Source organism: Hemitrygon akajei, chromosome 17 (assembly GCF_048418815.1).
Source record: "Hemitrygon akajei chromosome 17, sHemAka1.3, whole genome shotgun sequence".
In the NCBI taxonomy this organism is placed as follows: domain Eukaryota; kingdom Metazoa; phylum Chordata; class Chondrichthyes; order Myliobatiformes; family Dasyatidae; genus Hemitrygon; species Hemitrygon akajei.
The window spans coordinates 63,836,984-63,981,162 of NC_133140.1; the positions used below are offsets into that span (position 1 = coordinate 63,836,984).

Here is a 144,179-nt window from a genome sequence, read left to right on the forward strand (position 1 = left end):
ATCAAACACAATATGGTGTCAGAAGTGGTTGATTGTCGTTGAATTTGTGCTACAGATCAAGTGAGACACCCCCCCCCCCCCCCCAACAAGAAAGAATTTGCAGTAAGACTGTTCTTGCTCACGTTTATATGTGGGAGTGGTCCAGGGACTTGTCGGCCTGGACTGCCTATGCTAGTTGTTAACCGTGAGCTGAGATCTAGCCAGGGTTGACTAGGTAATGCCTTCAGGCTATACCCAGAAGTGTGGGTCACTAGTCTGGGAAAATGCACAGAGATACAGGCTCAGCCGAGAAGTCAGTCAAACTCTCAGGGAGAGAGTAAAAAAAGATATTTGTAGTCCAAATAAAAAAATTATAGATAACCGAAAAGGAAAATGGAGCAAATACCTGCAGTACCTATACCTGCTCACCTGATAAAGCCCCTGAAGACATTTGATTTTGATTTCTCTAAATCAAGGGACTTTCAGAGATGACTCAGATGCTTTGAGAGATTTAGGGTTACAAGCAATCTCACCCAGGCTGCAGAAGAGCATCAAGTCAGCACACTGATATACTGCATGGGTGACAAAGCAGATGACATCATGGGTGGATGAGGACCAAAATGCTCAGAAAAGCGAGCACAAAACAAATTCAGACAATATTTCACAGGAAAGCAAAATGTGATAGACGAGAGATGAAAGAGGTGATAGAACTCCCCATACCGACTACCTTGCTGGCGAACGTGCAGTCTCTGGTGAATAAAATTAATGATCTCAGAGCCAGGGTGCTGAATCAGAGGGACATTAGGATCGCGTGTGTCCTTTGTTTCACGGAATCCTGGTTAACCCCTTCCGTACCGGATGCAGCGATTCAGATCGACTGGTTTACTATACACCAGCAGGATAGATCTATAGAGTCTCTCAAAAGCAGAGGTGGAGGAGTATGCCTGACGATCGACTCTCCTTGGTGCACAAATATACCAGTGCTGTCCCAATTCTGCTCACCAGACCTGGAATATCTAGCAGTAAAGTGCTGTCCTTTTTATCTACCATGGGAGTTTTCTGGGGTCATTCTGGTAGCAGTTTACATTCCACCTCAGGCCAATGTAAAGCAAGCTTTAGATGATCTGAGTAATGGGATCAACATGCATGAAACAACACACCCTAAAGCCTTCACCATCATTTTGGGAGACTTTAACCAGGCCAGTCTGGAAAAAAAAACACTAAGCGACTACCAGCAACAGATTACTTGCAATACCAGAAGAAGCACTACACTGGACCATCACTACACCACCATCAAGAATGCCTACCATGCTATTCCAAGCCCTCACTTTGCGAAGTCTGATCACCTAGCTCTACTTCTACTCCCCAAGTATAGGCAGAGACTGAAGACTGCAGCACCAGCAGTGAGGACCAAGAAGGTATGGACAAGGGAAGCACAGGAGTACCTACAGGACTGCTTTGAAGACTGGATTGTATTCAGGGATTCATCTTCGAATCTGGATGAGTATGGTGCAGTTGTTACCAATTTAATTAAAACCTGTGAGGATAAGTGTGTGCTGACAAAGACTTACTGTACATTCCCAAAGCAAAACCCATGAATGAACCAGGAGGTACATCGTCTGCTGAAGGCTAGATCTGTGGTATTCACGTCTGGCAACCCAGGCCTGTACCAGAAAACCAGGTATGATCTGAGGAGGGCTATTTCAAGGGCGAAGTGACAACTTTGAATGAGGTTGGAGGTGATATCAGATGCACGGCAACTCTGGCAGAGTCTAAAAGACATTACTTCCTACAAAGTGAAACCCAATAGTATGATTGGCAGCGATGCTACACTACCAGATGAGCTCAACACCTTCTATGTCTGCTTTGAAAGGGCGAACACAACTACAGCTGTGAAGATCCCTGCTATACCTGATGACCCTGTGATCTCCATCTCAGAGGCTGATGTTAGCCTTTCTTTAAAGAGAGTGAACTCTCGCTAGGCAGAAGATCCCGATGGACTACCTGGTAAGACTCTGATCACCTGTGCCAACCAACTAGAGGGAGTATTCAAGGACATTTTCAAACCCTCACTGCTATGGGCAGAAGTTCCCACTTGCTTCAAATAGGCATCAATTATACCAGTGCCTATGAAGAATAATATGGGCTGCCTTAATGACTATTGCCCAGTAGCACTCACATCGACAGTGATGAAATGCTTTGAGAGGTTGGTCATGACTAGATTGAACTCCTGCCTCAGCAAGGACCTGGACCCATTGCGATTTGCCTATTGCCACAATAGGTCAACGGCAGATGCAATCTCAATGACTCTTCACACGGCTTTAGACCACTTGGACAACACAAACACCTACGTCAGGATGCTGTTCATCAACTGTAGCTCAGCATTTAATATCATCATTCCCACAACCCTGATTGAAAAATTGCAGAACCTGGGCCTCTGTACCTCCCTCTGCAATTGGATCCTCAGCTTCCTAACTGGAAGACCACAGTCTGTACAGATTGGTGATATCTTCTCTTTGTTGATGATCAACACTGGTGTACCTCAGGGATGTGTGCTTAGCCTACTGCTCTACTCTCTATATACACGTGACTGTGTGGCTAGGAATAGCTCAAATACCATCTATAAATTTGCTGACGATACAACCATTGTTGGTAGAATCTCAGGTGGCGACAAGAGGGTGTACAGGAGGGAAATATGCCAACCAGTAGAATGATGCCGCAGCAACAACCTGGCACTCAATGTCAGTAAGACAAAAGAGCTGATTGTGGACTTCAGGAAGGGTAAGACGAAGGAACATATACCAATCCTCATAGAAGGATTAGAAGTGGAGAGAGTGAGCAGCTTGAAGTTCCTTGGTGTCAAGATCTCCGAGGATCTGACCTGGTCCCAACATATCGATGTAGTTATAAAGAAGGCAAGATGGCTGCTATACTTTATTAGGAGTTTGAAGAGATTTAGCATGTCAACAAATACACACAAAAATTTCTATAGATGTACCGTGGAGAGCATTCTGACAGGCTGCATCACTGTCTGGTATGGAGGGGCTACTGCACAGGACCGAAAGAAGCTGCAGAAGGTTGTAAATCTAGTAAGCTTCATCTTGGGCTCCAGCCTACAAAGTACCCAGGACATCTTCAGGGAACGGTGTCTCAGAAAAGCAGCGTCTGTTATTAAGGACCTCCAGCAACCAGGGCATGCCCTTTTCTCACTGTCACCATCAGGTAGGAGATACAGAAACCTGAAGGCACACACTCAGCGATTCAGGAACAGCTTCTTCCCCTCTGCCATCCGATTCCTAATTGAACATTGAAGCTTTGGACACTACCCCACTTTTTTTAAAAATATACAGTACTTCTGTTTTCGCACATTTTCAAAATCTATTCAATATATGCAATTGATTTACTTGTTTGTTTATTTATTATTATGTTTTATTTTATTTATTATTATTATTATTTTCTCTCTGCTAGATTATGTGTTGCATTGAGCTGCTGAGTTCCACGTCACATGCCGGTGATTCTGATTCTGTCAGTACAGCTCAGCAGAAACTGAACAGGCAAACTAAGCAAACAGCAAGTAAAATGTCCAGCTGCAGGAGATGTGGCAAGTCTCCACTCCACGTCAAAGAGCTCTGTCCAGCAAAAGAAGTGAAATGCCAACAATACTATGGAGCTGGCCATGATAAACACCAGTGTCACTCAAAAACATTTCTTTGGGAGGTCAAAGAAGACCATGATTCAGATGAAAGGAGAGCTTCCCATAGGGCTCTAGATTCAAATAAACAAGGCCGGTGTACTGCAGTTCAATAAAAAATAGACAATAGGTGCAGGAGTAGGCCATTCGGCCCTTCAAGCCAGCTGATCATCCACAATCAGTACCCCGTTCCTGCCTTCTCCCCATATCCCTTGACTCCGCTATCTTTAAGAGCTCTATCTACCGTAGATTCCGGACTACAGAGCGCACCTGATTAATAGCCGCTGGCTCTAATTTTAGAAATAAAATCATTTTTTTAATTATACAGGCCGCATCGGATTTTAGGCCGCACCGAATTTCTGGCGGAACGGATTTTCGGCGCACTGGATTTCCGGCGGACCGGATTTTCGGCACACCGGATTTTCGGCCGCTTGTAATATGAGATATTTACACAGAAAGATATTACACGTGTTGGGCTTCAAATTCTGCCCTGTGTTCGTTTTGGAAGAGAGACAACCAACACCGGATTACAGTGCAGCGTGGCTTTATTGCAGAACGCGTTTTGCCTTCCCCTTACATTCTGCTCTTATTTATACTCCTTTTTCCCCCAAACCAAACCCTCGCTACACATATTTGGTAAGGCTAAACTTTGTTATACCTACCGGTATTTGGTAACATCGGACACTTGTGTCCTTATTGGCCCGATACCATTCACACACGAGTTTTACTGTTTTTTTGTTTACTGAATCGCTAGCAGTTTCGGTGCAGCGGAATCCTCAGTTTCGCTCCCTCCCTCCCTTGTACTGCTGTCTAATATCACGTGAGCCATTCCTGGCCTGAAGCGGCAGTCCCAAATTAAATCTCCACCGTCTCACCATCGATTCATGTATGCCAAGATTACGCGCAGCAGCTCGATTTCCTTGTTCAACCGCCAGATTGATTGCCTTTAACTTAAAAGCTGCATCATATGCTTTTCTTCGAGTGTTTTCCATGTTGATGAGGGTGAGTACAAATGGCTGATTTACAATAATTTGTGAAGTGCGCTTGATTTATCGTACAATTTCATTGGACCTCTGTGAACTACTCATCAATTTTATTGGTCTACTGTTACGAGGCAAAATGTTTTGGCGGCATGGGAAAAAACTTTCTATTAGCCGCACCTTATTATAAGCCGCTATGTTCAATGCTGTTCAAAGCATGGGAAAAAAGTAGCGGCTTATAATCCGACATCTACGGTAACTCTTTCTTGAAAGCATCCAGAGAATTGGCCTCCACTGCCTTCTGAGGCAGAGCATTCCATAGATCCACAACTCTCTGGGTGAAAACGTTTTTCCTGAACTCCGTTCTAAATGGCCTACCTCTTATTCTTAAACTGTGGCCTCTGGTTCTGGACGACCCCAACATCAGGAACATGTTTCCTGCCTCTAGCGTGTCCAATCCCTCAATAATCTTATATGTTTCCATCAGATCCCCTCTCATCCTTCTATTCCAGTGTATACAAGCCCAGTCGTTTCAATCTTTCAACATATGACAGTCCCGCCATCCTGGGAATTTACCTTGTGAACCTACGCTGCACTCCCTCAATAGCAAGAATGTCCTTCCTCAAATTTGGAGACCAAAACTGAACACAATACTCCAGGTGTGGTCTCACCAGAGCTCTGTACAACTGCAGAAGGACCTCTTTGCTCCTATACTCAACTCCCCTTGTTATGAAGGCCAACATGCCATTAGCTTTCTTCACTGCCTGCTGCACCCGCATGTTTACTTTCAGTGACTGATGAACAAAAACACCTAGATCACGTTGTACTATTCAATTGCAAAATGAGGCAGTGATGTTCAAAATGGATACTGGGGCAGATGTCGCAGCCATCCCTGAATGTTTGTTCACAAAGCTGGTGAAGAAAACGGGTATTACACTAAACCTAACAAAGTAAGTGGTCATGGAGCTGGGGAAACATAAGCTTAGTGTGAAAGGAATGTTTACTACTTCCATCCATAAAAATGAGGAACAGTTAAAAGAGCAAACACGAGGAAATCTGCAGATGCTGGAAATTCAAACAACAACACACACAAAATGCTGGTGGAACACAGCAGGCCAGGCAGCATCTATAGGGAGAAGCGCTGTCGACGTTTCGGGCCGAGACCCTTCATCAAGACTAACCGAAAGGAAAGATAGTAAGAGATTTGAAAGTAGTGGGGGGAGGGGGAAATGCGAAATGATAGGAGAAGACCGGAGGGGGTGGGATGAAGCTAAGAGCTGGAATGGTGATTGGTGAAAGTGATACAGAGCTGGAGAAGGGAAAGGATCATGGGACGGGAGGCCTCGGGAGAAAGAAAGTGAGGGGGAACACCAGAGGGAGATGGAGACAGGCAAACAACTAAATATGTAAGGGATGGAGTAAGAAGGGGAGGAGGGGCATTAACGGAAGTTAGAGGAGTCAATGTTCATGCCATCAGGTTGGAGTCTACCAGCCGGTATATAAGGTGTTGTTCCTCCAACCTGAGTTTGGATTCATTTTGACTGTAGAGGAGGCCATAGATAGACATATCAGAATGGGAATGGGACATGGAATTAAAATGTGTGGCCACTGGGAGATCCAGCTTTTTCTGGCGGACCGAGCGAAGGTATTCAGCGAAATGGTCTCCCAGTCTGCGTTGGGTCTCACCAATATACAAAAGGCCACATCGGGAGCACCGGACGCAGTATACCACACCAGCCGACTCACAGGTGAAGTGTCGCCTCACCTGGAAGGACTGTCTGGGGCCCTGAATGGTGGTGAGGGAGGAAGTGTAAGGGCAGGTGTAGCACTTGTTCCGTTTACAAGGATAAGTGCCGAGAGGGAGATTGGTGGGAAGGGATGGGGGGGATGAGTGGACAAGGAAGTCACGTAGGGAGCGATCCCTGCAGAAAGCAGAAAGGGGGGGAGGGAAAGATGTACTTGGTAGTGGGATCCCGTTGGAGGTGGCAGAAGTTACAGAGAATTATACGTTGGACCTCGAGGCTGGTGGGGTGGTAGGCGAAGACAAGGGGAACCCTATCCCAAGTGGGGTGGTGGGCGGATGGGGTGAGGGCAGATGTGCAGGAAATTGAAGAGATGCGTTTGAGAGCAGAGTTGATGGTGAACGAAGGGAAGCCCCTTTGTTTAAAAAAGGAAGACATCTCCTTCGTCCTGGAATGAAAGGCCTCATCCTGAGAGCAGATGCGGCGGAGACGGAGGAATTGTGAGAAGGAGATAGCATTTTTGCAAGAGACAGGATGGGAAGAGGAATAGTCCAGGTAGCTGTGAGAGTCTGTAGACTTATAGTGGATATCAGTAGATAGGCCATCTCCAGAGATGGAGGCAGAAAGATCAAGAAAGGGGAGGGAGGAGTCGGAAATGGACCAGGTAAATTTGAGAGCAGGGTGAAAGTTGGAGGCAAAGTTAATGAAGTTAATGAGCTCAGCATGCGTGCAGGAGGCAGCGCCAATACAGTCGTCGATGTAGCGAAGGAAAAGAAGGGGACGTATAGGCTTGGAACATGGACTGTTCGACAAAGCCAACAAAAAGGCAGGCATAACTGGGACCCAAGCGGGTGCCCATGGCTACACCCTTGGTTTGGAGGAAGTGTGAGGAGCCAAAGGAGAAATTATTGAGAGTAGGAACTAATTCCGCCAGAAGGAGGAGAGTCATGGTAGATGGGAATTGGTTAGGTCTGGAATTCAAAAAAAAGCAAAGAGCTTCAAGACCATCTCGGTGGGGGATGGAGGTATATAGGGACTGGACGTCCATGGTGAAAATAAGACAGTGGGGGCCAGGGAACTTAAAATCATTGAAAAAATTCAAAGCATGAGAAGTGTCACGAACATAGGTGGGAAGAGATTGAACAAGGGAGGATAAGACAGTGTCAAGGTATGCAGAAATGAGTTCAGTGGGGCAGGAGCAAGCTGAGACAATGGGTCTACCTGGACAGGCAGGTTTGTGGATCTTGGGTAGGAGGTAGAAACGGGAAGTGCGGGGTATGGGAACTATGAGGTTGGTGGCAGTGGATGGGAGATCCCCAGAGCTGATAAGGTTGGTGATGGTATAGGGGACAATGGCCTGGTGCTCCTTAGTGGAGTCATGATCAAGGGGTAAATAAGAGGAGGTATCAGAGAGTTGTCGCTGTGCCTCGGCCAGGTAGAGGTCAGTACGCCAGACAACAACAGCTCCCCCCATATCAGCAGGTTTTATAGTGAGCTTGGGATTGCTGCGGAGGGAACGGAGAGCAGAGCGTTCAGAAAGAGTGAGGTTGGAATTGGAACAGGGTGTGGTGAAGTCAAGACGGTTGATGTCCCGTCGGCAATTAGCAATAAAGAGATCCAAAGCAGGCAGAAGACCAGAGTGGGGTGTCCATGAAGAGGATGAGGGTTGAAGACCGGAGAAGGGGTCATCACTGGGGGTAGGAGAGTCCTTGTCAAAGAAGTAAGCTCGGAGACGGAGCCGGCAGTAGAAGAACTCAGCGTCAGGGCCCTCAGAGGCTCCATCTTCCTCTCACCCCAATCCTTCCGTCTCCACTGACACTACCAGCCTCCCTCCCCCCTCTGATCCCATCTCTCATCCGTGCCGGGTCTTTACCATTCCCTCTGACCTTTAACTCTCTGAAGCAGAGCGCTCTGTCCTCAGTAAGGGCCTCAGCTTTGTCCCCCTTCGCCCACACCTCAGCAAGTTCCGCGTACGTCATGACGTTGAGTTCTTTTTTCACCGTCTCCGTCTCCGAGCTTACTTCTTTGACAAGGACTCTCCTACCCCCACCGATAAACGGAATTGTATAAGGAACAAGTGCTACACCTGCCCTTACACTTCCTCCCTCACCACCATTCAGGGCCCCAGACAGTCCTTCCAGGTGAGGCGACACTTCACCTGTGAGTCGGCTGGTGTGGTATACTGCGTCCGGTGCTCCCAGTGTGGCCTTTTATATATTGGTGAGACCCAACACAGACTGGGAGACCATTTCGCTGAACACCAACGCTCGGTCCACCAGAAAAAGCAGGATCTCCCAGTGGCCACACATTTTAATTCCACGTCCCATTCCCATTCTGATATGTCTATCCATGGCCTCCTCTATTGTCAAAATGAATCCAAACTCAGGTTGGAGGAACAACACCTTATATACCGGCTGGGTAGCCTCCAACCTGATGGCATGAACATTGACTTCTCTAACTTCTGTTAATGCCCCTCCTCCCCTTCTTACCCCATCCCTTACATATTTAGTTGTTTGCCTGTTCTCCATTTCCCTCTGGTGTTCCCCCCCACCCTTTCTTTCTCCCGAGGCCTCCCGTCCCATGATCCTTTCCCTTCTCCAGCTCTGTATCACTTTCACCAATCACCTTTCCAGCTCTTAGCTTCATTCCACCCCCTCCAGTCTTCTCCTATCATTTCGCATTTCCCCCTCCCCCCACTATTTTCAAATCTCTTACTATCTTTCCTTTCGGTTAGTCCTGATGAAGGGTCTCGGCCCGAAACGTCGACAGCGCTTCTCCCTATAGATGCAGCCTGGCCTGCTGTGTTCCACCAGCATTTTGTGTGTGTAACAGTTAAACGAGGCCGTCTATGTTGTTCAGAATCTCTTTTCACCACTATTGAAAAGCTGAGCCTCATTGCAGGATTGGGTTTACTAAACAATGTTCAGCGGCAGGAGAAGTATTCGGAGTTGCTCACAGGCCGGGGGGGGGGGGGGGGGTACTGAGCAGAGAGTACCTTATCCAGCTGAGGCCAGGAGCGATGCCCTACTCTCCGACCTCAGCAAGGAGCTTCCAAGTCCCACTGATGAACTAAGTCAAAGCTGAACCTGAGAAAATGGAGGCGCTTGACATCATGACTGGGGTGAATGGACCTGCTGAATGGTGTGTGGGCATGGTTCCTCTTCCCAAGCCAGATGGCGCACCGAGGATCTGTGTTGATCTAACAACATTGAATAATGCAGTGAGGCAGGAGAAGCTTATTCTGCCCTCTGTGGCGCATACATCGGGTAGGCTGGGTGGAGCAAAGTTCTTCACCAGACTAGATGGAAACTTGGGATTCTGGCAGATCTGTTTAGCTCCTGAGTCACAGAAGATCACAAACTTTATCACAGCATATGGACACTATGCCTTTTGGCATCTCATCATCCCCTGAACTCTTTCAAATGAGGATGAACCAAATTTTGGAGGGACTGGAAGGAGCAGTCTGACACATGGGAGATATACTCACTCTCGGTGGCTCACAACAAAAGAGTGGAAGCTGCCTTGGAGAAACTGAAGCGGGCTGGAATCACCCTGAACAAAAAGAAATGCTAATTTGCAAAGATGGAGGTGAAGTTCTTAGGCCACCAGCTGTCCTCAGAGGGAGTGCAACCGGATTTGGACAAACGGGCAGGGGTTCGGAACACGGAACAACCTACGAATGTATCAGAGATCCACAGCTTCCTTGGCCTGGTACACCAGCTGGGAAAGGTCCTTCCAGACTTGGCAGAGAAAACAAAGCCAAAACGTCACCTCCTCTCTCACAGAAACTGGAACGCACCACAGGAGAAGCCAATCTCCTCACTTAAAGCAGACCTTATCTCTCTGCCAACACTTGCGTTCTTTGATCCAAATAAAGCAACCAAGATCTCAGTAGACGCCTCTTCCTTTGGCCCGGGGGAATGCTCATGCAAAACTGCAGCACAGTATGGAAATCAGTAGCATGTACATCAAGAGCTTGATAGGCACTAAATTCCTACTTGAAACACCCCACAAGCCATTTGTTTGCCACCTCGGCTTGAAACACTTGTAAGACTTACCTCCACGTCTGCAAAGATGCATGAAAGCTTTCCTGCATCAGTGAGTGAATTGGAAGAGTTTCTCGCTGAGTTGAAAAATGGCCCAATCTGCAGCAAGGTCATGCAATACTGTGGGCATGGATGACCGTCTGTTCCAAAAAGAGCTCATCGACTCAGACGTTACTGGCTTGAAAGAGACAAACTCACCATTCTTGATGCTAAAGGGCTCTAGACTCGTTATTCCTGCTCCAAAGCGTGCCAAAATCATGAGTCAAACCCAGCAAGGGCATCAAGGCTTTGAAAAATGTCATCTAAGAGCAAGGCAAACCGTGTGGTGGCCGGGACTAAGCACACACCTGGGAGATTATGTAAGGCAATGTGAAGTATGCAGGACACTGCACAAAAATCATGCTGAACCTCCCTAACACACAGTATTTGCTGGAATTTCCATGGGAGTTTGCAGGCACAGTCATTTTTGAGCTGAAAAGAGACAACTATCTTCTCACTGTGGATTACTACTCACGGGACGTTGAGGTGTCCACGCTGTCCTCAGCAGCAGTTACACAGCACCTGAAAGCTGTATTCGCTCACCATGGAAGACCAAGTGACACTTGTGTCAGACAACAGTCCACAATTCAGCTGCTCAGAATTCAAAGCCTTTGCTGGGGACTGAGATCAAACACCAGGCCACAGTGCCCACAATGCAAATGGAGAACAGGAGAGAGCAGTGAAGATTGCTGAGAATCTCTTACTGAAGACAAAAGGCCTCTACAAAGCATTGCCAGCTTATCGCTCCATGCCCTTTGTGAATAGCTACAGTCCATCAGAGCTGTCAATGGGCTGGAGACTGAGAATAAGCCTATCCCCTCTTCCTTCCCTTCTCCAACCTCACTTACTGGAAATTTTGAGACAACACAGCGTGAGAAAATGAAGAGCATGCATGATCTCAGACATGGGCCTAAACCTTTGTCATCGCTCAGGAATTGAAGCAATTTGGGTTTCAGGCCAATTCACCAAAGGAACAAGAGTCTGACAACATGCATCACGATTGTTTATGATCAGAATATCACAAGGTGAAATCAAGCGGAACAGGCATGTGCTTGTGTGCCTTCAAAGTCCATGAAAGTTAGAAGAAGAAATACAGCGGTCCGATCATTGTGATGAGGACTATTTCCCTGTGGTGGAAGCACTGGTTCAAGAATCTCCACCCACACCAACACTTTCAGAAACCTATACCAGACATGGTTGCTTATATGTCCCACCCCAGAGATGTACCCCATAGCTTAATAGCTTATGGCAAGTGATTAAAGAGGTAGAATAATCCTCTTCTCTTTCCCAGAGCATTCAAGTAGTCTAACCTGACCTCCATTAGATGTAGTGATTTTTAAAGAGTTCTAATGTTGAAAACATTTCACAAAATGAGACTCTTCTTAGAAAAAAAAGAGGAATTGTTGAAAAAAAGGAAGAAAACAAAACGAGAAATAGTTATAATATTGGCAATTCTTTTTTATGGTTATGCAAGGAGTATAAATTACGTTCTATGGATGAAATAAACTGAATCATGCAATTTCAGCAACTACAGTTTCAATGCAGTTCAATAGACAAGAAGTACATAACTAGTTTTTGTAATAAGGGGAAATGTTGTGGCAGCTAATGGGTTAGTCCTATGCCACTCACTTAGCCAGCCGCACCCAATTCACATACCGTACTAGCAGTGTTATCAATAAAGTTCAGTTGGATAGCCTGCATGCTGGCTTCAGGGTGTCTCTCTGCACACTCCCTCAATAACAAACACAACACGATCCTGATGAATGGAGAGAAATGTTAACTGTTTATTCCTCTCCATAGGTGCTGCCAAACCCAAAAGTTTCTCCAGCATTTTGTGTGCACTGCATCATATTTACCTTAAGTTTTTCCAGTCAGAATCAGGTTTATTATCACGGGCATATGTCAGAAATTTGTTAACCTAGCATGAGCAGTTAGATGCAATACATAATATAGAAGAAAATAATTAAATCGATTACAGTATATGTATACTGAATAGATTAAAATCGTGCAAAAAAACAGTAATATATATTTAAAAATGAGGTAGTGTTCAAGGGTTCAATATCCATTTAGGAATCAGATGGCAGAGGGGAAGAAGCTGTTCCTGAATCACTGAGTGTGTGCCTTCAGGTTTCTGTACCTCCTTCCTGATGGTAACAGTGAGAAAAGGGCCTGCCCTGGGTGCTGGGGGTCCTTAGTAATGAACGCTGCCTTTCTGAGACACCGTTTCTTGAAGATGTCCTGGGTAACTTTGTAGGCTAGTGCCCAAGATGGAGATGACAGAATTTACAACCCTCTGCTGCTTCTTTTGATCAATTTGATTGAGTTTTAAAGAGGTGCAAAACTGCAGCAAAATAACAAAGTTTAGGCACGTGCATCTAGCTTAAAGGGAAGGAATAGAAACTGAGTATTTCCAATCCTTTCTGCTTGTGGATTTTATTTTACTCGGCTTTTCATGCCGATATTATCGGTCAACGTGCATGTACTCGGATGGAGTGACACGGGGTTTGTGGGTTTGTTTTCTGCCTGCAGATTGCCGAGCTGCCACGGGGTGGCGCACGAACGCAGTCTCCAACACCGCCCCGCAGTGTCCCTGGAATTCTGTGTCCGACGGTCCATTAGGTCCCTTCACATCAGATTTTCCGTGGACGCCGTGGCCTGCAACAAAAGTTCCGGGTGGGAGCGACATGGCGTTACCGGATCCAGGAGGGAATGCGCTGCAAAACGCCATGAAGATGGCGCGGGTCGCCATTCAGCTGGACACGGAGAGCCGGCAGAAGGTAATATAATATCACAGGTGGCAAGGGTTAGATTGTCAGCGAACTGAGCCGGAGGGGCTCCCAGAATAGCACTTGGGCTCGCTTCCACGGGCGGGGAGGGGAGTGGGAGGATCGAGGGGTAGAGAGGAGGAAAGGGGTGCAGTAGGGAGAGAAGGTAGTGTGGAGAGAGGGGACTGAGGGGAAGAGGAGGTAGAGTTGAGGGGAAAGAGGGACTGAGGTGAGGGAGAGGATAGGAGGGATAAAGGGGAGGAGGGAAGAAGGAAGAGATGGAAGGATTGAGGGGCGGTGGTGTCTGGGAGGGCGGGTCGAGGAGAGATAAAGGAGGGAGGTGTAGGGACAGATGGGGGAGGGAGTGTGGGGTAAGGAAGATAGTGGGAGAGCAGATGGAGAAGAGGTGAGGGGGTAGATTGAGTCTGAAGACGCACTGAATAATTTATAAACGGCTTTTACCCTCTGCCGGCAGGTTTCTGAATGGTCCACGAACACTGTCTCATATTTTCCTTTTATTGCACTATTTTTGTAACTGGTAGTAATTTTTATGACTTTGTGTTGTACTGCTCCTACAAGACAACAAATTTCACATCATTTAAGTCAGTGATAATAAATCTGATTCTGAGTAGGTTGTAAGGGATGGAAAACAAGGGGGAAGTGGAGAGGATGAAGGGGTAGAGAGGGTGTGGCGTGTACAAGGCTGATGGGGAAGGATAAAATTGGAGTGGGTGGGTCAGAAATTAAATGTAAGGAATTAAGGACCCTGGAGGTGTGAGGGATTAACAATATAGGAGGTTCTTCACTTTTATGGCAGTTGGTAGTCCAATTTAAAGGTGTATTACTGCCACCAACTGGACTGGAGTGTGGTAAAAAAAAAATTGGGAAATAAAATCTTTACCAGTTCTTTATTAAAAGAAAGCCAAGTTACCCCAAAAAGCCCTATAGATTGTAATAATGAAAGACGATACTGTGAACTAAATTAAAGTTACTCCCATAACTTAAAGTTTTTAAATGAAAACTGTCAATTTCTAAAAGCAGCAAAGCCTGCATTTGATTTCTTTCAATTGTATATGCTGTAATAATATTTGTTGAACAATTTCATAATGCTGACAAAATCTACACAACCCAGAAAGTTGTTTTCCTACAAGATAGAAGGATTACTTAAGCATAGAATGCCCAATTCGAAGTCGTGTCAAAATAATTCATTCCCTTCCTGTTTTACCCCCTTCCCTAAACCCAAACAATTTAAAGGGGTCTCCCCTTATGCCCATTGTCCCACAAATCTTGCCATAACCCCCTAATTCTTAACCCTACCAATCCCTTAGCTTCTGATTTGCTAAATGGAAGGTTTATGTCCTCTGTTGAACTTTCAACAGCTTTCTTAGGTAAAGAACCAACCCACTCATTCCCCTCAACACCTCAATGAGCAGGGATCCATCAGAAGGAAACATCTAAAACAGTACCTCGTATATGAAATAATGTTTGATGAGCTTCCAACAGTAAATCTGACCTACTGCTAGAATGACCTGTTTTAAGACTCAACAAAACTGAAAAGGAATCTGAACAAATTACAGCTTTACATGGACAAAATTCCTCCTGTCAACCTGTAACTGTTACCTGCTCAGTTGAGGAAAAACACCAGACACACAAAATTACCTCTGAAACGGTTTTTATTCAGAGAGGAGTTCGCAGCCCCACGCACTTTGGGCGTAAGGTAGCCAACTCCCAATTTATCGGTTTACAAAGGTCATACTTAAACCCAAAAGCAGGGTACTACATTCACAAATATGGTTACTGATTCGAATTCATCAATTGATTGGCTATTGCATAGCTAAGCATGCGAAATACTCAGAATTAGCAAAGGTTAAAGCGTAATACCTAGAATTAATACTGACACACTTCAAAACACTTGAAATAGGTATCCTCAAAATACTTTGCCAAGCACATTGTCTTGTGGTCGCAGGTTCCCTTTTCCTTGTGGTCTCCACGTCTGGTCTGGCACCTTATTTTAGCTACCTCTCCTTACTTCCCCAATGACCTACCTCTCTCTTGTCCTGTCTACATATTTTGCTACACTTACCCCTCGCCCACCCCCTCTACACGTACCCCTTACCCTCTTCACATTCTCACTCCACCCACTTTAAACCTAAAATGATGGCAACCAATTCTGCTGTATATACTAATAAATGGTTAGTAAGATGTGGCAGGTTGGAGATGTGACGGAAGGAAGAAAGAATAGACCTTGATTACCGGAGCTATGAATCAAATGTCTCCTAAGTAATTAACAGATAGAAAATGGTTTTTTTTCTTTCTTTTTAAATCTTTTTATTAATTTTAAGAAAAACATAGATGAAATATGAATACAAAGCATTTGAGAATACATAATTAATTGTTTAAATAGACAATCAGATATATAATAATCAATATATAAGGCCTCCCAAACTCACAGTATTTATGTAAAAGAAACAGAAAAAGAGAAAAAAAAACAAAAAAGAGGAAAAAAAACTAACCAACATGGGCCATTATATAATGTTAAATACATACAGTAGTGCCAATAACTCCGAACCTCCATCCAAATAATTAAGGATAATAAAAGTAAGGTTTAGGAAAAGACCATTTAACTCATATGAAAATGTTGAATAAATGGTCTCCAAGTATCTTCAAATTTAACTGAAGAATCAAAAACCACGCTTCTAATTTTTTCTAAACTCAAACGAGATAGTTTGAGAGAACCACTGAAATACAGTTGGAGGATTAATTTCTTTCCAATTCAGTAAAATAGATCTTCTAGCCATTAATGTAACAAATGCAATCATTCGTTGAGATGAAGCGGATAAACGGTTATTATCCATCATTGGTAAACCGAAAATTGCAGTTAAAGCGTGCGGTTGGAAATTGATATTTAAAACTCTTGAAATAATATTAAAAATATCTTTCCAATAATTTTGTAAACAAGGACAAGACCAGAACATATGAGTCAATGAAGCAACATCAGAATGACATCTGTCACAGGTTGAATTAACATGAGAATAAAATCGAGCAAGTTTATCCTTAGACATATGAGCTCTATGTACAACCTTAAATTGTATTAGGGCACGTTTAGCACAAATAGAGGACGAATTTACCAATAATAAAATTTTTTCCCATTGCTCAGTGGATATAGGACAATGCAATTCTTCTTGCCATTCCTTCTTAATTTTTTCTGATACATCTGGCTGTAAATTCATAATCATATTATAAATGATAGCTACTAAACCCTTTTGACAAGGATTGAGGGCTAAAATTCTTTCTGTAATGTCCAATGGACATTCTTTCGAAAAAGACTTTAATTCATTATACAAGAAATTTCTGACTTGCAAATATCTAAAAAAATGGGTTTTAGGTAAATTATATTTATTAGATAGCTGTTCAAAGGACATAATGTTATCATCCAAAAACAGATCACGAAAACATGTTATACCTTTTGCTTTCCATAAAAGAAAAGCTTGATCCATAGATGAAGGCCGAAAGAAATAGTTAGATATTATAGGACATGATAAAATAAACTTATTCAAACCAAAAAATTTACGAAATTGAAACCAAATTCATAATGTATATTTGACTATGGGATTAGTTATCTGTTTATTCAATTTGAATAAAGAAAAAGGAAGTGAAGATCCTAAGATTGAAATCAGTGAAAAATCTTGCACAGATTTACATTCCAAATTTACCCATTGTGGGCAAGCAGCTATAGTCAATTCTTGTGTCCAGAATATTAAATACCGTATATTAACTGCCCAATAGTAAAATCTTAAGTTTGGTAGAGCCAAGCCGCCCTCCTTCTTAGGCTTCTGTAAATATTTTTTGCCTAGTCTAGGATTTTTGTTCTGCCACAAATAAGAAGATATTTTAGAGTCAACAGTATCAAAATAAGATTTACGAATAAAAATTGGTAATGCTTGAAATAAATATATAAATTTAGGTAGTTTCATCATCTTAATAGCATTAACTCTGCCAACCAATGACAAAGATAGTGGAGACCACCTAATAGCAAGTTGCTTAATTTGGTCAATTAAAGGTAAAAAATTAGCTTTAAATAAATCTTTATGTTTTTTAGTAATTTTAATACCTAAATAAATAAAATAATCTGTAACAATTTTATATGATAAATGTTTATAAATTGGAACTTGCATATTTAATGGAAATAGTTCACTCTTATTAAAATTCAATTTATAACCAGAAAAGTTACTAAATTGAGCAAGCAAAGAAGAGATAGCAGGAATAGATCTTTCAGGGTCAGATATATATAATAACAAATCATCAGCATATAATGATACCTTATACGTCGTCTCCCCACGGGTAATACCCAGAATATTGGGTGATTCACGAATAGCTATAGCCAAAGGTTCTAAAGCGATATCAAATAGTAAAGGACTTAAAGGACAACCTTGCCTTGTAACACAAAATAACTGAAAAAAAGGGGATCTTTGATTATTGGTAAAAACCGAAGCTAAGGGTTTATGGTATATTAATTTAATCCATGATATAAATTTTGAACTAAAATTAAAATGTTGCATTGTATTAAATAAATATGGCCATTCAACTCTATCAAATGCTTTTTCGGCATCTAAAGAAATGACACATTCTGGTATTTTAGATGAAGAGGTATAAATAATATTAATTAATTTTCTAATGTTAAAAGATGAATAGCGATTTTTAATAAATCCAGTCTGATCTTCAGAACTAATTCGAGGTAATATATTTTCTAATCTAATAGCCAAAATTTTACTAAAAATCTTAAAATCCGTATTCAACAAGGATATAGGCCGATAGGATGCGCATTCAGTAGGGTCTTTATCTTTTTTAAGAATTAAAGAAATAGAAGCTTCATAAAAAGATTGTGGTAATTTGCCTATACTTAATGCATCTTTAAAAATTTTACAAAGCCAAGGAGAAAGTATGGAAGAAAAAGATTTTAAAAATTCTGCAGAAAAACTATCTGGACCAGAAGCTTTACCCGAATTCATTGAAAAAATAGCCTTTTCTATTTCAGACTCCGTAATAGGTGTATCTAAAAATACGCTATCCTCAACAGTTACTTTTGGGATATTCAATTTCCTTAAAAATTCATTTATTATAGCAGAGTCCTTAGTAAATTCTGATTGATATAAGGAATTATAAAAATCTTGAAAGTCTTTATTTATCTCTTTGTGGTTGATCGTCAGAGTACCATATTGTTTACGAATCCTAGTAATCTGTCGTTTATCCGAAACAATTTTCAATTGGTTAGCCAATAATTTACCAGACTTATCTCCATATATATAGAATTGGGTTTTTGATTTAATTAACTGACTTTCAATCGAAGAGGATAATAATAAGCTATGCTCCATTTGAAGTTCCACTCTTTCTTTATAAAGTTCTTTGCTAGGGGTCATTGAATAGATCTTATCAATTGCTTTGATTTTATCAACTAATGTTAATATTTTAGAATTACCGTAGATTTCGCACTACAGAGCGCACCTGATTAAAAGCCGCTGGCTCTAATTTTAGAAAGAAAATCAATTTTGTACTTGTACAAGCCGCACCGGATTTTAGGCCGCAGGTGTCCCATGTTGTAATATGAGATATTTACACAGAAAGATATTACACGTGAGGATTTTTTAACTTTTAATTAAATCCATATGGTAACATAAACAAATACATATTGCAAATGCTTTTTTTCGAACCGTGCCTGTAACGCGGCTACTTTTAAATATACATACGTATCGGTAACACACAAATTACGTTGCGTATACTTTTTTACTGAACAGTGCACGAACAACATTCCAATATCTCCTAACGACTGGTAAAAAATATATATACTGCAGCCTACCAGGAAAAGTTATTGATCGCCTTTAACTTAAAAGCAGCGTTTTCGCTCGGGTCTAATGCCGCTCGCCCCCCACCTTCCCGTTTATCGCAAACCGGTATTTCCCACAAGACGCGGCGAAACCGGATGTGACGTCATAGCATCCCGGGATGTAGTACAGAAAACAAATATACCGGGTACTTAAAACACTTCTAACTTTAACTAGAAAATACTAACAAATGAATTACTAAGCGAAAATATTATAAACTAAATAACTGCCATAAAGGCAGCACAATGCTTTTCTTCGAGTGTTTTCCATGTTGATGAGGGTGAGTACAAATGACTGATTTACAATAATTTAATTGTGAAAGTGCGCTTGATTTATCGTACAATTTCATTGGACCTCTGTGAACTACTCATCAATTTTATTGGTCTACTGTTACGAGGCAAAATGTTTTTGGCAGCATGAAAAAAATCATGCATTAGCCGCACCGTAGTAAAGGCCGCAGTGTTCAAAGCTGTACAAAATGTGGGAAAAAAGTAGCGGCTTATAATCCGACATCTACGGTAGTTCGTTTCCTAACTCCAGCAGAATATGAAATAATCTGTCCACGAATATATGCTTTAAAAGTGTCCCATAAAATTCCACTAGAGATCTCTGCTGTAGAATTTGTTGAGAAAAACAAATCAATTTGTTGTTTAATAAAGTTAACAAAGTCAGAATCCTGCAATAAAACAGGATTGAACCTCCAAAATTTAGCATTAATATATGAATCCGTTATCTTAATAGATAACTTCAGAGGTGCATGATCAGATATGGTAATAGAGTCATATTTACAATCAATAACATCTGTAAGTAAATGGTGATCAATGAAAAAGTAATCAATTCTTGAGTAATTATGATAAACATGGGAGAAGTATGAGAACTCGTTGTCATTAGGGTGTAGAAAACGCCAAATTTCGCAAATAGCTGAATCAATCATAAAAGAGTTGATGAGAGGGTGGCCGATTTATTCAGAAGAATTTGGGTGGGCTTGGATCTATCCATCAAAGGGTTTAAACAACAGTTAAAATCCCCACCCATTATCAATCTATATTGATTCAAATTAGGAAAGGATGTAAATAAGCATTTAAAAAATTCAGGACAATCAGTATTTGGAGCATAAACATTGACTAAAACAACTTTTTGATTAAAAAGTAGACCAGTAATAAGCAAAAATCTACCTTGTGGATCTGAAATTGTTTCATGATGTATAAAAGAAGTTGATGAGTCTATAAAAATGGAAACACCTCTTACATTGGCTTGCGAATTTGAGTGATACTGTTGGCCCTTCCAAAACCTAAAAAAGCATTGACTATCCACCTTCCTTACATGAGTCTCTTGCACAAAGATAACATTGGCATTCATTCTATGGAATACTTTGAATATTTTTTTTTCGTTTGATCGGATTATTTAAACCATTAGTATTCCAAGAAACAAAATTAATATTCCTATCCATATTGACAATATTTATTACAGTTAACACATAAGTTTAAAAAAAAAGTGAACTCATGAACCCGGAAAAAGGAAGTAAGTTCAAGGAGAAACCGGAAGTCATGGCACTGCAACCATTTTTGTAGTTTCATATAAGCCCATGAAATAAAACTAAGCAAAAAGCAAGCAAAAAGAGAAGAAAGAAGAAAAATCCCCCTCCCTCCACCCTCAAAACCCCAGGAAAAAAGCCAAAAAGAGGCAAGCAGGCAATCTAACACTAAAATTACCCCCATGTCTCAAGACGGCAACTCAGACAAAAAAAAAGTTGAAAAAAAATACAAACAACCCACATTATAAGAAAGGGTTGGTATAACAAAAGTTAAAATATAAAATTAGTATTTTATATATATATATAAACAAAAGGGTTAAAAAAATATTAAAATGATAAAACCCATAAATGAATAATACTGGATTGGTATTTTAAGTGAGAGTTTAAAACTTTCAAGCACATCAAAAAGGATGTGACGTTCCAAGCACTAAAGTCTGTCGGGAAGAAGAAACGACATTTTTTTTTAAAATCTTAATATTTAAATGTTAAAAATATAAAAAAGCGTATACAAGCTGAAAAAGAAAAACAAAAAAACCCTAATAAGTTATTTTCAAAGCTAATAGATTAATAATATGGAAAAATAATAAAGTCAAAATAAGCCATGAAAAAAAAGAGCTTTTACCGTGTATAAAAAATACATGTAAGCCATACCCCCCAAAAAAACAAACATCATTCTGTAAAAGATCCAAATCTATAGACTAATTAGTACATTAGTCGACCCGATAGAATGTCATTGTTCCAAAAAGCTTTGAGCATCCGCTGGAGATTTGAACAGCCGAAAAGTTCCGTCATCAAGAGTAACTCTCAAGTGTGCTGGAAATAACAGCGCTTGCTTGCAGCCTTTCTGGTGAATTTTCGACATAACCGATCTAAAAGCCATTCTTGCCCTTAAGACTTCAGGGCTATAATCTTCCAGAATACGAAATTTAAACTCTTGAAAACTGATCATACCCTTTTTCCGGGCCGCCCGAATCAGACGCTCTTTGGTATGAGGGTAATGGATCCGGAGAATTACATGTCGTGGTTTCAAACTTGAATCAGACCGAAAATGGGAGACACGGTGTGCACGGTCGATTATCGGAGAAGAGTCCAGTACATCTGGACCAAAGACATCCATTAGAAATTTAGAGAAGAAAACGGTAAGATCACCGCTCTCAAATTTTTCCGGAATCCCAATTAACCGAAGATTTTGTCTTCGAGAGCGATTTTCAAGATCAGTAATTTTAAATTTATATCGATCCATCTGTTGAGAAGTCGAAGTTTGCTCTTGTTGTAAAGTTTCAATTATACGATCTTTCTTGCGAGCGGCTTCTTCAAGAGCCAAAATACTTGCTTGTTGTTTTTGTGATTCCAGTGTAAGTGTTTGGAGTTTTTCTTCGAATGACTTTAAACGCTCATCAAACGCAAAGAGCTGTACAGTTATTTTTTTCTCCAGTCCTTCAAATTTGTCTTCTATAAGCTTCACAATTGTTTCTAAAGTTATCGGTTCTTTCATCTGTTTCAATTCTTTTGTTTTAGACATTTCAGCAAGTTGAAAATAATTCAAATAGTTAAAAAGAAAAATTCTGTATGTTTAGACCCCTTTAGAATAAGTATAAAAAGATCATTTAAGGGGTGTTTGTAGGGTAAAAAGACGTAAAAGGTTTGGAGCAAAGCCTAAAAGCGGTTTACTCCATAAGCGCCATCTTGAGACCTCCCAGAAAATGTTTTAATTTAGAAGTAAATGTCATCCTACAATATGTTTAAGAATTTGCTAAGGCAGTTATTTCAATGAAATGGAGTAACTCCATTGTAAAGCAAAGCCATTGTTAAAAATAATTTAGAGACTAAAGTTTTCTGTGAGGTAATCAAATTCTCAGGAAATAGGCAAAAAAAACTATTTGTGCTGTCACCTGAAATACTGGCAGAGATTCTCTGTGCATTTTATGATTGTGTGTGTTAAACATTTGTAAATCTCTTTTCTCAAGTCTTGTTGGGAGTGTGATTGCTTTGTCTCCAGCTCTGGACATCTTGCCCATCAGTTTTGCACTGGGGGTAATTCAATGTGTGGCCATTTGAAATAAAGGTAAAATAGATTCAAGGTGCATTTATTATTAAAATATGTATGCAGTATACAACCCTGAGATTCGACTTCCCACAGGCAACCAAGAAACAAAGAGACACCACGGAACCCATTCAAAGAAAACATCAAACACCCAACGCGCAAAAAAAGGAACAAATTTCGCCAACGGCAAAAAGCAAGCATAAAAAACACAGGATATAAAACATCAAACCACAGAGTCATTGAAACAGTCTAGGAATGTTCAGTTTAGTTTTGTTCAATTCAAGTTAGCACTGTGTTGTTCGTTGACGACAGGCCGCAGAGCCAGTTCGCCCTGATCAAAATAACACAAAATAGGAATAAAAAAACAGAAGAAACCAGAAACACATCTTAATATGAACTACGGAGTCTAAGCCACAAACCACGTCAATTAAACGTTGCCCAAGACCAAAGACTGGCAGCATCGAGGGAGAGGGAGGGGGAGAGAGAGAGAGAGAGAGAAAGAGAAGTCAAATACTGGAAATACTGATAAAACGCATGAATTGTTTTTCGTTTTTAATCCTGGCACAATCAATTAGGAGAATGAATGCTGTTGAGAAAGAATGATGAAATGTTAAAATCCTCACATGCAAGACTTGATAAGCTTAAGTTCTAATAGATCTGTTTGACAGATGGATTAGGGAAAAGGAAACAAAGGGTTAGGAGGAAAAATCATGGCCCTGGGAAGCCTGAGACTTCACAAACCAGATGTACTTCACTGGATTTGTGAATGAATTATCTAATTTGTGGAATGGCAATCTGTCTAATCTGAAGCAAGACACAGAAAATGCTGGAGGAACTTAGCAGGTCAGGCAGCATCTTTGAAAAAAAGTACATGGACAACGTTTCGGGCTGAGACCCTTCTTCAGGACTGAGAAGGAAGACAGAAGATGCCAGAATGAAAAGGTGGGGGGAGGAAAGGAGGTGAGCTGCAAGGTGATAGGTGAAGCCAGGTAGGTGGGAAAGGTCAAGGACTGGAGAAGAAATATTATGATAGGAGAGGAGAGTAGACAAAGGGAGGAAGTGACCTGGGGGCAGGTGAGAAGAAGAGAAAGGTCAGAGTGGGGAATTGGTTGGGGGGGGGGGGGAGTTGTTCACCGGAAGGAGAAATCAACATTCATGCCATCATGTTGGCAGCCACCTAGGCAGAATCTAAGGAGTTGCTCCTACACATTGAGGGTGGCCTTATCTTGGGAAAAGAGGAGCCCGTGGATCGACACATCAGAACGGGAATGGGAATCGTAATGAAAATGTTTGGTTACCGAGATGTCCTGCTTGTGTCTGATGGCCACAATCTAATCTTGTCTAAAGATATTACAATGTATTGATCCTTCAACTCCTGGGATAATAAAAACAAGGAGGAAAGTGTTGCTAAATGCAGTGAAATAAATGATTTAAAAAATTGGAAGAGTGGTCTGCAATCAGTACAAGTTTTGCAAATGACTCTATTGATTATCAATATAACAGCTATGTTACTCATAGTAACAGACCATGTTATTGGGGAAGTCAGGGCTCGTCTGTGAGTCTTGGAGGCCCGAGGCTCTTCTTGAGTTGAAACACTATGTGTGTGAGGGATGAAGAGGGCTTGTTCTGCTTTCTTCTGAGCTTTGTAGTTGTGCTAAATTGGTGCTGGAATGTGTGGTGACACTTGCAGGCTGCCCCCAGCGCATCCGTGTTAATGCAAACAACACATGTTTCAATGAACACGTGATGGATTGAATCTGAATGTGGATTATTTTGGGAATTATTATTGAAATAAATATACATTTAAGTACCAGGGTAGTTTTGTTCCTAGTTGAAAATGGTCATTGAGTCTATGTGTATTGAGTGAGTGCATTTTTACTGGGGGAAGTGTTGTTTAAAGATGAACTGTTCTGATAATAGGGCAAAGACAGAACACCTGGTAACTCATTCGAGATTCGGTTTGAAAGGGAAAACTTTAACTATGAGAATCCCTGCAGCACAAGTGAACCTGTGATCTCTATCTCAGAGGCCGAATTTGGAACGTCTTTCAACAGGGTGATCCTTCACAAGGCCCTGATGGAGTACCTGGTAGGGCTCTGAAATCCTGTGCCAACCAACTGGCAGGTGCATTTTAAAACATTTTTAATCTTTCATTGCTACAGTCTGAAGTTCCCACCTGCTTCAAAAGGGCAACAATCATGCCAGTGCACAGGAAGAGCGGGGGAGCTACCTTAACGACGATCGTCCAGTAACGCATCTGCGGTGATGAAATGCTTTGAGAGATTGATTATGGCTAGAATCAACTCTTGCCTAAGCAAGGACCTGAACCCACTGCAATTTGCCTATCTCCACAATAGGTCTACAGTGGATGCAGTCTCATTGGCTTGTCAAGTGTTCTTGGATCACCTGCATAATACTAATATGTCAGGCTACTGTTCATTGACTACAGCTCGGAGTTTACCACAATCTTTCCTGCAGTTCTCATCAAACTGTGCAGCTCCAAAACCTGGGCCTCTGTACCTCCCTCTGCAACTGGATCCTTGCCTTCCTCACTGGAAGACCACAGTCTGTGTGGATTGGAAGTAACGTCTCCACCTCAATGATAATTACTACTGGTGCACCACAAGGATGTGTGCTGAGCCGACTGCTCCACTCTCTCTACACCCATGACTGTGTGGCTAGGCAGAATTCAAATGACATCTATTAATTTGCCGACAGCACAGTTATTGTTGGCAGAATTTCAGATGGTGATGAGAAAGCATATAAGAGAGAGAGATCAGCTGGCTGGGTGGTCAATGATTAATAGATGCACCTTTGGCAGCAATTACAGTCTTGAGTCTGTGTACATAGGTCTGTAGCAGCTTTGCACGTCTGGACGCTATAATTTTTCCCTACTCTTCACAAAACTGCTCAAGCTTTGTCAGATTGCATGGGGATTCTGTGTGAACAGTCCTTTTCAAGTCCAGCCACAAATTTTCATTTGGATTGAGGTCTGAATTCTGACTTGGTCACTCCAGGACATTAACTTTGTTGTTTTTAAGTCAATTCATGTGTAGCTTTGGCTTTAAGCCTGGGGTCATTGTCTTGCTGGAAAACGAATCTTCTCTCAAGTTACAACTTTCTTGCAGACTGCATCAGGTTTTCCTCCAGGATTTCCCTGTATTTTGTTGCATTCATTTTGCCTCTACTTTCACAAGCCTTCGAGGGCTTGCTACAGTGCAGCATCTCCACAGCATGATGCAGCTACCACCATTCTTCATGGTAGGCACGGTGTGTTTTTGATGATGTGTGGTGTTTGGCTTACACCAAACATAGCGTTTAGTCTGATGGCCAAAAAACTCAATTTTGGTTTCATCAGACCATTGAACCTTCTACCAGCCGATTTTAGTCTCCTACATTGCTACTAGTAAATTCTAGCCAAGATTTTTGTGAGTGTTTTCAACAGTGGCTTTCTCTTTGCCACGCTCCCAAAAGCTGCTACTGGTGAAGCACCCAGGCAACAGTTGTATGTGCAGACTCTCCCATCTCAGCCATTGAAGCTTGTAACTCCTCCAGAGCTGTCACAGGCTTCTTGGTGGTCTCCCTCACTACTCCCCTTCTTCTACGGTCACTCAGTTTTTGAGGATGGCCTGCTTTCGGCAGATTTACAGCTGTGCGATATTCCTTCCATTTCTTGATGATTGACTTAACTGTACTCCAAGGGATATTCAGTAACTTGGAAATTTTCTTGTCCCCATCTCCTGAATTGTGCTTTTCAATAACCTTTTCACAGAGTTGCTTGGAGTGTGCTTTTGTCTTCATGGTGTAGTTTTTGCCAGGATACTGACTCACCAGATACAGTTGTATTTTTATTACAGTCAGTTGAAACACCTTGACTGTACACATTGATCTCCATTTAACTAAGTATGTGATTTCTGAAACCAATTGGCTGCACCACTAATGATTTGGTGTGCCTTATAAAAAGAGGTGAATACTTCAGCAATCAATTATTTTGTGTTTTTATTTATAATTTTTTGAGATCACCTTGACATGAGAAAGTATTTTTCTGTAGATTAGATTAAAAAAAAGCCAAATTAGATTCACTGGGATTCAGTGTTGTAAAACAATTAAACATGAAAACTTCCAAAGGGGGTGAATACTTTCTATAGGTACTGAATTTCAATGTTTTCTACTTCTGACATCAGGTGACTGAACTGAGATATTAACTCTGTTTCTCTTTCCACAGATACTGGCTGACTATTAACACTGTCACCATTTTCTCATTTCAGTCCAGAATTCCAGGGTCTACACTATTTTACCTCATTTACCCATTCTGGTTGGATTATTGATCCATTTTCTTTTCTTATTGACAGGAAGCTTATTGTGAATACCTTAAAAGTATACACTTTATATCACAAGCTTTAATAGAAGATGCCCAAATGAAAGGTAATGTTGTCTTCTCTGTACACATTTTCTATACACAGTACACATTTCTGCATACTTCTGAGTTAAGGTTTTGCCTCCTTATTAAGATCAGCACCAAGTTCTAGGGTAACACATATAAGAATCTGCAGGAATTCAGCAGGTCAGGCAGCATCTATAGAAGGCAATAAACATAATTTCTCATGTTTTTTATAAATAGTCAATGTTTTGGGCTAAGATCCTTCCTCAGGGCTGGAAAAGAAGATGAAAAAAGCCCATTCACCTCTCCCCTCACCTGCATTCAGAGCTCCAAATAGTCCTTTCAGGTAAGGCAACACTGCCTGCAAATTTGTTGAGGTTGTCTGCTGTATTGGTGATACCCTACGTAAATTGGGGTATCGCTTTGTCGAGCACCTTCGCTCCATCTGCAACAAGCAGTATATCCTGCGGGCCACCCATTTTAATTCCAATCCACATTCCCATTCTGATGTGGCCTCCATAAAAGGGCAGCCTTCTAGTCTAAAAGATTAAATCTCTAACCAGGTAACTTGATTTCTTTCTGTATCAGTTGTCCATCTGTGATAGTGGCTCAGCCTGTTTGCTTTCCCATTGTTTGTATTGCTTTATTCCCTCTGGTAATGCAAGGCAGGTGTTACTGCTCTGCATTTTTCAAACAGCACATTCTTTTATCAGTGTTCTTCCATTCACTCACTGTCCAGATAACCTTATCCGTGTGGTCATCCCAGCTTACCCTAATAGAGACATTCCCCTTCCCACCCTCCCTTGCAGCTTCTTTTGTTTCTTTCCCAATTCTGACTAAGGATCTTCCACCTGAATGCTTAACTCTGTTTCTGCTCCCATGAATGTGACCTTATTTGATGAGTATTTTCAGCTTTGATGGCTTTGCTGATACAAGATAGGTGGAGGAGCAGGTAGTGTTGAGGAAGCAGGAAGTCTGTAGAAGGACTTTGAGTGATAGGGAGAATGGGTAAAGATGACAGATGGAGTACAGTGTAGGGGAGTGTATGGTCGTGCACTTTGGTAGTAGGAATAAAGGCTTTTTTTCTGAGTGGGGAGCAAATTCAGAAATCAGAGGTGCAAAGGGACTTCGGAATCCTTGTGCCGGAGTTTGGAGTTGTTGGTAAGGAAGGCAAATGCAATGTTGACATTCATTTCAAGAGGAATAGAATATAAAAGCAAGTTTGTAATGCTGAGGCTTTTGTTAAGGGATTGGTCAGACTGCACTTGGAGTATTGTGAGCAGTTTTATGCCCTTATCTAAGAAACGATGTGCTGGCATTAAGGACCATCCAGAGGAGGTTATCAAGAATTATCCTGGAAGTGAAAGGGTTAACATAGGAGGAGCACTTGATGGCTCTAAGCCTATACATGCTGGAATTCAAAAGAAGGAGAAGGGGAGTCCAGGACCTGAGGGGGGCACCACCTCAGGGTAAAAGGATATCCCTTTATTACAGAGATGAGGAGGAATTTCTTTAGAATCTGTGAATCTGTGGAATTCATTGCTGCAGTTGCCTATGGAGGCCAAGTCATTGGGTATATTTAAAGAGGAGTTTGTTATGTTCTTAATTCATAAGAGTGTCAAAGGTTACAGGGAGAAAGCAGGAGAATTGGGTTGAGAGGGGTCATAAATAAGCCATGATGGAATGGTGGAGTAGACTTGATGAGCTATATGGCCTAATTCTGCTCCTATGTGTTGTGGTCTTTCTGTTTTTACTAAAGTCAATGCTGCGTTGATTGCAGATGAGAAGGAGCTGGTAACACCCGAAGTGCAGAAAATGCTGAAGTTGGCTGATCAATGCTTAGAAAGGATTAAAACCACAGCTGCTAAACTTGGTGAGTACTTGTACTTGATAGTTTGTGGTGGAGTAGTTAGTTGTTTTTCAGGAACAGAACAGCTTCATCTAGAGTTGTGAATGTTTTCCAGGTAAGTAAAATCATTAATGAAGTTGACTTGTTGACTTCATTAACTTTGCCTCCAACTTTCACCCTGCCCTCAAATTTACCTGGTCCATTTCCAACACCTCCCTCCCCTTTCTTGATCTTTCTGTCTCCATCTCTGGAGACGGCTTATCTACTGATATCTACTATAAGCCTACAGACTCTCACAGCTACCTGGACTATTCCTCTTCCCACCCTGTCTCTTGCAAAAATGCTATCCCCTTCTCACAATTCCTCCGTCTCCGCCGCATCTGCTCTCAGGATGAGGCTTTTCATTCCAGGACTAAGGACATGTCTTCCTTTTTTAATCAAAGGGGCTTCCCTTCTTCTATCATCAACTCTGCTCTCAAACGCATCTCTCACATTTCACGCACATCTGCCCTCACCCCATCCGCCCACCACCCCACTCGGGATAGGGTTCCCTTGTCCTCACCTACCACCCCACCAGCCTCCAGGTCAAACGTATAATTCTCCGTAACTTCCGCCACCTCCAACGGGATCCCACTACCAAGCATATCTTTCCCCCCCTTTTTGCTTTCCGCAGGGATCGCTCCCTACGGGACTCCCTTGTCCACTCGTCCCCCACATCCCTTCCCACCGATCTCCCTCCTGGCACTTATCCTTGTAAGCGGAACAAGTGCTACACCTGCCCTTACACTTCCTCCCTTACCACCATTCAGGGCCCCAGACAGTCCTTCCAGGTGAGGGGACACTTCACCTGTGAGTCGTCTGGTGTGGTATACTGCGTCTGGTGCTCCCGGTGTGGCCTTTTATATATTGGTGAGACCCGACGCAGACTGGGAGACCGTTTTGCTGAACACCTACGCTCGGTCCGCTGGAGAAAGCAGAATCTCCCAGTGGCCACACATTTTAATTCCACGTCCCATTCCTATTCTGATATGTCTATCCATGGCCTCCCTACTGTCAAGATGAAGCCACACTCAGGCTGGAGGAACAACACTTTATATACTGGCTGGGTAGCCTCCAACCTGATGGCATGAACATTGACTTCTCTAACTTCTGTTAATGCCCCTCCTCCCCTTCTTACAATCCCTGACAATATTTAGCTGTTTGTTTTTTTTTCTCTCTCTCTGCCCATCACTCTGCCCGTTCTCCATCTCCCTCTGGAGCTCCCCCCACCTTTCTTTCTCCCGAGGCCTCCTGTCCCATGATCCTTTCCCTTCTCCAGCTCTGTATCACTTTCACCAATCACCTTTCCCGCTCTCAGCTTCATCCCACCCCCTCCGGTCTTCTATCATTTCGCATTTCCCCCTCCCCCCACTACTTTCAAATCTCTTACTATCTTTCCTTTCGGTTAGTCTTGACGAAGGGTCTCGGCCCGAAACGTCGACAGCGCTTCTCCCTATAGATGCTGCCTGGCCTGCTGTGTTCCACCAGCATTTTGTGTGTGTTGCTTGACTTTATTTACAGTTTTTGATAAAGTAGCTGAGCTTACAATGTCCCAGGCAGACGGAGTGCAAATACAGTATTCTGTTTACAAAATTGCAAGCTGTGGATTTGCAGCCCATTGATGTTTGCTCTTTACAAGAGTTTAGGTGGAGTGCCGGAGTGTGATCGTCGAGGACTGAAATACATTCCAGAAACTTGTAACTAAAAGCAGTGATTAAAGAGCAAGAGAATTGCACTGAGATAGGGAAGGGAATGCCAAAATAATGATAAATATAGATAAAGCTAAGGATTTGTTTTATTTGTCTCATGTATATGGAAGCATAGAGTGAAATTTGCGTCAACGACCAACACAACCAAAGGTGTGCTGGGGGCAGCCCGCAAGTGCTTCCTGCACCAACAGAGCATGCCCACAACTTATTAACCCTTACTGATACATCCTTGAAATGAGGGAAGAAAACAGAGCACCTGGAGGAAACCCATGCTGACCCAGGGAGACCATACAAACTCCGCACAGGCAGCAGGGAATGGAGCTCTAATCGGTGATTGCGAAGTGTCATGCTAGGTTTAAACTTAAATAAGATATTTTAAGATGGAGTGAGCAGTTAGTGTCAGCCAGCAGTGGGAAAGACAAATAATAAGCTGCGCTTGATGTGAGATAGGGCACACCTTGGATGGAAGGTGAAGAAATGGAAGTCATCCAGGAAGCTATAGAATTTGGACATGGGGAGATGAAAGCCTTCCAGAAGATGGGTCTCGACCCAAGACGTTAACTGTACATTTTCCTCCATAGACGCTGCTTGTCCTGCTGAGTTCCTCCAGTGCCTTGTGTGTAGTTGGATGAAAGCTTCTGTGAATGATGGATTGGGACAGCCGATAAGTGATGTTGAAGGGGGATACTTCTGCTGATGGAAGCTTATGAAGAATCTCTTAAACCGTTTGGGCATTTATGGCGAGAGGTCAGTCAGATGGGTCAGGAGCGTGGGCCAGTTGTGCAGCTGGAGACAGAGTCAGGAATATTGGCCAGATGTATGTCCAAAGCTGGAGTTTGGTATGTGGCCAGAGCTGGAGAACAGGACTCTGTATGTGACAGATGCTGGTCTCCATTCTTCGTGGTGACCCCATTACTAGATCAGTGTTCTGTGAAACCTGTGTGGTTGCCGGTTTACCCTCCTGTGGTGTGACTGTCACTAGAGAAACTGCTGGATCTGAAAGTCTTTATTCATCACTCCAAGCAAGCATTCTCTAGCAGACCCTCTTGGGAGAGTCTCCCAATCTCAAAGTACGTCAAGATTTTATACTCTCAAATGATAATAGTAGGAGATTCAATACAACTTCATCATTTACTTCAATAATTTATATCTGACAAATGGTTCCATTCAGCTACATCTTGGCAGTAGAAACAAATTTTAACTGATAAGACACCTTTGAGTGTTTAAACACCTTCGTATGGACAAACTAATTCAGACGGATGGTCTAAAACTTTACAATGATAGCGAACTAGATGTCCAAGATTCATGTTATAAGGGCTGGCTCTCTGAGTGTATAAACTTTCAAACTATTTATAGAGCAAGTATGCTTGTGACCATGTTTGATAAGCTAAGTGACAAAACTTAGTCTGGTATGACTACCTTGCTTGATCTCTGGATGAAAGGTTCAACATAACAGTAGGTATCTTGTTTGATGTAGGCCAATTAACATAGCTCCATTGCTTGAGTTTGGCTGATGTAGATGAGAACATCTGCTGATCATCTCAGGTTACAAACTGTATCCTGAGCAGCCTGTCCCCTATGATGAGCCAGCAGACTGTGATCTGTAGACAGCTTTTCATTTCAAAACTGATTGCAACTTTTACTATACATTTCAACAAATGTTATTGTTGAAGACTGGTTGGTTTTTGTTTGCCTTAATACCTACTACCTGATGCTGTAACCCTTAAAAGATGTGCCATGTCTGATGTTAAAAGACACCTCGTGCAGGTAGCTTCCACTCCATGATCTCAACAGTGACAGAACTGAACATTGCTCAGCTGTCACAGCTCATTGACTCAAATACTTTGGCACAGCAGTAGCAGAAAGGAGTCTTTGCATAAGGAGCACACCACCTCACAAGCTATCCACGTCAGTCATCCTGCCCCAAATATAGAAGTGCCTGCATTTCCCATACTGGCCTTCTCAGTCATCTGAGATCCCCTAAAACTGGAATAGAAGTAAGTCACTCTCAATCCCAAGGGACTGCCTAAGAAGATGTTTCAGATGTGCGCGGATTAGAAAATCATACTAAAAGTGGTTTTACCAGTTCAACCTTCTCCATTTATTTTGTTAGCAAGATACTGCCACATTTTCTGCTATTGTTATGGTTTATTTATTTTGTATATATAAAAAGAGGAAGATAATCCTGCAGGGAACAGCTGATGTGTTTCATTGTTGTTTGATGTTATGTCTCAAAGGTGAAGTGGAAAGGCAGCCTGCAGCAAGCCAGGTCACAAAGCCCTCATATACTCCAAGTCATCGAAGAGTCGCCTCAGATGGGGGAAGCACTACTACATCACTTTTACCTCCTGAAGTCTTCCAAAAGAAGCAAATTCCGGAAACACTAATAACAAAAAGGTTAGAATAATGAATTTAAAGAGCAAATGTATGCTATTATTCAAATGAAAGTAGGTCAAGGATGGGAATTATGTTGTTTCCACTATCCATGTTCCCATTCTCTAGTTAGCAGAACAGAATGTCAAAATGCCAAGGCTATATTAATACATTCAATAAAAATACAGTATGTTGTCTGGTTTATATTGCCATCAGACTCTTAAATATTACCCAATGTTTGACAGTGAGTTTGTGTGCCCCAGGATCATATGGTATTTCCTCTGCCTTTGGATAGAATAAAAAACATTTTGTCTCCCCCACTCCCCGAACAACTGTCCAAATACAGCCTCTTTTCCAATTATGTGGCCTCCTGTAAACTGTTCATAACCTGGATAGTTCATAAGTCAGAACCGAGGCCATGAATGAAGTTGCCAGACAACAGAAAAGCTGCAGGCCCATAGCAACTGGCAAACCCGTCCTACCCGTCTCCAACCACTCTGAAATGTGTACGGGCTGTATATAAGTAGGGTAAGTTTTAATGTGATCTGCAATTCAGTCCTTGGATTCGCAGCTACATTCTTCAATCAATGCAGCACCTGACACGTCGTCTCATTCAGATTTGAACAACTTGGAAAACTGGTTCTTGAAGTCCAGTAAAGTGTTGTAGTTCAAGAATTATCCTGAAGTTCATTTCAAATCCTAATTTTTGTTAGTAAATATTTCAAAGAATATAAGGAGGCTGTTAACTGTGCTTCAACATTTAGCAAATCGTTAGGTCCAAACATTCTCTGGAAGTTTTTAAGAGTGTCAAAGCCTTCTAGCTGCTGCTAGATCTGAGAAGTTTACCCCTTTTCTGATAGATTTTGATATAATTCTGAACAGATTGGCTACCATCCACGCACAGAGCTCAGTTATCTGAGGAATTCAGCTTGTCCAGCACGTGCTGTAATTTTATTTTATTTGCACCAATTTTTAAGAATTGTTGGTAACGATTATGTATTCTATTGACAATACTACCTTAATTTAGAAGGTTGGATTTAGCTGAATCTATGCAATGCCAAAACATTATATTTGAAAGAATACATTTCAGACTTTAAAAGTGTATTAAATTGCTTATTTCCTGGAAAAATATCCTTCATAACATCCTGACGAAGGGTCTTGGCCCGAAACATCGACTGTACTTCTTCCTATAGATGCTGCCTGGCCTGCTGCGTTCCACCAACATTTTGTGTGTGTTGCTTCATAATTAAAACTTGTTTTAAGAATTCAATGACTGCTAATTTGCTGTATTTAACTCATTTTCTTAACTAAAATGCCATTTATAACTACGTCTACTTAGAGAACTTACTCCATTGGAAGAAGCTTCAAGACAGAACCAGAAGTTGAGAGCTTCTTACGAGGCAAGGATGGCACGGTTGAATCCTAATCAGGGTATGCAGAAAACATCATTGGTGAGTAGATTTCTATCGGTTGTTCCAATAATATTGACTTTATTTAATGTTTTTCAACCAGGATGTTCCAAGAGCGTGCACGTTTGTCTCAATAAAATTTAAGTTTATTTCTTTGGGTTATGATAGCACCAAAGGGACCATTCAGATCACTTAGTCCACAGCAGCTCTTTGCAGAACAATCCCATCAGTCCCAGTTCATTTCCACTAACCACCTAATCCTGCTTCCTTTCGGTATCATCAATCACTTACCATTATATGCGGTGAAATCCCATCACTTGCTGCACAAAAACAGTTCTTCCCCAAAATGCAATTGAATTTCTTGCAGGAAGCTTTAAATTTATGACCCCCATATTTTACTTTAATTTGTTGTTTCATATGGCAGGTGTTTTCTCTTCACACTTCTAATTGTTTTTTGTCAAGCCACTCCTCCAACTCGTGGTCGCATCAATGAACTGCAACTGAGCCGTCTCGGATCAGATAGGGTCAGGTGGAGGACGTCTTGGATTGAGGCACCATAAGGGCAAGCTGGGGTTTGTCGGGCACCCCTTCAGTGTAGTGTTACCGCTGTTTTGGCGTGTTGACTTCTGAGTCTATTTGTGGCTGTCCAGTTTTTTCTGGTAGTCGTAGTAAAGCTCGGGAGGAGCAAGGTGAGATTGTTGATCAGATCTCTGCCGGGGGAGGATTGGGGTGCCAGTATTGACTCCATTCAGTGTTTTTGTCATTGGAGTCGAGGTTTTTCAAGTTATAGAAAGGCTTTTGGGATTTGAGTCGGGAAGTTGGAGGGAGCATTTTCGATGAGTTTAAGAACTGGAATGTTGTTGGTCGTATTTTGGATATGCCTGTAGAATTTCGCTGAAGCTGCTCTTCTACAGATCTCCGGGGGTGTTATTCCACTCATGTTGGGAGCCATTGGACAGGTTCCTGAGATTATTCTCATAGAAGTATAGAGCTGTGTATTGATGATGTTTATGTGAGCACTTCTCTCCCAGGTGGAGATATTTAGTGACTGAGAAACATCGTGCTTGTCTAGATAGTCACAGGACTGACTGGTTAGTACCACATTTGGTTCCAGTTATCTTCCTGATCATGGCTGTTCTGGATTTTGGTTTCTTTGCAACATTTTGAAGGTGGATCTTATATGAGAGGGTTCCATCTATTGTGATTCCTAAGTACTTTGGGTATGGATCGTTTGGTAGCTGTATGTCATCTAGTTTGTTACTGAGTTTATGCTTGGTTATTAGTCAGTTGTCCAGATGAAATATGGAAGTTACTGTTTTGTTGGCATTCATATTTAGGTACCACTTTTGGAAGTAGTTGGATTGGGTGTTGATTTCTTGGGTAAGGTTTTTTTCAATGGATTCAACATCGTTCATTTGGGAGGCCCAGTCATCAGCATATCCAAATTTAGCAGATTTGGTTTTAGAAAGGTTACTGAGGTACAGATTGAACAAGGTTGGAACCAGAACAGACCCTTGTGGGATGCCATCGTAGAACTTCATAATGTGACTGGTGTCACTTCCTAGGCAAGTAGGTTGGTGAAGAAGGAACGGGTGCCTGTCATTCTGTGGAGGAGACGTAGGATCTTTTTACGTGGGATGATTCAGGCTAGTTTTAACATTAAGCCTTGGTTCCAAACAGTGTCGTATGCAGCAGATAAATCCAATGAAAATTGCTCCGGTTTTCTTTTAGAGTTCAAAGCCTGATTCAATGTAGATGTGAGTGCAGGAACTTGTTCGTTGGTATTGGGGTGTTGTCTGAAGCCAGCTTGTTGGATCGGTATGTAAGGATCTATCAGAGGTAATATTCTGGATAAAATAAAATGCTCAAGAAGTTTGTAGATAGAGCAGAGGAGAGAATTTGGGTGGATCGTCTGCAGCTCTCCTGGTTTTTGCAATGACTTCGGCATGTTTCCAGGTGTCGGGGTATTTTCCTTTCGTTACAACGTCAGTGAAGGCTCCAGTTAGCCACTTGATGCATGGTGCTTCAGCATTTCTGGATAGATACCTTTGATGCTGGCAGCTTTTGCTGACTTAGTGCATTGCAAGCCGGATTTTACTTCATCTGGTGTGCTTGGAAATGTAAGTGTGTCATCATTTTCTGACATGCTATTGTAAAACTTTTGGTATTTGTGACTGACTTGTGTTTCAAATTTATAATTAGTGTACATTTCTCTTTGATGTGCTTTGCTACTGTATCTGCACTGACTGGATAATTGGTTTGTTGCTTTGGTGCTGTGTTGCGGTCTAGTTTTTTGAGGAGGGTCCATGCTGATTTGCTGGAGTGAGTGAAGTCCATGTTTTTTGTCAGTTTCCATCTGTCTATGACATCTGGCGTTGTGGAGCGATTTGAGGAGATCATTAGTCATAGTTGTGTCATCTGTTATTTTAAACTCTTGAAATAGTTCTTCGCTTTCTTTAGACCAACAAGGAATGTATTTTTGTCAATGACCTCTCAGTCTTGCCTCTTTCATGCATTTTAGCATGAGTCTATGAAATTGGTGGTGGGTGGTATTCTACACATATTATCGACTTGTGTGGTAAGTTTTTCCCAGTTTGCTTTTCTGAAGTTCCATCTGGATTTTGGGATAGAGAGATGTGTGAGTATTTGGGATCCAACTGTTATTTGCACGGGTCAGCGCTGACAATGAGGAAAATTACCAAGGCTTTCTCGAGTAGCTGGTAGGGGTTCAAGTTGACTGTTTGATACTACAAAACAGAGGTCTGGTGTGAAATTGTGTTGCCATCCAACTGTGAAGACTATCGGATCGCATAATAGTTGAAGGTTGTTACGAATGCCCAATAACTGATTGCTTCTCCGGCTGTGTTGTTTTCTGGGTATCCCCAATCTGTGTGATGACTGTTGAAGTCGCCAAAGACTGTTGGTGGGTGTTTTGATTTTTGGTAACAATGGATTTGGCAATTCCTCATTTGGAGTTTTATAGACATTTACTAGAGTTAGATTGTCACCTGTTTGAATAGTAGTGTTGTGGATATTGTCACCTGGTGTGACATTAGAGCTAGTAACAGAAACGAAAGTGAATGAGTTTTTAGTATAAATGGCTGCCCTGTATTTCTGGTAGAACACACCTGTCACTATTATATCCTGATTTTGTCGTGGTTTCTCGTGCCCCACAAACGACCAGGAGACGCAGAAGATTCTTCAAGAAGGGTTAAACTTTAATTTGCAAATCAAAGCTGAGACAGTCATTGAGCTAGTCGCTGATTGCCCACCGATCCTTGTACATAGCATTTTTTATAGCAGTCTCCTGGTTGCATTAGCATATCTAATCAGTCTACAGTTGCGTATCACAAGTACATCCGCCACTATTGTTTCTACCCATTGACTTAATCATGTTCTAATCTACATCTCTTAGCTACCTCTCATTAACACACCATTGTCTTCTACATTCTTAAGATTTCATTCTCCTACTAAATTGGATACATGCATAGCAAATAGCAAGCTCAAAGCTGACTACCGTAGATGCCGGATTATAAGCCGCTACTTTTTTCCCACCCTTTGAACAGCTTTGAACACTGCGGCCTTTACTACGGTGCGGCTAATGCATGGTTTTTTTTCATGCCGCCAAAAACATTTTGCCTCGTAACAGTAGACCAATAAAATTGATGAGTAGTTCACAGAGGTCCAATGAAATTGTATGATAAATCAAGCGCACTTTCACAATTAAATTATTGTAAATCAGTCATTTGTACTCACCCTCATCAACATGGAAAACACTCGAAGAAAAGCATTGTGCTGCCTTTATGGTAGTTATTTAGTTTATAATATTTTCGCTTAGTAATTCATTTGTTAGTATTTTCTAGTTAAAGTTAGAAGTGTTTTAAGTATATTTGTTTTCTGTACTACATCCCGGGATGCTATGACGTCACATCCGGTTTCGCTGCGTCTTGTGGGAAAATACCGGTTTGCGATAAACGGAAAGGTGGGGGCGAGCGCATTAGACCCGCGCGAGAACGCTGCTTTTAAGTTAAAGGCGATCAATAACTTTTCCTGGTAGGCTGCAGTATATATTTTTTTACCAGTCGTTAGGAGATATTGGAATGTTGTTCGTGCACTGTTCAGTAAAAAAGTATACGCAACGTAATTTGTGTGTTACCGATACGTATGTATATTTAAAAGTAGCCCTGTTACAGGCACGGTTCGAAAAAAAGCATTTGCAATATGTATTTGTTTATGTTACCATACGGATTTAATTAAAAGTTAAAAAATCCTCACGTGTTATATCTTTCTGTGTAAATATCTCATATTACAACGTGGGACACCTGCGGCTTAAAATCCGGTGCGGCTTGTACAAGTACAAAATTGATTTTCTTTCTAAAATTAGAGCCTGCGGCTTTTAATCAGGTGCGCTCTGTAGTACGGAATCTACGGTACATAGTTTTGGTTACACAGGAAACAATGCAACTTTTATATTCCAATAGTATCCTACCTTCAGATGGAGCGGAAATCTCAGTAACATGAATGTGACATCATTGTCAGAATTTTAGAGAGGTATTCGCACGTCACCATTTACATGCCTTCAGCATGAAGTGATAATATTTTGATCTGTGTTTCCAGTGACCTTGGCGCTGGTTTGCTGATAGAAAAGTTACCTTTGGGTGTTGAGCTGGTCTGATATCTCGTCTGGCATCTTGTCCACAGCCATTCTAACATGGGTGGCCCTGAGTTGGTATCGCCTGATAGAGTCCTTAAGGTGCGCAACCCTCCACACAATGTCAAAGTGTTGATCCAGGTTGTAAAGGTGTACTTTAGTAGTAGTAGCCTTTGTGGACCTCATCTGAGCCTGTCATAACCTTATATAACTCTACATTAAGTGCAAATATTCTCACCAATCTATCACTGTCATAATGTTAAGTAAATGGTGTGTAGTGACAAGATAGTTGACTTTAACACAGTTTGTAGTTTGCCTATTGTCATGGTGTGCTTGCTTTATAAAAAGCCTATCTGTTGAAAATCAAAATAAAGCTTAAAAGATGAGCTTTCTGTCCTGTTGAGGCATGCAGTTTGTTTTCTGCTGTTTTAATATGCCGTTCTACTTGAGTGTTTGTGTGAAGATAGGGAGAGAACCGGAGAGGCAAAGGAAGGAAAATCTTCCATCTCCAGGTTAGAATTTGAGTGTTTGAATTTTTTACCTTAACCAAAATGGAACAAGAACTAAATTGGTGTTGCTACAAGCTTTCCATGTTGATAAATAAAATAAGTTATATTCTTACTTGTCCACAGAATTCAGGTAACTTGTAGGAGTAAGTTAACTGTAAACCATGAAGTATTGGGAACTTGAGTTGGTCTAGCTTTTGAAATGTGCCGTTTATGTTGCCAAAAGACCCACTGTTCAGTAGCTGTATGTATGCACACTCAGTGGCCATTTTATTAGGTATACCTGTACACCTGCCTCAAACGTCTAATCAACTAATCATAGAACAGAGTCAAAAGATTTAGTTTTGGAATGATTGTTGGTGCCAGATGGGTTTATTTGACTACAGTGTCTTGAAAAAGTATTTAGCCCCCAACATTTGTTCACAAAAATGAGTATTACAATCAGGAATTTTGATCAATTTAACTGAGTATTTGTGAATCACATGCTCCTGTTTTCACAAAAACAGGGAAAATTATAATGTATGAAAAATTAAAATTCAAAAACTGAGTCAGCAATTCATAACTATTCATCCCCCTTTTGCTTAATTCTTAGTTGAGCCACCTCTCACAGCTATTACAGTCAGTGTTCTTTTTGGATAAGTCTCTATTAACTTTGCAGAACATGATGGAGCAAGATTTGCCCATTTCTCTTTGCAAAATTGCTCAAACTGTGCCAGGTTTGGTTGGGAATGGCAGTGAACACCAACCTTGTGGTCTTACCAGAGATGTTCGATCAGGTTAAGGTTAAGATGCTGGACTAAGCAAGGATGTCAGTTTTCTTCATTTGAAGCCACTCCGTGGTTAACCTGGTAGTGTGGTTTGTGTTGTCCTGCAGAAAGACAAACTTCCTTCCCAGTTTAAACTTCCTGGCAGAGGCTAGCAGATTTCCTTCCAGAAACTCTCTGTATTTCAACCTGACCAGACTTCCAGTCCCTGCTGTTGAAAAGCATTCCCATTGCCTGATGCTATCTCCACTGTACTTTACAGAAGGGATAGTGTTACCCTGCTAATGCACAGTATTAGATTTGAGCCATATGTACCCCTAAAAGAATGCATATCCTTGCCCAGAAAGACTTTGCAAATCGTCATATAGGAGATACTATAATATGTGTTAGAAGATACTATAATATGTTTAAGAAGATCTTGTAGTCAGATGAGACTAAAGTAGAACTTCTTGTGGTACTTTTGGTATAAATCTGTGCATCTACCAGGTAACACTATATCCCTACTGTAAATTATAGTGAAAGTTGTATCACCCTATGGGGATCCTTTTAAACAGAAAGGACTGGAAAATTTGGTCAGGATTGATGGATGGGAAGATGAATGCTTCTAACCACAGCAAGACCCTGGATAAAAACTGCTGGCCTCTGCCAAAACGTTAAACTGTCTTTCAGCAGGACAATGACCAAAGGCACACTGCCATAGCAAACATGGAGTGGCTTCAAATGAAGAAATTTCATGTTCTTGAGTGCCCTGAACTCATCTGACCTTAACTTGATTGAACTCTCTGGCAAGACCTTAAAATTGCTGTCTTCCTACACTCTCCAATTAACCGGGCACAGTTTGAGCAATTTTGCAAGGAAGAATGGGCAAATCTTGCTCCATCACGTTGTGCAAAGCTAATAGAGACATCCAAAAAGATTATTGGATGTAATAATTCCGAGAGGCGATTCAACTAATTACTGATCAAGAGATGGGTATGAATACTTTTGAACCACTGGCATTTGAGTTTTTAGTTTAGAATTTTCTGTTCTTTTGAGCTCTATTGTGAAACAAAGGGACATGTGATTCACAAATAATAATTCTGTTAAAATGATCAAAAATCTCTGGTCGTAATACTCATTTATGTGAAAAAAGGGTTGAGGGCTGTTCACTTTTTCAAAGTGCTGTATTTCTAAAACTGCTGATCTCCTGTGATTTTCATACACAACAGACTGTTGAGTTTGCAAAGAGTGGTGTTATAACAAAAAAACCCAGAGATCGCTTTGTTAATGAGAGGGGTCAGAGGAGAATGATCATACTGGTTCAGGCTGACAGGAAGATGGCAGTAACTCAAATAACCACACTTTGGAACAGTGGTGTGAATGCACAACACATCGAACCTTGAAGTGGATGGGCTACAGCAGCAGAAGACCATGAACCTACCTCCTGTACCTAATAAAGTGGCTACTGTGAGTTTTGTAAATTGCTTTGTGTGGATTGTGACATGAAGAGCAGTGCCATCAAATTAATTTATGTTTAGAAGCATGTGTGAAAATGGCTTTATCCTCCCTTGGGACTGAAAAAATAATTAACCTCTTGAATCTGTTGTGATTATGCCATCTCTTTTGATGTGGTAGTTCAAAGCAACTCATATGGAGTCTTTGCTTCAACTGTGCTACTTGCCAAAAGAGGGCCATGCCCTAGTGAGTTCATGACCTCCATCTGCATTGTGTTTGTCTGTCACTAATATTTGTCTGAGGCTTTTGAAATGTTTCATGCTATTAAAAAAGCAATAATCAGGTATATTCATTAATTTGATATTTCTGTGGTTAATCCATTTTTATTGCCTTTTTAATTTAAGTGGAATTATCTGGCTTTAATGAAGAAACTAACATTTAAATTTACATCATTATTTTGCACTATTACATGGCCTTGTTTTTAAATATATTTTGGAATTCAAATGTTAAAAGTTAAAATAGCTTGACTTAACTTTATCAATGAAAGTGATTTGAAATCATTTGTCCATGTGTAGTGTTGACAAAGAAACCAAAGATCCATAATGGCTTCTTAACTGGCATTTGATCTTGCCCTGTCAGCAATGTTTCTCAGTTCTGATGAAGGGTCCCAGATGTGAAATGTTAAGTGTTTCTCTTTCTGTAAATGTTGACTAATCTTATAAGTGTTTCATGCATTTTCTGATTTCATTTCATTTTTCCAGCATCTGCATTTACTTTCATATTGATCAGTGGTTAACATACCATTTATAAAAGTGAATTAAAATTACTTCAGTACTTCTATAACCTCAAAGTTGACATATGTCGGATTATCTGTTCCAATTCTGTTTTTTTTTTGGGGTGGATTTGTCTGATTCAGTGGATTCCAGTTAATTGGGACACTTCAGGACCAGTACATCTTGGGCCAATTAAGTGGCTGCCCTAGTTAACCAAAGGTTCATGGAAATGGTTAAGAAGATATATTAAAAAAAGACAAACCAAGTAATAAATTACATAAATTAAAAAAAAACAAATTAGAAACCTACCAATGCAAGTGCAGTACTATTAAAATAGTGTTAGTTCCTAATACTTAACAATGGAGGAATTTATCCACATTGTGTTCTGACTGTAAATGAACAAAATTAGTGCAGACACCTATTGAAGATAATGGACTGCTCTCGTACAATGCTGTCAATAAGTGAATTCTCCAAATCTTCAGCTTCATTGTAACATTTAAGCTGATTGTTGATTCCTTTAAATTCTTTGTAATTTCTAACTTGAAGTAGTAAAATAATTTTATTTTCACTCCTAGATGTTTCTGACATCTCTAAGCATAAATGCTTGAAACCTCAGAGAGCAAAACAGTTCAGAATTGTCTTTCTGCTTATCTCTCACGAGCTATCAGTGACGAAAGTCACTGCGTTTTGAAGACAAGCACACGCAAGTGACATTTAAATACCGTAGATTCCGGACTACAGAGCGCACCTGATTAAAAGCCGCTGGCTCTAATTTTAGAAAGAAAATCAATTTTTTACTTGTACAGGCCGCACCGGATTTTAGGCCACACCGGATTTTCGGCCGCACCGGATTTTCGGCCGCAGGTGTCCCACGTTGTAATATGAGATATTTACACAGAAAGATATTACACGTGAGGATTTTTTAACTTTTAATTAAATCCATATGGTAACATAAACAAATACATATTGCAAATGCTTTTTTTCGAACCGTGCCTGTAACGCGGCTACTTTTAAATATACGTTGCGTATACTTTTTTACTGAACAACATTCCAATATCTCCTAACGACTGGTAAAAAATATATATACTGCAGCCTACCAGGAAAAGTTATTGATCGCCTTTAACTTAAAAGCAGCGTTCGCTCAGATCTAATGCCGCTCCGCCGCTCGCCCCCCGCCGTCCCGTTTATCGCAAACGGCATTTTTCCCACAAGACGCGGCGAAACCGGGTGTGACGTCATAGCATCCCGCGATGTAGTACAGAAAACAAATATAGTTAAAACACTTCTAACTTTAACTAGAAAATGAATTACTAAGCGAAAATATTATAAACTAAATAACTGCCATAAAGGCAGCACAATGCTTTTCTTCGAGTGTTTTCCATGTTGATGAGGGTGAGTACAAATGACTGATTTACAATAATTTAATTGTGAAAATGCGCTTGATTTATCGTACAATTTCATTGGACCTCTGTGAACTACTCATCAATTTTATTGGTCTACTGTTACGAGGCAAAATGTTTTTGGCGGCATGAAAAAAATCATGTATTAGCCGCACCGTATTAAAGGCCGCAGTGTTCAAAATGTGGGAAAAAAGTAGCGGCTTATAATCCGGCATCTACGGTACTGTTCGGTCGAAGCTTGGTGTAGTGCCTAATGGCAACACAAGAGCACGTGACTGACACTATTTAGAAATAGTTCAGCAACAGTTTCTTGCCTCAATTGAGTGGCATAATGTCCCAAATAAACAAAGGAAATCCCGGTTATTTTCTCAATTAGTTTTTGTTTGAGAGTTGGCCCAAATAAGTGGTTGCCTCAATTATCCGATAGCCCAATTAACCAGAATCCACTGTATTTTCAAAGTATATTAAAGAAATTGGCATATTGTTCTCCTCTTTGGCTGTTCTAATGATAAGACGGGTATTTAACTCATGGAATCTATAAATTACCAATTAGCAGAAGAGACCTTTAGATATTATTCACTGTCAGTGCATTGAAAAAGGATTAGCAAACCACATGATCCTGTTTGTTGACAGAGCAGGATCTCATTACAATACACCAACTTCTACTTAGTACTTAGCACTTCTTCATCTATCTAGTTTGACGTGACAAGGAACAATTTTTGGTTGATTTAACAAATGCTGCCGAAATGTCTGTTTCTGCTCCATCTTCACATTTCTCTGACCAATGAGAGATGTTAAAATAGTCTTTCAGGTACAGTAAGATTGGTAAGAATTTGGTTGTTTAGCTGTTTGCTAGTCTGCCAATTTTGGTTATTGTTTTCAGCTGAACAGTTTTATCAGCTTGCTTGCTTTTTTCAGATTTGCATTGTATGAATCTGTAGCATTTTGATACTCTCTGGAATTTGAACTCATGACTCAATAATATGATGCAAGTGGATTGTTGGTTTAAAACCATTTTTAATGCATAAATCCTGAATGAAACAGCTTTTTAGACTTTGCTGTCAGATGTCAGTACTGATTAATTTTATTGAATCTTGTTATGGATAGTTGTGTTACTCTTTGAAATCAGGAATGGAGAAATGAAAGTTAGTCTATGAAACTTGAGAGCTTTCTTGTTCTTAGTGGTGGATAGGGACAATGGTGATGACCAGTGAAGCATTGCAATGAGCTGTCAATATCTTCGGATATTATTCTGCTGTACAGTAAAGCGTTAGAAAAGGACTTGATCAGTTTATCTCTCTAAACTCTTTAAGACCCTAGATTTTAACCTTGACTTATCTGTTTATGCAAGACTAGAACCTACAATGCTGGTAAGCAGGAACTGTGTTGGACTGCCTTTGATTTTTACTTCCCTTAACATAGAAATTTACCTGCACTGAATTGGAGTTGGTGTTTGCAGTTAAATGCTCCTTCAACAGTAGTGATGGAAACAGTATTTTACTGATTTTAGTTTCGAAAAATAGCGTAATTAGCAAAGCTTTTTTTTATTTCTACGGGTCTGTCATTCATGAGATAATGTTGAACCATCTTTTCCATCAACAATAGTGCATGTCACGATAGTAGTCCTAAAATGATTTAAATAGGGAGTTGCATTAATTAATAAATTTCATTACCTATACAAGGTGTCCTGCTATAGTCTTAAAATATCAAATTCTTTGTTTCTATGTGTTCTTTTGACTGCGTTGAAGCACGTATTCATCATTTAAAAAAAATCCTGTCTACCTTGCTGTAATCTTGCAAAACGTAACTTACTGTGTAAAAATGTCTGTATTTTTTGCTCAGCTTCAGTCCTTCGATTTATAGTATTGCCTGCAGTTTTTATCCTCACTAAATAATCTTCACTAAAATTCATTAGGCATTCTAAATTTAAGTAAAACTATTGAACCATTGCCTTACAAGGCTTTTAGGCGAGTTTTAAAAACAAAGAATTATCAAAAGAAAGACCATTCTGTTGTGCTATTGTTAGAAGTGGATTTCCATCCTTTTGAACTCCCAAGCTAAAAGTCAGAATAATAAAATTGAAATAGTTTATTTGTAGCAGTAACTTAGATATAAAATTCCAAGACTTTTCAAAAAATGGTTTATTTTTAGAGCAGAATATGAAATAAAAGTGTAAAGAAATCAGTGTAACTGGGCTCCAAACAAAGGAATGTAGAGTGCAGCTGCCTCATGACATCCTCGTGATACAATTGCATTTCACTTTTAACTTTGTTTGAATAACATAGCGTCAACATGTTGTTTAATCGTTTTCTTGACAAAGTCTGTTCTTTTTTCAGACTTTATCTCTGCAGCGGCAGCTGATGGAAAACCTGATCATTGGACAGGCCAGACAGGCAGCAGTATCCTTTCATTGGATTGATTCTCTCCAGGGAAAACAATTACTGGAGATATATTGGATTGGTCTGTTTAGTTTTGTTTGATGTATAGTATAATTCTTACGTACAATATTACTTACAATTTCATTCTTAGGAAATTGACTTTTGCATTTGATTAAATTGAAAATGTAGCATAACTAATATTTTTTTAAATTTTGTGATTAGTTTCTGTTATATTGAAAAACTTAAATGAAGTAAGAATTATTTGAAGAAGTCAATCTTCATTTAGGAAGAACTTTCAAAGATTTAATCATATTAGCCCATTAATATATTTACAGTGTTTTATGTTTAATATCTGTTCATAGTCACTGATCTTTGGGTGTGCACCTACCTCTTTGCCATCAAATTCTGTCTGTTTTAAAATACCTCCATTTTAACATTGGAAAAGTCTTAATCTCTTACTGTAGTATCTGTTCTCTCACCATGCACTTCCTTGGCCACTGATGTTAACTATTCACAATCTTGTCATTCTATTTATTGAGAAGATGATTATTTAACAAATTGAACTCATGTACATGTTCATTTGGATGTAATTGAAAACTCTTTCGGTGATGTGCAATGAATTCTTTTATTTAATCTGTCAATGCACAAACATAGATTTTTTTTAGTCTTGGTCCCTCCTTGAAAGTGCTAAACTACTGTATTGGAAAATTGCAAATTTGATCAGTTATGTAAAATATTCCATTCCTTTCTCAACTTCTGCTTTTAAAATGAAAGAAATACCATTTTCCACCCTGAATGGGTAAACTGGTATTTTAGGTGATTGAACAGAAGAAAATAGGTAATTGTTTATTTTTATTTACTATATGTAAATCCATATATTGGAGAAATTTTCTGACAGTTCTAAACCCATAGAAAATGAGTAAATATCCATAACAAAGATTCGTATAGCTGCAGAGAAAGATGGAAGAACGAAGGCTGAGACTTCAGGAAGAAGCAAACAGGTAGTCAGTAAAGCCTTAAATATGATTGCTTATATCCATTCTCTCCCCCCCCCCCCCCTCCACTTGTGCTTGCTCAACTGATGTCTGTACTTCATTCTTTCATTTTCTTCATTTAAACATTAATTTATTAACTTTTTACGGGAGAGCTGGGTCCCTGCGTCTCGATCCTACGTCATCACGTGATGTCCCCCATTCTTTCATTTTCAACTAGAAAATCAGGGAGATCACAGTTTTGCCTGGATTGTAGGCCACATTCCAAAAGGGGAACGCTGAGCCACGACTGTGGGGATAGTTCTTTGTTGTTTGAAATAGTGACACTTCCTTCCAACAGAGCCTTTGCTTAACCTCTCGTATAGAAGGAGGCATGTCCATGAATGCAGAATTATCTCATTACCAGCCTGGAGTCTCATCCAAGATAATGTGGTCATTCTCAAACTTTATATAAGTTTCTTCTCTTCTTGCTAATGGTACCCTTCCACTCATCCCCCCCCCCCCCCCATTGCTGTCTTGAATCCATAAGACATATGAGGCAGAATTAGGCCTATGGAATCTTCTCCACCGTTCCATTAACTCTCTCAGCTCCATTCTTCTGCATTCTCCCTGTAATCAAGAAACTAGCAGCCTCCATAAGACAGAGATTTAAATACAGGCCCTTCCGGCCCGATGAGCTGCTGCCCAGTTGCACCCATGAGACCAATTAACCGACTAACTCTTGCGTTTTTGGAATGTGGGAGGAAACCATAGCAGCTGAGGAGATCCACGTGGAGAATGTACAGTTCCTAACAGACAGCGGTGGGAATTGAACCTGGACCGCTGGCACTGTAATAATGTTACAGCAACCTTTATGCTACTGTGCAGTCTGATTCCACAAGGATGATGCTATATTTTCTTATTCCAAACCTGCTGATTTTGACAAATCTCTATGTATTGAGCACCAACTACTAATTGGTTTTATTTAAGTGAGACTGCTTAATATGATTAATTCTGCTACATCAACTATGTAAAATATTCCTTCCAGCTACCATCTGCTCAATTTCTGCTTAATTGCCATAAGCAAATGTTTTAACTTTTTTTCCATTGAGTTCCAGCAATCCCAGTTATTTTGTTAATGATCTCTGTTTTTTCTGGCTATACATACTCATCAAAAAACCATTTCAGTGTATAAAATCAGAACTTTGCTGGTGGTTCACTGATGAAGCTACCATTAAATGCTATTAAAGTATAAAATAAGCAGCAACATCTAGTGACCACATATGTAATGTAAACCTTGGAAGCTAGGAAGGATGAAGGGTCTTGGCGTGAACCGTCAACTATGTACTCTTTTCCAAAAATGCTGCCTGGCCTGCTGAGTTCCTCCAGCATTTTGTGTGTGTTGGTTGCATTTCCAGCATCTTCAGATTTTCTCTTGTTTGTGTTTAAGCTAGAGAGTTGCTATCTAATTTATTTTGATCCTAAAGCTGCGCTGTAAGTGAATTTTATTAAGAGACTCGTGCTATGAGGTGTAACTGGACAGACTTGGGCCATTTTCTCTGGAGAGGCTGAGGCTGAAGGGAGATGTAGAGGTTTATAAGTTGATGAGAGGACACAGCCTCAGAATAGAGGGGCCTCCTTTTAGAACGGAAATGAGAAAGAATTTCTTTAGCCAGAGAGTGGTGAATCTGTGGAATTATTTGCTACAGGCAGCTGTGGAGGCCAAGTCATTCTGTATATTTAAGGCAGAGGTTGATAGATTCTTGATTGGTCAGGGCATGAAGGGATACGGGGAGTAAGTAAAAGATTGGGACTAAGAGAAAAATTGGATCAGCCATGATGAAATGGTGGAGCAGACTCAATGGGCCAAATGGCCTAATTCTGTATCTTATGGTCTTATAGATGGAGTAGACAGCTGGTACCTTTTAGCAGAGGCGAAATGACTAATACTAGAGGACATAAACTGAGAGGTGAGAAGGAGTAAGTTCAAAGGAGATACAGGCCAAGTTTTTTTTACATACAAAAGTAGTAGGTGCCTGAATGTGTTCTCGAGGTTGTAGCAGAGACAAATGCAATAGAGATGTTTAAGAAGTTCTTAAGTAGAATGAATATGCAAAGAATTGAGGGATACGGACATTGTATAGGCAAAAAGGATTAGTTTAATTGGCAAGTTAATTAGTTTGCCACAACACCAAGGATTGAAAAACTTGTTCCTATGCTGTCCTGTTCTGTATTCTGCTCAAAACACATACAGCACTGTAATGCTGCTGTACTAATATACAGCATGTCCGTCCAAACTAACAAAAAAGCTTGGGGCTTGTGCATTCTATCATTGGATGAAATTATGCTAAGCAACCTCTGTGGTACTGGAAATTACCAGGCCAAATGTACGATCTTAATTAGTTCTTTGCACTATTCCTATAGCCATGCCATTTTTTTCCAGCCCCATCATCAAATCAAGCCCCACATCTCAATGTCACGGGTATCCAAGCAGTGCGGTCCATTTGGGCATCTAGAGCTGAAGCAATGGATCTAGGCCTTGCCCCAGATTAAAAATAGTTGAATTTGAATTATTAATTAAAACAAAGTTATCAGAAGTATATTTTTAAATGAAATAACTGTACTTAGGAGCAGACTAAAATTAAAGATGGCATATGCAAACATTAGGATTTTTTTTTAAAGAAAAAGAAACAAGCTTCATTCGTGAAGTGACTATAGCCCTCTAGCTCAAACCTGTGAGAGTACTGGGAACAGAATCAAAGCAGAAGGCCAGATCTGTTGGCATCTGAACTCCCAGCATCTACCTGATTACATGTGTAGACATGAAACTGAGAAATTGCTGACGTTGCACAGTTGGCTGGCAGTTCTCCATAGAACTGCTGGCTCACTTTCCGCGCTATCCAGCCCAACGTTTTCAAGTGCCGGCTCTCACTACACAATTTAACCTTGGGGAATTTCCTTTTTCTTTTCTCTGTCTGAACCCTTTCTTCCCTTCTTTTATTTTACTTCTGGTGACTGATTTGGTATTTGGTTAAATATTTTGGTTCAAGTCACTTTGCATTAATGATCCTTATACTTCTTTGGTAACAGTGATATACTGCTACTTTTCCATTTTGTTCAAACCCCAGTTTTCTGATTTCCTGGTGAAAATGTACATTGCAGTACATTTTGTGAAAAAATTCTAAAGAAACATGTCCATACAAGTGTAATTGTAACATATTGTCTGTTTGCCATTGATGACACTTACTTAATGGTTTGGTCATCCTTAAAGCTTATACACCAGCATTGCATTTGTCTTAAATCTTATTAAAGTGATTTCCCCTCTGTGATAGGACTTTAGCTTAGTTAAGTTGAATATAATCTTTTACAAAGAATCATGATATTGTGTGCAGAGCAGAAAATAGATGGGTATTAACACAAATGCTCTAATGTGCTTTTAAGGAGGTTTTCAAACAGTGCCGTACTGACTCCTGAGGAGGAGGAGCAGAGAAATGTATATGCAAGCATTTTAGAGTTCGAGCAGGACCACGTAAGTCTCAGAAGAAGAGCAACTGACAGTGGCTAAATGTGTTGTTATAAATAAGCGTTGATGATTCATGTCTCCGATAACAAAACAAAAATAATAATTTAATATATGAAAATCACAAGAATGCTCCTTGTTTGGTATCACTCTTATAAGATAACATTTTTTACATTTATCGGTTCAGCAATCTCTGTATAAACATCAAGTAGATCTTGTTTAAACATGCGGAGTTGTAGACCTTAGTAAGCTAAGTATTTGATTTTTATCAAGACTTGGATTATTTAGTTGACATTACATACTAATTAGATATAAGGGATCTTCTGCCCATTTATAACCGATCATAATGTTAATGTTAACAGCAATAGTTGTGTTTTAAACTATCCACAACATTGGCAAATGTATTGAAGTAATTGTTCACCTTTTTCTTGTATATAGGAGTGGCCTAAACAATGGAAAACACAACTGAAATCGCAACCTAATGACCTTGCACTGGTGGCTGGCCTTGTATCCCAAATACTGAGGTATTGTTTATTTCCCCCTCTGTGACAAGTAGCACAAGTATTACAGACAAATAGTCATGATTTTCTTAATAATTAACACATGATTATGACAGTCACTTCTTTAATTGCAAGTTTTCTAGAAGCAGGGATAATCAGGGTCTTAGCAACTTGCTTTGTAGTTCTATGGTTGTTCTTCAGTTTTCCGAAGAGAAATGCTCTAAATGCTCAGTGAATCATGTTACACCTATGAAGAAAAATTAACTCTCACCATCAGTTACACAACCTCAATGCAGAATTATGGTTTAAACAGCTGTGCAGTAAGAAAAAAAGTAAAGCTTTTAAACTGATTTGTTCTTAGATTGATCATTGAAGGGAAGACTATAAAAAAAGGTTAAATCCAGGAAAAATATAGTTTTTCCTATTTCATTATTTTTAATTTGTAAAATAGGGAATTTGTGGTAAATCATTATTTTCAAACATATTCTCAAGGATATGCCACAAGGTACAACATACAAATGTTGATGCTGCAGGTTCATTCCTTCAGATAATTTGAAGGTAACAATTTAGTCTTCCTTTTTTCAATGCCTGCATCCAAGCATGCCCTGACACATGCACAGATATACACACACACATACCAGATGTTTGATTGTCCAAGATTTCAAAGAACAGTTTGAGACTGGAGTACATAATCTACTGATAGAATACAGTCATATTTAATGTTTACAGGGGAAGAGTGCAGGCAGAAGGGTATTATATCATTCTAAAGTTATTCTGCTGTTTTCAAAGGGCATTTAAAAAGTATTCATACTAGCGGTGGGATGCCTTGATGTTAGCTTGTCCATGAAGCTGCAATTCAGTTGCAAATTCTAGTGACTGGTGTTGTAATTGTACTGAGGATTACCAAGAACTGATTACGACAGCAACAGACTAACTTGTTAGCACTGTTCATACTTTTAAAGACTTCTTAAAGTATGTAAACATCTCCAACTTCAACGGTGGACTCATTTTTAGGGAATTATCCTTGCTTCATGGTTATTAATAATTCTCACCTCAGGGAGGTATGGCTTGTATATGCATGAAAGGTGTATACTCTGTACCATTTGTCAGCTGTCAAAGTCACATTCATTTTTAACTTTTAATATTGTTATTCTTACCCAATTATTGACCTGTGATATATCACTGAAATGGGCCCAAATAAATCACTGATGCACTTCAGAAAAAATTTGAGAGTCCCAAATAGAGTGGAAAAAAGATTTTTCTTGAATGGCTACAGGAAAGAGGACATTGAGGAAAGAGAGAGAGAGCTATATAATGTTAGATCTGAGGAACTAGGTGTTGTCCTGGGAGTTTGGAAGACTGAGAGGAAATTTGATAAGACCGTATAATAAATAGAAGTAAGCTAAGGCATTCAAACTCTTGAACTTGCTTTGCCATTCTAAAAGATCTTGTCTGTTCTTCCACTTAGCTCCACATTTCTGCCACATCAAATTTTGCTTGATTCCTCTAATATACAGAAAGTTATTGATCTCTGTTTTGAATATAATCAATAACTGAGTCTCCACAGTCTTATCAAGTGATTAAACATCCTATAAATGAAGACATTTCTCTTCATTGTAGGCTTAAGTAAATTATTCTTTGTTTTGAAACTGACTCTGGATTCTCAACTTCCCAGCAAAGGGAAACATTTGCTCCACTTTTACCATATCAAGTATTATAAGAATTTTGTATGTCAGTAAGGTTACCTCTCACTGTTCTGAATTCTAGAGAATAGAAACTCAATCTATCTTCGAATAGCAGTTATATTTAATTACTTTCATCTACCAATATTAATCTGAGAATATTCATCTGTGGGTATAGTTTTTTTGAATAAAGTTCCGTAGGATGCAAGATTTTGAAAGGTGTGATGAAAGGTATAATTAATCATTAAACCAATGATTCCCAATCTTTTTTATGCCATGGATTCTTACTATTAACTGAGGGTCCGTGGACTTCAAGTTGGGAACCCCTGCATTAAACTTATGTTAGGCATATGTCTCTTTTGTCCTCCTTATCAAAAACCGGCAATTAATTCTGTTTTTGGTCAATAAATTTACTTCTGCAGCTGCTCAGAATATCCAATCACACAACTACTGAAGAAACTACAGTGCCGGATTTACAGCAAGCTTTACCCTATTGTGAAATCACAGTGCTCAGACCTGGCCAACATTACTGAACTGTGTCCAGGTTCTACATTATACACATCGCCTGCCCAGTGCCCACTGACGCCAGATGTAGCATCTTCGTTCAACAGGGGAAGCAGGTTAAAGTCTTCCAAAAGTGCATGTTGCTTGGGGAATTTTCAAGATCAGAGCAAGATAAGTTATGGTGGCCTAAGACACAGTTCCTCAGTCAGCTCAGTAGTATTAAGTGAACAGAATAATGCAAGCTCAGATATTAGCAGTCAGAGTGCACTGCAACAAAAATATGCAAGTCAACAGTTCAACCCAGCAGTGAGTGATAGAGCAGATCTGTTGATTGACAAAAACAGCCCTTTTGAAGATTTGGAACACTATGTGATGAAGTTTGAGCAACAACCAAGAAGTGTCACGGACAGCCTGATGCTAATGACAAACACAGAACATCATCAAATGGAAGCTATTCCACTGCAAGACCACCTAAAGGATATTGTGACTGATGTGCATAATTCAATTGGTAATGTACATATTTTTATGACTTTCACAATATATTTCCTTGTTCCAATTCATGCATTGGAGAAGGGATTTGTTGGTCAGAGTAAACTGTGCTGCTTGCTCATACTATCATGTTATTACTTCTCTGTTTACATCAGTACAATATATTCCAGTTGGATCGCAAAAAACCACAACCCTGATTTCAATACCCTCACCCTATTGAAACCAGCTACCAGAAGGTCCATTATTATAAGACCATGACTTTGTTTTGTTTTTAATTGCACTTTGAGCAGACATCTAAGTGCCGAGAATGATTTAATCAAACACTGAAATGAGGAGCTGTAATAGCATCACTGTTGGGCAAGCATATCATTGGTTAGTTTGTGGGACAGATTAAGCCCAGGAGTTGTTTTAAATTTCTAATTCAGATTGCTAGGAGGCTGGGAAGTTCCGCCAGGCTTCAAAAGGAAACCTCCTAATGCCAGGATTCTCTCTGGTCACTTTTGATGTCTTCTACACTCTCATCTCAGCAGCCACTTCTTTGCTTGTCGGGCACAATTCCTGTAGGTCAGGGGTTTCCAACTATTTTTATGCAATGGACCCCTACCATTAACCGAGAGGACAGTGGACCTCAGTTTGAGATTAAGCCCTGCTAAAGGGCTGAAAGCACTTAATCAGTAGTGATGCAGGAGATGCCTACTATGTCTAAAATAAAGTTGATGCCGATTCAAACAACTCAATATCATTATTCAGGAAGAGCAGGAATCTTTTCTTGTAATTCTCTCAAATGTTATGCATCAGCCAGCAAATTGCACTTTTTGTTGAAGCATCTTTCAAGGACTTAATTTTTGCATATTCAAAAAACAACTTGATTGATTAGCTATAAAGTATTTTGTCTTATCCCAAAGTTTAGAAAGTTGATAAACAAATGACTTTTTACTTTTGTTTTCTTATTTTCCTTCCTGGGCATTTGCTCCTTTTTTTAATTCTTCTTCCTTCTCATTTTTTATTCTTTACCACAGTTCTTTGAGCATTCTAATCGGGTTCTAATTGATTCACACATTATATACTAATAATACCAAAAGCTATAGAAGGAATCATTCATCATTTGCCATTTATAAGTTTCTTTCAGCTTAGCATGTAGAGATTAAGTTGTTGGGTCTGATTTTTTTCCCTCTATTTTAGAATCATATAACTGACTAATATCTTTGATTGAGGTCCTCTTCGTAAAGAAAAATGTTAATATTTAGATAAATAATAGAAATTAATTCAGATTTTTTTGTCATTTTATGCATTCTATGTTGGCACCAGATGCCTGATGACACTCACAGTTTATCCCAGCATATCCATAGTTTGTGATGGTTGTTAATACAAATGATGTGTTTCACAGTGTTTCAAGTGTTTGATAAAAGCCCCTTTTGATAGTATAGATTTACTGAACGTTGAAGGGTATACTACAGATTTAAAGCTTGTGATTATAGGGAAAGAGTACAACCACTAGATGTCACTGCACTTTCAGGTTTGTAAATTGACAAACATAATTTTGTGCAGCAAGCTGAAAGAATATCACCATTTGGACCACCTATCCATGAAAATTACTTATCCCTCACCTTGGCCTACAATTATTTCTTAAATGATACCTGTTACAATTATGTTGATTTCCCTTTGATGTGAAGAACTTCCTGAAATGATTCCACAACTGACCAATACATTGAAATTGAATTCTGTTGTGGTTCTCACAGTCATATTTTTCTCTATTGTTCATTATCGCATCTTCCTAAGATCACAACTCTGCAGAAGAAAGTCAAAATTCTATATAATATTCCAGCTGTGAACTGACCAAGATTCAATATAATTGAAGTAAGATATTTTCACTCTTACAGCTAGATCCCTATTAAGAAAGGAACTGTTGTACTATATGCCTTTCCAGTTCCTTGCTGCACCTGCATGTTAGCTGTCACTGAATTATGTTCAAGGACACTAAGATTCGTTCATCAACATTTCCGAATGTCTTGCCATTCAATATTATTTTTACCAAAATGGATAACTTCACATTTTTTGCATTTTATTCCAACTGTCATCTTGTTTCCCACTCATTTAACTTGTCTATATCCACTTGAAACCGCATCACTACTCACATTCCTACTTAGTTTCAAACTTGGGAAAATTATACTTAATTTTCTTGCCCAACTTGCTGATATAGGTTATGATTAGTAAACACTGAGCCATGTGATACAGTCGGCCTACCTAAGAAGGAGCCTTTTGTTTTTACTGTTTTCAGTGCAAGTCCTGTCAGTCCTACTTCATATTTTTAATCTCCCGGATTATCTATTTATTTATTTAAAGATACAGCAAGGAATAGGCCCTTCTGGCCCTTTGAGCTTTGCACTCAGCAACCTGTGACAATGCCTGATTTAACCCTAACTTAATCACAGGTCAGTTTAGAATTAACCTACTATTCGGTACATCACTGTACTGTGGAAGGAAACTGGAGAAAACCCATGCATTCCATAGAGAGGACGTTCAGATTCCATACAGAGGATGCTGGGATTAAACTCCAATTTCCAACACCCCGAGTTGTAATAGCGTCGCACTGCTATACTGTGCTCAGCTCCTTTTTTTCCAATCTCCTGCATGGAACTGCATCAAAAGCTTCTGAAAATCCAAATGCATTGGTTTTCCCTTTACCTCAAAAGAACTTGAATAGATGATTTCCCTTTAATAAATTAATTTCTAAATATCTAAATAATGCAACTTTTGTTAGAGATTCTATCATTTTCCCAACTACCAGGAAAACAGTTCGGTAGTTCTATGTTTTTCCTCCCACTTAACTATTCGGACCACATCCACTACCCTTCAACTGCAGGAACCATCTCAGACTCTGGAATTTCAGAAAATAACATTGAGAGTTGTCAGTTGACAACCGTGGTCGGAGCTTCCAGAGATGATAGGTTCCATTATACATTCTCATTAAGTAATAAGTTCAAGTTCAAGTTGCTTTTATTGTCATTTCGACCATAAACTGCTGGTACAATACACAGTAAAAACAAAACAACGTTCCTCCAATGGTAAGACTGAGAATGCTAAAAGCCATATGTAAGTCAGATATTATCTTTTCAGGTAATTGGATTCTATTTTAGTTTAATCCTTCTGTACATATTTTCTAACAGACAGATTACTGTCCTTGTGTATTCTGGCTTTTGAACCTCTCAACACTGCAACAGGGAAAGACCAGTGTCTGGCCAGCATTGAGGAGGCTTTGTTCCAGCCTATCTGGGTGTTCCTTTTGGCTCTATTTAGGTATTGTATTAATATAAAGTTTACACAAAAATGCAAATCTATTTTAAATTTGAAAATATGTAAGTAATTAAAAGTTAAAATGATGTAATTTATAGCTTTGCCGAATTCATCGCATTAGAGTTGAGTTGAATTTGGTTACTAAAATGGTTTACTTGTTAAAATTGGTGTTGTAGTAATTGCTGTAAAAATTATACTTGCTCTTTTATTCAGCAAAGAATGTGGTGTTTGACAGAAGCCAAATTAGAAGTACTGTGTTTTGTAGTTTGAATTAATTCCATTGAGTAAGGCTGTGCGTTTTCTTGGCAGCTCATTCATGACCAGAATCCCAATAGCCTAGTCGTCAGATTTCAGAAGTCCTTTCTAAATAACTTCAACTCACTGTCTTCCTTTAGACCTACCTGCTGCCCGTTACACCACTGGCATTTCGGGCAGCAATGAAGGTCCGCCATCTCTGGCAGTGCTCAGGGCTTTCTTCATCATGTCAGTAGCTCAGTTTTCACTACTGTCAGTCATGCAAGTTCCAGATGAAGACTCAGAAATACTGTCACACTCAGATGTAGAAGGATTCTTCATTGCTGTTTCCATAACAGTTTTGTTTGACCACTCAGGGTTGTTATCCCTGAGCTGAATCCAAGAACCTGGAGGACCAGTGAACCACTAGTTCGGCCTGGTTAGCATGGGTGACCCTACCAAAAGCCAAAGCATAAAGACCTGACTCCAGCCAACATAGCTCTCTGTCACTGAGGCATGTAAGACCCCAAACCCTATAACAAGGATGTAGTCCTCTTGGGGGTTCTTCCTTTAGAATTTATTATCAAATCTGCCTATTTCAGGCTTATTGGTTACTGTTTCTGATGTACAGTTATGCCGCAGTGAGAACTGCTGCCTTATATCTCCAGGAACCAATCCTGAAATGAGCTCTCCCTGGTGGAATCAACAGGTCACGTAGCATCTATAGGGAAATTAAAGGGAGTCTGTTTTAGTTCATAAAGCTCCTGTTCAGATCCAATCATCTGAAAGGATTATTGATGAAATTCACCAGCTTGATTGTCAAATTGCAAAAGGGTGTGTTAGGGTTGAGTCAGATGTTAAAGCTGTCTCAGCACTGCTCATGACTGAATTTTACGTCAAAAGAAGGCAGGTAAACTACTGTTGGATCTAATTCTGTAATTCTTAGATTAGACTGTTTAACTATTTTTTTCTTTGCAGTTTAACTATTTATCTGCTAATATTTTAACTAGTTCTTACATGCATGCAACAGTTTAATATGTTTCCTAATGGCCACAGCGTATATATGCAGTTGTTCAATGTGTCCCCGAGTGGTTATTCTGGTATGATTCTGGGAAGTCCTGGAAGCTTCACTTAGTGCTGCATTATTTGAATAAGGGATTTCTAATTGGCAGACTCTTATCTACAAACTTGAATGGAATTTTTCTTACTGAATATAAAAATAGCTGACCACCAGGCAAGTTCTTTTGTATCTCCCTTCACTTAGTAGACCTCTAACACTGTCAGTTTCAATTTCTCTTTGTTCTATTAACACTTAAACTGATCATGAAGCAACAAGTTTTGTGTCTCTTTCAATAGCAAGTTCAAATCTTCAAATGAGGTTGGCAGTGTCAATCTGTTTTTCAAATGTAACTGCTTACTTGGTTTTCCACAATTCTAGGATCCCATAGGCTTAATGTAAATGCAGAAAATTTTGGAAAGAAGATAAATGTCTTTATGGAGCTGTCTGTGAGCCTGGAGGACAAAGAGAAGTTGTATTTCCCTTAACCACTATCTCCCAACAGTTTTGTAGATTGGATCTGCCAGCTCTGGCAGATGAAAAGAAAAGTCATTGCACATGGGTTTCTAGTTAGGGATCTTAGAAAATAAAAAAAACATGGGAGAAATTTAGAATATTGGGTGTCTAAAATTAAAACATTGCAGTCCTACCCAACTGCCCCTCTTAATATCCAATCTGTTGTTTCAAAACTGTTAGATTATAAATAAATTGTCATTCTGACAAGAAAATTCTCAGATGCTGGAAATCCAAGCAACACACACAAAATGCTGGAGGAACTCAGCAGGCTGGGCAGCAATAATGGAAAAGAATAAACTATTGGCATTTTGGAGTGATGCCCTTCATCAGGACTGAAATAACACAGGAACCTGGAGCTTTGGAAGTTAAAGGGAGATCTTATATAATTGGAGGGGTAGATAATGTCAATGGTCAGCAATTTTTTTTTTCCTTAGAATGGAATTTTCAAATACTAGAGGGCATAGCTTGAAGGTGAAATGGAAAACGTGTAAGGGAGATGTGGGGGACAAGTTTCCTGCATTGGTACATGAACTTACAGGTAATGGACAGAGATGGATCATGTTCAGGCAGATCAGATTATCATGATCAGCATAGATATAATGAGTTGAAGAGCCTGCGCCAGCACTGTTCTGCTGTATGTTCTATAAGGAAGTGGAGAATGGTTAAGTTTTTTTTTCATTCTTTTTTTCTTCTAGAAAAGTGAATACACAAAGGGAAATGGCACTTGACAAAAGCATGAAGTTGTACAAGTCAGCAGGTCCAGCAGATATTGGTATTGCAGCTAAACTCTTTCCCAAGGAATCTACATCTTCAAATGACTCCTATCCATATGAAGCTGCAGTCAAGGAGTTACGACTAATAACCAAAGAATATTGTCCACAAAAAAAGCTTGAATGTATTGGTAAGCATTAAAATAGTTTGACATTCTAATTCTCCGATTGGATGACTTGAATTATTGTAATAATTTAGTATTACAACTGTGTCTATACTGTATGCTTACAATATTTACCTTTGCTGTTAAAGTTACAAAGTATCAGCTTATAAGAATCTTAGTAAATGCATGATAATTCAACATCTTTGCTAAAACCAGGTTAAGATGTCAGGAGTATAAACTAGAATTGCTTATAAATGATTAGAGTAGAATGAAATCTTGCACAAATTGTGGAACTCCTATAAATAGCTTACCTTAAGTGGAAAATGAGAGGTAATGAAATGGCAGGGATCAGATGTGCATCTTGAGAGAAGTTAAATAAAAATGAAATTTACAATATGGGATTTTTAGGTAAAGAGTACAAAACATCTGGAAGAGGGAAACATTTTAAAAAAGCATCAAATTGGTTTTGGCCTCAGATGGAGAGGAAAGAAAAGTTAAAATGGCTCCAGTTGCGTTTGCAAAGCGTTATGTTCTTATGATGCTGTGTGGGCAGTCCCTGTGCACTAATTCCTCTTCCCTGTTAATTTGTTTGTAAAGATACTCTGTAATGTTTCAGTTATAAAATTCCAAACTATCCTGAAGTTCCATTCTGCATGTTCTTTTGGTATTGAATGTCATTTCCATATTCTTCTTTGTGGAATCGAGCAATTTAATTTTCTATCCTTGCTCCAATGTTAGATATGATATTGTGCAATATAAACTAGTGTTCGTTCTTCTCCAACCTTGTACAGTACCGCTGAAGTATTTGACCATGTATTTTTGAGTCTGATTATTTAAAGCCAAGCCTGGCCACCTTTGCTAAGATCCCAATGTTCTGAAAACGGCATTGTTAAAATACTTCCCTTGGGGTGAACTGTAATATCCAACAATGAATTAAGTTTAAAATTTTAACATTTTCAAAACCACTCCTAACCTACCCAGTTTTAATTTTAATGTATCAAGAAATGGACAGCCTACCTAACCTTAGGGAGCCAGGTTGTTAAATGTAGTTAGCTGCCTCTAAATTAAGGCAATTGTGAGCTTTAACAATAGCCAGCTAGGAGTTAGTGCCTTTTGCAGACTCTGCTGCCTGTGGATTAGTTAGAGTTTTACCATTGTGGTTATGGTTTGGTTATCTCCTATTTCATATATCCCAATCCCACCCATCCTCCCCACCCCCCCCCCCCCGACCTACATATAATTGGTTCAGTGTACATTTTGCCAGTTACTATTCACAACAATCCAGTGACTGCTTCAATTGATTATTTCTGTTTCTGCAACAAATTTTGCTTTTCCAAATACTATACATAAATGTAATAATTTTTTGAAGAGCAATCTCCAAAAAACAGAAATCTTGCTGCAAGGCATAACATTTTGATTTGCAGATTTCCTGAGTGAATTTTAAAGAAACTTGGTTTGCACCAGGTTTTTTTCCTCTTTTTTTACATATCAGTAATGTTTTTTCAGATTTGGTGGTGGAAAATTTATGAGTAATTTTAACAATACTGTCATATTGTTGTAGTGCGAACTCTCCGTCTTATCTGTGAATGCGCTGATCATTACTGCAGTTCTAAGGAAGCTGGTACAATCCATGTTACTTCTGCAATGTAAGTATTATATGTTTTCAGATTAGTAGACTGAAGTGCTTGTCATTCTATCTACCATCTTTAGGATAATCTTCCAAATATAATTGATTGCATAACTCAGTGTTTGTCAATCAAATCTGGATTGTACAGTCTGCTCAGCTGTCTCACGTTTTAATATGAATAACATTTTGTTTTCTTGCTGCAAAGACCCAAAAGCTTTTCTGGAAAAAAAAATGCTTTTGTTTGCCATATATTTTTCTCATCTTTCCCACGTTTGAATCAGACCTTCCTGTGTGAATCTACAGTCTGAGTTTGCCACATTAACATTTTGATGCTCACCACCACTGAACTCTCTGAAAATCTTCTTTTGAAAACTTTCTAGCTCTCCTTGTCACTTACATCTGCTGAAAGGGTACAGCAGTGAGCAAATTTCAATTAGATTTGCTTCCTGCCGCAACAAGCCCCTTAAAATGATGGTATTGAACACACAAAATGCTGGAAGAACTCAGCATGTCAGGCAGTATTTATGGATGGGAATAAACAGTTGACATTTCAGTCAAGATCCATCATCAGTCCTGAAGAAGGGTCTTGGCCCAAAGTGTCAACTGTTTATTCCCCTCCATTGATGCTGCCTGACTTACTGAGTTCCTTCAGCATTTTGTGTATGTTGCTCAAGATTTCCAGCATCTAAAGAATATCTTGTGCTATTAGTTAAGAATAGTGCAAACAAGAATAATACCCATCACTTCATTCTCAAATTTTCCACGCTCCACATCAGAAAGAACAAATTTGTCAATGGAACCTCATTACAAATATCTATCTTGTGATCTTCATAAATAAATAAGAAATAGATCATTTATAGAATGAATGCAGAAAATGTTGTAAAAACTCAACAATCAGGCAGTCTATGGAAAGAGAAACATGCAACATTTTAGTAATGCATCCCTTTGTTGGAACCCAAATCATTAACGGTTTCTCTTCCCACAGATGCTGCCTGATTTGCTGAGTGATTTCAATATATTGCATTTTTGTTTCAAATTTCTAGCATCTGTCATTTTTTTCAGAAAACTTAGAGACGCCTGTACAGCACTCAGACTATTGTTTGAACTTTTATTCACACCATAGATACGCACTATCAAGTGAACAGTTTGACAATGAAGTATGTAATATTTGCATATGTGCTTTGTGGCAACACGAGATTACAGATGATAGTCAGGAGCTAAAAGCAAACCGCTGAGGAGTTCAGGTTTCTTCAGCTGTTTCTTGATTTGTGGCAGGGTTTCAAAAAGTAAACAGATATTGCAGGGCTTTATATGAGAGTTATGTGCTCGCTGAATTATAAGTAATGGAGTCTTACAGAACAGAAATGGCCCACTGCATCAATAGAGAGCATCAAGTACCTGTCTATATTAATTCAGTTACCAGTACTGGATTCTGAGCTTCTATGCACAGGCAATTTGAGTGTTCATCTCGACAGTTCATAAAAGTTGAGAGTACTTGCCTCTACTCTAAAGTGTTTTTCAGATTACAGCCACCCTCTGGGAGGAAAATTGGTTCTCAGATCCCATCTTAACATTTACCCTAAACCAGTGCCCTCTGGTTTTTGGTAACACACTTATGGGGGAAATATTTCCTCTTGTTTACCTTATAACTTTGTGTTCCTCTGTCAGTTCCAATGTCAACTTCCTCTGCTGCAGGGAAAATAAGCCTGGTCTATCAATTCTCTCCTCAGGACTGAAATGTTCCTACCATTAAATAATCTGGTTAATCTCATCTACATCCTTCCTGTTGATGGCATACTGGAATATACCCCAACTATTGGCTGCCAGTGTCATTAATAATGCTGTACCATCACCACTCAACTTTCATCTTCACCGTATCTAGTGCAGACAACTACATAGATTCTTAGACTTGTGCACTGAGATCCTTCTATTCCTCAGCCCTAGGACCTGTATATCTCTTATCTGAGCTGCTCTTCACAGAGTTCGCCACCTATCACTTGTCAGGATTAAATTCCACCGCCATTGTTTCCCTGTCTTGCCATCAGATCGATATCATCCTGTGCTAATGATTATCCTCCTCACTGTTAAAAGTGTTATCGATTTTCCTGTTATAACTCTTCACAATTGCTTATAAAAAGCTATGCTAAAATTATGACATTATTTCTCTGTAATCCTTTTCAAAATCTCCTTGAAAATATTTGCCACCTTTTATCAGGCTGATTTTTTTTCGTGATTTACTTCATTGCTATTCTTTGTCTTAAGGAAAAATTAGTCTTTTATATTAGTACATATGGAAGTTTTTCTTGTTAGAATTTTAACTGAAGTCCTGTTAACAGTTTCTCAATAGGAAGTGGTTTTCTTTTAAATGCAATTGAATTTTTTTGCTAGGCTTTCTGCTGGTATTTTAATGATCGGTTAAATGATATCCTTGTTTGATTGCTCACAAAGTTGGCATTCTTTACTACAAGTGTATTGTTTACCATTTCGGATAATTACTGATTAGGACAAATTTTCCTCTCATAGCATATAGAATTCTAAATGTATATTGGTAATGTATGATATATTTAGAATTTATTTTTTTAAACTCACATCAGTATATGATCATTGTCTGATTTTTTTTCTTCAAGCATTCCCAAAGTCTGTTTCCCATCTCCTATCCCCCAACCATAATAGATGAGTCTTAAAGCATTTGGTCCTAAACTATGGAATTCTCCTAAACATCTGGTTTTGTGAACCTACTAAATTTTATTTGCTAAATCTAATGTGAAACATTGTATTTCACATATAATTAAGTGGTTCTTGCATAAACCGTAACGATGAGTTTTGTTTGATCCTTTGGCTAAAGGAGTAATATTAATCCACCAGGGGTCACTGGATACCAGTATAGACTGGGCACTGAGGCAGTTTTAATCCCTGTTGAGTCAGCCCTTTAAGGCCAATTGTCACATCCCAAGTTCAATAAATTCTTAATGAGATACAGAAATCTTATACAAAAATGAAAATGGCCTAATGCCGAATTCAGATTTTATTGAAGTTTATATCCGGATTGCTGTAAATGCCAAAGCTTACTTGGTCATTAAAAATTAAAGCCTGGAAAAGATATCTTTACTTAGCTACAAAGCTTTATGATTTATAACATTAATGATTTCTTTTTTAGTTAAATGTTGATACTTTTCCAGTATTTTAGTCTGATTTTCTCAATTCTGCTGTTTAACTTTTGGCACGTTTTTGTTTCTGGTACTTTCAGAATCAGATTTATTAGCACTGACATATGTTGTGGAATTTGATGCTTTGCAGCAGCAGTACAATGCAGTATAGTCAAAGAATATTGTTAAAAATAAAAAAAATATATTTATATTTAAAAAAAAGCATGGAATGAGATCAAAACAGTGAGGTAATGTTTACAGACAATTCAGAAATCTGATGGCGGAGGGGAAGAAACTGTTCCAGAAATGCTGAGTGTGTGTCTTCAGCTCCTGCACTTCTTCCCTGATGGTAACAGACAGAAGAGGGCTTATCCTGGATGGTGAGGGTCCTTAATGATGGATACTGCTTTCCTGAGGCACTCCTTTTTGAGTATGCTCTGATGGTGGCGAGGCTGGCGCGCTTGATGAAGCTGGCTGAGTCTACATCTTTTTCTGATCATATAGTGTCCCCTCCATACCAGACGATGATTCAACCAGTCGGAATACTCTCCACGGTACATCTGCAGAAATTTTGGTGAGATACCAAAACTTCTCAGCCTCCTAAGAAAATACGGCAGTGGCATACCTTCTTGTAATTGTATTACTGTGTTGGGACCAGCATAGATCTTCAGAGATGTTGATACCCAGGAACTTGAAGCTGCTCACCCTTTTCCACTGCTGACCCCTCGATGAGGAGTTGTGTGTGTTTTCCCGACTTCCCCTTCCAGAAGCCCACAATCAGTTCTTCGGTGCGCCTCCTCATCACCATCTGAGATTCTGCCAACAACGGAAGTGGAGCAGACTAAACTGTTTTCCCCTTAAATTTCCAGGGCAGTGTATTCTTGTTCCTTCAAAGCTGGAAGAAGTACATTGAAAGAAATAAAACCACATGCAGCTCAGTAAGATAAAAATCTCATAACTGAGTGAAACAATCAAAATGAAGAAGTGAGCTGGATTTATTACCTTATTAAATCATTCAGCAATGTAACAATGTAATAAAGTACAGGTGGGATCTGTGCTTTCACTGAGGACGTATTAACAAACTGGGAAATCAAAATGTATTACAATTCTTGGAGGTACTTTAAGGTACTTTATAATAATATTAGAGTCAATAACACAACTCGTCATTTTCTATTGTCAGCCCATCATTTTCCCAATGTGTTTACATTCTTATAGTCAGACAGGAAAACCACAAATGAATTGTAGGAAATTACGCCAGCTCCATCGAGGAAGTCCACATGCGAATCAAGTGGCACAGTGCTCCACTTTTAGCATGCAATCTTATTATCAGTTAACTGGCTAGTTAGAGGAACACAGTCAAGACATCCTCACCCTCTTTGGCACCACATATCTGCTTCAGTCTGTATCCTGCAAGACCAAATTATAGGTGTACAGCAGATGTCAAATAATAGATTCTCTATTCAGCCTTCTGTCACCTGGACAATAGTAATAGGCTACTATTAACAATAGGGCTACTGTTCATTAATTAAAGCTCAGTATTCAACACAATCAAACCCTCAGAATTAATCAAGGAGCTCTAAAATCTAGGCCTCTATACCTCCCTCTGCAACTAGATCCTTGACTTACTCACCGGGAGACTACAGCCTTGCGCATTGGAAATAACATCTCCTCGCTGACAGTCAACACTGGCACACACGAGAATGCGTGCTTAGCCTACTGCTCTACTCTTTCTACATCCATGGCTGTATGATTAGGCAGAGCTCAAATGCCATCTATAAATTTGCTGACGACACAACTGTTGTTGGCAGAATTTCAGATGGTGACAAGGATGCATACAGAAGTAAGATAAATCAACAGGTTGATTGGTGTTGCAGCAACAACCTTGCACTCGATGTCAGGAAGACCATGGACCCCCATTACCCAGAACATGCTCTCTTTTCATTGCTATGATCAAGGAGGAGATACAGGAACATGAAGACACACGTTTAACATTTCTGGAACAGCTTCTTCTCCTCTGCTATCAGATTTCTGAATGGGCAATGAACCCATGAACACCACCTCACTATTTTTCTCTTCTCTTTCTGTACTACTTATTTAATTACTTTTATATATAGTTATTATAATTTGTAGTTTTTATTACTGTGTATTGCAATGCACTGCTACCACAAAACAAGTTTCACATCGTATACCAGTGATATTAAACCTGACTCTGATTTTGGTAGGCAGTCATTAAACACATCAGGAAAGAGCATGACAGATTGCTAGTGTATTTTTGTTGAAGCGGCTATATTTCCGGGGTTAAATATGATGAAATATTTGTCTTTTAATTCCTCAAAAGCAGATTATTGTTTTGAATCATTAGTATCACTGTTGCTTAAAAAGCCATGTAATCTTTGCTTGAAGTAGTGTGGATACTGCTCATTATGTATATGCTACCACTCATTTAATGATTAAAAACACAGTTGCAAAGTTTGAGTCAGTATTAGAATGAAGAGATCTTTTGGTTAAGAGTAATGCAACTTATATTGTTTAATTGTATTTTCTTGCTGCATGAAAATTCTTGTTTGTCTATTTCTCAATGTAAAGATTGAGCATGCATAAAGCTTAACATATCGGTTTCACAGTCCCTGAGTGTATTGTTGAGCATCAAAATTTTCAGAAAATTGTACAGTTTGTTAATTACATATAGAAACTGTCTTCTAATTGTGCTATCATTGGCTCCTCTCAGCTCAGTCTCCTATGCTTTTGCTTTGAACAACGTAATCCTTTATGTATTCCTTCCTTCTATGGTATTTCACTGAACAGTTTGAGATCATCTGTTTCAAATACCGCATAAGCCTCATTTGGGGTTCTAACATTTCTCTGGCATTCATTCTTTGGAGTTTTCTTCTGTTTCATGGATGTCTGCGAAGAATAGGAATTTCAGGTTAATATACATTCTCTGATATTAAGTGCAACCATTGAATGCAGTGGGGTTAGATCTCTATTTCCAGTAAGGAAGGTTAGGTTTTTGGGATCAGTGGTCCAGTGGCTCCTGAATTGAATGGTTAACTGCTTCTGTAGTGCTCAGGAATAAAGTTATTGTCAAATATCCAAACCTATTTCACTTGGAAAGGAGGAAGCTTTCTATTATCAGCAGTGAAAACTTCTCTGTTAAGTACAGCCACTAGAAGGTAGCACCCACACACCAATCAATAATAGTGCTTATGTAAGCATATTTAGTGCAAGTAAAAAATCGGGTGCAAAATCAAACTAGGATTATTATTGCTGTTAATAAACAATTATGTTCAGCTTCTGCACCTAGAAATTGCTCCACACCAAATTTTGGCATTAAAACAGCATCATAATGCTCTTGTTGGAACTCCATAAACAGCAAGGACTTTGTTGATTCTCCCTCTGTAATGGTGCAATGAAGCTGATATTGTTCTTTTTAGCCTTCTCACAGTTGTCAGCATGTAGCCCAGCAGGCGCATTCTCTACAGATAACTCCTAAAGGGAACTTACCACAATACTAGCAGTATTCTTCTGTCTGAGCGGTGGGGATGAGGCTAGGGTAATGTTGCTGCTCAATGGATATATGCTGCATTGATGACGGTGGTAGGACCAAAGGAACAGGCCAAACCCAAAGAACAACGTCTGCAAAGGCATATTCTTTGTTCTTGGATCTACAAAGACCTTCCAGAGCTACAGATAGGTACTTCAACCTCAAGTATAATCTATGAGTGGATGCCTGTTGGAGAACCCTGTCTAACAGTCAATTGATGAAAATGATAGGGAAACACCAGACAGGATTGTGTGAGGAATGTCAGGAAGAGGAGTCAGTAGAACATGTAATTCTGAGTTGCAGGAAGTATGGGATACAGAGAGAGATGATGAGAATTAATCTAAGGGAATTGGGGGTGCAGGAATTCACATTAAAAGGGTTACTGGGCATGGGTGAGAGGGCACAGGTCAGGGTACTTTTAGCTTTCTTAAGGGATACAGGGTTTTTTTTTATAGGATATGATGGATAAGCAGGAATAGGGTACTAGGGTGGCCAAAGAAGGAAGGATAAAGTATAGATTAGGGTATGTGTGTGTGTGTGTGTGAATGGGTGAAGGAATTTAGAATGTAAATCTGTCGTCTGATCCACACTTCGGAGCAGAAGGTGGCGGTAATGCACCATTAAGCTGGGTGCCAACTGCCGTAAAACAAGAAGAAGAGCAGTCAAGTGTTCCTTCCTGCTTTGTGGACTGAAGGAAAAGCAAATGAAGACTTCTGTCCTTGAGCATAGAGATGGAGTGGCCGCTGGAATATAGCGAGAAGCAGGTCAGGGTAGAGTTCTGAGCATGGTTCATCCTTTCATCCTTGTCAACCTCCTTTGAAGCTTCTCCAAAATTTCATTGGAATTTCCTTTAGACCACGAGACCATAAGACATAGGAGCAGTATTAGGCTGTTTGGGCCATCGATTCTGCTGTGCCATTCAGTCATAGCCGATCCTTTTTACCCCTCCTCAGCCCAACTCTCCATAACCTTTGATGCCATGACCAATCAAGAACCTATCAATCTCTGCCTTAAATACACCCAGTGACGTGGCCTCCACAGCTGCCTGTGGTAACAAATTCCACAAATTCACCACCCTCTAGCTAAAGAAATTTCTCCTCATCTCTGGTTTAAATGGGCACCTCTCTATCCTGAAGCTATGCACTCTGTCCTAGACACCCCCACAATGGGAGACATCCATTCCCCATCTATTCTGTCTAGGCCTTTCAACATTTGAAATGGTTCAATGAGATCCCCCCCCTCGTTCTTCTAAATTCCTGTGAGTACAGATCCAGAGCCATCAAAAGTTCCTCGTATGATAACCTTTCATCCTTGTGAACCTCCTCTGAACCCTCTCCAGTGCCAGCACATCTTTTCTTAGATGAAGAGCCCAAAACTGTTCAGAATACTCAAGGTGAGGCCTCACCCGTGCCTCATAAAGCCTCAGCTTCACATCCTTGTTCTTGTATTCTAGACCTATTCAAATGAATGCTAACATAGCATTTGCCAGCTCAGTCTTCAAGTTAACCGTCAAGGTGTTCCGCACAAGGACTCGCAAGTCCCTTTGCATCAGAGATATGTGGATTTTCTCTTCATTTAGGAAGTAGTCTGCACATTTATTTCTACTACCATATACCATTTTAATGCCATATTCAATGAAAATAGCCATTATGAATTAGTCATGAATTCCAATCCAGTATATGCTGATGGGAGTAAATTTAATCTTGCTATTAATTTCTATGAACTGTATTTTCCCCTGCCTTTGTATCATTGTTTCTTGCTGGTATGGGGTTTCCCAAGTGCTAGCATCTCACTCATTATTGACTTTATTTTTATTTGTCACAGTTTGGATCAACAGGCCATTTGAACATAACAACAATATAATTAGCCTTGAAATTGCTCTTTCCCAATGTGGTGACATAAGTTTTCATCTGGAATTGCTTTTCATTGATGATGAACAGGAATACGGTCTGATTTCTCCCCATTAGCCCTCCATCTAGTTGTAGTGTAATATCTTGTGTTTATACTTCACTTAGCAAAGCAATCTGTCTAGAAACAACCAGCAGGATAACTGGGTATTTTCAGCTAATTATGGCACTTGAAACAGTTCTGTTGATTTTGCCAAGATCTGGTGTATTCCTACACTATGTTGCTTTTGAAGTTTTGAGTTTCTATTAAGTAATATGTATAGATTGATTTCTCACTATATAAAACCTGATTTAGTCTTGCTTCGGGCTACAAACAAACCTCTGCTTGCAAGATACGCTGAGAACGGGAGTGTGCGTGAGTAACTAACTAACCACAACTTTAAATAGAAATGTAAAACCTTCATCCTCTGTCACGCAAAGCTATTGTTTTCATCGATTTTAGTGTTTGCTTATCAAGCATCTGTGTTTGTAAGTCTAAGTACTTTAAATGCAGTGAGTAGCTATTAGATTACTTGGCAGAGTTTTACTGCACTGGAAAATCCCATTTAACCTTCAATAGTCCTCCATTCTGCATGCTAAGGAAACCTTTGAAAGTTTAAAGATTGTGTATGTCTAGAACACTGAACAACTTTTTCTTTGTAACAGTTCCTGTACATTGAAATATTGAATGCTGTTATAAAGAATTTCAAAACTTATGTTCCATATATTGACCTACGCATTATGTGCTTATCCTCCTGGGGGGGCAGTATTTATGCAGCATTTCTTTCTGTTCCCTTCAATCTGGAGAGTTTAGCAAAAGAGTAAGATGAAGGAAATCATACAAATGATAATGATAGATAATTGTTCCAGCAAAGTTTGATCTTCTGATAATACTTGAATGCCATCTATTTTAAATGGTTCCTCAAAGTTCACACCTGCAGCAGTGGAGGTGTCAATTTAAACAAAACAGAAGTATCAAAGGGACAATAACGTTTGAAATTGCCAGTAATTATGACAAAGCTGCCAGTGATCAGATTAGTCATTCTGGTCCATTGTCAGTCATAGGAGGTGCCTGAAATACAGAGCATTTCATCCAGAATTGGTGCCAATTTGCTCTCTCGTAATCTTTCTCCATGGTGAACCTCTCATAATGTTTCATAATTCTCATATGTGTACCGTAACTTTTAACTATAATTCTATGCACTATTTTGAGTTTTTACAATGAAGAAGAAAGCCCCTAACTCCGAGTGGAGTCGTGACGCCGTCATGATGGCATTTTTTTTAAGCAGGCTTTCTTGTTTTTACGAGGCCGAGTTGCCAGCTCAATGCTCAACCCAGCACGGATGGAAAGCATGCAAAGGAGCCGGCTGGATTCGAACTCGGGAGCCTTCGCTCTGAAGTCCGGCGCTGATGTCACTAGGTCACAATTATTTACTACCATCAAGATCCTATTCTACTTCCGTTACTTTTATAAAAGAATATTCTAATTTTCTATGCCGGGGGCTCAAGTATCTTAAGTTTTATTCACCATCTCTTCCGTATGAGAGTAAGCATTGGCAACTTTGGGGGAAGAAAGAAGCATCTCTAACCAGAAGTTATTTCCTTAGATATATCAGAAGCATAGATACAGTTAGTTAAATAATTTTTTTACCGATCATCTCAGTTCTGAAATATTTCTTCAGATAACGAAACAAAGTTAATTAATGCAAAAGTACTTAAATAGTTTCTCTAATGATTTTGCAGTTCTTTACCTCTCAAGTATTTTCAACCTGAATTTTCATAAATGAATTGAAGTCAATTGAGCTGCCTCTGAGCCTTAATTTGGATACGTTTAAATTCACCTTTTTCATTTTGCATGACTTTAGCAAGGCACTCATTTCATGGTTGGACTGATTAGTTTTGCACATTTACAGCCAATAATTTCTTGCACATTTCCCAGATTACGGTTCAAATAACAAGTAAAGAATAGCAGGCTTATCTATCTCAAGAATGGGGGTAGCTATTAGCACATGGAACATATTTTGAATCCAGTGTTTTTCAGAATCCTGCTGGTAGTAGTGAGAATGGTCTGGATGGTGGGAGTCCTTAATGATAGACGCTGCTTTCTTGTGCCAGTGCTCCTTGTAAATGCACTCAGTGGTGGGATTTGCTTTGCTTATGCTGGTGTGGGCTGTATCCACCACTTTATGTAGGCTTTTCCATTCCTGGGCATGCAACCAGTTACTATGCACCTACAGTTGCAAGTAAAAATCTGTGAACCCTTTGCAATTCTCTGCTTTTCTGCATTAATTACTCATAAAATGCAGTCTGATCTTCATCTGAGTCGCAATAATAGGCAAACACAATCTCTAAACTAGTAACACACCAACGATTGTGCTTCTTCTCGTCAATACTGAGTACACTATTTAAGCAGTCACAGTCTAGATTCAAAAAAGTTTGTGAACCTCTGGAGTAAAGCCTTCCTCAAAAGCTATTCGGAGTCGTGTGTTCCAGTCAATGAGATGAGATTGGAGGTGTGGGTTGTAGAGGTGACCTGCCCTCTTTTTAAAAAAAAAGCACACAAATTCAGATTACTGAAAGAGCCTGCTGTTAAGAAAGATCTGTTTATGTGTACCATGCCTCGATTAAAACAACTTCCAGAGAACCTTAGAAGAAGAATTGTAGAGATGCATGAAACTGGAAAAGGCTACAAAAGCAATTCTGAAGACCTGAGTGTTCATCAGTCCACATTAAGAGAAATTGTCTACAAATGGAAGAAATTCAGTACCGTTGCTACTCTCCCTAGATGTAGGCATCCTGCAAAGGTCATACTAATGGCACCACGTGAAATGCTGAAGGAGGTGATAAAGAGCCCAATGGTAACAGCAAAAGACCTGCGGAAATCTCTAGAGCTTGCTGAAGTCTCTATAAGAAAAAACACTAAACAAAAATGGTATTTATAGAAGGACACCACAGAAGAAACCATTGCTCTCCAGAAAAAAGATTGCTGCATGTCTCAAGTTTGCAAAAGACCTCCTGGATATTCCACAATGCTTTTGGGACAATGTTCTGTGGACAGATGAGACTAAAGTTGAACTTTTCGGCAGAAATGCACAATGTTATGTTTGGAGGAAAAAGCGCACTGCACACCAACACTAAAACCTCATCCCAACTCTGAAGTATGATGGAAGGAACTTCACGGTTTGGGGTTGCTTTGCTGCCTTAGGGCCTGGACATCTTGGAATGGTTGAGGGAACAATGAATTCAAAATTGTATCAAGGCATTTTACAGGAGAATGTCAGGGTAGCGGTCTATAACCTGAAGCTTAATAGAAATTGGATGATGCAACAAGACAATGATCCGAAACACAAGAGTAAATCAACAACAGGATAGTTCAAAAAGAAGAAAATTCGTGTTTTGGAATGGCCAAGTCAGAGTCTAGACCTTAACCTAATTGAAATGCTGTGGCATGACCTGAAGTGGGCTGTTCATGCAAGGTATCCTTGAAGAACTGAAACAGTTTTGTATGGAGGAACGGTCTAAAATTCCTGCTCACCTTCGTGCAGTCTGATCAGCAGCTACAGGAAACGTATGGTGGAGGTTATTGCTGCTGAAGAAGCTTCGACCAGTTATTAAATACAAGTGTTCACATATTGTTTTTTAGCCTGGACTGTGAATGTTTAAACATTGTGTTCAGTAAAGACATGAAAAGTACAATTGTTTGTGTTATTAGTTTCGGCAGATTATGTTTGTCTATTATTTTGACTCAGATGAAGATCAGCCCACATTTTATGAGTAATTAAAGCAGAAAACCAGGTAATTGCAAAGCGTTCACAAACTTTTATCTTGCAACTGTATATATGTTTGACAAAGTTTTAGGTGACGTGCCAAATCTATGCAAACTTCTAAGAAAGTAAAGGCGCTATTGTGCCTTCTTTGTGCTGGCAATTGTGTGCTGGTCCCAAGTGAGATCCTTTGATACGATAATGCCAAAAAATTTAAAGTTACTGACTTTAAATTTATATAGATACATTTGGGTTATATATAAAGGTCTAGGGTGCCTAATTTTAAATATCGCATTGTACTTATGCCACTTAAAAAAAACGACTTTCATGACATATGTGAGGAATGATCAACCTGATTCTGATGTGTCTCTATTGTGGACTGAGAGTGGGAAGGCAGCAGGGAGACAGGAATCATGGTTGGAAAAAAGGTGAAGGGAGAAGCACTAGAGAAACAATCTGTACTGATCAATTGTTTGGAATCGAATGACCTTGCCTGGTGTCTTAGGGTTAGGAGTGTATGCAGCCAAGCCACCCACCCACCCCTGACGCTCCTCCTCTGCCACCTGTCCCACACTCCTCCTACGGCACCCCAGCCTTGTCATTCCCAACACCCTTTGCTCCAACTAGATTTACAAGCTTGCTCTCCACTCCACATTGACAAATACAATGGTGTGCGAAAGTCTTAGGCACCCTGGTTATATACAGTATATCAGCCTAAGACTTCTGCACAGTATTGAATATGCTGATTTGTTAGAACCTTTTATTCCAGCAACAACAGTGATGTCAACAGCAATCTTAAATACAACATTGGAGCTGAATGTAGCCACACAAAGGTAGATATAAAGCAAGTCAAGCGGCTGGCTAAGCACACAACCTTGTGGTATAACTGTGCTGATGGTGATCGCGGAGGAGGTGTTGCCAATCTGTACTGACTGGGGTGATGAAATCGGGAGTCCAGTTACATAGGGAGGAAAAGCTTCATATTTTTCCGAACTGTTGCAAAAGTTTTATAATGTGTAATACTTTTTTGAATGAATCCATGGAATGAACCAACAAACGTCTTGGTCCATATGTAACACACACTAAATGCTGGAGGATTTCGGCAAGTCAGGCAGCGTCAGGCTGAGACCCTTCTTCAAGATTGAGAAGGAATAATATGCCAGAATAAAAAGGTTGGGGGAGTGGAAGGAGGCTAACGGGAAGGTGATAGGTGAAGCCAGGTAGGTGGGAAAGGTCAAAAGCTATAGAAGAAGGACTTTGATAGGCGAGAAGAGTGGACCATAGGAAAAAAGGAAGGAGGAGGGGACCCAAGGGGCAGTAATAGGTTGGTGAGAAAAGCTGAAAGGTCAGATTGGGGAATAGAGGAAGGGGGGATTTGTTTATTGGAAGGAAAAATTGATATTCTTGCCATCAGGTTGGAGACTACCAAGACAGAATATAGGTTGTTGCTTCTCCACCCTGAGGGTGGCCTCACTTTGGCCAAAGAGGAAGCCATAGACCAGCACGTTGAAATGGGAATTGGGATTAAAATGTTTGGCCACCGGGAAGTCACACTTGTTGTAGATGGTGCAGAGGTGCTCTGGAGAAATCATCTAAAATGTGTACATTAACAAGTTGCTCAAGACCAGAAGGGCCACAATAACCTAATAACACAATAACAGGAGACTACAGATGCCGGATTGATACAAGGTTTTAACTTGAAACGTTGACAATTCACTTTGCACCCACAGATATTGTTTGACCCACTGAGTTCTTCCAGCAGATTGTTAATAATCCAAGCATGTATCAAGTTCATAAAAGTTCTATAAGGCCTTGCATATAGTGCTTTGTGCAGATACCTCATGAGCTTCCTCATGCAGATACCTGACATATTGATTATGGTTCAGAGGTGTTCAGACATAATCCCAAAGGGTTCAAATGCAGTCAGAGGTGAAAGGGGTCATTAGCACTGTGCTGATTGAAGCTTGTTTTTGAAATGCTCTGCTGGGAACCTGGTACACGTCTAGCAAGTCTCCCCCATATCTTGGTGTGGGGGAGAGCTGGTAAGGATCAGTGATGAGTGAGCTGAGAGTGATCAATGCAGCCATTCATTGTTGAGATATTGTGCTCAGGCTGCCCCTGCTGACACAGTAAGTGTGGGGCATTGCTAAGGACTGGTGGCACCTGGTCCATTTTTTTTTTAAAAAACACCATCACAGAAGGGGAGTATTGTAACATCTGATCCTTTTTACACCCACAAAGAAGACCCCTTGTTATTTTGGGTCTGTTGTCAGACTCCTTAGGGAAGAGTTAAGAGTGAAAGAAAAGTTTAGAGCGGGTATGTACCAAATGCAGACCAAACAGACCAGCTCAGTAAGGTACCTTGGTTAGCATGGACAAATTGGGCTGTACCACTCTGATTCCACAAGGTAAGAATATGTGTTGACAGACTGTGTCCCTTATCATTGCCTGTTAGATGAGATTGAAGCTGCCAGTTCCCTTCACGGTCCACCGCAAACCCGAGATTTTTCCATGTTAGTGCATACAGTGATGGTTGCTGGCTACAGAGAGCCTTGTATCTCAGCACTGAGCAGCTGCACTACAATCCCTAACTCACTCATCATCACTCCTCACACACAGTCGCCCCACACCAAACCTGGTTGCAATGCCACCAGCAGAAGCTGGATTATCAGGTCCACAGCACGGCAGTGCAGAGCATCATAGAAAACTGAATTTGTGCCGGGTTCCCTAAACTGCAGCAGATATCCTTCAGGGAATGTCTTTCTTGAAATACAGAGAGATATGCATCGTGAATATTCGGACTGAAGAACCAAGAGCATTATTATAGAATCAGTTCAGTCCGAGGCAGCACAAGAGGGATACTAGTGTAGATGGGATAAAAGATCCCACTCATTTCCCAGCCTATCAACCTGTAAAAGAAATAGTGCTACTGAATACCTTGCTGTAGCTGGAAAGGTGGATGCATAAACATTTCTGCAGCTAAAGACTAACTGCTAGAGTCAAATCTCAACAGTTTTCATTTGCACTCAGTGGCCATTTCATTAGGTATGCCTGAACACCTCATTAATGCACATATCTAATCAGCCAATCATATGTCAGCAACTCAATGCATAAAAGCACGCAGACATGTTCATTTGTTTCAGAGTGGGGAAGAAATATGATCTCAGTGATTTTGACCGTGCCAGATATGCTGGTGATTTGTGTATAGTGTCTCAGAAACTGCTAATCTCCTGGGATTTTCACACACAACAATCTTCAGATTTTACAGAGACTGGTGCAAAAAGCAAAAACCGACCAGCGAGTGGCAATTCTGTGGGCAAAAAACACCTTGTTAATGAGAGAGGTCAGAGGAGAATGGCCAGACTGGTTCAAGATGACAGGAAAGCGACAGAATCTCAAATAACCACATTTTACAACAGTGGTATGCACAAGAGCATCTCTGAATGCATAAAAAGTTGAACCTTGAAGTAGATGGGCTACAGCAGCAGAAGACTGTGAACATAGACTCAGTACTACAGGATGTACCTAATAAAATGGCCACTGAGTGTATTTCTCTTAGTCCTTGCGTAGAAAATTAACCAGTCCATACTGGTTAAATTTCCAGTGTGTGGGAAGTTACTTTTTATAACTACTCAAATTGCTTGTTTATGATACTTAAACGGTGGTGTTCACTCAAGGATATATTTAGAAATTAATTCAAATTAACTTGTCTGAATGTTCAGATTTTTTTCTGATTAACATGCTTCATGTTCAGTACAAATTCTAACCAACTTGTCATCTCTTATAGCGGTGCCGATGATCTGCTGCCCATCTTGTCGTACGTGGTGCTGAAGAGTAACTTAATGCAGCTTGTATCAGAGTGTGCAGCATTGGAAGAATTTATTCATGAAGGGTAGGTCCAGGTTGAGGAACTACAATAATGTTTTTAAAAACTTGTTTTTAAAAAATCCAATATGTTTGAGCAAAATATTACAGCTGCTCTTTCTCAATTACAAACAACACGGAGTGTGGTTTTTCACATCCCTACATTCAGCCCATCCAACTCCAGTAATATATTAGTTTGTGGGAATCGTATCTGGTCACTGGCCCCTGTAGCTGAAATCCATATCTAACAGATTAAGATCTGGGTGCCATGGTGGTACAGTGGTTAGCGTGATGCCATTACAGCTTGGGGCATTCTGTTCAGTTCTGGCACCATCTGTAAGGAGTTTGTATGTTCTCCACAGAACTGCATGTGTTTCCTCTGGGTGCTCGTTGTTCATTGTAAATTGTCCTATGATTAGGCTCATGTTAAATAGATGGATTGCTGGGCAGGGTGGCTCATTAGACAGGAATGCCATGCGGTATCTCTAAATAATTTTTTTAAAATAAGATGGGTAGCAGAATTTTGGATAAACTGAGATTTAATGTGAGTGTAAGATGGAAAACCTTGGAATTACTGAGCCTGGATATACAGGGTGTTTCCCATTCAAAGATTAAGGCAGGAACAAAGATATCTGAGAAATGGCTTATTAGTTTGCAGGTAATGTTCATTATTTTCAAGTTTTGAAGTCCAGTTCCCAAGTTATGCAAACATGCTAGATGGCAATGCTTTCTACGCTATAAGATTTAGTCTGCTTCAAGCTCTGCAAATTCCTGTTAGAGTGAAGTCAATGCTGGTAGGATAGGGAATTCTGGATGATAAGGATTATTGCATAGTTGTGGGTCAGCTGGAATCAAGTGAATATCTGGAGGAGGATAAGGGATGTAGATGTGCACTTGAAGGAAAATGGGAGGGCAAAAAGTGGGCATGAGATAACTTTGGCAGAGAATCGTAATGAAAACCTAGAGATCTTATAAGTATTTTAAGGGGAAAAGAGTAATTAGAGAGCGAATAGGGGCCACAATGGGACACCTTTGTGTGGAGCTGTAGGAGTTGAGCAAGGTCCTTGATAAATATTCTCCTCTTTCATTATGTAAAAAAAACATGAAAGACATCAGAACCAGGGGAAGTAAGTAGGGAGAACTTGAGGATACTCCACCTTATAGTAGAGGAGGTGCTGGATATGTGAGGGTGGACAAATTTCCAGGACCTGACCAGGTGAGGTAACAATAGACTGGAGGGTAGTGAATTTTATACCTTTACTTAAGAAGGGTGGCAAAAAGAAACCTGGGAGTTATAGGCCAGTAAGTTTAATATCTTTAGTAGTTAAGTTATTAGTGAGGATTCCAAGGGATAAGATGTGTATATATATCTGGAAAGACAGGGGTTAATTAGGTGTTGCCAGCATTGGGCTTAGTACCTGATTCGAGTTTTTTGTTGAGGAGAAGGAACTTGACAAGGGCACAGCAATAGACATGGTTTATATGGACTTAAGTAAGGCTTTTGATGGGCCTTAGTAAGCTGCTCTAGAAGGTTAGATCGCATGGAATCCAGGGAAAGCTGGTATTCTGTTAAGTACCAGAAGAAACCCTGAGATCAGAGAAGTTGTTTCCGGTGTGCGTTATTTCAATCGGCCTTTTTTTTAAAATATGTTTCTCCACATGCCAAAAATGCTAGCAAGGCCAGTTAGTGATAACAATATTCACTTGTGGTCTGAAAGTTTTGTTACAGCCATCTACGCAATCACAACCATAACTTTATGAAGGCTGACCAAGAAAAGGCTTGCTAAGCATTTTGTCCATCTCAGAGTCATAGAGTACTACAGTACAAAAACAGGCCCTTCAGCCTTAGGTCTTGCTGACCTGATCTTCTGCAAGTCCCAGCTAACTGCACCCAGACCATAACCTTCCATACCTTTCTCAGCTTTGTACATATACAAACTTTTCTTAAATGTTACAAGTGACCTTGCATCTACTACTTCTGCCAGCAGCTTGTTCCATAGTCACTTCACCCTCTGAGTGAAGAAATTCCCCCTCAGATTCCCCTTAAATATTTCATCTTTCACCATAAACCTATGAGCTCTAGTTCTAGTCTCACCCAACCTAAGGGAAAAAAGCCTGCGTACATTCACCCTATCCATACCTTCATAATTTTGTATCCCTCTATAAGATCTCCCCTCACATTCCTGCGCTCCAGTGAATAAAGTCCTAACCTATTCAACCTTTTCTTATAACTCTGGTCCTCAAGTCGCAGCAACATCCTTGTAAGATCTCTGTGCATTCTTTTAAACTTACTTCTTGCAAACAGCTGACCAGAACTGTTCACAATAGTAACTTTGAGTAACATTACAGTTATAATCATATTCATTTCACTCAATCTGTATTGCTGGTCTATTTTTAATCAAATTACATAATGAACTGGTTACAAATCTTCTCCATATGTCAGGTATTTTTGCTTTCCTTGTCCAAGATAGTTCTTGGCTGCCTTATTTCATTCTCTTACAGAGTCCAGTTTTGTTTACAGATTAATGAGTTGCATGTTTCTTTATTTCATCCCTGGGTGTTCTAACCATTAAGAGAGGGCAAATTCCTGATAACCCTTGTTCAGTGCTCAGCAATATACTGTAAACCATGAGTCATTACTTGCTTATCCTTTACACTCAATGGACACTTTATTAAGAACACTTATGCTTGCTTGTTGATGCAAATATCTAATCAGCCAATCATGTGGCAGCAACTCAGTGCATAAAAGCATGCAGACATGGTCAAGAGGTTCAGTTGTTCTTCAGCCCAAACATCAGAATCAGAAAGAAATGTGATCTAAGTGAATTTGATCATGGAATGATTGTTGCTGCCAGACAGGATGGTTTGAGTATCTCAGAAACTGCCGATCTCCTGCGATTTTCACACACGACAGTCTCTAGAGTTTATAGAGACTACTGTGAAAAACAAAAAAAAAATCCAGTGAGCGGCAGTTCTGTGGGCTAAAATGCCTTGTTAATAAGGGGATTTCAAAGAGAATCTCCAGATGCGTTCAAGCTGACAGGAAGGCCCCAGTAACTCAAATAACCACGTGTTACAACAGCGATTGCAGAACAGCATCTCTGAATGCCCAACACATTGAAGTGGATGGGCTACAGCAGCAGAAGACTATGAACATATTAGAAGACTATTTTATTAGTTACAGGAGGTACCTAAAGTCACCACTGAGTGTATATCTTTCATATAACCATCAAAGCATTGTTAATTAGCATGCAGCTGCCTTCCATTTCGTGACCATTTCTTTAAAAAATACTTTCATGAATACATTTTTTCATTCAATATCACTATCAAATGGTAATTGCCAAATACTTCTGTGCAAAAGTAATTGAAATATTCCAGTATGCAAATATTTTAATTAAAGCTGTTTGCCGTGGTGCCTAATTTTATATTGGAATTACTTTAGAACTCTTATATTGTGCTTTTAATCCTAAAATATATCAGGTATCTCATCTCACATTGGCACAATGTCCGAAACTAGGTGTTAGTTTTATGAGTATTTTTGCATGAATTCTGTTACAGAAGCTTCATTTTTGTGCTGTACGTGCAAGTCTTTTAAAGATAAAAAACATGGAGGTAGTAAGGTTGATTGTTTGGTCCAGTATTATCAAATGTTAAATGGTTATATGGAAACTGCAGATATAATATTTATTTAATAGATTCAATCAACCAGTTGTATCCTGCCCTTACTAAAGGAGTACACTCAAGAAGGCCCTGTAGACCAATCCTCATTTCCATCTTACCTTATTATAATTCAAAGGCATTTTTGTTCCCTCAGCTCTGGTTGAAATGATACATGTTTTAAAGCAACAGTGATAGACATTCGTAGAGAGTGATTAAAGATAAATAACATTCCATCTTCAAAGTGTACAAAAAATGCACAGCTAGCCGACGGTGAAAGATTAGGAAAGAGCTCGGGGCCACGCATCCAAGATAAGAACTAGTCAAGTTATAGTGGCGTGAGGCTAAGTTTTCTTACTCTGATGATAGTAAATCTTTGGATTCATCTATTTCCAGTTTGCTGCACAATCTCAGTTGCTGAATACATTTGAGTCCAAGTCTGGTACTAAAGGAAATTGAAATGAGGCAAGAAAGTGGAGGAGATACAGGATAAGCCATAATCATATCTCACAGTGGTACTATTTCATGGGAACAAATGGCCTGCTTCTCCAGTTCCTTTCTATTCCTTAGCTTCTTTTGAACAAAGTTTTGATCGGTTGTCTTTTATGGAGGGAGAGGGAAGTAAAAAGGATGAGGACAAGTATAAAATATGAAATGCTGGAACCATGTACAGTAACAAATGGATAATCACCAATAATTTACCCCCTAACACTAGAGCAGTTACAGTACAGTACTACACAAAAAGGCTTGGCACATACATATAGCTAAGACTTTTGCCCGTTACTGTAGTAATTTTACGTATTGTACTTTGCTGCTGCCGCAGTTAAAAAGAACAAATTTCATGACAGCTGTGAGTGATGATCAACCCGATTCTGATATGTGTCTCTATTGTGGACTGAGAGTGGGAAGGGGGAAGGGAGAGGAGCGTCATGGTTCAGAAAAGGAGAAGGAGCGAGAAGCACCAGAGAGGCAAACTGTAATGGTCAATAAACCAATTCTCTGGAATCAAATAACCTTGCCTGGCATCTCAGAGCTGGTTGTGTCTGTACCCACCCCCCTCACCGTCCCTGTCACTCGTTCTCTGTCAGCTATCCCGCACTCCTCCCGTGGCTCTCCCTCCTCACCTTTCCCAGCATCCTTTGCTCCCGCCAAATTTTCAAACTCACTCTTTGCTCCACGTTGGCAAATACAGTACTGTGCAAAAGTCTTAGCTATATATAAGTGCCTAAGAGTTTTGCACAGTACTGTATGTGGACCGGAGAAGAATGTAAAGCCAACATGTTCTACGCCCATGGAACAACTAAAGATGAAGGGTACTAACCTTTTAGAGGATACATATTCAGTGTAGGTTAGCAAGAACAGGAGTGAATGTAATTAGTACAAGACAGGTTGTGTACAACAGGATTTAGATTCCTCTTGGAAGAAGTAGCTGTGATTGTGCTGGAGTAGTGCAGAAGAGATTGTCAAGATTTGCTTGATTGTCTGGGATGCTGGCAGGATTAGTTATGAGGAGAGATTGGATGAGCTGAGTTTGTTTTACTGGAAATGAAGGAAGCTAAGGTTTGACCCAATTAAAGATTGTGAGAGGCATAAATACAGTGGCTTGCAAAACTTTGAGCACCCCTGGTCAAAATTTCTGTTACTGTGAATCATTAAGTAGATGAACTGATCTCCAAAAGTCATAAAATTAAAGATGAAACATTCTTTTCAACATATTATTTTTGTTTTGTACAGTTTTAGAGTGGGAAAAAAAAGGAAAGGAGCACCATGCAAAAGTTTGGGCACCCCAACAGATTTGAGCTCTCAGATCACTTTTACCAAGGTCTCAGACCTTAATTAGCTTGTTAGGGCAATGGCTTGTTCACAGTCATCATTAAGAAAGGCCGGGTGATGCAAATTTTAAAGCTTTAAAAATACCCTGACTCCTCAAACCTTGTCCCAAAAATCAACAGCCATGGACTCTTCTAAGCAGCTGCCTAGCACTCTCAAAATTAAAATAAATGATGCCTACAAAGCAGGAGAAGTCTATAAGAAGATCGCAAAGCGTTTTCAGGTAGCCGTCTCCTCAGTTTGTAATGTAATTAAGAAATGGCAGTTAACAGGAATGGTGGAGGTCAAGTTGAGGTCTAGAAGACCAAGAAAACTTTCTGAGAGAACTGCTCTTAGGATTGCTAGAAAGGCAAATCAAAACCCCCGTTTGACTGCAAAAGATCTTCAGGAAGATTTAGCAGACTCTGGAGTGGTGGTGCACTGTTCTACTGTGCAGCGACACCTGCACAAATATGACCTTCATGGAAGAGTCATCAGAAGAAAACCTTTCCTGCGTCCTCACCACAAAATTCAGCGTCAGAAGTTTGCAAAGGAACACATAAACAAGCCTGATGCATTTTGGAAACAAGTCCTGTGGACTGATGAAGTTAAAATAGAACTTTTTGGCTGCAATGAGCAAAGGTATGTTTGGAGAAAAAAGGGTGCAGAGTTTCATGAACATCTTTCCAACTGTTAAGCACGGGGGTGGATTGATCATGCTTTTGGCTTGTGTTGTAGCCAGTGGCACGGGGAAAATTTCACTTGTGAAAGAAGATTGAATTCAACTAAATACCAGCAAATTCTGGAAGCAAACATCACACCATCTGTAAAAAAAAGCTGAAGATGAAAACAGGATGGCTTCTACAACAGGATAATGAACCTAAACACACCTCAAAATCCACAATGGACTACCTCAAGAGGCACAAGCTGAAGGTTTTGCCATGGCCCTCACATTCTCCTGACCTAAACATCATTGAAAATGTGTGGATAGACCTCAAAAGAGCAGTGCATGCAAGACGGCCCAAGAATCTCTCAGAACTAGAAGCCTTTTGCAAGGAAGGATGGGTGAAAATCCCCCAAACAAGAATTTAGAGACTCTTAGCTGGCTACAGAAAGCGTTTACAAGCTGTGATACTTGCCAAAGGGGGTGTTACTAAGTACTGACCATGCAGGATGCCCTTTTTTTTGTTATTTTGAAACTGTAAAAGATTGAAATAAAAAAGTAATCATGCTTAAAATGTTAAAGAAATGTGTTATCTTTAACTCATCTTATACTGGCTTAGCTATTCACAGTAACAGAAATTTTGACCAGGGGTGCCCAAACAAAGCTTAGGTGGTCAAAATCTTTCTCTTGTGGCAAGGCAACCAAAAGCAACACTAGTTATAACGTGAGAGGTAGTTAAAAGGAGGTCTTCAGGGATTTTTTTGTTACCAGGCTCAGAGAAGTTGAAATCTGGAATATGCTGCTTTAGGAGATGGTGGAGTGGATGCACTCACTATGTTGAGAAGCGTTTAGACACTTAACTATCCAAGGTGTAGAAGGATACAGTCCTAATGCAAACAAATGGGATAAATGTAAATGGTCAGTATTGGACGTGTTGGGCCAAAGAGCCTGTGTTCCTACTGTACAACTCTGTGACTCTGTGGAAGGAACCTGTGCTCCTTATACTATTGATGTAAGTGTTGGAGTGAGAATTTTCTATACCTGACGAAATTGTGATTGACAAATGTCAGCCTGTGCTGTGCGGAACCAAAGTATACTTAATTGGTTTGTAAAATATTGAAAAAGGCATTGTATTATTCTACTGCCGTCAACAGGAAAGACTACATTGCCATTTGTAGACTTTCTTATCTGGCCAGGGATCCTCAGGGTTTACTCCCGAAGCCTTCCCTATGAGTGGGTATAGCTGCAAGGCTGTGGAAGTTTGAGATCAGAGTTTTCCTTCTAGATGAGCTGCCAGCCACAGCTGATGAGCCCCGTCTACCTGAAGTAATTGGTTGTATGCTGCTTTTGCCCCTTCTTCTGTCAGTAGAAACAGTTTCACTGGGCTTAATAGCTAAGTCACACATGAAAGCCAGCAGCTGGATTTGGTTGTCAGAGGCTATTTGAGACACATGCCATTGGGAGCATTTAATAGGCAGTGGGAGCTCCTGGGACAACTATTGAACAAAACCTAAACAAGAAAATAGCTGCGATTCCCTTGCTTCTTTGAGACACTATGCAGCTTAATTGGAACAGGAGACTGTTGCCAAGCAGTTTCTAGCTACCATCAGTCGCATGCACTGGTTTGGATATTAGAAACTGCACCTTGCTTAGAGTGAACAGTTTTTAAATTGTGTCAGTTATCCATTTGGACAAAAAGATGCCAATTCAAAAGCAGTGATTTTTGCCAGGAAATGTATTGTCGGATTACTGTGCTACTTTATGCAGGAAGGCAATAAAGGCAGTCCATTATCTGCACTAGGTGCCTGCACTAATTTTGCTCATTTACAGTAAATCCAATGCACCAATTCTTCAGCGCACTGGGTCAGTGGCAGGACTGACAGTAGGGTAGCTGCATTGCCTCGGTTGTGGTGAGGACTAAGCTGGAGGCAAAAAATGAGAATGAAGGGGGTCATTTCTGGTTGGCTGCCAGTGACTAGTGGTGTTCTCCAGGGGTCGGTGTTAGGACCACTTCTTTTCACGTTATATTTCATTGATGGAATCAATGGCTTTGTGGCAAAGTTTGCAAACAATGTTTTCTATGTGGCAGTAAGTTTTCAATCCTCATTTACCTTGGGCTCCTGATCTATGCACCAGCCTCTTTACCTTGTCAAATGGCTTTTGGAAATCTAAACCTACATCATCTACAAATCTCCTTCTATCTTCTAACCTATATATAACATTTTCAAAGAATTTAAGCAGCTTATCAAATATGATTTCATAATGTTATCTCAGTTTGATTATGTTCAACCTTCCTAAAATAGTTATTTCCTCTTTGGTTATTGATTCTGTCATTCACATTCACATTTGCTGTTTTTCAATCTTTTTGTGCACTCCCAAAATTTTGTATGTTTTGAAATATTTCAACCAATGGATCTACTATTTTTACCATCACTTCCTTTAAAATTGTTGGGTACAGGCCATCGGGTGCTAGTATCTGCTTTGATTAGCCTGTAAGTTTTATAATACTTTATCCTTTGTGATAGGAACATTTACAACTTCCACCCTGTTAATTGAAATGAGCCTATTCAGAATTCAAAATTGCTTAATATCATTTCTAGTACACGTGTAAAGGAGAACAAAATAATTATTACTCTGCATCTAATACAAAAAATACATAATAAGATTAAAAAGCACAATAAATATAAATATATAAGATAGCTTATATACATAGATTAATTGTATGTCCATAAAGTGACACTAGGCACAGGAGTGTCTGTACATAAGGTGATTCTGACAGGAAATTATAAAGTAGTGTTGGTGGGGTGAGTTGGTGGGTGGAGGTGTTGATGTGGGGAAATAGCTGTTTTTGAGTCTGGTGGTCTTGGTGTGGATGAAGCATAGCCTCCTCCCTATGGAAGTGAGACAAACAATTTATGAGCAGGGTGGGTGGGTTCCTTCGCAATGTTACTGGCCCTTTTCTGGCACCTTTCTGCATACATGTCCTTTATGGTGGGTAGGATGGTGCCAGTGATGCATTGGGCAGTTTTGTACCATGCAATGATGCAGCATGTTAGGATTGTTGGATTGTGATGTTTGTGATCTAAGGTTCCTTTAGAAGTCACTGAGGAAACAGGAGCAGAATCTAGTAGCAGAAGGCTTAAAGATTTTAAAAAACGACAAAGATGCTAAAAAGATTAAGATACCACTGCTTTGTGTTAGCTATTTATACCACAGAGATGAGAACAAATTCCATTCACATTGTAGATAAGAGTTAACCAATGAGAAAGCACTTATTCAAATAATTCAGAACAAAGAAGCTTCCAGAGCTTTCCAGAATTATACTTTGTGTAGCCACCTTAGGCACATTAAACTTGTATGCATGTAACAAGCAGATAATTGTTAAACTGTAAAGGAAATAACAATTGAACAGTATAATCTAAGAATTAAGCAGTCAGATCTATCAGGATGCTCTTTGCTGCATATCCATAGAATGATATGAGTATAGATGTGCATTTTTCAGCTCCTCTCAACCTCATCAGAAAGTAGAGGCATTGGTGGTATTTCCTGATTGTGTAGAATATGTTCTGAGACCATAAAGAGTGTGTGCAAGATTTGCACTCCCAGGACTTTGAAAGTGCTCACAGTTTCCACCCCTGTGCCACCAATGTAAAGAGGGGTATGAGTGATACAAGTTCTCCTGATGTTGCTAACCATGTCTTTTGTTGACATTGAGGAAGAGATTATTTGCCTTGAGCTCTTCCACTCCTCTCTGTAGGCCATCTCATTGTTTTACTGGATATAAGACTTAAAACATTTTCTGAAGAAATTTTGCATAAAGATATCTGACATGTTAAGTTATGGATTTTGTATTTTATGATTCTAACTAAGCAATTTTGAGTTTAAACTGGACTGTTTCAAAGCATCGATAAATTTTGCTGTCTAATATGTAATACAGCATTGACCCAATTTTCTTTATTTTCCAGATAAATAAATCTGCATTTAAACTTGTTTTTGTTCAGCATTGAAAAGCCTTCAGTATTTATACATGTCTAGTAATTACTTTTCATGTAGAATTTTACAGTATATATCTCATTATGTTATTCCCAGATGGACTGCTCCTAGCTTCAGGTTGTGAGTTCCTAACTAACGCGTGACAGTCACCACAGTAAAGTAGGGCAGAGTTTGCCCTCGGGGACTGTCTAGCGCCAAGTTCATATCACACGGCAACCGAATTCTTGAGCACAGCTAGCACCTTAATCACTGTCAGTTTTGAGAGGAAATACTTCTTCAAAAGATTAATGAAGAAAGATTTCTTTTGTGAACATTGTTCAATTCCGATTGATCTTTCTAATTAATTACACTTGAAGTTCCTTTATGTTGTACCCAAAGTTTGCCATCTTGGTGAGACATGTAATTGTGTGCAATATTACCACATGGGACCTACACAAAGTTCAAGTCAGTATGCATATTCACATATCTTAATAGATTCTTGCTGATTTGGCACTTTCCAGAAGTGAGTAAATGTAATTAAAAATAAGCAAAAGCTCTCCCAGCTCGTTAGATTCTTCGTGAACGCTTATTTGGAGGGAGCATTAGTAAGCAGAGTTTTCCAGGAGAAAGGAAGAATTCGATTCAAGCCAGAGTCCTCTTATTTAGACCTTCAATTGTTGCAGCGGAATTAAAATATTGAAGGAGATCAGAATATAGTATCGTGTGTGGTTGTCCTGTAGGAAGAGTAATTATTTCAATGTATAAGTAGTTATAAAATTGTAATGAAAAGTAATTAACAAGCATCAAAGAAGAGTGTATTTGATAAAATACTGCAGGGGCTCTAATATGAGACTGAAGCGTAGCTGATCCATAAATTTAACTGTGTTGCATTTGAATGTACATAACTCTTGATTGCACTCTTGATTTCTAACACAATTTGACGAAATCTAATGCAAATTATTTTTCTTTTTTAGCTATTTAATTGGTGAAGAAGGGTACTGCTTGACATCCATGCAGAGTGCTCTCTCATACGTGGAATCTTTATCCAAAGCTTGAATCTTGTCTTTTTCATCCATACATTTGCTGAGAATGGCTTGTTACAAAAATATTTACTAAAAGACAGTTTTTGTATTAAATTCTCTGGTTGAATGTAGTTTTCAATAGATATATAAAATATTTCAATATTTAGGACTAACAATTTGAAGCTGTCCAGAATATTCTTCTTATAAAATGTGACTTGTTGAGGGTAATAATAAAAGACTGCACAAAGGTAAAGTAGAAGATTTAATCTTCCATATTAATGCTGGAGAGGACCACAGCCTAAAAGGCATTAGAGCTGGACAAGTTCACACTCTCTCCTTCAATACAGATACCGCATTTTCTGTGGAATAATTTGGATGCTATATATTTTTCCTCCTTGTATCCTAATATATTTCAACCAAATCAGTAGGACTTTGTTCAGTTAATATTGGTTTAAGTTTTAAATCAATAGATTTTCATATGTTGTATTTAATGTTTATTTAAAAGAAACACAATAGGAGTTTTTAATGCTGCTGTACAAATCTTTTAGTGAAAACCTAAGAATGAAAAGATTCACCAGGGTCACAAAGCTTTGAAATTTTGTTCCTATAAATAACAAATATTCTAAAGTTTCTGATTACTTTTTAAATATTATTTTTATTGTATATTTTTCTGTGCATTTGTACATGTGTAAATTCCAAGGTAAGATATAGGTTATTGCCAGTGAGGAAGTAATTTATTGTTATTCTGCTGGAAAGAAAAGAGGCCTTTTTGGGGGTGAAGGTAGGAGAAGAGGAGAGATATTTGTTAAATATCATTGAGTGTGTTTGTGCATTATTATGCCAAAAATTAGACATGCTTATGGAGATGGGTTTAAGATTGCGCTGGTGATACCCAGCCACTACTTACAGGCAGCAAAAAACAAAAGAAAGGAAGCTACTAAAAATCTTATTAACAAATCTTTATTAATAATGATCAATGCTAACAATGCAGAGATGAGCAGTAGTGATGGTGCAGGCGAATCCTGGTCATGGCAAGCAGAGTCAAGACGTTCCCAAGAGCAAGGAAAGTCCCGATGTCTGATCGATTTAAACACCAGGCTGAACTGGAAAGGTCAGGTACAGACTCCAGAGCAGTCTGAGAGCTAGGAGTGGCCTGTTGTTTGGATGATTTAAGCACTGGGCCAGATTGAAAAGGTCAGGGTGTCAGGGCTGGAGGCGAGGGATGGGCCAGTGCTGCTAACTGCTCCATGACGCTTGCTCAGCTCTGCACAGTGAGGCCTGTCTTCGCGTCTATGGTTTTGCAATGTTTACTCAGCTTTGGAATGAACTGTGCCTGTTGCCTGCAGCAGCTGCAGTGACGCCTGGCTTCGTGTCTTTCGTAAAACTCCAGTTCTGAAGCTATTTGTCTGCTTTTGTTGTTAGCGAGATTTGTTTTTTCTCTCTGCGCATTGGATGTTTGACAGTTTTGGTGGGTTCTTTTGAGGTTTCTTTGTTTTGTGCCGGCCTGTAAGGAGACAAATCAATCTCAAGGTTATATGGCGCATACATGCTTTGATAATAAATTTACTTTGAACCTTGTAAAGTAGACAAAAATTACAGTAAACACAAGAAATTCTGCAGATGCTGGAAATCCAAAGTAACATACACAAAATGCTACAGAAATGAACAAACAGTTGACATTTCAGACCGAAATTCTTCTTCAGGACTGGAAAGCAAAGGGGGAAGACGCCAGAATGAAAAGGTAGGAGGAGGGGAAGGAGGATAGCTAGAAGGTAATAGGTGAAGCCAGGTGGGTGGAAAGGGTCAAAGGCTAAGGGCTAGAGAGGAAGAAATCTAATAGGAGAGTGGACAATGAGAGAAAGGGAAGGAGGAGGGGTACGGGGGGGGGGGGAGGTGATAGACAGCAAAGAAGAATTAAGAGGCTAGAGTGGGGAATAGAATAAAAGAAAAGAGGGAGGGAATTTTTTTAACCAGAAGGAGAAACATACCATCAGGTTGGAGGCTACCCAGACAGAATATAAGGTGATGCTCCTGTATCCTCTGCTGATGTTATAGGTGTTCTGTGCTTACAGTAACTGGCATAATATGCTGTATGAAGTAACTACTTGACGGCTGGCCACTTCTCCATTCAGATTGTACAAGTGTGAGATGTCAAAATGAAATACACCATTATTTACACAATCTCACATTTAGAAAATCAGAAGACTAATGTTGGGTGCATATTTTTTGTATCATATTTGTGAAAGAAACGTAGCTGGTTAATTAAGCCGAGCATTAAGGAATTGAGGGAAATCTGAATAGTTTTGATAACTGAAAAAATTGATGTGACCCTAATGAATCGTGAAGTGGGCTACTGGGCTAAATGGCTTCCTCTTTCTCCTCTTGTTTATAGTAACACACACAAAATGCTACAGGAACTAAGCAGGTCAGGCAACATCTAAGGAAAAGAATAAAGACTCCTTATTCCCTTCCGTAGATGCTGCCTGGCCTGCCGAGTGCCTCTGACAGTTTGTGTCACTCTGGATTTCCAGTATCTGCAAAAGTCTTGTATTTATGATTTGCTGATCCTGATTATGCTTTTTTGTCCAGCATTACAGGATACAGCAGAAAAAAGGCTACTGTTCTTTTTGCACTCCTTAGTCTTCATTGACCACAACCTTTTATTCAAATTCAGTATCCTTTTGATTGTGTGAAAAGGTTGGAATAATATTTTAATTTTTTTCTATGTGTTTATATAATTAGCTATAAAGACCAGAGGATGTTAACTATTGCATTAAAGCCTCAAGTTTGATTCACTAAATACACTAGTTTTAGGTAAAATAGAGAGAGGTTATTTAGAGATCTGTAAATGAGCTGCCATGTGCAATTGAAGTAAAATATTTCCTAAAGGGCTTTGTGTAAAAGAAAAATGCAGGTTAGATTGTTTCAGTTTTGAGTTGCTGGTGTAGCAGACAGATTTTTGACTAGTGATTCAGTGATTACACAGTTCCAGCAACCAGGATTCAATCATGATTTCAGCTGCTGTCTGTGTGCAGTTGCACAATCTTCTTGTCCTATATAGACTTCCCTGGCTGCTCTGGTTTCTGCCCACATTCACACTAGAAAGTTAATTGGCTCCTGTTAATTACCTCAATGTAAAAGTAAATGGTAAAAGAACCTCGCCATGGTATGGGGGAAATTGCAGATGTGAATTTTACAAATAAAATCTTGCCTCAATTATATTAAACAGGTTTTAAAAAAAACAAATTAACATTCTTCAGAGAAGGAAATTTAACATTTTAACCTGATATCAACTCAAAACATCAATTCTTTTCCTCACATGGATGCTGCTCGACACACTGGGTTCCTTGAGCAAATTGTTCATAGCTCCAGATTACAGTATCTGCAGACTCTTTGTCTACATTCCTTACCCACCTAGGTTGTATGTGATTTTCAGCAGCTTCCTCAGCAACTAAGCCTACACCATAAATACTGGCGTTGTCAGTGACGTCTGTATTTTACAAATGAGTAAAGAGGACAAAGTTAGCCTTCACTTCTAACACTCCGTAGGGTTATTCATAGTAGCATTTTAGCAACAGGAAGTGAAGAGATTGTATAGTCTGGATACAAGCCATTCAGCCCAACTAGTTTGTATTGAGTCTCTTCCCAATCCATCTACCTCATTTCAGCCTTTCTGTATCTCTTTTAAATTCCTTACACTCACTACTGAAATTTCTGAGTGGAAACTTCCAAGCTTCAAACACTTTCCCTATTGGCAAATTATTTTCTCTGAATAGAGAAATATATAGAAATCTCTATATTGGAGTTTGTTTGCTTATAGCCATTAATTTTTGTTTCTTTTTTTATCCAATCCATTCAGAATTTTAAACTATTATAATTAGAATTGGAGCTTGGCAATTCAGTATACTCCAAGTCTCTTTTTTTTAAAAAGAGAAGGATACTAACCCTTTCTTTTGCAATAGAAATATTTTTCATTCCTGGTACTATTCTTTCATGATTCTGTTCTGTTCTGTTTGTTATACAGGAACTAGACAGTCTACACTGTGGATTATGAATTAATTGATAAATATAGCTTGCATGATTTAGATATTAAAAATGCACTTTAGTGATTCATTGTTTTCTTTGTATTTTCAATCGCATTCAAAAGCAACAAAAATACTGAGGAAAAGCTTGTAAATGCTTTGAAGAATATTTTTGCTGTTCTGCCAAGAACTTGGCAATAAATGACTACAGCACTGCTATATCGTCCCATACACAATATTGAAATGAATTGAAATAATTAACGCAAAATGTTGATGGCCTTTAAGTGCTAATTAGAAAAATTTGCACTCTAGATATTTGGAACAGAGAATGATATTCTGCTGGAGTCCAAAATATTTAATTTTAGGTGTGAATATTTACAGTGATATTTATTTGTGTATTAGTAATCCTAAACAAATGCTGTGCCTGAGACTTCTGAGGTAAACAAGTTTTACTGAGATAGCTTCCCATTATTTCTCAACCACACCCCCCCAAATAATTATTTTTGGACTACTTCCAAGTGGCTGCACCTAAAGCCAAAATGCTCTTCTAGATCATTGTACCTTGGCTAGGCTTCTTTCCTGCTGCACGCAAATCAATATCTGAGCCAGTGATGCACTGTTTGCTGACTGAGATTGGCTTGTGTTGAGCATAACTCCAGTCCCTCAGACTATGAAAATGTTATTGCTGTTAGAATACAACAGCTGAGTAGAACATGTCTGCTAGGAGGTTGATACCTTGATACAAAGGGATACAACTAGCCTCTGACCACATAGGATATCTGAAGCAACCGAAGAAACCTTCATCTTTCTACTCGAGACAAAAGTGGATTCCTGTACTGAAATAATTAATGCTGTTAATCTTTTGCAGCACCAATTCATCCTGTTAGGAAATTCTAACTTAACCACGTGAAATTTCAATAAAACTTTCTTTGGATACCCCTCAATTGAGTAGATACCCGGCTTCCTTTGGCAAGGTTTTACTTTCTTTTCAAATCCAGAGGAGCAAACAAAAATGAAGGTGTTCTCTGAGTTACCTCACACTTGACAAAACAAATGTTTAATTTCTATCTGAGGAATATATCCCTTCTAAATGCAAGATAAAAGTGAATAGATATTATGAAGTGAAAGCTTCCTCATGTTTGAAACATTTGATCATAATAAATACATTCTCATTGTTAATAAGTGATCAGTTATGTTGAAAGGGATAGGGGTTGATAAAAATGTGCAGCTATGTGGTGGTATGAAATATTAGGTGGTTAGTTACTTGAACTTGCTGTGCATTTGTAATTTGGGAAAGTTTTTCTTTAAATAGTTAAATGTTAGATTATTCAAAAGAACAAGTTTATAACCAAGTTACTGCAGCCTTTGAGGTAAAAACCTGACCTTTTAGTTTTAAATATGATCTGACCACTCAAATAAATCCAGCAGATGTTGTATTTACATTTTTGATATATAGTTTATTAATGAAAGCGACTGAATTTTAACTGTGACTTATGAATGAAATGGAATATGCTTGCAGATTATTTTTAAAAGTTTGCATTACAAAAGGGAAAGTTTTTATCCAATTTATTGTTATGTACAAAAATGCTATTTGGTAATTATAACAAAATGGTGAGATCAGTGGCACAGCTTATACATTTTTCTGTTTTATCAATTGACACTAAAGTAAGTTTTCTCTTTCAGTTTTCCATGCAACTTCCAGTGATGGGGAAAATGTGATTGTGCTCACTGGGTATTTGTGCTATATAGATCAATTTATTTGGTGATGGAATTTTATGATAATGCTTCCAGTACAATTTTACCTGGAAAAGATATAATGAGTTTATTTAAGTTGTGCTCACATTGCAATTCTTCTGTATAAATAAAAATTTTAAATTGTGATTTCTCCTATGAATGTATTAACATGAATAGGTGCATTACTGTGAACTATATTTTAGAAATAAAAATAAAAATTTGGTAATGGGAAGATCAATCTTGCTCATTGAAAAATCATTTTAAACCAGTTTCTTTGAATTTTAAGTTTGTTTCATAATGCTACACTATTCTTGAAAAATAGAATAATGTAATTTTAAAAGTTAAAGTTCAAAGTAAATTTATTATCGAAGTTCAAATATGTCACCATATACAGCCTTGAGATTCATTTTCTTGTGAGGAAACTCAATAAATCCATAACAGAATAATAACCATAATAAAATGAATGAAAGACCACACCAATTTGTGCATTCAACCAGTATGCAAATGACACAAACTGTAAATACAAAAAAAGAAATAATAAATAAATAAGCAATAACTCTCTAGAAAATGAGATGAGAGTCCCTGAAAGTGAGTTCATAAGATGTGGGAACATTTCAATAATGGGGCAAGTGAAGTTGAGTAAAGGTATCCCCTTTGGTTCAAGATCCTGATGGTTAAGGGTAATAACTGTTCCTAAACTGGTGGTGTAAGTCCTGAGGCTCCTGTACCTTTTTCCTGAAGGCAGCAGCGAGAAGCGATCGTGTCCTGGCTGGTGGTAAGTCCCTGATGATGGATGCTGTTTCCCTCAATGACATTTTGTGTAGTTGTGCTCACTGGTGGTGGGGAGGGGGCTTTACCCATTATAGGTTGGGCCAGATCCACTACTTTTTTTAGGATTTCCCTTTCAAGGGCATTGGTGTTTTCATACCAGGCTGTGAAGCAACCAGACAGTATACTGTCCATTACACATCTATAGAAATTTGTCAGAGTTTTAGATGTCATGCCCAATCTTCACAAACTCCCAAGGAAGTAGAGGTGCTGCTGTGCTTTCTTCGTAATTACACTTGCATGCTGGGCCCAGAACAGGTCCTCAGAAATAATAACACCAAGGAATTTAAAGTTGCTGACCCTCTCCACCTTTGATCCTCTAATGAGGACTGGCTCATAAACCTCTGCTTTTCTCCTCCTGAAGTCAAAAAAACAACTCCTTGGTGTGATTATAATATCTCTTTTGATGCACCATCAATAACTCTCGGAGACGGGAGGCAAACGATAGGCTTTTATTAGCTGCAAACGTGACCACAACATCTTGGAGACTGAGAGAGGAGCAGTGCCTCCAATCGCCTTTATACAGGGGTCTGTGGGAGGAGCCACAGGAGCAGTCAGCAGAGGGGCGTGTCCAGACAGGTAGACACATAGTTTACCACATCTTTAAAATGGATCCTTTCCAAGGAAAGCATCGGGTCCAGCTGGAGTATCTAGCTGAGCACTGAGGACCTGTGCCAATCAACTGGTTGGTGTATTCACAGATAGCTTCATCTTCTCGCTCAGCAATGTGTGGTACCCACCTGCTTCAAGCAGGCTTCAATCCAACCAGTGCCCAAGAAGTGCAAGGTAGCCTGTCTAAATGACTGGTGCCTAGTGGCACTTAGATCCACAGTGGTGAGGTGCTTTGAGAGGCTGGTGTGGAAACATTCAGCTCCTGTCTGAGTGGCAACTTGAAACTGCTCCAATATGCCTACCGGTGCAACAGGTCTACAGCAGATGCAATCTCATTGGCTCTTCACACAACTCGGAACATCTGGACAGCAGAGATGCATCCATCTGGATACTCTTTATCAATTACAGCTCAGCATTTAACACCACCATCCCCTCAGAACTAATCAGTTAACTCCCAGAGCTGGGCCTCAATATTCCCTTGTGCAATGGATCACTTGTAGACCTAGTCAGTTCAGATTGGCAAAAATTTTTCTTCTACAATCTTCATCAGCACAGAAGCACCACAGGGATGTGTACTTAGACCCTGCTCTACTCGCTTTACACCCATGACTGTGTGGCTAAACACAGCTCCAATGCCATGTATGTATGCTGATGACACCACTGTGGTGGGCTGTATCAGAGGAGGTGATGAATCAGCATACAGGAGGGAGACTGAACATTTGGCTGAGTGGTGTAATAACAGCAACCTCTCATTCAATGTCAATAAGACCAAGGAACTGATTGTAGACCAGGACAGGGAAACCAGAGGACCATGAGCCATTACATCAGAGGATCAGAGGCGACGAGGGTCAGTACATAAATTCCTGGGTTTCACTATCTCAGAGGACCTGTCTGACTCATCATATAAATATTATTGTGAAGAAAGCACAAGAATGCCTCTACTTCCTCAGGCAGTGGGAGATTTGACATGTCATCAAAAACCTTGGCAAACTTCTGTAGATGCTTGGTGGAAAGTGTGCTGACTGGCTGCATTGCGGCCTGGTATGGGAACATCAATGCCTTCGAGCGGAAAATCCAACAAAAGGTAGGTGGTTTCAGCCCAGTACATCACGGGTGAAGCCCTCCCAACCATTGGGCACATCTACATGAAACACTGCCGTAGAAAAGCAGCATCCATCATCAAAGATCCTCACCACCCAGGCCATGCACTTTCCTCACTGCTAGCATCAGGTAGAAGGTACAAGTGCCTCAGGACTCGCACCATCATGTTCAAGAACAGTTACTACCCCTTAACCATCTTGAACAAAAGGGAATAGATACACTCATTTAAGGACTCTGTTATATTGTTATTCTATGTTTGTTATTTTATACTATTTATTTATATCTGCATTTGCACAGTTTGTTTACAGTTTTACTCTTCTATAGAGGTCAAGATGTGGGGTTGAGATTGCAAAGGGAGCTGGAAAAGGCATGTAGTAAGGGTGGTGACGCAATTGTAATTGGGTCTTCAATATGCAAGAGGATTGGGAAAATCATGTTGGTGTCCGATCACAAGAGAGGGAATTTGTTGAATGCCTACAAGATGGCTTTTTAGAGCAGCTTGAGTTTGAGCCTACTCAGGGAAAGGCTGTTGTAGATTGGGGGTTGTGTAATAACTCCCAGATCTTACTAGGGAGCTTGAAGTAAAGGAACCTTTAGGAGACAGTGATCATAATGCGATTGAATTCATACTGCAATTTGAGAGGGAGAAGCATAAGTCACATGTATCAGTATCACAATGGAATAAGGGAAATTGTAGAGGCATGAGAGAGGAGCTTGCCCAGGTGAATTGGAGGACGATACTGGCAGAGATGATGGCAGAGCAGAGATAGCTGAAGTTTCTGGGAATAGTTCACAAGGCGCAGGATAGTTATGTCCCACAGAGGAAGACCTTCCCAAATGGCATATAAGGTAGCAAAGATGAGTGGGAAGTTAGCAGCTCCATAATTGAATTTGCTGACCATCTCAAATAATAACAAGGCAACCTAACAGAGAGAAAGTCATCATCCTGACACAGTGGTGTCAAGACAACAACCTTTCCCTCAATGTCACAAAAACAAAGGAGCTGGTTGTGGACTACAGGAGAAATGGAGACAAGCAAACCCCTATTGACATAAATGGATTTGGGGCTGAGATGGTGAACAGCTCTAAGTTCCTCAGCATTCACATCACTGAGGATCTCACGTGGTCTGTACGTACTGGTTGTGTGGTGAAAAAGCACCTCCTTCATCTCAGACAGTTGAAGGAGTTTGGCATGAGTCCCCAAATCTGAAGGACTTTCTACAGGGGCACAAGTGAGAGCATACTGACTGGCTGCATCACTGCCTGGAATGGGGACTGTAATTCCCTCAATCGCAGGACTCTGCAGAAAATGGTGTGGAGAGCCCAGAGCATCTGTAGATGTGAACTTCCCACTATCCAGGGCATTTACAGAGACAGGTGTGTAAAAAAGGCCGGAAGGATCATTGGGGACCCAAGTCACCCCAACCACAAACTGTTCCAGCTGCTACCATCTGGTAAATGGTACTTCAGCATTAAAGCCAGGACCAACAGGCTCTGGAACAGCTTCTTCCACCAGGCCATCAGACTGGTTAATTCACTCTGATACAATTATATTTCTATGCTATATTGACTGTCCTGTTGTACATACTAATTATTACAAATTACAATAAATTGCACATTTAGACAGAAACGTGACGTAAAGATTTTTACTCATGTATATGAAGGATGTAAGTAATAAAGTCAATTCAATTCAATATATCTGTTTAAAGATGTGTCCTCACCTCCAAAATGGCCTCGCAACCTAGCTAGTTCAAGAGACACAACTAACCACATGATGGCCTGTGGCAGACACTACCTGTATGCCGCAGGTCTGTAAGTGTCAGGGAGCAGGAGTGAGTTCTATTGCTAGTACAAAGGAAAAAGTGCTAGGCAGACTCAAAGGTCTTATGGTGGATAAGTCACCTGGGCCAGATGGAGCACATCCTAGAGTTCTGAGAGAGGTTGCTGAAGAGATTACGGATGCATTGGTCATGATCTTCCAAGAATCACTTGATTCTGCCATGGTCCCGGAGGACTGGAAGATTGCAAATGTCCCTCCACTCTTTAAGAAGGGAGGAAGGCAAAAGAAAGGAAATTATAGACCAGTTAGCCTAACCTGAGTGGTCGGGAAAGTGTTGGAGTCTATTATTAAGGATGAGGTTTCAAGGTACTTGGAAACTAATGATAAAATAAGTCAAATTCAGCATGGTTTCTATAAAGGGAAATCTTGCCTGACATATCTGTTAGAGTTCTTCGAGGAAGTAACATGCAGCGTGAACAAAGGAGAAACAGGGATTTTTATTTGGATTTTCAGAAGCTATTTTATGAAGTGCCACAGATGAGGTGCTTAACAGGATAAAATTCTATGGTGTTACAGGAAAGATGGATAGCAGAATGACTGACAGGCAGGAGGCAGCGAGTGAGAACAGAAAGGGCTTTTTCTTGTTGGCTGCCAGTTATTAGTGCTGTTCCTCAGGGGTCAGTATTGGGACCGCTACTTTTCACATTGTTTGTCACTGATTTAGATAACGGAATTGATGGCTTTGTGGCAAAGTTTGCAGATGATACAAAGATAAGTGGGGGGCGTATTTAGTGCTGAGGAAACAATGTGATTGCAGCAGGACTTAAACAAGTTGGAAGAATGAGCAAAAAAGTGACAGATAAAATACATGTTGGGAAATGCATGATAATGCATTTTGGGAAAAGGAACAATGATGCGGACTATTATCTAAATGGGGAGAAGGTTCAAACATCAGAGGTGCAAAGGGATTTAGAGTCTTCATGCAAGATTCCCAGATGGTTCATTTACAGGTTGAGTTTGTGGTAAAGAAGGCAAGTACAATGTTGGCATTTATTTCAAGGGGAATCGAATATAAAAGCAAGGAGATAATACTGAGCCTTCTTCAGACTCAAGTCAGGCTGCACTTGAGTATTGTCAACAATTTGGGGCCTCATATCTCAAAAAGGATTTGTTGTCATTGGAGAGAGTCCAGTGGAGGAATATTTGGCAGCTTTGGGGCTGTACTCACTGGAATTTAGAAGAGCACCAGAGGGAGATGGAGAACAGCCAAGGAGTGACTGTAAGAGGGGCAGAGAGAGAGAAAGGGGGGGGGGGGGAGAATGAATGAATGAATGAATAAATAAATAAATAAATAAATAAGGGATGGGGTAAGAAGGGCAGGAGGGACATTAACAGAAGTTAGAGAAATCAATGTTCATGCCATCAGGTTGGAGGCTACCCAGATGGTATATAAGGTGTTGTTCCTCCAACTTGAGTGTGACTTCATCTTGACAGTAGAGGAGGCCATGGATAGACATATCAGAATGGGAATAGGACATGGAATTAAAACGTATGGCCACTGGGAGACCCTGCTTTCTCTGGTGGACAGAGCATAGGTGTTCAGCGATACGGTCTCCCAGTCTGTGTAGCCTCCAACCTAATGGCATGAACATTGATTTCTCTAACTTCTGTTAATGCCCCTCCTCCCTTTCTTACCCCATCCCTTATTTATTTATTTATTTGTTTGTTTGTTTATTATTCCCCTTTCCCCCCCTTTTCTCCTCTCTCTGCCCCTCTCACAATCACACCTTGCCTGTTCTCCATCTCCCTCTGGTGCTCCCCTCCCCCTTTCTTTCTCCCTAGGCCTCCCTTCCCATGATCCTTTCCCTTCTCCAGCTGTGTATCCCTTTTGCCAATCGCCTTTCCAGCTCTTAGCTTCATCCCACCCCCTCCTGTCTTCTCCTATCACTTCAGATTTCCCCCTCCCCCTCCTACTTTCAAATCTCTTACTATCTTTTCTTTCAGTTAGTCCTGACAAAGGGTCTCGGCCCAAAACATCAACTGTACTTCTTATAGATGCTGCCTGGCCTGCTGCGTTCCACCAGCATTTTGTGTGTGTTGTTTGACCTTCCAGCATCTGCATATTTCCTCGTGTTTGCCCTGTTTCCATGCTCTATTTCCTTGTAACTTTTTATCACACGTTCCCAAAACTAGGGCTAATTTTAATGACAAATTTACCCTCCTGTGCCACATGGCCTTCTGAGAGGAAACCTGCGCATCTGATATAAACTTGCTACATTGTCATAGGGAGAACTTGCAAATGCTTCTCAACTGCACCGGAGGTCAAGACTGAACTCAGTTCATCCAGGCCATGCCACTGATACAATGGCGGTGGAAAGAGTGGAATGTAGGTTCGAGGGCATCTCAACATGAAACAATATGCAGCACAGCTTGAAGCAGGTGAAACTAGAATTCAGAGCATAGCATTCCACAGACTGGCTCTCATTCCCTGCAGTTGAAGTTAATAACTCATCAGGAGTAATCGATAAGTTCATGGCCTAAGGTAGAAGGAGATGAGTTATTAACTTCAAACTTTCTGCATAATCACTCAAAGAGTTGAACTGTATGTGCATGTAATGAGAGCTGTATAACTCATCTCCTTCTACCTTAGGCCACGAACTTATCAATCACCCATCTGTGGACACTTTCTGGAGGTCCAAGATCCGTATGCTCCACAACCGCTGGACTAAGTGTGTAAATGTAGGAGGGGTCTATGTTGAAAAGAAAATGTGCTAGGTTTTCTAAAATTTACTCCTTCTAGCTTAGGCCATGAACTTATCAATCACCCCTCGTAAATAAGTAAATCAATTACAGTATATGGATATTGAATAGCTTAAAATTTGTGCAAAAACAAAAATGATATATATTAACAAAAGTGAAGTCGTGTTCAAGGTTTCAATGTCCATTTAGGAATTGCATGGCAGAGGGGAAGAAGCTGTTCCTGAATCGCTGAGTGTGTGCCTTCAGGCTTCTGTACCTGTCTTTAAATCAAACTTGCAGATAAGTTGGAACAGGCACATACTGTTCTTATTTAGCATCAGTTGGTCAAATGTTTGTCTTAGTATATAGAATATATTTTACTTTTCTATGCATATAAAACGCTTAAGAAACACTTCCAAATACACTAAAACATCTTAACCATGATAATACAGTACCTAATAATAATACAGTAATAATAAAAGTAACTACATAAAGTACTGTACTGAAAAGAGAGAGAGAATCTGTGTATGTGTGTACTGTAAAAAACATTAAAGAAACAGTTCTTAAAATGGTTTAGATAGAGAAAAAAGAAAAAAGATCATGATTAAAGGTTAACACTTTCGTTCCATCGATGTCTTGCATATTGGAAGGGGCTTTCGTGAGGTAACATTATGATAACATTAATAATTGGATGATGCAGGAGAAGATGATGGAAAGATGGCTACTGTTGAAGATGATGGGCCTGGTGTTGGAGAGGATGGACCTGGTGCTAGAGAGTCAGGGTTTGATTCTGCTGCTGGAGAGGGGGTGTTTACTACTGCAGTCAATTTCTTGAAGTAGTCATCAAGGGAGGTTTGTACAGAGCTTTTCTTTTTCTCGTCATGGCAGCTGAGGCCCTCAGTAACTGTACAGTAAACTTCGGCGAACCTCTCTGTATTAGGATCTTGCTCCTCTAACTTTGCCATCCCTGCTGCAATGAGGCAAAAGGCTTCAGCTAACTCTTCTGTCAAAAGCTTCTTTGGTTCTGGAGTTTTTAGGTTCCAGACTTCTTCCTCAAGTGCTATCATCTGCTGCTCCAGTTCCATAAGGTCTTCACTGGTCAGTTCTACGGCATGTACAAAGTTACAAACTCAACACTGTGTTAACGGCAACATGATCCGACTTAAAATGGCCCACGGCGTTCTCCTTCCTCGAGCCGACGAACCGCTAAAGCCACGCAAAGTTTTCCTGAGCATCACAAAGTAGTGCGTGCGTTCGTTATTATGAACCGTTGTATTTAACTCACATTTTTAACATAATAGGCTTTATGGCAGTCTGTTCATAAGTATAAGTTGTCTGTAAGTCAGACATTCTTAACCTGAGGACTTACTGTATTCAATGGACAGCTTTCTGTACCCGCCCATTCATGAGACACCATTATAATACTTTGATGGCAACAATTTGGATCTCGGATTCAGATTCAGTTTATTGTCATTTAGAAACCACAAATGCAATGCAGTTAAAAAATGAGACAACGTTCTCCGGAATGATATCACAAAAAAGCACATGACCAAAAAAAACACATAACGTTTGGTAATCCCCAATCCAGAGTCCAGAGAGGCTGCTGCGTATCAATATTGTGCTACCATCTTAGCACATTCCCCAGATAGGAGCTCCAAATCCATCAGACAAAACAAGACTACCCAGACACACCAAGTCAAGAGACCAGCACTACCACCCAACAAACCAAAAACCTACACAAAACCACATAGTTATAGTTAACATTTAGTTGCAACAGTGCAGACTATACCATAATTGATAAAAGACTGACAAAAATTACATAATTTAACATATAGTTCCAACAGTGCAAAGCAATACCATAATCTGATAAAGAGCAGACTGTGGCACAGTCTCCTTTTCCAAGCAGTTGCAATTACAATAACAATAGGGTAAGTTAACTTGACTATTTCTTCTACCAAAATAGACTAATCTAGAAACAAGATTTAACTATAGACATAGTACAGGTAAATAGTTGACCTGTTCTGTAGTCTGTTAGATTTTCCATACCAATGGGTAGATTGTCAATGTCCTCTCACCTTTCAGTTTTAATTCTGTAAATTTCAGAAGGTATTTCATGTTCCTGAAGTGCAGCTTTGTTGGACAGAAGTGTACAATTACTGGATAATAATCTACTGGACCACTTGCTTCTCAAACCCCATCCAAGAGGGTTGGAATTTTTAATTTGATCCAGAAGTTTCCTAAGAAATACTTCTCCAGTTTAATTTTTTGTGTCCATTTCCTGCCATATTTCCATCACTTTACCATAATTAGATTATTAGTGCATGCCTCTTAATTGTTGGTCTGGAGATGTAAGCAGTGTAATAATAATAATGCAAACTTAAAGCAAAATATAGAATTTTTTCAGTACAAGTTAACTTAGTTAGAAATATATTTATAGCTGTGTGCTTGTTTACTTCCTCGTACATGACCATAGCCGATAACAAACCATGTGAAATTTAAATGTGAAAAATTTGTACACATTGGAAGTTAAAAGTTGGTCTCAGTGATAGTCATTACAAAGCTATTAGGATGTCATAAAAAACAATCTGCTTCACTTATATATTAGCCAGAACTCACAGCTTTGTGAGTACCTTGAGAAGACCAACAAGTCATTGAATTCGGGGCATTTAGAACGGGAAGCTAATGATGGCTTGCTAAGTGATACCCAGGTCCTATGAATGAATACAATTAAAACAAAATGGTATTAAATTAAAATTATATATAAATTAAAGATATTCCTTTTCAAATTATTGAGTTGAACCAAAATGTATTAATATTTATTTTTGATGTATGGATTTCAAAGCTTATTTGAATCTGCTTTACCTTTGAGAGGTCTTTTACCAATCATATCCATCTTCTTTGGCTGTCCATTGATTTTGATGATGACTGAGGCTTGGGCAAGGTTGTGTGGAAGTTGCCCATTCTGCAAGTCTCCCTCTCCACACCACCAATGTTGTCCAAGGAAGGGCATTAGGACCCATACACCTTGGCACTGGTGTCGACGCAGAGCAATGTGTGGTTAATTGCCTTGCTCAAGGGCACAACACAAAATTGATGTTTTAAAATTGTGTATTGCAGTAAAATTAAGTTCTTATGACATTACTGGAATTAGACGTAGCCGAACAGTTTTATTTACCTCAGGGTCTTAGCTTGAAACCTAAATTAAGCTGACCAGATCTGATGTCCATGGAAACATGGAGTACCCCTGGACATTGTGAACATTGCAGATGGATAGTGCACCCAGCTGGATCCCTCAAAATGTCATCAAGAATGGAGTAAACATGCCACACTGCATCATGTCCAGAAGACTGAATTGAAAACTAAATTCACAAAGTAATTTAGTACAGACATTCCAGCCTCTTCACTATTTATACCGCAGTCCGACATACTCTGATTTAATTAGATCGTTAATTATTTGGATATTGCAAGCAACTTTGGAATTCTCATCACCTTCAAATTGTAAAAATATTTTCTTTCCCCATTGCAAGAATGGAATAAATCCAAGTAACATCACCAAATGTCTGTAGGTGCCAATATGACTGTATAATCCTAATTGTAAGATCTTAGATTGTGGAGATGGTTACTATTTTTGAATGGAAATATTAGAAACTTAAACAGTCAGATTTCCTACTTATTTCGTTATGTGATGCTGAATTTGTGTCTTTGTTGAAGAGCATTATGAATGTGTTAATTATAAAGTATTGTTAATGATATCTGTCTATTTCATGAAGTACCAGATGCTAAAAAAACTTTTACATTATGACTTAAAATTGTAATTTGCCAATACACTTGCATCATCTCACTGAACTTCTTACTCTAAAATGAATCTTTGAAACTCAATGTCACAAAAAGATTCCTGGTTACATTTTGACTTTTGTTTGTGCTTAAAATACAAGCCAAGCATGATCATATGACTTGATGTCCAAGCTACAAACTTTGTGGATCTACTTTTATCCTCTGCGCTTCATAAACAATTTTTCTTCTCTGGAAGATTTATCTGGCTGCGTTGTCTTGGCTGCAACTAGCTCATTGCCCATGATTTAATAGAGTTGTACAAGTTGATAAGGGGTATAGATAAAGTCGATAGTCAACACCTTCTTCTCAGGGTGGAAATAGCTAATTTGAGGAGCATCAGTTTAAGGTGTTTGGAGGAAAGTTTGAAGATGACTGTCAGAGGTGGGTTTTGAACACAGTGGTGAAATGTAGGTGTGTGGAACACACTTCCAGGGGTGGTGGTAGAGGCAGATACAACAGGGACATTTAAGTCACTCTTAGATACGCACATTGATGAAAGCAAAATGGAGGTCTATGTGGGATAGAATGGTTAGATTGACCTTGAAGAGGTTAAAGGGTCAATACAATGTTAGGAGCGAAAGGGCTTATACTGTTCTGTACTGTTAAAAGTTAGATAATGGCTGTAGTTAAATATCTTATAATGTATAATAATCACATTTATGAGACAGCTGCTATGTCAATGGAAATAAATTAAAACATAAATGATTGTATATATGAAGGCAATAGGAAACAACTTCAATAAACAAACTAACAAGGATTATTTATTTATTGACGTTTTGAGATGCAGCACAGAATAGTCCCTCTTGGCCCTTCGCCTAGCACAGCACCTAGCAACCCTCAATTAACCCTAGCCTAATCATTTACAATGATCGATTAAACTACTAACTGGTACTTCTTTGTACTGTGGGAGGGAACCAGAACACCTGGAGAAAACCCACACACTCCACTGGGAGGACATAAGAATTGAACTCCAAACTCTCTCGTCACGAGGTATAATAGAGTCACGCTAACCACTATGCTATCATGATAACTGAACTTCCAATCAACAATAAATCCTGATGAGTCTATGAAATGTCAAGTTGAAGCAGAGTAGGCCATTCAGCTGTTGAGTTTATTCAACGTGCTTTTTTTAAAGATCATAGCCAACAAGAATATTAGCTCTATAATCTGTTTTAGATATATAACTCTCAGTTTAAAACTTTTAGTTGACCCAAGAAAGACTGATCCTGATTTCCAGTACGTGTGTTAAGAATGATTTCCTGATAGCTTCACAATAATCTCATTTTACTTTAAGATTGTACCCACTGGTAATAGTTTCTCTTTACCCATACTATCAGCTCCTTTCATTACCTTAGACATTTCACTTACATTATCACCTAAATCTTGTAAACTCAAAGGAAAACAAAATTGATCTACGTAGTTTATAATTTGATTATTTTTCTAGTATTCCTTCAAGGAGAATGGCTCCTCCATTAGGTGTGGATTCTTGAAGTTAATGCAACCTCAAAAATTGAGAAATACCGAAGTTCCAAAAAACTACTTTTTAATTCATTTTTTTTCATCTATGGTGCTACCTTCAGTCTTTAGATGGTCTGAGCAATGGGATCAGCATGCACGTAATCACGCATCCTAACACCTTCATCATAGTTTTGAGGGATTTTAACCAAGCAAAAATTACTAAATTACTAAACATCAACAGTTCAATTGCAATACCAGAGAAACAACAGACTGGACCATTGCTACACCACCATCAAGAACACGTACTGTACTACTCCATGCCCTCACTTAGGGAAGTCTGATCACCTGGCTGTACTTCTACACCTTGAGTATTGCAACTATACAGGATCCTGGTCAGACCCCACTTGGAGTACTGTGCTCAGTTCTCGTTGCCTCACTACAGGAAGGATGTGGAAGCCATAGAAAGGGTGCAGAGGAGAATTACAAGGATGTTGCCTGGATTGGGGAGCATGCCTTATGAGAATAGCTTGAGTGAACTCAGCCTTTTCTCCTTGGAGCGACGGAGGATGAGAGGTGACCTGATAGAGGTGTATAAGATGATGAGAGGCGTTGATCTTGTGGATAGTCAGAGGCTTTTTCCCAGGGCTGGAATGGCTAGCATGAGAGGGCACAGATTTAAGGTGCTTGGAAGTAGGTACAGAGGACATGTCAAGGGTAGTTTTTTTACGCAGAGAGTGGTGAGTCCGTGAATAGGCTGCCAGTGATGGTGGTGGAGGCAAATACAATAGGGTCTTTTAAGAGACTCCTGGACAGGTACATGGAGCTCAGAAAAATAGAGGGAAATGGGTAACCCTAGGTAATTTCTAAGGTAAGGACATGTTCGGCACAGCTTTGTGGGCCAAAGGGCCTGTATTATGTTGTAGGTTTTCTGTGTTTCTATAGGCAAAGACTAAAGACTGCAGCACCAGTAGTGAGAACCAAGAGGTACGGACAAGGGAAGCACAGGAGTGCCTTCTGGACTGCTTTGAATCGGTGGACTGGACTGTGTTCAGGGATTCATCTTCAAATCTGGATGAGTATGCTGCAGTATTTGAGTATGAGTTCTCAAATTAATTAAAACCTGTGTGGATGAGTCTGTGCCTTAAAAGACTTGTTGTACATTTCCAAACCAAAAATCATGGATGAACCAAGAGCTACATCATCTGCTGAAGGATAGATCTGTGGCATTCAAGTCTGGCGACCCAGGTCTGTACCAGAAAACAAGGTATGACTTATGGAGGGCTATTTTAAGGGCAATGAGACAATTTTGAACAAGGTTGGAGGCGACATCAGATGGTTGACAACTCTGGCAGGGTTTGCAATACATTACTTCCTACAAAGCGAAACCCAATAGCATGAATGGCAGTGATGCTTCACTGCCAGATGAATTCAACGGCTTCTATGCACACTTTGAAAGGGAGAATATAACTACAGCTGTGAAGATCCCTGCTGCACCCAGTGACCCTGTGATCTCTGTCTCAGAGGCCAATGTTAGGCTGTCTTTAAAGAGAGTGAACCCTCGCAAGGCAGAAAGCCCCAACTGAGTACCTGGTAAGACTCTGAAAACCTGTGCCAACCAACTGATATGGGCGGAAGTTCCCACTTGCATCAAAAAGGCAACAATTATACCAGTGCCTAGGAAGAGTAATGTGGGCTGTCTTAATGACTACTACCTAGTAGCACTCACATCTACAGTTGTAAAATGCTTTGAGAGGTTGGTCATGACCAGACTGAACTCCTGCATCAGCAAGGACCTGGACCCACTCCAATTTGCCTATCGCCACAATAAGTTAATGCTCTTCATACGGCCTTGGACTACTTGGAATATACAAACACCTATGTCAGGATGCTGTTCATCGACTATAGCTCAGCATTTAACACTGTCATTCCCACAGTCCTGATTGATAAGTTACAGAACTGGGGCCTCTGTACCTCCCTCTGCAACTGAATCCTTGACTTCCTATCTGGAAGACGATAATCTGTGTAGATTGGTGATAATATCTCCATCTCCCAGATGATCAATACTGGTGCACCTCAGGGGTGTGTGCTTTGCCCACTGCTCTGCAGTCTCTATACCCACGACTGTGTGGCAAGCCATAGCTCAAATACCATCTATAAATTTGTTGATGACACAACCATTGTTGGTAGAATCTCAGATGGAGCTGAAAGGGTGTACAGGAGTGAGATATACCAACTGGTGGAGTGGTGTCACAGCAACAACCTGGCACTCAACATCAGCAAGATAAAAGAGCTGATTGTGGACTTCAGGAAGGGTAAGACAAAGAAACACATACCAATGCTCACTGAGGGATCAGAAATGGAGAGAGTGAGCATTTTCAAGTTTCTGGGTGTCAAGACTCTGAGGACCTAACCTGGTCCCAACATATCAATGCAGCTATAAAGAAGGCAAGAGAGTGAGTATACTTCATTAGGAGTTTGAAGAGATTTGGTATGTCAACAAAAACACTCAAAAACTTCTATGGATGTACTGTGGAGAGCATTCTGGCAGGCTGCATTGCTGTCTGGTATGGGGGGGGGGGGGCTACTGCATCGGACCAAAAGAAGCTGCAGAGGGTCATAATTTTAGTCAGTTCCATCTGGGGTACTAGCCTACAAAATACCCAGGACATCTTCAAGGAACGGTGTCTCAGAAAGGCAGTGTCAATTATTAAGGACCCCCAGCACCTGGGGCATGCCCTTTTCTCATTGTTACCATCAGGTAGGAGGTACAGAAGCCTAAAGGCACACACTCAGCGATTCAGGAACAGCTTCCTCCCCTCTGCTATCCAATTCCTAAATTGATGTTAAACCATGAACACTACCTAATTTTTAATATATATCATTTCTGTTTTTGCACGATTTTAATCTATTCAATATACATAAACTGTAATCTTTTCATTCCTTCCTTCCTTCCTTCCTTCCGTGAACTACATATACCTGTCTGGACATGCCCCCCGCTGACTGCTCCTGTGGCCCCGCCCACTGACCATGGCTCCTCCCACAGACCCCAGTATAAAGGCGATTGAGGCCTGAGCCCGGCCCTCAGTCTCCAGGATGTAGTATGGTGGTCAACTACTGTTTGTTCTTTCTTCCAGTCAATAAAAGCCGATATCTCACCTTCATGTCTCAGAGAGAGTTATTGATGGTGCATCAATTTTATTGACTGGAAGTTTTAAAACATGGAAAGTACTTTACATCCGGAAAGATTGGATTTGGACCCCCAAGTCCCTGAAGCAGCTTTTGCCTTTGAACTCTGGCTTGCATGCTTCCAATCATACTTGGAGGAGGTTAGTGCAACTGAACCCGCTGTTATGCATCGAATTCTCCTCTCTAGGGTCACCCCAAAAGTTTATTCACTTATCAGGGACCTGTTGACCTACGAAGGGGCACTGGACGCCCTCAAAAGACAGTACCTGCAGCCGGTGAACACCGTCTACACAAGACATCGCTTAGCTACGCGATGACAGCGGCCTGGAGAGTCGAGCGCCGAGTTTCTCCGAGCCCTACAGACACTCATGCGAACTTGCGACTGCAAAACTCTCACGGCGGAACAGCATGCGGAGCTCCTCGTATGAGACGCCTTTGTTACAGGGATCAGGTCAGTGTACGTGCGCCAGCGGCTGCTGGAAAATGCCAATCTTACCTTACGCTCGGCGATTGAGATGGCCGACACGCTGGAGGCTGCTCTGCACAACACTGATGCTGTCCAGCCGCGCGATCCCCCGCCAGTTCCATGGACACCTCAGACCCTGCCGCCGCCGGTTCCCGCGAGTGAATTTGCCAATGCCGCTGCCGGTCACGATTCCACAAACTTCCCGAACCCGACCACAGCTGCTGCCAGTCGCAAGCCCGCGCAGTGTTACTTCTGCGGACTCGAAAAGCACCCCTGAAAATGCTGCCCGGCCCGAGAAGCGACCTGTTCCAGCTGCGGGAAGAAGGACCATTTCACCAAGGTCTGTAAGTCTAAACCATGAGCGGGGTTGGGCAGCGCTGCATGTGAGGCATGGGGGCCACCATCTTGCCTGCCCGCCTCGTGCGAGGCATGGGGGCCACCATCTTGCATGCCCGGATGGGGGCGGCCATCTTTGTCGGCGCCAACATGCCCCGCCCCCTACCCACCGGTGCTTACCGGGCACCCAGACGGCAGTTCAGCTCTGGCCTCCGTAACCCTCGACCAAAGCGCCCCACACCAGCTTGCAAGGTCAATGATGGACATCCTGATGGAGGGGCACAGGACAGCACGGGCAGCACTGAGAGTTTTATTGACCCAGACACAGTGCAACGCTGCGGACTCGTGACACGGCCGGTAAGCCAGAGGGTCACCTTGGCTTCTGGGTCGTATTCCACAGACATCCGGGTGGGTTGTGCAGCAACATTGGTGGTGCAGGCACAGAATATCGGAACTTTGCACTACTGGTCATGCCTCAACTGTGCGCGCCTGTGCTATTGGGGCTGGACTTCCAGAGCCACCTCGAAAGTGTGACTATGGCATATGACGGGCCCCTCCCACCACTCACTATCAGGAATCCTCAGTTTTGTGAGAGTTTGCCATATACCCCACTACTGACCACACACATACACACACACCGAACCACACATCCCACCCAGCACCATGCCGACAGCTGCGCTACCGACACCACTTGCAGCCTCTCCACCCTCAAGATCCCTCCCCCACCGCTGTTCGCCAACCTGACCCCCGACTGTAAACCTGCGGCAACTAAAAGCAGGAGGTACAGCGCGGGGGACAGGGCCTTCATTCAGTCAGAGGTGCAGCGGCTGCTCAGGGAGTGGATCATTGAGCCAAGCACAAGCCCTTGGAGGGCCCAGGTGGTTGTTGTTCAGACCGGGCAGAAAAATAGGATGGTCGTGGACTATAGTCAAACCATCAATAGGTTCATGCAGCCTGACGCGTACCCCCTACCCCGCATCGCGGATATGGTCAACCAGATAGCTCAGTACAAGGTGTACTCGACAATAGATCTGAAATCCACTTACCACCAGCTCCCCATCCGCCCAGAGGACCACCCCTACACCGCCTTCGAGGCGGGCGGCAGGCTCTATCACTTACTGCGCGTCCCATTCGGTGTCACAAATGGTGTCTCGGTCTTCCAGAGGGAAATGGTGGATGGTGGACCAGTGCCAACTGAAGGCCATATTTCCCTATCTAGATAACATCACCATCTGTGGTCACGACTGGCCGGATCACAACGCCAACCTCCAACGATTTTTCCAAGTGGCCAAAGCCCTGAACCTTACTTATAATAGGGACAAGTGTGTGTTCGGAACCACCCGACTCGCTATCCTTGGGTATGTCGTGGAAAACGGGGTCATTGGCCCTGATCCCAACCGTATGCGCCCCCTGTTAGAGCTCCCTCTTCCCACCACTCTCAAAGCCCTCAGACGGTGCCTGGGCTTCTTTTCCTATTATGCCCAATGGGTCCCCCATTACGCAGACAAGGCCCGCCCGCTGGTCAAGTCTACCACATTTCCCCTCTCTGCCGAGGCCTGCGCGGCCTTCAGCTGCATTAAAGGGGACATTGCCAAAGCAACGATGCATGCGGTGGACAAGACCATTCCCTTCCAAGTAGAGAGTGACGCCTCCGATTTCGCGCTTGCTGCTACCCTCAATCAGGCAGGCAGGCCAGTAGCATTCTTTTCTCGTACCCTTCAAGGCTCTGAAATTCGGCACTCCACGGTGGAGAAAGAAGCCCAGGCCATAGTGGAAGCTATTAGGCACTGGAGGCACTATCTCGCCGGCAAAAGGTTCACCTTGCTGACCGACCAGCGCTCGGTTGCGTTCATGTTCAGCAACCAACAGCGGGGCAAAATCAAAAATGATAAAAATTTTGCGGTGGAGAATAGAACTCTCCACCTACAACTATGATATCCTGTACTGGCCTGGCAGACTCAATGAGCCCCCTGATGCCCTATCCCAGGAAGCGTGTGCCAGCGCACAGCTCGACCAGCTATATGCCCTCCATGCACATCTTTGCCACCCGGGGGTCACCCGATTTTACCATTTTGCGAAAGCCCGGAACCTGCCGTACTCCCTTGAGGACATCAGGACGATGACCAGGGACTGCCAAGTCTGCGCTGAGTGCAAACCGCACTTCTACCATCCTGAAAAGGCGCAACTTATCAAGGCCACCTGCCCCTTTGAGTGACTGAGTGTTGACTTTAAGGGCCCCCTTCCCTCCACCGACCGCAATGTCTACTTTCTCAACATTATCGACGAGTACTCGCGGTTCCCCTTTGCCATCCCCTGCCCCGACACCACTGCCATGTCCGTCATAAAAGCCCTGCGCCAGCTCTTCACTCTGTTCGGATATCCCTGCTATATCCACAGTGATAGAGGGTCCTCCTTTATGAGTGACGAGCTGCGCCAGTACTTGCTGGCTAGGGGCATTGCTATTAGTCGGACCACAAGTTATAATCCCCGGGGGAATGGACAGGTGGAGAGGGAGAATGCCACAGTGTGGAAGGCCACACTTTTAGCCCTGAAGTCAAAAGGGTTGCCGGTCTCTCGATGGCAGGAGGTCCTCCCTGAGGCACTCCACTCTATCCGCTCCCTGTTATGTACGTCCACCAATGCCACCCCTCACGAGCGCCTATTCTCTTTTCCCAGGAAGTCGGCCACTGGGACCACCCTACCAGCTTGGCTGACATCCCCAGGGCCAGTGCTGCTCCGGAAACATGTGAGGAGTAATAAATACTCCCCGCTGGTTGAGAGGGTTCACCTTCTACATGCGAATCCCCAGTATGCCTACGTGGTCTTACCTGATGGGCGGGAGGACACAGTCTCCGTCCGCGACCTGGCACCCGCAGGAGCAGCAGACCACTACCCCAAACACTCCATGGTAACTATGAACCCTGTACCCGAGGTGACACCGCGCACACCGAGCCCTACACAGGCTCCTCATGACACTCTTATACCGGGCGTCTCGCACACGCATATACCAGGCGCCTCGCACACACATGAGGGATCACTGATGCCTAGTGGGCTGACACCTCCAGTTAGGCCGGAACCAGCACAACCTCCGTCTCCGGTGCAATCACCACCGGCACCTGTGCAATCACAGCCGGTGCTACGTAGATCGCAGTGACAGATTCGACCACCTGATAGACTTAACCTGTAAATATACTTGTAAGAAACTTTGTCCCATGGGGACTCTCTTTTAAAACAAAGGGGGGGGGGTGAATGTGGTGAACTACATATACCTGTCTGGACATGCCCCCTGCTGACTGCTCCTGTGGCCCCTCCCACTGACCGTGGCTCCTCCCACAGACCTGAGCCCGGCCTCTCAGTCTCCAGGATGTAGTATGGTGGTCAACTACTGCTTGTTCTTTCTTCCAGTCAATAAAAGCCGATATCTCGCCTTCACGTCTCAGAGAGAGTTATTGATGGTGCGTCACTTCCTTCCTTCCTTCTATGTTATGTATTGCATTGAAGTGCTGCTCCTAAGTTAATAAGTTTCACAACACATGCCGGTGATAATAAACCTGATTCTGATTCTGACACAGTGAATCCATGTTTGCATTTAGGTGTCCCTGCTCCCCCATGATCCTTAGCTTCTCGCCATGTTGAAGACATGATGCATCTAGCGTTCAATGTGGTTGACCTAATATATCTCCAATCTGTACTCCACAAACTCACCTATTGCTCTGCAACATTTTACATCCAGCTGTACAATATATATGTATTTCTTAAACTATGCTACTTGGTTATCTGAGAATATATACCATTTCTCATAACTTTGTAAATATATTGAAAAGCTGAGACCTGTGGGAGACACCAGTGGTCATATCCTATTGATCAAAGAAAATAATACAATACATCCATTACCTCTACTTCTTGACTCCACTTAATGAATTTCCAACTTTTTAGAGAATGTGTAAAACTAGAAATTTGTGAAAAATTGTCAATAGTGTGTTCTAGGGTGAATCACTTTCTTAAACTCTATGATTGGAAAGAGGCAATTTCAACGGAAACGTGTCAGAATGTCCTTTCGTGTTGCAGTTGTACAAAATATTGGGTGGACAGTATTTGGAGTGTTATGAGCAGATCCGCTCGCTACGCATAAGATAGTGGAGATGCAGAAAAGATTCACAAGGATGTTGATAAAAGACTACAGACACTGGAATTTGGAACAATAAACGAGCTTCTGAAGGAACTCAACGGTCAGGCAGAACTTGTGGAAGAAAATAGGCAAATGACCTTTCAGGTCAAACACGTTCGAACGAAATAAAAAAGTAGAGGCGTTATTGCCAGTATAAGGAGATGGGGTGATTGACAGGGGCAAGAACCAGTAAGGGATAGTGGAGGGCATAGTTTCTGCAGAGGAAGGTGGTTTAAAGGAGATATAAGGGGTAAACTTTTCATACAAAGAGTAGTTGTTATTTGTAATAAGCTCTCAAAGGAGGAAGGAATATGTAAGAAACATAATTACAGGAACTTGAATAAGCAAAGGGGAGAGGAATATGGAATGAATGAGGGCAAATGGGATTAGAATAAGTAGCCATGGTGGTCAACATGGACAGGCAAGCCAGAAGGCCAGCTTCTCTGTGGTATTACTCTACAACAATAATCCTCCAAATGTAGCTCACACAATTATTAACATTACTGCACAGAAAAATATTGGCAGTAACCACTTTAACTTATGATTGAGATAAAGAATCTCATAAGAAGCGTGACAAGTTTGTTCACATCTGTGCTTGGGTAAGGGTGGTAACCAAGTAAGGCGTTAATACACAATCTCTCTCTCAATGTCACAAAAACAAAGGAGCTGGTTGTGGTCTACAGCAGGAATGGAGACAGGCTAACCCCTATAGACGTCAATGGATCTGGGGTGGAGAGGGTGAACAGCTTTAAATTCCTCAGCATAAACATCACCAAGGACCTCACATGGTCTGTACATACCGTCTGTGTGGTGAAAAAGGCACAACAGTGCCTCTTTCACCTCAGACGATTGAAAAAGCTTGGTATGGCCCCCCAAATTCTAATAACTTTCTATAGGGGCACGATTGAAATCATCTTGACTGGCTGCATCACTGCCTGGTATGGGAACTGTACTTCCCTCAATAGCAGGACTCTACAGAGAGTGGTGCGGACAGCCCAGCGCATCTGTAGATGTGAACTTCCCACTATTCAGGATGTTTACAAAGACAGGTGTGTAAAAAGGGCCCGAAGGATCATTGAGGATCTGAGTCACCCCAACCACAAACTGTTCCTGCTGCTACAATCCAGGGTACGGTATAACAGCATAAAAGCCAGGACCAACAGGCTCCGGAACAGCTTCTTCCACCCAGCCATCAGACCGCTTAATTCATGCGGACACAACTGTATTTCTGTGTTATATTGACTACCCTGTTGTATGTAATATTTATTATAACTTACTACAATTGCACATTTGAATGAAAACGTAACATAAAGATTTTTACTCCTCATGTATATGAAGGATGTAAGTAATAAAGTCAATTCATTTCAATTCAACTTTTCCTGAGCTCCCCAGAAGCTTGTTGTTGCAGTCCCTATTCCTTTCACATGTTACTTTAGATTTCCAACATCTGCAGAACTTCTTGTGTTTATGACTTCTTCATACATTCTCAAAACTAAAATTATTGTTATGTGGACTTTTGAAGCAAACCTATATTTTTCTTCCAGAAAAGCAACAACTAGTCAGTTGCCTACTCCTTATTTCAATAGTCTTTTCCCACAAGGGCACCCTGAAGCATAACGGTTAGCACGACATTATTACAGCTTGGGGCATTCTGGAGTTCAAAGTTCAATTCCGGCACCATTCTGTAAGGACTCTGTATAAGTGTTCTCCGTGGAATGTGTGGGTGGTCCCCAGGTTCCAGTTTCCTCCCACAGTCCAAAGATGCATGGGGTAGGTTAATTAGTCATTGTAAATTGTCTCTTGATTAGCTTATGGGGTTAAAGGTCACCTGTTTCAGTGGATGACAACTCATAAACAAGAACTTCAGATTCACAAAGCACTTCTACTATCCTTCTCATGAGATTCCTTACATCAGTAATGACATTAGTTGAGGTGGTTACTGCCAAGTTTCTTTCTAATATATTCATAGTAGTTGTTTTGTTGTTCCCCGTGGCATGTCCTCACAACCCTGACCTTTAGTTAGTCATCATAATCATAAACCAGAGAACACAAGATGAATCAGGTTGCCATGTTTGGTTGCTTATTACCCTCAGGTGTTTTGGTCATAGAAATAGGGTCCTCGGCTCAGCAAGTCCACGCCTACTATCAAGCACCTTCCACAGCAGTTCCTGCCTCATTAGTAAGAGCACCATTGGCAAAGGCTGTGATATTTCCCATGCTCTAATTGTGTGGAATGCATTATGTACATATGCAAATGAAGAACTGCAAGTTCAGACAAAAGCCATAGGTGTTTTAAATGCCTGAGAAATTAAACTTCAGTCTATATTCAACAAGGATTTTTTTTCAAAAGCAAAGGACGAAGTCAAGGCCAAAAATATATCAACAGCCGAAAACTCGTATCTCAGAAATACATACATACAAAAATTCTCCAAGGGAAGCTGTGTCTGAAATAACCCTAAAAATGTTCACTTACAAACCAAACAGGTTGAAGTTGTCAAGCGGCATTCATGAGTTAAAAAGCAACTTACAGAGTTCATTGGGACATACTGTAAATAAGAAGAGAATTTGCACTTATGACCTCTTGAACTATTCAGTAAGATTATGCGTGATCAACTATCTCTACTGCAATGCCTCATCTTATCAATATATTCCTTCATTACAGTGTGTTGGAAAATCCCATTCAACCACCGAACATCCAGAGTTACTCATAGACACTTACAGAACAGAAAGAGATCACCTGACCAACATGTATGTTAAATAAAGAAAACTATTCAGGATACTCCCATACTGCAGTTATACATTCATAATCAGTCATTCAGCTGTTACTTACTAAATGTGTTAATGGCTCCTCCTTCTATCACGAGATTTCCAGATCCCACTGCTCACTGAGTGAAAGAATCTTCCCACATTATCCCATTAATCACTTCATCTATGTCTAGTTTAAGGAATTAGATACTCCCCATTTCCATCCCCAAGTTCCTCAGCCTTCATTGATCCTCCCATAGCAAACAACCTTACTTGCACATTCTCCCCCTCTCCCCTCTCCAGCATTGGCAACATCCTATTAAGTCTTATCTCTAATCCCATTGTTTCATTCTGTAGGTAACAATGACTGTGTGCTGAGTCCACTGCTGTACACTCTGCTCACACATGACTGCAGAGCCAAGTACTCAAGTAATCACATTATCGTGTTTGCCGATAACAGGACATAGGCGGAGCTCATCGCCAACAGGAATGGCCTACAGAGAGGAGGTAGAAGAGCTTGAGGCCTGGTTCTAGACAAATAATATCTTCCTCAATGTCAACAAGACAAAGGAGATGGTTCTCAAATTCAGGAGAACTCACACCGCTCACACCCCTCTTTACATCAGTGGCACAGCAGTGAAAATTGGGAGTAGTTTCACCCTCCTGGGAGTGCCCATTTCACACAAGCTCTTATGGTCCCAGAACACATTCTAGTCAATCAGGAAATTTTATCAATTCCCCTACTTTCTGTAGAGGCTGATGAGAGCTGGACCCATCTATACTCACATCTTTCTACAGATGTGCAGTGGAGAGCATCCTAGCAAGTTGCATCACTGCGTGGTACGGAAACTGCACTGCAGCAGACTAGAGGGCTCTACAACGGTAATCAAAACTGCCCAGTGCGTCAATGGCACCAGACTACCCACCATCAAGAACATACAGTATTTGTAAAAACATTTCCGGAAAGAGCCAGCAACATCATTAAGGATCCCACCCACCCTGCTCATGGAATGTTTGTCCCACTCCCATTGGGGAAGAGGCTCTGTAGTATCCATGCCAGGACTACCAGACTCAAAAGCAGATATTTTCCTCAAGTCTGAGGATGATCAAAACCTCCAACTGCTAACCTACCCCACCATACCCCTCAAAACCACTACTTTCCCATTTCCTGTCAGAGTTTCCTTATGTATAGATACTCCTGTGCCTGGCATCACTTTATAGACATACAATTAATCTATGTACCTAAATTATCTTATGTATTGTGTTTTTTCATTATTGTGTTTTTTTGGACTGCATAGGATCCAGAGTAACTATTATTTCATTCTCCTTTATACTTATGTACCAGAAATGACATTAAACAATCTTGAATCTTGAATCTTCTGTAATGTAGGGTCCAGAGCCCACGTCCAGTAGACAACTGATGCACCATCAATAACTCTAGGAAACTGGAAGTGAACAATAGGCTTTTATTAACAGCGAAAAGGAAGCACGACCATGTCGAAGACTGAGGTGGGGAGCAGTGCCCCAATTGCATTTATACCGGGGTCTGTGGGAGGAGCCACAGGAGCAGTCAGCAGAGGGGCGTATCCAGACAGGTATACATAGTTTACCACAACAACCCTCTACACTGTTCAGAATCCATCACCTTATCTGCATTCTCTTGCCTTATTTGTTGTTCCCATTTTCTGCTCACTGTGGTTTTCCATTACTACCAACTCTGTGGCCATACAGCAAGTTTTGGTGTCAATGACAGACTTCATAATCCCAGTGTCTACATTTACACATCAAACACAGATAAATCATAAAGACCAAGGGATCTAGCACTTAAATTCCACTGAACAGAGCACTCCAGATACTAAAACCTCTGTGACAATTGTCTTTGCTTTCTTTTGCTAAGTGCATTTTGTACTAAACCTGCCAGTGGATCGAACTGCCTTGCCAAATGGCTCATCTCAAATGCAGTGTCTGCTCCAACCATCTTTGTTATTGCATCAAAGAATTCAATCATTACTTAATTTTCTATTCTTTAACATTTACTCTACCTCCTCAAGAGGCTAAAGAAATTTGCACTCACCCTTGCCCAAAGGTGACCTATAGGCTAATGGAGAGAAGAAGCATCTTATTCCTCCTTTGGTAAAGACATATCTCCACCCTGCCACCCAATCTGCTTATCAGCCTTCAATAATTCCAAGATTCTTCTGCAAGGACGAATAAATCTCTCTGAAAATCAACATTAACTTTCTTTTAGAATTAAGAAATATACCCAGTGACCACTTTCTTACCTCCGCTACCTAATAAAGTGGCCACTGGGTGTATGTTCATCGTCCTCTGCACTCCACTGTTGTAGTGCATGGCTATTTGAATTATTGTCGCCTTCCTGTCAGCTTGAACCAATCTGCCATTCTCCTCTGACCTCTCTCATTAACAAGCCTTCTAGCTATCCCCCTTGCCCTCCCCCTACCTTTTTATTCGGGCATCCTCTCCCTTCCTTTCCAGTCATTGAAGAAGGGTCTCAGCCCAAAACATCGAATGTTTGTTCATTTCATGTTTGTTGTCTGATCTGTTGAGTTCATCCAACATTTTGTGTGCACTGCTGACTAACAAGTATTTTTGCCCACTCACGGGATGCTTTTTAGTTTTTCTAAAAGCGCTAGAAACTGTTGTGCATTAAAGTCCTAGGAGATCAGCATTTTCTGAAATACTCAAACCACCCCATCTGGCACCAACAGTCATTCCATGGTAAAATTCACTTAGATCACATTTCTTCCCCATTCTAATGTGTGGTCTGAAGAATAACTGAACTTCTTGATCATGTCTGCATGGTTTTATGCATTGAGTTGCTACCACGTGATTGGCTGATTAGATATTTGCATTAACAAGCACATGTACCTAAAACACATGGACACTGAGTGTATTTTGTCTGTTCTACCGAGAAAGTTGTGAGATCACCCACTCCCAAATAACATTGGACAGTGAATCACTAGAGCAGATCCTGGAAGTGCAAAGCTTATCCTCTAGAGAACCAGACCTCTTTAGTATCTGTTCAAAAAGCTGCCCCTCCCAAATGGGCAGGAATCTCTCTTCATTCGACTGGGTACAGTCTCAGACAACTTGGAGATCAAATTTTCTGAGTTTCTCTAACGGCATCTCCCAAACCCACTATCTCTACTGCTGGGAAGAATAGAGGGCTGCAAGCACACTATCATCCACAGAGCCCCCTCCCCAAGTCCCGCAGTAGGCACTTGTGTTGTCAACATCATAGTCATGTAAGTCAGCGATAAATTTCAGCTTGATTTCTCCAATTCTTTGCTTTACGCAAAGGCCAGTATCATTTGATTCATGTTTTATTATTGTTGCCTCAGCGACACCTTCCTTCATGGGTTTAGTATGAGTCAAAGAATGAGAGACTGTGGTGTCATCATTTTATTGACATAAATGCTCTGCTAATTTGTTTATGTGTTTATTTTTTCATGGGCGTTAATATTTTTGTCAGACTTTTGCTGCAATATCACCAAACAATTACTGAAGTCTAGCTTGGCTTCGGGACTTCATTCCTGTGCTGTACACCATGTATTCGTGCATTAGCCAGACTTAAATAGCCTTCCGTGACTAACTTTCACTGAAGACAACATTATATTTGCACAATGGTAACTTCCTCATACTTTTGGAGCCACCACTACAGTTCAGCTGAGTACAAATAGTAACCAATACAGCTTTAAGTAGCATTTCTGAATCTTGTCCAAAATAGTTTGGCTTTTATTTCTTCTGTCCCATAGCAACTGCATAGCACAGCTAATGCTGTCAAGTCAGATGAAGTTCGAAGAAATGGGGAAAAAAATGAAATGATGCCCATATCTATGCACAATAGAAAATAGTTCCCTCACTAAACACCTTTGGTGGAATATTGTGCCTTTTTACAGGGCATTATCTTCAGAAAGTGAAATTCAGTGATTAGAGAGCTGTGCAGCAGGGCAGGACGTATTTGTCATATGTGATGAATCAAATGGCAGGAGCCACAGAATGTTGAACACTTCCAGAAAAACGAAGTTGGGAGTTAAAAGAAACCTTACCAAACGGAAAGTTGACAGTGAACAGCTTTAATGACATTCAAATGGAATTAAATAAAAACTTGAAATTGAAACACATCAGCAAAGGGGAAAATTCAAGGTTCCTGTAGAGTGAGTTGTAAATGACAATGCAGCATTAACACTGCTGTAGTATGCAGAATTGCCTCTTCCTTGTAATTTATGCCTTTCTACCTCGCATAAATCAGCTATTGCACTTCAGCAAGTGTATTTTGTTTCAGTAACAACATTGTCTTAATTGCTGTCAGTTTCTTCCAGAACAGTTTGCATCATTCATTAATTATATTTTTAATGTAATTTCCCTTGCGTGGATTGGAAATGGTTGCAATTCAAAGGCTTAAGTGCTTGCAGCCCGAGAGAACATTCATTCATCACAACACATAGTTAAGGGATGACTACCGCTCATCCCTTTATTCCAAGAGCAACCAAGTCTACTTTGCCTCTGGAAATGCAAGGTGTGGATTTCTATCCGATGATCATTTTGCTAAGAAAATATGAAAGATAAGTAAATAAAAGGAGATAAAATCAGCACTTCCCGTGGCACAGCTGGGGCTCCATTATGTATTAACACTGAAAACCTCTTCACCTCAATAGGTACCTTGATTAGGTTAAGTGTTTCAATTACATCGTGGGAACAAAACCATATTAAATGAGAACAAATCATATTCTCAATGCTCTTGAAATATTCATCAGATTCATTTAGGATATGCACTGGCTCTTAACAAATGAGGTACATGCTGGGTGTACCAGATGTTTGGGTGTAATTCTTGCGTGCATCCAAAACTGGTGTGCATCCCAAATAGCCTCTGATAATCAAGTCCAGCTCCTGCCCTTCATGTGTGGCTTAGCTACTAAGCCTAGCGGAATGGTTTCTACCGACAGGAGAAGGGGCAAAGGCAGGTTACTGGCACCTTAAAACCTGTCACTTCAGGCAGATGGGATTCATTGGCCATGGCTGATAGCTCAACTAGGAGAAGAAAAGCTCTGATCTCAAACCTCTGCTCCCTTGCAGCTATACCCACTCATGGGGAAAACTTTGGGAGTAAACCCTGAGGGAAAAAATCAGGAGCTGGAGTCCCCAAGGCAGTCCTACATTGAGTTCAAGGCTGGGTGGCAATTCCTGCGATGCCACTGGTGCCAAACTGTATCAGTCTCTGCAGTTCCTTGCGTGGGGAGGGAAAACCTGCTACTTGGGCAACAGCTTGTTCCCCCATATTGTACTGCCCTGGCTTGCATATCACATTTCACAGCCTGGGGCGCAGCATCCATGGTCGACCCTGAACAATGGAGGGGACTAGCATCCTACAACATCCATGGTCGACCCTGAACAATGGAGGGGACTAGCATCCTACAACATCCAAACTGCAGTCAAAATGTACGAATGTCATGCCAGGATTTAGTGAGAAAGGCAAATGATGAACAAAGCCGGTGGATCTAAGAGTTTCACACCAAACTTCCCTATCCTACCAGAATGCCCCCTGAACTCCCAACAAATTAACCATCCATCCAGGACATGCACTCTTCTCATTACTGCCATCAGAACGGAGGTACAGGAGCCTGAGGATCAACACTCAAAGTTTTAGATATAAATTTCCCCTCCATTATTAGATTTCTGAATGGTCCATGAAAACCACCTCACTATTTTGCTCTCTTTTTTTTGTTCTATTTTCCTCTTATATTCCTTTTGAACTACTTCCACTGCAATCTGCAACATGTAGATTTCCTCTTAACAATGGACTACGAAAGTACATCAATGATCTTCAGACCTCACCTTCGACGGTTAAGTGTGGAACAGTTAATTAAGCTCGGCTTCTTTACGGATCAACACTGTGGCCATGGTTGAAGACGCGGCAGAAGAGGTGGAATTCAAACCAGGCTGAAGCGCAAGGGGCTGAGTCCTCCTCTTCCAAGCACCTTGTTGGAGAATGTACAGTCACTTGAAAAATAAGATTGACGACCTCAAGGCAAGGCTGCTGTATCAGAGGCAGACGAGGCAGTTCTCAATTCTTTGTTGCATTGAAACTTGGCTAACAGCGAACACGTCCGGACGTAGCTATCCGACCAGAATTTTCAGAACGGATCGACCTTCGAATTCTGGTCAGGAAAGAGGTGGCAGCGTATCTGAATCAGAATCAAATCAGGTTTATTATCACCGGCATGTGACGTGAAATTTGTTAACTTAGCAGCAGCAGTTCAATGTAATACATAATATAGCAGAGAGAGAAAAATAGTAATACAGTAATAATAAATAAAATAAAACATAATAATAAATTAACAAGTAAATCAATTACATATATTGAATAGATTATTAAAAAATGTGCAAAACAGAAATACTGTATATTAAAAAAAAAGGTGTGGTAGTGTCCAAGGGTTCAATGTCCATTTAGAAGTCGCATGGCAGAGGGGAAGAAGCTGTTTCTGATTCGCTGAGTGTGTGTCTTCAGGCTTCTGTTTCTCCTACCTGGACGTTGGGGTCATGCCAATTTCTTGTTTCCCTGAATGAGAATAACTAACAATTAAATGTAGACCATTCTACTTGGCTCGAGAGTTCTCATCCGTGATCCTGTCCGCAGTTTACATACCAGCAGCGGCCGATGATAAGCAAGCACTCGCGAACATGCACGATACTGTCTGTAAACAAGTAATGGCCCATCCCGACGCATTTCAACTTAAATTTCAGTGGCTTTAACCAGGCCTGTTTGAACAAAACCTTCGCCAATTGTCACCGGCATGTAACCTGTTGCACCAGAGGTCACAACACACTGGACCTCTGCTACATTACGATAAGGAATGCCTTTCATTCCCTCCCAAGACCGCATCTTGACAAATCGGATCATTTGATTGTACTCCTGCTACATGTAAACAGACAGAGCCTAAAGAGCAAGGCTCCAGAGATGGAGACAACTAAGAGGTGGTTGCAGGAGACAGAGTAAGTTTACAGGATTGCCTTGAGTCACTGGACTGGACTGTCTTCAAGGACTCATCTGAGGACCTGAATGACTACAGCAAGCTCATTACAGACTTTAGTAAACAGCTGTTGAAGAGTGTGTTCCCACAAAATCGTTCCGGGGTTTTCCCCGATCAGATGAATGATGAAGTCCAGAACCTGCTGAGAGCTGGGTCAGAGGCATTCAAGTCTGGAGATCAAGAATGCTAGAAAAGGTGCAGATCTCTGGAAAGCCAGTTCTGGGGTGAAGTGAACATTCCGGACTAGAATGGAAGCAACGAGAGATGCTCGACAGCTGTGGCAGAGTTTGAATGCCATAACCTCCTACAAAGTTAAATCTTGCAACATAGGAGACAGAAGACCTTCGCTCAATGCCTTCTGTGCTGCTTTGACAACCAGAACAGGGAGGAACCATCGCACACCCCCATGTCTCCTGAAGATCCTTTGGTCTCAGTATCTGAAGGTAACGTGCAGGCTGCTTTCAAGGGAGTGAATCCAAGGAAAGCACTTGGTCCTAACGGAGTACCTGGCTGAGTGCTGAAGACCTGTGCCGACCAACTGGCTGGTGTTTTCATGCATATCTTCAACCTCACGCTCTGCCAGTGCGTGGTACCCAACTGCTTCAAGCAGACTTCAGTCGTACCGGTGCCCAAAAAGAGTGTGGCAACCTGTTTAAATGACTATCGCCCAGTGGCATTTACATCCACAGTGATGAAGTGTTTTGAGAGGCTGGTGTTGAAGCATATCAGCTCCTTTCTGCATGGCAACTTGGATCTACTCCAATTTGCCTACTGAACCAACAAATCTACACCAGCTGCCATCTCATTGGTTCTTCACTCAACCCTGGAAAATCTGGACAGCAAAGATGCATCCATCAGGATGCTCATTATCAATTACAACTCAACATTTAACACCATCATCCCCTCAAAACTAATCAGTAAACTCCAAGACCTGGACCTGTGCAACTGGATCTTGTAGACCCCAGTCAGTTCAGATTGGCAAAAACATCTCCATTAGCACAGAAGCACCACAGGAAAGTGTACTTAGCCCCATGCTCTACTCACTTTACACCCACGACTGTGTAGCTAAGTACAGCTCCAACACCATATACAAGTTTGCTGATGACACCACTGTGGTGGGCTGTATCAAAGGTGGTGATGAATCAGCATACAGGAGGGAGACTGAACATTTGTCTGAGTGATGTAATAACAACATCTTCTCTCTCAATGTCAGCAAGACCAAGTAACTGGTTGTAGACTCCGGGAGAGGGAAACCAGAGGTCCATGAGTCAGTTCTCATCAGAGGATCAGAGGTTGGAGAGAGTTAGTAGATTTAAATTCCTGGATGTCACTATCTCAGAGGACCTATCCTGGACCCATCATATAAATAGAATTACAAACAAAGCACGACAGCACTTCTACTTCCTCAGGAGTTTGCGGAGATTCAGCATGTCATCAAAAACCTTCCAAACTTCTATAGATGCGTGGCAGAAGTGTGCTGACTGGATGCATTATGGCCTGGTATGGGAATACCGACACCTCTGAGCAGAAAATCTTCCAAAAGGTAGCGGATTAAGCCCAGTACGTCACAGGTAAAGCCCTCCCAACCATAGAGCACATCTACTTGAAAAGCTGTAGAAAAGCAGCATCCATCATCAAAGATCCTCACCACCTAGGCCATACTCTTTTCTCGCTGCTGCCATCAGGTAGAAGGTACAGGTGCCTCAGGACTTACAACACCAGGTTCAAGAACAGTTATTACCCCTCAGCTATCAGACTTTTGAACAAAAGGGGATAGCTACACTCAATTAAGGACTCCGTTATATTGTTACTTCATGCTCATTATTTATTGCTATTTATTTATGTCTGCATTTGCACAGTTTGTTTACAGTTAGTTCCTAATGTTTGTTTACAGTTACTGTTCTATAGCTTTGCTAAATATGCCTGCAAGAAAAGAATCTCAGGGGTGTATGCCATGACATGTTTGTACTCTGATAATAAATTTAACTTTGAACCTTATTTATTTTTTATCTATTTCTTATTGAAACTTATCATTTTTATATTGCACTGAACTGCTGCTGCAAAAGCAACAAATTTCACAACATATGTCAGATTTTGATTCCAACGCCAACTCTACATTTCCAGAGCAATGCTCTTTCAAACTCCATTCCATTTGTGCTGTGAGACTCTGTCCGCAATGGGAGAGTAACGTGCCCTGCTATGTTATCTCTTAGGTATTGGAGACTCCTGATCTTTGATCTTCATTCCATCATCTGCAATGATCTTAATCATCTTCCTCTGGATGGGGAATTAACTTCTCTGTGCCATCATCAGGCTGAAGATCTTGCAATTTTATTCACTGCAGACTGCTAAATGCAAGTCAATTGACATTCTCCCATATTTTAAATAACTTAAGAGTTTATATGAAATAGCTAATTGATAGATTACATTAAATCTAAATTGAATTTAATTGACTTTATTTCTTAAATCCTTCACATACATGAGGAGTAAAAATCTTTGCAGTACCTCGCCCTCTAAATGTGCGATATGCAATTTATAGTAATTTATAATACTGTAAATAGTATGTAAAACAGGACAGTCAATATAGCATAGAAATACAATTGTATCAGCGTGAATTAGTCAGTCTGATGGCCTGATGGAAGAAGCTGTGCTGGAGCCTGTTGGGCTCGGTTTTAGTGCTGGGGTATGGTTCCCTGGATGGTAGCAGCTGGAACAGTTTGTAGTTGGGGTGACTCGGGTCCCCAATGATCCTTCGGGCCCTTTTGACAGTCGCAAGGCTGCAGGACTGGATAGCATCCCAGGGCAAGTACTTCGGATGTGTGCAGCACAACTAGCAGGTGTGTTTACAGACATTTTTAATCTCTTCCTCTCCCAGTGTAGAGTGCCCTCCTGCTTCAAAACATCCACCGTTGTCCCTGTACCAAAAAAGACCAACATAACATGCCTGAACGACTGGCATCCTGTTGCACTCACCTCAATAATAAGCAAATGATTTGAGAGGCTGGTCAAGGATTACATCTGCAGCCTACTACCGCCCAAACTGGATCCCCTACAATTCACCTACCGACACAACCAATTGGCAGATGACGCAATAGCCACTGCTCTACATGCCGTCCTCACACATCTGGAGAAGGATGCTTATGTGAAAATGCTGTTTTCAGGTTACAGTTCAGCATTCAACACCATAGTTCCATCCAGGCTCAACAGGAAAACAGCTCAACAGCTGCCTTGTGCAGCTGGATCCTGGACTTCCTGTCAGATCTCCAGCAGGTTGTAAGAGTGGGCTCCCTCACCTCCAATTGAGAGCATCCTGACTGGCTGCATCACTGCCTGGTATGGGAACTGTAGCTCCCTTAATTGCAGGACTCTGCAGAGAGTGGTGCAGACACCCCAGTGCATCTGTAGTTGTGAACTTCCCATGATTCAGGACACTTACAAGAACAGGTGTGTAAAAAGTGTTTGTAGGATCATTGGGGACTCAAGTCATCCCAACCACAATCTATTCCAGCTGCTGCCATCTGGAAAATGGTACTGCAGCATAAAAGCCAGGACCAACAGGCTCCGGGACAACTTCTTCCACCAGGCCATCAGACTGATGAACTATGATTGCACATTGCACATTTAGATGGAGACGTAACATTAAGATTGTATGTGAAGGATGTGAGAAAGAAAGTCAATTCAATTTTACATACCTGTCTCTGTAAATGTCCTGAATAGTAGGAAGTTCACATCTACAGATGCCCTGAGCAGTGATGCAGCCAGTCAGGATGTTCTCAATTGTGCCCCTGTAGGAAGTCCTTAGGACTTGAGACTCATGCTAAACTTATTCAACTGTCTGAGGTGAAAGAAGCACTTTTTCACCACACAATCAGTATGTACAGACCATGTGAGATCCTCAGTGATGTGTAAACCAAGGAACTTAAAGCAGTTCACCCTCTGAACCCTAGATCCATTGATGTCAATAGGGATGAGCCTCTCCTCTTTCCTCCTGGAGTCCCCGACCAGCTCCTTTATTTTTGTGATATTGAGGGAGAAGTTGTTTTATTGACACCACTGTGTCAGGGTGATGACTTCTTCTCTGTAGGCTGCCTCATTATTATTTGAGATAAGGCCAATCAATGTAGTGTTGTCAGCAAATTTAATTAACAGATTGGAGCTGCGAGTGGCGACACAGTCATGGGTATACAGAGAGTAGAGGGGGCTTGGGATACAGCCTTGAGGGGCACCTGTGTTGAAGGGCAGAGGTGAGGGAGCCCACCCTTACCACTAACAGGAAGTCCAGGATCATGCTTCTTGTCAAGCATGGAGGGATGCTATGTGAGAATGCTGCTCTTGGATCCAGAATTCCTGGTATTGGATGCAGAACCGTAGTCCAAGAACAGCATTCTCACAAGGCATCCTTCTTCTCCTGATGTGTAAAGACGATGTGTAGAGCCATGGCTATTGTGTCATTCGTCGATCGATTGTGCCAGTAGACGAATTGTAGGGGTCCACTGTGGGTGATAGAATGCTGCAGATGTAGTCCTTGACCAGCCTACCTAGATTAATATCTAAATTACATCCATGCAGCTACTCGAAACTGTTGCTAATAGATTCACAGTATTCTTCATATAACCAAATAATCATTTGGCAGTTACATAAGAACATAAGAAATAGGAACAGGAGTCGGCCATCTGGCCCATCGAGCCTGCTCCACCATTCAATAAGATCATGGCTGATCTGGCCATGGACTCATCTCCACCTACCTGCCTTTTCCCCATAACCCTTAATTCCCCTATAATGTAAAAATCTATCCAACCTTGTCTTAAATATATTTACTGAGGTAGCCTCCACTTCTTCATTGGGCAGAGAATTCCACAGATACACCACCCTCTGAGAAAAGCAGTCACTCCTCAGCTCCATCCTAAATCTATTCCCTGAATCTTGAGTTGTGTCCCCTAGTTATAGTCTCACCTACCAGTGGAAACGATTTTCCTGCCTCTATCTTATCTATCACTTTCATAATTTTATATGTTTCCATAAGATCTCCTCTCATTCTTCTGAATTCCAGCGAGTACAGTCCCAGGTAACTCAAGCCTTCCTCATAGTCTAAGCTGCTCATCTCTGGAATCAACCTGGTGAACCTTCTCTGCACTGCCTCCAAAGCCAGTATATCCTTCCTCAAGTAAGGAGACCAGAACTGCACACAGTACTCCAGGTGTGGCCTCAACAGTACCCTGTACAGTTGTAACATAACCTCCCTGCTCTTAAATTCAATCCCTTCAGCATTGAAGGCCAACATTCCATTTGCCTTCCTGAGAGCCTGCCGCACCTGCAAACCAACTTTTTCTGATTCATGCACAAGCACTCCCAAGTCCCTCCATACAGCAGCATGCTGTAACTTTTTATTATTTAAATAATAATAATCTTATCTTCCATTTTTCCTTCCAAAGTGGATGACCTTGCATTTACCAACATTGTACTCCATCTACCGGAGCCTTGCCCGTTCACTTTCGTATCTCTCTGCAGACTTTCTGTATCTTCTGCACAATTTTTATGAATAATTCCTCTGAACAATAATTAGTGGGATGGTGTTGGTTAAAAAGAATGGAGCACTTTTTTTTAATCCAGAGAATGTTTGATGCAAGTGGAAAGAAATTATGGTTACTTCACTGAGAATGCAGTCACACTGACATTTCCTTTTATGAACTGAATGTCCATGGTTCTCATTTCATTGGGAATTTATTTATTTCACCAACATACTCTCACACAACAGTCATAGCCTGTTTCTCAAGTTGATGAAGTGAACTGGCCATCTCCTTGCCTAATCCCTCAAAGACCATTTTCAAGAAATTCTCTCTTCTCATTAATAGCATCAAGGAGGAAGTACAAGGGCTTAAAGTCACACACTCAACTTATTTAGCGATAATTTCAAGTTATGGTGGCATGATAAAAGTCACACTGCTTTTTTTTCTGTTTACATAGCGTCTTGAACACATGGAAATCTTTGCTTACATATCTTGGATTAAATTCCACATTAAGCACTGAATTTTAGATTAAAGCTGATGTTAATTATTCTGTTAAAAAACTTCTGTGGTTGTTAAAATAGTTGTAAAATGTCCATTGCACACATGAAAGATGGAGCATCTGTAAAACATTAAGGATTTTGAGATAAACAGGAGAAATTCTGTGAATATTGGAATTCCAAAGCAACACACACAAAAACTGCTGGAGGAACTCAGCAGGACAGGCAGTGTTTATGGAAATGAATAAACGGTCTGTTTTGGGTTAAGACTCTTTTTCGGGTTTTGGATATGCTGCCTACAATGCTACTAACTTTTACCACCACATAAACTTATCCAAGTTCTTGCATTTTCTTACATTAAGCCAGTTAAGGATATTATCAACATATAAAATGAAATATTATTGCAATGTTATTCTGCGTGTGATATCTTAACCCCCTCAGAGTAAGGTAGATAGGTACTTTATTGATCTCAATGGAAATTACAGTGTCACAGTAGCATTACAAGTGCACAGATAAACAAATATACAAATATTAGAAGAGAAGTAAGAAAGAATAAAAAATAAGTTAACTTAAAAATAAGATGTCCAAGATTTACAAATCATAGATTACAAGATTTCCAAGTTCACACAGATAAGATGGTAGTGCAAGAATTACTGTAACATTATACAACAATGGGTGCACATTCACACCATCCAGATAAGAAGTGATGGTAGTATTGCACAGGGTGTCTGCTTTAGCAGGGTGTGGTAAACAGAGGTTAATGACAGTCTAACAGGAGGGGGTCATCACTTCCCTGGCTATACGTTGACTCATTATAGAGCCTGAAGCCAAGTGTAAGAATGACTTTGTAGCAGTGCAGTTGTCTTATTGTCTTAGAAAGTAAGACATACTTTGAAACTGGAGGACTTCAGGAAAGTTTTGAACTTGTAAATTTATCACTTTAGTAACAGCTTCATACCTTTCAGAGCAATGCTCCATACACTGGAGCAACTCTGCAGGTCAGGTAGCATCTATGGAGGGGAATAAACAGTTGATGGTTTGGGCTGAGAACCTTCATCATAACTTTCAGTCCATCTTGTACAATCCTGAAAGATAAATGACTTAGTAAAAAGCTGCAGAATTTACAAGTAAATGAGTTTAAACCACAGACAGAAAGATTTGCAGCTGCAGAGCAGACTTTAAATCTTCAGGACATGCTTTACCTCCAGCGACTGCTGTAATGTAAGAAAATAGCCATTTAGTTATATCCCACCAACAATACTGAAATAAATAACTGCTTTAAATGTTGGGATTAAAAAAAAATACTAAGACCCAAAGGGAAATAAACATTCTCATTCCGTGAATATCTTGCAGTTTAATTCTTCTAGGCAGACGTGACCTAAATAGCCCCTCTTCAAAACAGGACTTCCAACAGTGCAGCACTCATAGCATTGAATAGATGTGTCAGCATAGATTACTGTAAAGTGCAGAAGGCGGTTTGAACTCAAATCACTCTGACTTAGAGTAAGCTGACACTAAGCCCGGCCCATACACTTGCAGGATCTCCCGGGTTACAACTGGCCTGACTTAGAGTGCAAATAAGTCAGGTCATTGCATTGCAAATTCCCCCATGCATTTTAAAGCAATTTTCAACCAAGTAATAATAATGTTTCTTGTTATTTACTAATGTTTGGCTTCAGTATATATATTCCATTAGTTTGATTGTACTGTAGATGGCTTTAGAGCAATTAGATGAAAATGGCAGATGTATATACACCTGTGTTATATAGGTTACCATAGGAAACGGATGTTTTTCACTCACAGAGTCAAGATCAGGTTAGATATATAACCTGAGTATTGCCGGTATTCATTGAAGCCTGTTATTGCCCGATAACAATCAGGCTCCTGAACAGGCAAGGATAACTTCACTCAACTCTGAACTGTTTCCCCAACCTACAGATTAATTTTCAAGGAGTCTCAATTATTTATTTTTATATTTGCACAATTTGTCCTTGTGGTGAACTACATAGACCTGTCTGGACACGCCCTCCCTGCTGACTGCTCCTATAGCTCCTCCCACAGACCCCGGTATAAAGGCGATTGGAGGCACAGACCCTTCCTCAGTCTCCAGGATGTCGTGTGATGGTCGCTTGCTGCTTGTGCTTTCTTCCAGCCAATAAAAGCCTACCTTAACCCACGTCTCAGAGTTATTGATGGTGCATCAGTCCTCTTTTGCACATTAGTTGTTTGTCAGGCTTTGTGTATTGTTTTATGTAAATTCTGTTTGCATTTCTTTATTTTCCTGTAAATGCCTACAAGAAACTGAATCTCTGGGTAGTATATGCTAACATATATTCAGTGGCCACTTCTTTAATGCAAATATCTAATCAACCAATCATGGGGCAGCAACTCAAAGCATAAAACCATGCAGACGAGGTCAAGAGGTTCAGTTATTGTTCAGACCACACATCAGGATGGGGAAGAAATGTGATTTAAGTGACTTTGATCGCGGAATGATTGTAGGTGCCAGAGGGGGTAGCTTGAGTATCTCAGGAACTACTGATATCCTGAGACTTTTCACGTGCAGCTCTAGAATTTATAGGGAATAGTGCGAAAAACAAAAATAAAACATGCAGCGAGCGACAGTTCTGTGGGTGAAAATGCCTTGTTAATGTGTGTCAGAGGAGAATGGTCAGATCAGTTTAAATTTCGATTTTGTAATAAGAATAACCATTTCAGGTATAATTAGAAAGAAAAAGTAAGTTCAATCCAGTCACAAATATAAAACAAAAATCAAGCAAGATCTGAATAGACAAATAGACCTTACACTGTCAGCCAGAATAACCATGGTAGGCACAGCAGGGGTGGAAAGGCAAACATGGTCAGATGTTTTCACAAGCTTTTGACAGTACTGTCAGTAATTGTGATGTTGCATGTTAAGCGACAGTACACTTTAAAATTCAGCAGATCAATGGAAACAGGTGAAAATCAAATGCCAAGCTGAAATCAACAACAAGTACAGTCAGGATGAGAAATAGTTTCTTCCCTCAGGCCATTAGGCTTCTGAACTCCCTGCCGCATTGCATGCAACGTGTCACCAGTTAATCTGTTCTGCACGTTACAATATTTAATTTATGCACATTATTTATCTGTAGATTTTATCCTTACTTTGCTAAGTTATTGTGTGTTATGTGTACTGCTGTGCTTTACACCCTGGTCCGGAGAAATGTCTCATTTGACGGTATACATGCATATAGTTAAATGACAATAAATTTGATATGACTTGACTTAAATGGGTAAGGTGGAAGGCAATGGGTGCCTACTTGAGGAGGGATAGGATGCAGCTGTCAGATCATGACTGACCTAGTTAATCAAGGATGCTGAAATAATTTTTGTGTTCTCCTCAGGGACTGAAGACAGAGAACCCAACTTAGTTTACTTAGAAGCTATTCATTAAATCCTTACATTTGCGAGTCGGCAGCAACAGACAGCACTCTGTTTTCAGAAGTGTATATAATCAGTTTGGGTTTCATGGTAACATGTTAATTTCCCTACAGAAACAAAAGGTTCTACATTTGCTGAAGATTCCAAAGAGACTTGGAACAAGGACTTCCTTTGACTTAACAACTAAATAATTGAAATTCTGGGAAAATGTCAAAGCTTGGTAGGTAGAAGTTCTTAACTGAAGGGGGAGGCAGATGAGTTTGATGAGAGTGCTGAAGAAGAGTAGTTTTGACTAATACAAGCTAAACTTAAACTAAATCTTCAATCTGACGAGTTATAACGTTCTACTAGTATACAAACTGTAAACCCTTTTTAGTATACAGAATGATATACGCATACGATTCTCTACCTTGCACAAAAAGATTAGCAATAGCATTTTACCACAAGAATATATAGTAAATCTATACCTTTTCAGGGATGGAAAAACCAATAGCACTGCACACACAAAAAAAATTGTCGGTATATAGTGTGCAGAGCCACCCTTGATTCTTAACACCCTACTCATAATAAAAAACAGATACATAGTAATTATCTCTACTGCCAAATGAAGCAGCAAGTGATTTTTTATGAACTTAGAGCAGTGAGATGTTTTCACAGGAAATGTCTCGTGCTGGTTTGCCGGCAGCTAAATAGTAGTGTGACTCCATGACGTTGGATGATATGTTTTGAAATCCTCACAGACCTGTGTACACATCAGTATTTGGATGGTGAAGAGCTGAGCCAGTTGCCAAAGGCTTTGCTCTGCTTATATTTGTTCTTCTGTTGTTTGTGAGTGAACACTGGATAGGCAGTGAAAATGACAGCGCCGCCATGAATATTTATTTATCTATTGTCTTTTAAAGATTAATATTAATAAATTCTGAGCAGGTTTTCTAAAATAATATGTCTGTTATACATTTATTTATAATGAAACAATGAATACAAAAAATAAGCAACAGGGCTTGTTCTAATAATGTTTTAAGTATCTCTACTGAGGCCTGTACAATTTCTGCGGTAGCCTCCCACAGGGTCGGAGGGAACGTGTCAGGCCCTGAGGATTTGTCTATCTTAATTTGACTCAAGGCAGCAAACACCTCCTTGTCTGTAATCAGTTTAGGGTGCACAACCTCACCGCCGCATTGCCTCACAACTACGAACTCTGTGTCTGGCACTTCCGAAGCGGCATCCTCTGCACTGCAGAGACTCGGCGTAAACTGGGGACCGCTTCGTCGAGCACCTCACTCCATCTGCCACAAGTGGGACTTCCCAGTTACCAAACATTGTATTTCCGACTCCCATTTCCATTCCGGAATGTCAGTCCATGACCTCCTCTTGTGCCATTATGTGGCCACCCTCAGGACGGTGGGGAAACTTGTTGTAATCCATCTGGGTAGTCTCCAACCTGATGGCATGAATATCAATTTCTTCTTCCAGTAAAAATGATTCCTTCCCCTTCTCCTCTTCTTCTAGTCCCCTCTTGGGCCTCTTACCTCTTCTCAGCTGCCTATCACTTCCTTCTGGGTCCCCGCTTCCTATGGTCCACCCTCCTTACTTTCCATATTCCTTCCACTCCAGCCCTTTAGCTTTCCTACCCACCTAGCTTCACCTATCACCTTCTAGCTTGCACTCCTTTCCCTCCCTCTCCCATCTTCTTATTCTGTCTTCTTCCCCCTTCCTTTCAAGTCCTGATGAAGATCTCAGCCTAAAACATCAGCATTCATTTCCATGGATGCTGCCTGACCTGCTAAGTCTCTCCAGCATTTTCTGTGTGTTGCTAAGAATTCTGTGTTGTGGGTTAGAGCCATCTTGACACTTTCTCTGCTGCATCTGTGGTGGCAGAAACGGCTCTCCTTCCTCTCTCTCCAGTGATTCCAAGTGCTTTGCAGAGTGACTGGCCTGCAAAGCCACAACACCTGACTTCCACGGGCCAACACTGCTCTCCAGACTCTTCTTTGGCAGTTGTTCTTCAGATCTTCATACTTGGCTCTTTTCCATTCATATCCATGCGTTCTTCCCACGGCACAGTAAGCTCAAGCTTAAGAATGTGCTTCGAAGAGTCGGACCACAACACAATGTCGGGCTGCAGTGTAGTCTCTGTGATGTGGGGAGGAAACTGCAGCTGTTTTCCCAGGTCTGCTTTTAGCTTCCAGTCCTGTGCAGTGAAGAGCAACCCGGTTGCTCTCTGGTGTTCTGTTGGTTTCCCCCTCTTTGACAAAGCAGATGGTATTCTTGATCGGACTTGTTTTCCAGCAGATGTTAAGGGTGCTGCAGACTGTCTCAGCAATTGTCCGGAGGACCTGGTCATGCTGCCACCGGTAACAGCCATCAGCAAGAGCTCTGGGGCAGCAGCTCAGAATATGCTCTAGCGTACCGGTCTTCTCACAGAGGGGGCAAGCTGGTCGTTCTGCAAGGTCCCAGCAGTGCAGGTTGGATGGGCTAGGAAGGACGTCATAAACAGCCTGGATAAGGAACTTGATATGGTGTGGATCCACCTTCCAGAGATCGTTCCACGTGATCTTTCGCTCCATCACATGCTCCCATCTGGTCCAGGCTCCTTGTTGTTTCATTGCCACTGCTCTGCTGGTCCTCTCCTCCTCCACAGCTGCCCTTACTTCATTCTGGACCAGTTCTCCTTGCTCTTCCCCTTGTACTTTGTCAAAATGGGGGACTTCAAGGCTTCCAAGTCCAACTCTTCCCTTGGCGACTGCCTCCACCAGCACTTCGTGGCGCAGTCACACCTCAGCTTCTTCCACTGCAGCCTCTGCTCTCCACTTTCTTCCAGTTCTCACTGCCACTCTCGCTCCGGCAACCCTTGGATCTGAAGATTCCCGGAACTGCAGCACCTCTCTTGCTGGCAAAACCTTGAACTCCTCCTCGATGGATTTCAGGGGGAGCCTCAGTTTGCAGTTATTCCCATACGGAGCGATGCTGCCGATGTTCTTCGGCAAACCCAGCCATCTTCGCAGGAACCGGCTGACTATCCTGTCTAATTCAGCAACAGTGGAAATTGGAAACTCATAGAGAAGGAGTGGCCAGAAGATACTTGGTAGTATACCATGCTGGTAAATCCATGCCTTAAACCGCCCTGGAAGGCCAGTCCTGTCAACCTCTTGCAACCATTGTTCAAACTCCTCACAGGTGTTTCTTATAGCCACCTTATCTCTGAGTGTTGCATCAAACATCTTCCCAAGACTTTTAACAGGGTTCTCTGTTGTGGTAGGAATTGGAATGTCCTCAATAGAGAAAGGACATGTCTCCTGTACTCTCCCCTTCTTGATTTTGGGCCTCGGCGCTCTGGCTCTGCAGATTTTACCTGCATGTTCATTGCCAGGGCGAAAAGGATGAGTGAGATGGTGCAGCCTGTGATGATACCTATCTCCAGCCTGCACCAGTCTGATGTTATTGGCCCTGTTGACTCTCAGGTGGAACTCGTTGTAGTCCATAAGGAGGCCTCTGATTCCTTCAGGAACATGGTGCCTCTTCAGAGCATCTTCAACAACCTTGTGGGTGATCAATCCATAGGCACTGGACAAATCTAACCACAAAACCACTAAGTCACCCTTATTCTCTCTGGCCTCTCTCAGGAGCTGTGTGATGACTCCAGTGTGCTCCAAGCAGCCTGGTACCCTTGGAATGCCACCCTTCTGGATGGAGGTGTCGATGTAATTGTTCCTCGGGAAGTACTTGGCCACCACGCTGAAAAAGATCATCTTATCAATGAATAAGTGAAAATAAAGTCAATGATTCCTTGTAAACACAAATACTGAGGGTACGACATGGATAAACGAGAAAAATAACAATTGAAGTTCAAAGTAAATTTATTATCAAGGTGCATATATGTCACTGTATACTACCTTGAGATTCATTTTCTTGCAGGCGAATAGTAGAACAGAAAATAACAATAGAATCAATGGAAAACCACAGACAAAGACTGACAAACAACCAATGTGCAATCAAGATGGCGCTGGTGATATTTGGTGACGTTCTTGTGTGCGCGGCTCACAATTGTATGACAATACTTAAGGTTTATTTTTGAAATAAATAATTTCATTCAATCAATTATTTTATTTAACCTACTTCAGCTAATTGATGATATTTTTTTCATGGAGCACTCTGCTTAGACAACAGAGATGGGAGGAATGCTATTTTGATTAGGGGACACTGCCCAGAAACTGACACGAGAAGCAGATACACTTGGTTTAAGACAAGCTTGGAAGTAGTAATGAGAATGGCTTGTTCCTCTTCATCTTTGAGGACCTGGCAGGAGGATAAGCATGATATCTCAGTATGAGATATGAAATGAAACAGAGAGACAAAGTCACATGGATTATTTTTAAAATAGTTGACCATGGACTATAAAATACATTCACAGCTGAATGCAAGGCAGCTTCTAAAACCATGCCTCCTCCTCTGTACAGAATCTGTTTATAAAGGATACCAAACTCAGATCAAAATCAATTTATGACTACTCACAATAATCATCCGTGATTTTGTTCTTACTGTAGGCATTCAGCAAGGACGCATGCTGAAGTGGGATTGTCCTGTCAATGCGCTCATTATGTGCCCCACCATCTCATGGCTTTTCTTTGTTTTTCGGTCTTTGCTTCTAACTTTTTGGAATTAGGCCAAGTATGACAAATTGCGCCTGCTGAATGGATCTATTGATAAAGCACAAAGGACTAGCACGCATGAGTTTACTGTTGGGTGCTCCACTGGTCAGGGTCGGCATGGCTGCGGTGTCCCAGCTGTCTACATTCTACGCAAGGCAGTATGCCAGCCATGGCAGTGTGCTGTGGAGAGCAGGCAGTTCCCATGGAGCAGGCTCCTGCTTTTCACACAGCTGATGAATCCAATGGAACGGCAGAGACCAATACAGCTTGGCACCGGCAACATCACGGGATTTGACAGTCAATGTTGAACTGCCTTAGGGACTCTAGTTCCAGATACTTCCTCAGGGTTTACACCCAAAGCCTTCCCGATTAGTTGGTATAGCTGCAAGGCAGCGGAGGTTTCAGTTCAGAGTTTCCCTTCTCTTAGGTAGCTGTCAACCACGGCTGATAAGCCCCATCTACCCCAAGGGACCCACCTTTGCCCCTTCTCCTGTCCGTAGAAACGGCTCTGCCGGGCTTAGTAGCTAAGCCAAAGGGAAAGCCAGGAGCTGGACTTGGTTGTCAAAGGCTATTTGAGATGCACACCATTGGGAGCATTTAATAGGTACTGTAGTGGGAATTTGTCTCCTCTACCACCACCCGGCTATAACAACCTTAAGGAACCACATTTTGGTATGTACATTCTATTAATGTGAAATGCAGTATTTGATTCATAAGACTATGGAAGGCGAGATCAAATTATACTTCTGCAGCCGGAAGAGGTAAATCCGTGTATGACAGTGTTGCTTAATAGAACGCACTGGCCCATTTTGTTCGGAAGCACGTGTTGAAGGAATTTCATGAAGCATATAGTATGCTAGCGAGTTTACTGGTGCAGTGGCAAAAATGCAGCATTTGGGTATAAGAAAATGATTTATCAAAAATATTATAAACTTCTGAGTGAATGTCAATATGGCAGGAAGAAACATTCTGCTGTTGGAAGGTTGGGTAATGTTTAAATCATTCATTTTTCACGTTGTACCTCTGGAAATGTGATCATTTAAAAATATTTAGAACATGGTTCAACGATTAAATTTTACAATGTTCTGGAAAACAATGACAACTAATTGTAGATAGAACACAGAACGTTACAGCATAGGCCCTTTGGCCCACGGTGTTGTGCCGAGCTTTTAACCTATTCTAAGATCAAGTTAACCCTTCCCTCTTACATACACCTCTATTTTCCCATAATTCATGAGTCTATCTAAGAGTTCTTAAATGTCCCTGATGTATCTGCCTCAAATTTAAACTAAATTTGCAGGGGGGCGGGGATCCAGAATGTGAGAGAGTATAGCGAGAGGAAGAATAAAGGACAGGTGGGGACTACACGGTTCTGGAATATTAAGTGTGTAGTAGAGAAAGGTGAGGCGGAACAAGTGATAAGGAGGACACATGTACAGAGGGATGGTCTGATGGAACATGGAGTTAAATGTGCAGAAAGAATAAGTAAATTTAGGAAGGACAACAAAATTCTAGGGGCGTATAGCCCGATGGGAGTTCAGAGAGCTGGGTTAAGCACAATAGACAATAGACAATAGGTGCAGCAGTAGACCATTCGGCCCTTTGAGCCTGCACCGCCATTTTGAGATCATGGCTGATCATCTACTATCAATACTTGGTTCCTGCCTTGTCCTCATATCCCTTGATTCCCCTATCCATAAGATACCTATCTAGCTCCTTCTTGAAAGCATCCAGAGAATTGGCCTCCACTACCTTCCGAGGCAGTGCATTCCAGACCCCCACAACTCTCTGGGAGAAGAAGTTTTTCCTTAACTCTGTCCTAAATGACCTACCCCTTATTCTCAAACCATGCCCTCTGGTACTGGACCCTCCCAGCATCTGGAACATATTTCCTGCCTCTATCTTATCCAATCCCTTAATAATCTTATATGTTTCAATCAGATCCCATCTCAATCTCCTTAATTCCAGCGTGTACAAGCCCAGTCTCTCTAACCTCTCTGCGTAAGACAGTCCAGACATCCCAGGAATTAACCTCATGAATCTACGCTGCACTTCCTCTACAGCCAGGATGTCCTTCCTTAACCCTGGAGACCAAAACTGTACACAATACTCCAGGTGTGGTTTCACCAGGGCTCTGTACAAATGCAAAACGATTTCCTTGCTCTTGTACTCAATTCCCTTTGTAATAAAGGCCAACATTCCATTAGCCTTCTTCACTGCCTGCTGCACTTGCTCATTCACCTTCAGTGACTGATGAACAAGGACTCCTAGATCTCTTTGTATTTCTCCCTTACCTAACTCTACACCATTCAGATAATAATCTGCCTTCCTGTTCTTACTCCCAAAGTGGATAACCTCACACTTATTCACATTAAACATCATCTGCTAAGTATCTGCCCACTCACCCAGCCTATCCAAGTCACCCTGAATTCTCCTGACATCCTCATCATATGTCACACTGCCACCCAGCTTAGTATCTTCAGCAAATTTGCTGATGTTATTCTCAATGTCTTCATCTAAATCGTTGATGTAAATCATAAACAGCTGTGGTCCCAATACCGAGCCCTGTGGCACCCCACTAGTCACCACCTGCCATTCCGAGAAACACCCATTCACCGCTACCCTTTGCTTTCTATCTGCCAACCAGTTTTCTATCCATGTCAATGTCTTCCCCCCAATGCCCTGAGTTTTTATTTTACCCACCAATCTCCTATGTGGGACCTTATCAAATGCCTTCTGAAAATTGAGGTACACTACATCCACTGGATCTCCCCGTCTAACTTCCTGGTTACATCCTCGAAAAACTCCAACAGATTAGTCAAGCATGATTTACCCTTGGTAAATCCATGCTGGCTCGGCCCAATCCTATCACTGCTTTCTAGATATGCCACTATTTCATCTTTAATAATGGACTCTAGCATCTTCCCCACCACTGATGTCAGGCTGACAGGTCGATAGTTCTCTGTTTTCTCCCTCCCTCCTTTCTTAAAAAGTAGGTTTTCTATGTTTCTATGTGACAGAAGGGATATCACTATTGAGAAGGTCTTCTCAGACTGCCAGACTTGAAAAATGTTAACCACATAACATATAACCATATAACAATTACAGTACGGAAAAAGGCCATCTCGGCCCTTCTAGTCCATGCCAAATGCTTACTCTCACCTAGTCCCACTGACCTGCACTCAGCCCATAACCCTCCATTCCTTTCCTGTCCACATACCTATCCAGTGTTTTTTAAATGACAATATCAGAACATACACAATAGAACAGGAAAGAGTGAGCAAATGGAATAGAGCCTTTGCCTAAAGTGGATTAGGAAGAATTACAGTCGAGGTAGATGTGGGTGCTTAAGAACTTGACAACACTAACCTATCATCCTACCTGATAAAGAAATGTTTTCTGCCTAATGTTTCCTAACCTGCTGAGTTTCTCCAGTAATTTGTGTGTTTTTCTCTGGATTTCCAGCACTTACAGAATCTCTTGTGTTTATATTCAATGTTTTTGGCTCTAAAGCAGAAATGACACTAACTCCATATTCTACAGCGTCTGTTACTCATATCAGGTTGAAATTCCGTTTTGCAGAATCCTTGCCGCTCGCTTTTGCAGGTCTGCTTCAAAGATGCTTGATGCTAAATTATTCAGTTAATGGCCATAAACATTAGCATGGTCAGGCAGCAGTTATGCGCACACTGGTTCTTGTAAACTACTAATTTGTTAAAATTGCATTTGGTTTCAGTTGTGCAATGGTCGGTCAGAGTACAAATGTTACAAACAGCTTAGCCTTAACTAAATTTTTAAGGCAAATAGAATTCAAGCATGGTATTAAATTGGATGAGCAATCTGTTACAAGAAACATCTGAAGCTGTCAGGATGCAACATCTTGGGTGTATTGTGCAATTTTCAGGCTGCACGGTTGCAGTTTAGGCTTGTATTTCTCCATGTAAGGTCTATCTTAACTGCGGCGAATCTTCAATCAATGTTTCCTGGTTAATTTTAATATTGTAAAGTTAAAGGAAAGGTGATCCAATTATTTTTCCTTTTTTTTCATTTCACTAATATACACACACATTGGCATAAAATAGTAATGGAAAATTTGATAGAGTTTATCTTCTCATTTTTTAATTCTACGGATCCAACGGAAATCAAATCCAGATTATTGGCATAAGATGCCCTTTTAACACTACCACGTGTAAGATCTGCATCTTCACAAAGAACTCACAACTTTTACATTACATTTGAATAGTTTGCCAATATTACACGAAAAAGACTTCTGGCATTTTGAATGATCCAATTCATTGAAAAGAGATCATTCAATCATAAAATTTATTAATCTCTCTCATTTTGCTGGGTCATTTCCATCAATGTTTCCCAGTAGATTCAAATATAACTTTAAAGTTGAAACCGCTTTTACATGCTGTACAAACAACTATGAGTATATTGAATTTGAGGCAATCTTTTGCACTGGCAGAATGCAGAAGGGGCTTCAACTTAAAATGTAAACTTTGTTTCTCTTTTCACAAGATTCTGCCTGATTCGAGTGTTTCTCACATTGTGATATCGAATGTGTGAATTTCACTTGAATTTTGTTCAACCCAGAGTTCAAATTTCTCATTTTTCAACCGTGCTACTGAATCCAGAAAATCAAATTATAAGTCTTGCAAACAAAACTTCTCCTCCATTAGCTTTATTTTAAAAGTGAGTATAAAGAATGTCTAATTTAATTCAAATTAAAATGTAGTAGCTGAAATATTGTAAATGCTGGAAACAGATTCAATGGGTCGATACCTAACATAGTTTGGTGATTCTCTGCTCTGATGCAAGTTTCTTAATTCCCATTTCTGTTTCACATCCACCATTGAGTTGTACTTCGGATTTGAGTATTTGCTTCATTCAACAAATCCTGGTTTTTTCCATCCAAAATTAATCACAGTTTCATTTTGAAGAAACCCCATACATTAGATGAAATAGGTCAGAACATCTCGGATCGCAAGACCCTGCAGTGGATAGTGAGGTCAGCTGAGAAGATCATCGGGGTCTCTCTTCCTGCCATTACGGACGTTTACACTACACGCTGCATCCGC

General features: G+C 40.7%; 1 protein-coding gene across 1 annotated transcript; it reads left to right on the forward strand.

Moving 5' to 3' along the window:
- The first annotated feature begins 13,144 nt into the window (after positions 1-13,144).
- vps9d1 (VPS9 domain containing 1) lies at positions 13,145-89,588 on the forward strand. Its single transcript, XM_073070294.1, has 15 exons — positions 13,145-13,254; positions 27,052-27,124; positions 28,861-28,953; positions 32,915-33,074; positions 34,390-34,501; positions 46,324-46,386; positions 47,314-47,366; positions 50,778-50,865; positions 51,295-51,380; positions 53,461-54,050; positions 57,199-57,328; positions 59,828-60,033; positions 61,568-61,652; positions 77,761-77,865; positions 88,914-89,588. Exons 1-15 carry the CDS (start codon positions 13,162-13,164, stop codon positions 88,993-88,995), a joined length of 2,019 nt encoding a protein of 672 aa, XP_072926395.1. The 5' UTR covers positions 13,145-13,161; the 3' UTR covers positions 88,996-89,588.
- The last annotated feature ends 54,591 nt before the right edge of the window (positions 89,589-144,179 follow it).

Coding starts and splice junctions, on each gene's coding strand:
- vps9d1 (XM_073070294.1), top strand. CDS start 13,162: ATGGCGTTACCGGATCCAGGAGGGAATGCGCTGCAAAACGCCATGAAG. Junction 27,125..28,860: donor AGAAGATGCCCAAATGAAAG/GTAATGTTGTCT, acceptor CGTTGATTGCAG/ATGAGAAGGAGCTGGTAACA. Junction 28,954..32,914: donor AACCACAGCTGCTAAACTTG/GTGAGTACTTGT, acceptor TATGTCTCAAAG/GTGAAGTGGAAAGGCAGCCT.